The 123,659-nt window shown below is 45.4% G+C and overlaps 5 protein-coding genes and 1 long non-coding RNA gene across 10 annotated transcripts; 3 read left to right on the top strand and 3 right to left on the bottom strand.

Moving 5' to 3' along the window:
• The first annotated feature begins 1,544 nt into the window (after nt 1-1,544).
• LOC119434136 (elongation of very long chain fatty acids protein AAEL008004) lies at nt 1,545-53,791 on the top strand. The gene is made up of 8 exons (XM_037701459.2): nt 1,545-1,561; nt 33,795-33,967; nt 43,172-43,362; nt 45,394-45,474; nt 48,212-48,268; nt 48,938-49,043; nt 51,367-51,503; nt 51,968-53,791. Exons 2-8 carry the CDS (start codon nt 33,910-33,912, stop codon nt 52,385-52,387), a joined length of 1,050 nt encoding a protein of 349 aa, XP_037557387.1. The 5' UTR covers nt 1,545-1,561; nt 33,795-33,909; the 3' UTR covers nt 52,388-53,791.
• Nucleotides 53,792-64,256: 10,465 nt separating this feature from the next.
• LOC119434137 (NADH dehydrogenase [ubiquinone] 1 beta subcomplex subunit 7) lies at nt 64,257-69,765 on the bottom strand. The gene is made up of 3 exons (XM_037701461.2): nt 69,504-69,765; nt 68,497-68,665; nt 64,257-64,435 (listed from the first exon to the last, which is right to left on the bottom strand). The coding sequence occupies exons 1-3, from the start codon at nt 69,634-69,636 to the stop codon at nt 64,339-64,341; spliced, it is 399 nt and encodes a 132-aa protein (XP_037557389.1). The 5' UTR covers nt 69,637-69,765; the 3' UTR covers nt 64,257-64,338.
• Nucleotides 69,766-69,886: 121 nt separating this feature from the next.
• On the top strand, nt 69,887-89,531 carry LOC119434135 (serine/threonine-protein kinase Nek8). The gene is made up of 16 exons (XM_037701458.2): nt 69,887-70,255; nt 72,446-72,651; nt 73,566-73,621; nt 74,339-74,515; nt 77,700-77,749; nt 78,403-78,484; nt 79,157-79,368; nt 80,654-80,718; nt 80,822-80,979; nt 81,957-82,065; nt 82,691-82,767; nt 82,892-83,012; nt 84,828-84,978; nt 86,006-86,136; nt 87,803-87,943; nt 88,989-89,531. Exons 1-16 carry the CDS (start codon nt 70,209-70,211, stop codon nt 89,147-89,149), a joined length of 1,944 nt encoding a protein of 647 aa, XP_037557386.2. The 5' UTR covers nt 69,887-70,208; the 3' UTR covers nt 89,150-89,531.
• A 124-nt stretch (nt 89,532-89,655) lies between these two features.
• LOC119432332 (nucleic acid dioxygenase ALKBH1) lies at nt 89,656-93,304 on the bottom strand. The gene has a single exon (XM_037699496.2). The coding sequence runs from the start codon at nt 92,749-92,751 to the stop codon at nt 91,849-91,851; it is 903 nt and encodes a 300-aa protein (XP_037555424.1). The 5' UTR covers nt 92,752-93,304; the 3' UTR covers nt 89,656-91,848.
• A 35-nt stretch (nt 93,305-93,339) lies between these two features.
• Nucleotides 93,340-121,368, top strand: LOC119433172 (uncharacterized). Of its 5 annotated transcripts, none has more exons than XR_007464391.1 (16): nt 93,340-93,442; nt 96,948-97,157; nt 98,126-98,245; nt 98,535-98,732; nt 99,333-99,517; nt 102,105-102,232; nt 103,000-103,139; nt 105,354-105,546; nt 108,402-108,474; nt 108,690-110,164; nt 111,392-111,738; nt 113,070-113,251; nt 113,704-113,751; nt 113,870-113,986; nt 115,637-120,047; nt 120,111-121,368. XR_007464391.1 is itself a non-coding variant. In XM_037700305.2 (15 exons), the coding sequence occupies exons 2-15, from the start codon at nt 96,981-96,983 to the stop codon at nt 115,713-115,715; spliced, it is 3,462 nt and encodes a 1,153-aa protein (XP_037556233.1). In that variant the 5' UTR covers nt 93,340-93,442; nt 96,948-96,980; the 3' UTR covers nt 115,716-121,368. The 5 variants fall into 5 exon arrangements, 3 of the variants coding, with proteins under 3 accessions (XP_037556233.1, XP_037556237.1, XP_037556234.1); XR_007464390.1 differs by having other exon boundaries at nt 115,637-119,679; nt 119,724-121,368; XM_037700305.2 differs by having other exon boundaries at nt 115,637-121,368.
• LOC125941512 (uncharacterized) lies at nt 98,640-105,425 on the bottom strand. The gene is made up of 3 exons (XR_007464393.1): nt 105,280-105,425; nt 98,860-98,981; nt 98,640-98,770 (listed from the first exon to the last, which is right to left on the bottom strand). It is a non-coding gene; the product is annotated as an uncharacterized LOC125941512 (long non-coding RNA).
• Nucleotides 121,369-123,659: the final 2,291 nt, after the last annotated feature.

A 123,659-nucleotide genomic window follows, 5' to 3' on the forward strand; every position in this document is an offset into this window, starting at 1 on the left:
GCGTCGCATTTACACGGATTCGATATGCATCGAATCCGTGTAAACGGCGGCAATGACACCAGGAAAGCGAATCGCATTAATGCGCTATCAGAGGGCTGGTTGAGACGGGTAAGTCGTCTAATAACTTAACTTCTTCATCCTTCAATCGCCCTGACGACGTAATGACAGGGCAACGACCAGAACTTAATCGAAATCGGTCATTCTATAATTATACGCTATCGATTAACCAATATCATTTGGCATGCCGCCACAGCGATATCTGTGTAGTGCGCAGTGACCGCACATACGAAAGAAACGGAAGAGCATCAACGTCTAACAAAAACCGTAAATTAATTATTTTTAATTGTGGAGATCTCGTGCACGCATTGTAGGAATCCAGGTTATGCAAAGCATTTTGGAGGTACCTGGCTATTCAGAATTGTCTGGGTTTCCGCAAAACAATACCAGATGGACCAACGTGTTCCTGTAAATCGAGTAGTTGTGTGTGTGCGACGACACCAGGGCCGGTATTTTGTAGCGATGCCTTTTCGCGCTTGGACAGTGGTCAGGGCGACGGTCCGCTCACGTTATCAACGGGATCAGCCGGCCATGAACGGTGAATGATAAGACTATAGTATAAAATAAAGCATAACGCATCGCTACAAAATACCGACCCAGCACGACGACAACCGCGTTGTAGACGATCGTATGACGGCAGTGGCATCTACGCTGCCCGTTCGATGCGACTCTACGACATGGCGATTAGTGGGTTCTACATAGGCAGTGGACACGCGTAGTAAGTGAGCGAAACACGGACTGTGACGTCATCAGCGACCTACGCGTTATACAATCGTACGTACATGTGGCTATGTCACGTGGTCCAGAGAAAACACGGGGAATGCTGGAGACGGAAATCCAAGGCAATGAGCGAAACGAGAACAAGATGAAAGCACCTAGGAGCCAACGTTTCGACAAGTCGACTTGTCTTTTTTTTTTTTTTTTCAAGGCGACATATGCATCAATATGAAACATCCATCATCGTCGCCTCGAGAAAGACAAAACCACTTGTCGAGACGTTGGCTCTTGCTTTCATCTAGTTCTCGTTTTGCTCATTATTTCACACGGCGTATGTTAAAACGACGATGGCATTTGTACTTCGGCGAAGAAATGTTAAAAACTTCATTAACTTGGGCGATCATAAAAACTTCATCAACTTGGGCGATCATGACGTCTGTACAACGTCGCACAGTTTCTACGTAGCGTAAGCTGCTATACGAGGAAAAAAAAACTGGTCTGAGTGGGTCTGTCCCGGAGATAGTTTAGTCTCACACGGCGCCTCGAAGTGCGCGACCTACCACAAGGAAAGAAGACGAAAAAGTGGCAAGGGGCACACGCGTCGAGATACTGCAATCTAACACGGCGCCGCGCAAAGCTCGAGCAGTCGCAAGGAACGAAGACGACGAAGTTGCACGGGCTGCACGCGACAAGTGTTTCAGAGAGAGAGAGAGATACACGTTATTTCATAACGACGACTGTTAGTTCGAGTCATCGCTGCTGGAGTCCCGAGTCCCTGGTCTTGACGGTGAGTCCATTTGTCTGGATCCATTGATGTGCTTGACGAGGGCTACCAGCAGTGGCCATAGTGTAGGGTGCAGCTCTTGCGTTGGAGCGGTCCATCTCCCCCCGGGTGTAGAGAAGGGTGGGGAGGGACGTTCGAGCGAATGCAAAAGTGCGGAGAAGCGAGTGCTCATGGGCATTCCCAATTGTGGAGTGTTTCGAAGAGCTCGCCTGTCTTCGGAACGAAAGAAGCATGCGTGCGGGCGTGGCCTGTTTGTATGTCTAGGCGAAATCGTATTGACGCGTGTGCTCTGGGCAGACGACAACGACGTACGATGGGAGCCTTAACGGACTCCGTCTAGTGGGTCAGTGGGATTTTGGCTGACGACGAAGAAGACGTGTCTCTGTTCTGTTTTGCTTGAACAGGTTGTCCTGCTGTTCTCGAAGAACGTCTCCCTGTCCTCTCTCGGCGTTGTACCGCGACAGTATACAGCTAGGCGAAATCGCCTTTGTACGGAAAACTATCATCATCAGCAGCACTGGCTCGAGCGTCGTCGTCTTCTTCCGCAGCTGGCTCGTTGGCTCGTGCATTCCCAGTTATGGAGTATTTCAAAGAGCTCACTGTCTTCGGAACGAAAGCATGCGTGCGGGCGTGGCCTGTTTTAAAGCGAAGCTTTGTATGTCTAGGCGAAATCGCCTTTGTACAGGAAACTATCATCACCAGCATTGGCTCGAGCGTCGTCGTCTTCTTCCGCAGCTGGCTCGTTGTCTCGTGCTCGGCACGCGCTCGTGCCACTTCTCCCGCGTTCGTCGTCGTCGTCTGGTTCCACAGCTGGCTGCGTTGCCGCTAATCATTCCAGCGTAGAATTTCACTTCTCTTCTGTCGTCGTAATGAGGAGGCCGCGTTTACGGGGGTACGAGCCATTGCTTAAGGGGGTACGAGTCATTCATTGTCGTACGTGACGGACAGATTGAGTTTCGAAGCAATTTAATTTCGAAGAATCGCAATTAAGCGGCAGTGGGGGGCGAATGCTGCTAACCAGGCCGCTGAGCAAACTCGAGACATCGAACGCAAGCGACAACGGCGGACTTCGGGCATAACGTCAGTGACGTCGTTCTCTCCGTCGCAGCCGAACGTGTGTGTAACCTCATAATTGAGAAATAATTTAATGAACCCTCGGGATTAGCCCAGTGATAAACACCGGGGCCGCACGTTTCAGCTTCGCTGGTCAACCATCTTCACGGAGTGGAAGAGCCGACGAATGTTTGTTAATGCGTTAGCATTAGAAGTGTCAAATTGGAAAAAAAAAAGTGTACGTGTGAAAAGTCTATGCGCTTCAAGAGCTCAAGCGGCACCCGTCGTCGAGGAGCGAAGTATAACTGACGGTGGTCCGGCGCAGACATGCTGATGAATCAGTCCAGTCACACTCTGGTGCAAATCTGTCTAGAATTTCTTTTTTTTTTTTTATCCTTCAGCACGTCAAATGGTTAGAGCACCCGGCTGCTGTGTTCGACAGCAGAGGTTCGATTTCTGCATCAGTCACAAATTGTTTTATTCTTCTTAAAGCGAGTCAGGAACCGACCTACCTACCGCAAAATTAATGCCACGAATGAGGCAATGAATGGTTCGCATTAAAAAAAAAACGAAAAAAAAAACGAAGGAAGCTATCTCATAAGGACATTGGTAATGAGCCGATATTCGCCACTGCGAGCTATAAAACACTGGGTGCCGGCCATTATTTCGTCACAGCTTCTACGCGAAACTTTTTTCAACAGGCGTCTCACTCACGTATCTCTTTAGGCGTTACCAAAATAAGGCGCGCTGCGATTAACCTCGACCATCGAAGCCAGCGCCCAACGGCCCGTCTCTTTCTTTCTTTCTTCCTTTCTTTCTTTCTTTCTTTCTTTCTTTCTTTCTTTCTTTCTTTCTTTCTTTCTTTCTTTCATTCTTTCTTTCATTCATTCATTGCCGCTCATCTATAAGCGCAGCTCAGCCGACCGAGGGTGGTGTTGCAACGATCGCCCCGCGCGAATTGAGGAAGTAGAGTCATGCAGAGAAAGAACTGAGAACGCCGGCGGTTCCACTTCCGGGTACCGTTTCTTTCTCCCTCTCCCCTCTTTCTTGCTATGTTCATTTTCTTCCCGCCTGCATCCCCCTCCACCACTTCGCACCTTAGTCCGCAATGCCTTCGGTCACAAAAAAAAAAAAAAAAAAGTCACAAGCCAACTCAGCGGACTCAGCCTGGCGTCTCCATCTTTCATTATTATTGTTGTTTATCTATAAGCCATATATAGTTCCTGGCGTCGAGCGGTAAGGGCTAGGGGGTGTGTATTACTATTGGCTATGTGGCATATCCGCTGTGTCCTTGGGTTACGCGCACGTGGACATACATGCGATAAGACACCAGCGCCCACCCAGAAAGAACTCGGACGCTCTGAAACGCTAACTATACCTACAGCCAGGATGATACAGCGTTCTTTTGACGCTTCCCAGGCGCGCCGTCTAGCGTCGTCGGTGCGTCTGTTTCTCGCTTTGTGACCTAGCTACGCTATAACTATGTGCGGAATCCGTTTGATGTGGTATCTTATAATCGTTAACTGAATGGAACACGCTTAAGGTCGGATTAGAGCGAAATCATCTCGCACTGCTAAAAAAAGTTGCAGTGGCTTAGCTCGGCTATGCCAGGATATACGTAGCGTTAGCAAAGGTTCAGCTGATTATTCTTTGCTTATTCTTAAGATTATTCTTAAGATAAGATTATTCTTATGAGTCAAGCTTCTCCGTTCTTCTGCGCTGTTGAGCAGCATTTGCGCTCTCCTTCTCCATGGCTATACCACACTGGCAAACGCCAGTCAGAAGCGCAGCGGCTCCAGCGCAGTGTCAGACGGCGACTGCACAGCGAGCGCGCGCCGGCGCCAGTGCATCTACCACGGCTACGACGTCACTCCTCTGGAATGCGCAGACCGGCGCCGGTGATCCGCGCGCGGCGGCGGCGGAGTGCGCGAGAGGTGCCGGCTCCGGTGGCTCCGGTGCGCATGCCGTGTGACATCACTGACCCTTGCGCATGCGCAGCACGGCTCTTGATGTGCCGCGCGAAACGGGCTTGGCTAGGCCAGTGTAGCTAACGCTACAAAATGGTTGCGATCAGACGCCGGCCGATTAAACGCTCAGTTCGTAATGTGAGCCGTACGTCGTTTATGTTGAGTGTTGAGAAACAGAGAAATCTAAAAAGCGAGCTTGCCAATGCAACATCTATATGCTAAAGTGAAACTTTCTTGCGGCTAACGCCCAGTCACTTGCTTTAGAAAATGCACGATGGACTATAGGACACTCGTCGTTTCAAGTTGTCTATATTGTGGGCGAGGCACATTGATGCTAGGCACGTTGATGAAGATATGGGACCATCCCGAGTTCAATCTCCGAAAAGTCAAAAAACATTTTTTTTCTTCGGTGGCACACACGGGGTTGTAAGGAAGCCGCACAGCTTTCGTTTGCGTCTGTTTAGAGTTTTAGTCATAACGTTAAGCGTAATTATTTATTTTTTTCGTTAGACTGCCGCAAATTGCCGGAGTACGTACAAGCCCACAGCGTACAATCATTCCACATTCGCAACAATTTACACTTACGGCGAGGTATACGCTGTCGCCAAGACCTTAAGCGTGCATAGAACCCATAAAGCTAACCAGGAAGGTTATAGTGAGTGAACGTTTAAGAAGCGCTGCTGCGCGCGGTAGTAATAAGACGGTCCAGCTTCAGGAAGGAAGCGTAGGAGAGACCTGCCTAACGGCGCGTAACTAGGTGATGATTATGTCCGTACTTTTCCTCCACGAAGAGCACCCGTTCTCGAGGCTTTTTATACGTCCCAGGAGAACGTGGAATTCCCCCGAGCTTCTCGGAATGCCAAGACAAGAGACGAGTTATGTCTCCCGAAAACGTGCCGAGTATAAGGTCGCTCACTCGCTTCCTGTTTCGGCTGCATCGCATTCATCGCATGGATGTAGGCAAACAAGCCTCTATACGTGCACATTCGTTCTCGGTAATTCCGTGCACTGTTCCGGAGTGGCAGGAACTGCGACTGCAGTGGACGACTCCGGATAGCCCGTGTACGCTTTGCTCGGCGCGTCAATGCACCGAAGATCGAGTGACGTGTGTTTCTCTGGAACGCATCTCTCGGGTCACAGAAAGGCTTAGCGATAGGTCCTTTTTTTGAAGTCTCGTGCGTCTAATTTTGGTATACACCAAAACGAGTATACACCATCGTTCAAAAGAGGCGCGAATGCGGAACTATATTACAGTTTTCTTTCGAGCGGTAACAGGTACGCACCTTCGCGCTCTCAGCTGTAGCCGCCGTTTTAACGCATGGCGAAGTTAAAGTACAGCTGCGCTGAGTTGCGTTTGTCCTGTATATTTTCGTCCTTGACTGCAGTGCTTTTACTCCACTTCGCGGCTCAGGTAGCGCCCGGCTTGCCAGTCTTTTGTATATAGACGCCAGTTGGTGCCTTGCCGTGCACGGTCCAGCCAACCGCTTCTCTACGCAGCGCGACCCGCGCAAGCTAGACACGCTTGAACAAGTAGCGGTTTTCGTGAAGCTTCGTGGGCCGCACGAAACATCGGGTAAACTTCGAGGCACCGCGGAGACTAGTTAGCGTGACTGCGCGAGACTATCAGGCGACTTTACACGAACGAGACGACGGCTGTTCGAATCGCGCTGTCGCGGGCTGAGATTCGCCTCATGTAAACGATGATCACTTGTCGGACTGAGCGATCAGCGAGCAGGCATGGTGACTCAACTCGACCTTGTTTGAAGAGAAGCGAAAAACGGGCTAGTTGGTACGCAAGCATGGCTAATTCGGAGCGCGAACTACTATAGGACAAGAGCGAAGAGAAGACAAGAACGAGAAGAGACAAGACACAGCGCTGACTGAAGGTTATTTATTCGAAAGGTTAGAAACTATGTTAGATGACGTATGATGTATCGCATTTTTGAAGTTCCTAACCTTTCGAATAAACTTTCAGTTGCTGCAGTCAGCGCTGTGTCTTGTTTCTTCTTGTGCCTTCGCTTTTGTCCTAGTAGTTCGCGCTCCGAATTAGCAATGCTTGTTTAAAGGTTGTAAATGCAAGTGCGTCAAAAAAAAAAAAAAGATTGATCCGTTGGGCGAATTAAGCATCGGAAAGATCGCTGATTCAGCTGCTGGAACCCGCTATTCAACTGCTGGGAATTTGGACGCAGTTGTTGGTAAAACTATAGTAAAACAATGTGGAAACTTGGACGTGGTTGTTGGCTAGTCGCACGATGGGTTTGCTGGAAACTTGATGGACGTCGTTAGTACATCTAGACGCACGACTGTTCTGCAGGGAACTTACTGGAAGTGGTTTTTTGGTACTATATATGGTTGTGCGATGGGTTTCCTCGGAAATGGCGGACGCGGTTATTGGTACAAGTACGATTGGTGTGCTGGAAGCTTGTCGCAGCCCGCTAGGAATTTGTCGGGTACTGTTGTCGGTCCTCTAGTCACACGACTCTCTTTGCTGGAAACTTGGTGCACGCGGTTGTTGGCACTAGTGCACAATAGGTCTGCTTGAAACATGGACGCGGTCGTTGGTACGACTAATCGTGCAATCGGGTCGGATGGTTATCACGCACATGTCTCGCGCTTAAACGCGGACTGGTGGGGACGGCGGTTCGAAGCCACGAACGAAGACTCGAACGCTCTGCTCGCGCTCCAACACTCCTCGATCTCGACGCACGCTGTCCCTACGACCTCGACCGGGCCGGAACGAGTTGCAGTAAGCTCTGTCGAGTCAGGTGTGGTGAGCGCAACTTGTAATGCGACCCACTCGCACCGAAGGAATTCGAAAAAGCTTGGACATTCCGCACGTATTTCGTCGTCACGCCCGTTCGCGCGAATTCAAAACACTGTACTGCGGTTTTTCGCAATGAAACGATCCGGGCGACCTCGTGTGGCACACTGGGAAAACGTGGCAGCGCACCACGCGGCTCTGGCGCACACTATACTTGCGTCATCTTTCTCTGCAACCGCAGTTCCTGGCTGAAGAAATGCCGCAATATGACCTATATAACGTATGTAACGCAGCCGAGTCGGGACGCAACTTCCGTGGTGGATTGAGATCGACTGCGCGTGCGCACATGTATAATGAAAGTCGGTCCTGGCTAAACCTCGATGTCTATTCTATACGTCCACGTCCCCTTTCCTCCGTTCTGGGAATACATGTATAGCCTTTTCACTTTTGTTCTTCGTCACTCAACATCCATCGTAATCTTCGCCGAACCCCTCTCGTCCTCGTGAAACGCGTCTTTGGCGGATATATATATATATATATATACCCCTTTGGTGACCGATCGTAATCCCGCAAGTTCTGCCGGTCACGCGTATAAGCTTCCGCGTGACCGGACCGAAGCGACGGAAAATAACGGTGCCGGGCGCGCAGGCTTTAAATAAAAATCGTCTATAATGTATGCAACCACTTGTGTAAGAGGGCGAGAAGAGAGTTGCTGCTACTCGTCCGCGTCGCTTCCTGCACGTGGCACAGGCAAATGTATAACAAGCTCCTATACCACGGAGGCATATATGGGCGAGGACGTTCGTCCGCTCAGGAAAAAAAAAAAAAAAAAGGCCACCCCTCTTGGCTCGCTTGACCCTGCCTCTCGTTCACTAGCTCGCTCTCATACTGCCGTGCAAAAAAAAATAAAAATAATAAAAACACGTGGGAGAAACGCAGCGTAGAAGAAGAAAGAGCACTCATGTGTACCGCGCGCCAGTAAATTGGTTTCAGGAAGTTGCGCGGGCGTGAATACCGAAAAAAAAAAAAAAAGAGCGTAAATGCCCGCTACTGCCGTAGCAATTAAAGCCCTATATATAAATATACGCTGCGACGAGAGTGAACACTGAAATATACAGTGTGAGAACGACCAGCGTTGTACGGCCACGCTGGGGTCTCGGCGTCGACTGAACAACATGGAGAGGGAGATGACGGGGCCATCTACGTTAGTAGTCGAGAACCAGCCAAAAATAGATACATAGCGACCTCGAGAGATTCTAAAGACTGCCGGTAAGTTGATTTGCCGTCCTGTAGACCCGTGCTTTCGTCTATGTGAAGACTAATTACACAGTCTATATGCACAAAAGATGGTTGGTTAAGTCTAATTTGGCACATTCGTGGTGCACAGACATTGAAGCAGTCGCACGAAGCCAAGGTAAGCATATCGGGAAATGACTGCTTCTTTAAATAGAAATGAGCGAATAACAATAAGGAATAATCTCCGCCATGACCGCTAGCGGCGCTGGCTAACACCCCCACGGCTAGATCTATTAAACGTACACGGCCAACTTGGTATTCGAAATAGTTAACAATCTCAAACACCCGTGTACTTAGATTTAGGTGCACGTTAAAGAACCCCGGGTGGTCAAATTTTCCGGAGTCCCCCACTACGGCGTGCCTCATAATCAGATCGTGGTTTAGGCACGTAAAACCCCATAATTTAATTTTTTTTTTTTTTAATCTCTGGCACTGGCTTCACTTTAAAAAAAAAAAGTAGTTGAAATGCTTTATAACGTCACGGTACAGCGCAGAAACAAGAGAGGCACAAATAAATGAACTGCATGGACACAAATAACGCCTTTGCTTCGTGTCTTTCTTGTTCCGCGCAGTAGCGTACGTCGTACTGTATTCTGTACTTTGTAATACCGACTCGCCCCGAATTTATACACTTTGCTTAAATAATCTGGCGGCTCGTAGGAATCCATTCTGGATTCAGGAGCTGCACCACCACATGTAGTACAGACACATTGCACATTAGGCAAGGGATGCGGGATTTAGACAGGATCCAAATACAAATATACCTACAAAGCGCATGCACGTTAACAGCCACGCGCTTATCTTTGAAACATGTGATATGCACTGACGTCATCGAGCTCGCCGCCATATTGACGCGTTATCTCGATTCGCTTTATCTCCATCTGCACAGTGGAAGCTGTGAATACGACAACAATAAGGGCGTATGTGACGTCACGGGGGTACTCCACAGTGGAACAGCTTCCGCAGACGCCTTTGTTCGGTGGTCGTATCCGTTATTCTTAGGTATATCTTCGTCTCTCCCGTATGCTTTACATAAACGCGAGGGAGGAACAGGGTATAGACACGGAAGCCCAACGCGTGATGTATTAGGTGCCGCTCGTAGCCAAGTCCCGTGACCGCGAGGAATCCTGACATCGTTCCACTAGGTCTCACGACGATACACGGGAACACGTCGGCTGGAAACGAGCCAGCGATTCAAGCTCGCGCAGGAAACCGCGGGAGCATATAGTGTATAAGGAACCTCGTTCGTCGACGCGATTCGAGATCTGTATAGGGGAATGTATGTGAAATGCGTTTCCGAAAAGCGGGTTTCGGTTCTTTTGCTTTCATTCTTTTTTTTTTCCCTAACACACATGCGGAAAGGCAATCATTCAACGCGACGAGGCGCCCACAACGCATGCAGACCTGCCAACGATTCGCCGATTTAAATCGTCACGCTCGCACGGCTCAAGCCGGGAAAGGAACGCATGCGCCAGCACACACACACACACAAGCTGGTAGTACATACGCTTCTTAACCATACGTCAACGTCACCACGGTGCCAAAACCGAGCGGCATATATACCTCTTTCGTGCACCTCATGAAGTAATAATAAAGAAATAACAAAAAAAAAAGCGCGCGGAGTAGCAGGCGTGAGTAGCAGACACCCGGTATAGTAGAAGCCCGAGAAAAAAAAAAAAAAAAAAAAGATGGCTCCTTATACACGGCAACCCAGCGTGGAAGCCAAAGAAAACCGTTCTAGGCTTCTTCGTCGGAGGCAGTATTGCGCGTCCTTTGTATATAGCAGCCACGGGCACGAGCGTAGTGAACTCGGAACGAGGAAATCTATGGGGGGAAAAAAGAGTCTGAAAAAAAAAAAAGATGAAAATAAACGAGCCAGAAAGGGAAGGGCGGCACACAATACGGTCGCATATAGACGAAGTGGCCCGGAGGACCGTAATATACGGTACCGTTACAGTTCTTCCGCCGTCCGAGGAAGACGACAGCACCTTCCTCGACGTCTTCTTGCTTTTCGTCTCTCTTTCTTTCTTTCTTTCTTTTTTTTTTCGCCTGCCTATATACAAAAAAACGTCTACAGAAATAAGTACGCGCGACGAACGTAGTCAATGAAAAGAGCAATGAAAAGAAGAAAATGGCCTTGTCGTCGGTCCTCCTCCTCCAGCTGTGCGGTCTGTCCAAACTCGTGCATGGCTTTTCGAAGCACTGGGCTAATGGTTCGCTAACCTGTTGGTCAGTGGCCGCGCGCGTGGATCGACTTTTTGATGGGTCGTGCACCTAAGTGCGGAGAGGAGGAAAGGAGGGAAAGGGGGGGTTAGAGTGGATGGCAGCCGGTTTTCACTATCCCCACTTATATATACACCGCACCCCTGGAGGCTATAACGGTAAGAAGAAGGAAGTGACAGTATGTGACCGCAGCTCTTTCACTCTACTCTGGTATTGGAAACACTTTTACGAGGACGCGCCAGGGAACGGACCAGAACGTCATACCAAGGCTAACGAATTCGGGACGTCTATCTTAAAAAAGTCACATTTACGACATGTATTTTTTTGTTGCTTTCAATGAGAATTCAAACACTAGAAAAAGTACTGGCGAACGTCAAAACTTCCTAAATAATTTACTATAATAGTTGTTTTAGCGAACCAGTTTCGCTACGGTACTCAGCAGGGGGATACGTCATTATGTCGCGTTACATTGGCTCGCTGTGTTCCTGCAATTGCTTCGGCTGCCACAGTCGAGCTTAGCCATATATATATATATATATATATATATATATATATATATATATATATATATATATATATACACGCGCTCAGCAATCCTGCTTATTATTCTTTTAATATTATTGCTAACGTCGCCCTACCTGAATTGAATTCTGGGGCTTTACGTGCCAGAACCACGACTTTATCATGAGGCACGCCGTAGTGGGGGGACTCCGGATTAATTTTTGACCACCTGGAGATGATTACACCTTTTTTAGTGTACTCCTGGTCTAATGGGTATTGTTGCTGAGGGTTAGAGTACGACTCCCAAAGGCAGAGCCATATACAATAGCTCTACTGAAGGTAAGAGAAGAAGGTCCCCTAGCGGCGGGCAGTGGAACTGTCTCGGCAAAGGCGCATTCCCGAACTATTCCGCGACAGAGTACGAGTCGTTCACCCCTGTGGTCCCGAGAACCGCCCGAGCTTAATGACGCTCAGCTTCGGTGCATTTGACCGGTTCATTTCAACGGATATACATTGCACCGGTTCGCCGCGGTGCAGTTCGACACCACATAATGTTCGTTTATATGAACTCGCCACGAGCTGGTCGAGTCAGAAGCCATGGCTGTCCAAATCCGACCCGGACCGCCTTCACGTGCATTTCGCCGAGCGGGTCGAACCGAGCCGACCCGTCAAGACGTTCCCTTGGCCCGACCCACCATGCATGGCATTTTCACGAACTAGACGACCGGGAATTTCTCGAATCAGTCCGACGAGCTGACTCGCCCCGTCTTTATCGAATTCGCATAAACGTATACGTATCTATTGGGCAATTAACCTACAGTCACATATCGTGGCACATTTTGACTATCCTTAGGCCTTATAACGACACCGTGCTTCTTCGGTGTAGGCCAGAACGGGTGGCTCCTTCGCCTTTGGAACGAAGGTCTTGCTATTCGAATAGGAAGGGCGTGACTAGGCCACTTACTCCGCGGTCCTTTAAAATATATATATAAAAAGTTAAAAAATAATAATAATACGCGATGGAAGGAAGGAAGTGAGCTTCAGGGCGGCGGCAGCCATGCATGATGGCGATAACGAGATCGCGCCAGACGCCAAGCGAAGCGTGCTCCAGTTGCGTGCGGGTGGCAGCCATGTTTGACGGCTGCAAGCCAGGGACCGTGGAAGGCGGTGGTGGTTGCGTGCGCGCGTTCTTGATTTGTAACAGGACGTCTATTCGAAGACTGGGAGCGAGGGAGAAGGAGGTGCTGGAGGTGTGTGTCGGCATGGCATCTAGTACAGGACAGAACGCTAGGCCAGTTGTTACATATCCGGAGTCAGTGGGCCATAGCGGAAGTGCTGAGGGCAGCTCACGTTGAAGCGCACACGTGGATATAGGCGCCGGCCTTGTTTGTGTGTGCGTGTGCGCGCGCACACACACGTTCTCGTTTAGCCTTTGGTTCTGCTGCTCGATGCGGTGTCGCGCTGCTTCAAGCGAGAAGGCGGGAAAGCGAAATTCAAATTATAACGACTGGCTAATGAATAACCTCCGGTGTCCGATGCAGAACAGATTTCCCGAGCCGGAGACCGGCGATCCTTGCCTGATTGCACTTGTAGCAAAACAAAACAGCGTTACAGACTATAACTGTAGACGCAAGAGGGGAAAGGAGCTGATGGCAAAGGGACAGACGACGCTGTTGCTTCACGTCTGCTACGTTTGTTCGTAGCCTAACCTAACCTAACCTAACCTAACCTGGTTCAGCCCACTGCATGCTGTACTTAGAGACCCGCTGCAGAGAATTCTCCCTCACGACGGGGAAAGCCTACACATCTGGGGTATCCGAACCTGGATGTCCTTCAAGAAGCATACCGCCCGAACCCAAAGCGATGACGCACGTTGGATACGACAGCAGCATATCCGATCGCTTCCTCTTGAATCAATGAAGATGTTGAGAAGATTCTTCCAGCGCACGCAAGACCTCCCCTGTTCTTCTTGGCTCGGCATTCATTGGCATGCAGTCGCCGAACACCGCGGAATCGAAACCGTCGACGCCATATCGGTGCGCATTACTGGGTCACCAGCCGTCGCCGCGGCCACTTTGTATCTTCCCCTCATTCCACTTTCCGTTCGTACGCACACACACACACACACTAGCTGGAAACACCGTCTGTGCGTGCGTTCTTGGTATACACTCGACACAAGCGCAGCCCTGAACTCGTTTGCCTGCGTTTTTCCCCCCTCCTCTCGCATATATACGGCCGACAGAACGTGGGGTCCATCCCGATAAGGCTTGTACATACGTACACCTGGGCCTCACCTGACAGCGAAAGCCGGTTGGCCATTCGCAGCACGGCACTCCTCCGAAGTTGCCCCGTGCACTCTCAAGCCGCATACAGCAATAAGCGCGAGGCGCCGCCGCGGCCGCTGTTGCTGCTTTAAATACATCGCACTCGATTTGGCAATCTCCTGCCCGGTGGGTATATACCGCAAGCGCGCTTAGACTGGAGCCAGTCGGTCGGCTCTGTTACATTATACACTTAAACGCTCTTGTTCCGTCGGCGTCCCGCCAACCTGGACGGCGGTATAGCGATTCTGCGGTCTGAACAGCGGTAGCGGCAGCCCTGACTTCCCGGTTAGCGCAACAAGTATAACGCGACCGTGCGAAGCGGATTAGAGCGAGTGCCGCGTGTCGCGTGGTTGACAAGACGCGTCGTTTTGCCCGTCGGAGGTCCTGCTTCTTTCGCTTGTTTTTGGCGTCGGTTGCGTCGCCTTTGCGGAAACGCCCGAAGCAGCGGCGGCGGCGGCGACGTCAGCGGCGGCTGCGGATGGTTCTGGTCGCGCGGCCTGCTTTGTACGCGTCGCCGTGTAGCGATTATAAAGCCGGCGCTGCCGCGCTGCCGGGCGGGCGGCGGTTGTGTTATTTCGGAAGCAGGAAAAAAGGAGAGGTCGGCCGTTTGTGTCTGTGTACACATCGTACGTATAGGCAACATGTTGGTGGTGGAAGCGTCGACGGAGACGCCAGAATCGTTGGAGAGAATGCGAGGGGGAATACATGCTCGCGGGGTGGTGCCGGTGATGTAAAGGTCGACGACGTAAAGACGCTACGTTTGCACTCTGAGAAAGAATGAAGGAGTAATGTCGACTCAGTCGTGGGTGTATAGCATGCATGACCCATATTCTAAATGGGACGCTATAGAGCTAAATATTGGCTTCAGCTGCTTAAACTCTTACCGTATACGTGGCGGAAGGCTTGCTAGGCCGGAAAAGGCAAGTGGCGACGCCGCCGTGAGGTTCCTGCAACAGCCCGCCGTGACCACATAGACTAAGTTACGATTACGCAATACGAAAATTGGCGGAACTATACTCTGAAAGGAGGCTTGATGAGGCCAGAAAGGAGTCGAGAACAAAAAGGCGACTATAGCGACGCCTACCGGACGTTCCCGGAAGACCTGGTCGCGACGTCATGGATTCTGACGGCCTCTACCAACTGCCTCTACTCAGCGGTCTAGTTAATTGTGCTTATAGGTAAAAATAAAGTCTACATTGCGTTCCAAAGGAACCAAGTACTCAACCAGGCAAGTATCGGAAAACGTTTCCTACGCCCAAAAGGCCCCACATACGAGAGAATACGTTGAAATCTGACGTACGAACACCAACCGTATACCGGTGCACAGATTTCAGCGAGAAGCTTGTGCGACTTTTATTCCATTTTCTGTGTTTTATATGTTGTGGTGATTACGTTCACTTTGTAAGCAGGGTGCACATAAAAATACGAATGTATCTTCGAGGAAAGGTCACTTGGTAGTTGAAACCCGTGTTAAGTATGCTTCGTCCGCGTCTTTAATGACCTCAAAAAAAAAACATGTTCGGCATTCATAATCTCTGCTAATAATCAGCCTTTTACCGCCAACGCTAAACGAGCGGTAACAGACTTTCAAAATGAATACTTTAGTGTTGTTGTTCCTATAGGGTATCCCTTTAAGAGCACTTCATAGTTCCCGTGCTTATAATGCGCGTTAAGTGCGCTTGGTCACAAGCTGCATGAACACTCCGTCTGAGTACTGCGTTGGCGTCACGGTCGGCTTTCTAAGCTGGCGAGAAAAGACATTACGTGCGCCCAGATCATTGTTTTACGCGCCACGTACGCCCGCCTTCCGCTAGCACGCGAGAAAGCAGGAAGTGCGCGCGCAGGCGGTGCTGATCGCGTGATACTTTGGCGCCCTCTTTACGTTTTTCTCGATCATTTGCTTTTGTCCTCGGAAATGCTTCAGCCTAAGTTTTTGCCCTCTAGGCGCACTAGTGCGGTAACGAAATTTCACCCTGCGTTAATTTTGCCGTAGCGTGCACTTAGGTGTGTTTATGAACGCGCTCGAGTCGGATATGGTCTCTGTGTATCCAGCTGCGACAGTGGCTTTGGCGACCTGTAACTGAGCACGACACGAAAACACTCGCATGGCGAGCTTTGGGGGACGTTAAAGAACGTCAAGAAGACATTTATTCCGCTATATACAATACGGAGCACAATTCCACAGCACATGCTATACTGTTAAAGTTTTGATATTCAGGGACAACATGTCCGGTTGCTCACAAAAAAAAAGAAAGAAACACCACAACCTGCGTGACGTCACAAGCCGGTCGTGACATGCACAGTGCTGATGATGCCATCCCAAAGGACAACGACCAATTCCGTGCTCTACTTGTATACTTGGGGATGTCGAAAAGTGCATGCCAGATCGGAAGATGGACGTTCAGAACGTGATTACGTCCTGTGACGTCACATTCGAATACATGACGTCATATTAATAGTCCCCTTAAGGTAACCGTGACGCGCCGCCCGGCAACAGCTCTGCAAGGCACGAGCAGTGACGTCCCACAATTGACGACGGGTGTGTCCTATAGCCGCTGTGACTTCAAATGTGTGACATGACGACATGAGTGGTCGCGCTGCAACGTATGACGTCATAAGAAAGGTCCTCTTTCTGCCGCTGTGACGCCGCGTCACAGCGCAGCGACGCTGTAAGGCCCGAGCGGTGAGCTCACACAGCGGTGGGTGTGTGACGTGACAAGTGCCACGTGAAGAGAGCGCGCGGAATCTCGAGGGTCCGCTATATACGCTTCATGCAACGGAAGTGCTGCCGTCATCCAACCGGTGCTCCGCGGCGCGCCATCCTCGACGAAGCGCCGCGCCGTTTCGAGTCGCCCGTGCGCTCGGGGCTCTAGGTCAAGTTCACAGCAGCGGCGGCGGCGGCAGCCTGCTAGACCGTCTCTCGCACGCACACAACACGTGAACCTTGCGCTACACGCACACCTCGCGAAGGAGGAGGAAAAAAGAGATCCTCCGACCTGCCGGATCTTCTTATACGGCCACGGGCGACGCAGACCCGGTTCCTGCTCGGTGGCAGCACACCTTTATTTTGTTCGTGTCTTCATCGGCATCTCCCTCTCTTATCCGCTTCGTTTTCCTGGGCAGCTAGACTGGGCCACTGAGCGGAGCGGAACGACTAATAGAGAGTATATGCACGCCTTGTCTCACTAAACTCGTGCAGGAGCGCACGCCCCGAATGAACTGTGTTCTTTCGCGGTGACGATGACGTCTGCTTCTGGCAACGCCCGGCAGACGTCCTTTCGCGCTGTTTGATTTCGGTTGTTTACGAACGAGTCCAAATCCCCACAACGTCAAAAATGAAATTGCAATCGGAGGTGCCAGGGCTCATTACGTATTGCACCTCAGCGGGATGGAAACGTCGGAGTAAGTTGAATTCTGGGGGTTTTACGTGCCCAAAACCCCGACTTGATTAGGAGGCACGCCGTAGCGGGGGGACTCCGGATTAATTTTTACCACCAGGGGATCCTTAACATGTGGCCCCAACGCACGGGACACGGACGTTCTTGCATTTCGCCCCGATCGAAATGCGGCCGCCGCGGCTGGGATTTGATCCCGCGACCTCGTACTTAGCAGTGCAACAGCATATCCGCTAAGTCACCGCTGCCGGTAACGTCAGGATTAAGTAGAGACTGTTACAAACTAATGAGACTGACAGCTCGCGGATGCGTACGGTGGGAGGAGAGGGACAGAGATGAGCGTTGCACTGAGCTTAACTTAGATTGAGTCACGATGAAGGCGTCAAGTTCAGTCTAGACGCGCTGCACTACTTTCTTGCGCACACGCACCGGCGCACGTGAGCACGCCTCAACGTACACGGCCAAACATCGGAAAGCTGCACAGTTTTGTCGAAGGTGCACAGGATAGAGAATAACTACAAGACTCCGCTGATCGCGCCATCTACCCTCCTCTCCCACACTCTCCCATCCGCACTCCATTTTGCCGCCTCTAGATAAACTTCCTCACTCATCTCTCTATCTCTTCCTCGCCCGCGTACGTACGCGCGTCCGTACGCCGGCGTGCGAAGCGCGCGCCCGACAAAAAAAGCGGGGCATTCCCGGCCCGGTGGCCCACATTCCAAGCCACCGCCGCCGCCTTGGAGAAGGTGGGCCAGCAGACGGCGGTGTTCGGCGAGGCCAGAACAACAACATCAACAAATACGACGACTTAGTACGCGCATGTGCGTACGTATGTGCGTGTGCACCCGAGCGTAGCCCAGATATAAAAGCCGTTACTGCGCCGGCGACCGGCTACCCTCCTCAACAACACCCCTCCCCTCCTTTCCCACCCCATCAAGCGCACGAACTTCGCCTTCGTGGTGCCTTTTCGCCATCACCCCTTAGAGCGCGCGCACACGGTGACTCGACCGCACTCCCCTCTATTCTATTCAGTGCAGTGCTTCGGAAACAGCAGGAGTCCGCATTTAACAGGAGTGCCTTAGACGAAAAAAGTTTCAAACGTTACAGGTGCGTCCCACTCCGCTGACATGTGTGGCTTTCTCCACAACTACCTCCTCGCCCCTCCCACACCCTTGAGTCTCCCGCGCGCACTTCGAGACTGTCGCGTCTTAATTCACCATGATGGCTTGCAATGACGTCATCGTGACGGCAACGTTCGTGAGACGCGAGCGCTGCTAAGAGCTCGGAAAGCTGTCCTGTTTGACTAATCTCAAACATTCCCGCAAAAGGCACTGCCACGATGCACCAATGCAACCCCTGTGACCATGTGCACTTTGCTGGCAAGCTTATCTACACGCTCAAAGACGTCACAGTCTCGGATAAGTGCGTCAGGACGTGGGCGCACTACTTTTCGTCGCGCAGGTAGGGAGGAGAGCGTACCCGTGTGCCTCGGCACGCCTAAGAGTTTCGTAACGCCACAGAGTTTCTTTTCAAAAAAAAAAAAAAAAATACGAGAGGGAACTCTCGTATTTTTTTTTTTTTTCAGATGAAACTTCTAGAACTTAGATGGTAATGATGGTTGATACATGAATTTGCCTAACCTTAGTCCTTCTGACTTCAAACGGCTTTGTGACTTTGCAAACAGAAAATTTTCAACAAAGTACTGCGGCATAAATGCAATAATTCGCTCTGATTAAACATGTCTTATCGTCTTCCGCATTAAGAAGAATAAAGAATGCCTTCGAAATTTGGGCCAACAAAGCCGGATAAAGAAGCGTAGTAACAAAAAGCCGTAAGAACTCGTCGGAAACCACAAGCACGAATAACGCACAAATCCGGGAATACTTCCCATAATTCTCGCGGTAGCTGAATGATGGCAGCAGCGCTAGCGTTCCCTCTAGAAGTTTTAGCAAAAAAAAAAAAAAAAGGAAGAAAAAAAACTACGCGCGAAGTGCATGGCCTCAGAGATCGGATCGAGCGGCGGACACCGCTTAATCTCGGAGGCCGTACATAGTACTGCACGCAACTTGCCGCACGACGAGAACGTACAACGTACGCGGGCACTCAATTGGGGAAGCGCACGCGTTCGAGCGGGGAACGACGGCGAGCGGACTTTTCCGGGTCACGGTCTCCGTACGTGGCGTCGGGGCGCGCGAACTTTGATGCGCGTATGAACGCGGACGCGCCGAAGCGCAAACGCCGGCGCAGGGACGTCGAGTGGTTTGCGCGCCACCGCGAAGCGTTTAACGATGCCTACACAGCGCGCTGATCATCGCCCCCCGACCGCAGCAATTTCGGACGCTCTGCCAATGACCCGGGAAACAGCCTGGCTCGAGCGCCTACCGCGGGACACGCTATAGTTCTGTGTAGGCCGCTTTGACCGCATGTCTGGGTGGTTGTAGTAGTAGTTGTAATAGTAGTACAGTTTCAATTGTCTTTTACACTCATATTTTTTTACCATGCGGAGTGTCGATTAATTATTTTAACCCCTGAGCACACGAGCGTACTTGTTTTTCGCCCCCATCGAAATGCGGTCGCCGCGGTCGGGAATCGAACCTTCAACGTCGCGCTCAGCAGTGCAGCGTCATATATAGCCACTGGGCCACCGCAGCGGGTTAGGAACGCACTGCTTCTTTCTCATAAGGAGTTGACGAAAAACTAAGAAGCGCAGTTTTCAACATAGTAAAACATAACATGTATATGGTATGAATAACTATAGTGATAGAATGGAGCGGCAAATAACCCGCATAAACTGCACGTCATATTATAGAATGGCATGGCAGATAGCATATATATGCCTAAATATATAAGGAACCTCACGGCGACGTCGCCGGCAAAAATTCGCTTGGAGTGTCCACATAACTGAATCGCAATAATAATGAGGCGCCCGTCGTGTGTCCTTGTGTCGTCCTCGTGCGAAAGTATATACCATCGTTAAACTCTACCAGTATGAATTAAAACAGCCTATAGCAGCACGCTCCTATAAGCTATTAGTAGAACGACTTCTGACGAAATAAACGTTTCGTAGAAGGTTAACACCTCAATAACAACTGCACTGTTGCGTTCTCCGGCAAGCACCACAGGCTTGCCATTCACTACTATAGCAGCGAATAAATGACACATATGCGAGTGTGCACACGACGCACTTTCGATCGCGATCAAGCCAGATCGCGGGCTCAATCGTGATGTAAAGTGCCCGTGTGACACCTGTTACAGAACTACCGAAAATTGAGCAAGTTGGCAGGGTTTGTTGTTTCTGAAAGGCCGGCGTGCACATGGAAGTAATTGAGGATGGCGATGATGATGTTTATTGGCATCTCGTTTGAAACGCGGCGGCGACAAATAGTCACCTAGCCTGCTTGAGTTATTCAGGTTTTACTACATTTATTGCCATCTAGCCTATTGCCCATCTGATCTCGATCTTAACTTTCGTGCATAAAAACTTCTGTCGCTATACTGTATACCATTACCTACACTTGCAATGACTCCGGTTGTATCAATCTCTTCCCTGCTTTTCTTCCAATAATACTTTAATCAACTCTTACGTATTTCGACTGCTCACCAGTTAATCCTTCCATCTTCTTTGAGTCCCAACGCTTTTGGAAGATGGACACTCCATACGGGTCTCGCTGGGTAAATCTTGGCATTCCATTGCGATGCGTCGAGTCGTATTTCTTTTTCGATGCGTCGAGTCGTAAGATTTTCTTGCCGCACACACATGCCTCATCTGTGGCGCATATTAGCTCCGGTATGTTCTTGCCCTCAAGCAGCCAGCTCGGGCCTAAAATAGCAAAGCAGCTGTCCCCTGCGTTATCATACAGATTTTCCCTCCTGATTTCTTTCTTGCCGTTTTTGTCAAGCGCTATCTATCGATGAACAAAACAACACAAACGGCGACATACGGCGTTCGTAATGTCCAGTTCTTTCCTTCTTGTGGTCGTGTTTACACGCCTGCCGGTCTGTAACATGCACAAATGACAACCGTACTGAATTATATACCGTGCCTTCACAAACTCACCTGAAAGTAGCAGTTGCGTATTTGCTTTCTCACCACGCCCTTGTTTCACTGACGCCGTGCAAGCTGTCGTAACTATATACTGTATGAATTAAAAGTCACCTCGAACGCGTACACTGCAACACACTTTCGAAGATTCACGAACCCGCCGAGTCCCAGTTTTCGTAATCGGCTTCAACGAAATGGTGCTACACAGGCGTGATCTCCGGATAAGGTGGTCGACGATATGGCACTGACACGACGGAAGCGCGGAAGTTCTGAGCCAGGACTGGCGATTGCGAAGCTAGTTGTCAGCGCCGACGTGTTGTTGCCGCGTTGTTGCCGATGTCGCCGCGCTGACGGCATGAAGGCTGTTAAAATTGGCATGTATCAGACGCTGGTATCAGCATCAGGCGCTGAGTTGTTGGATAAGGTTGCCCACTTAACCTTCAGATGAAAGTCGATAACGTAGTGGTTATGCGTTCCTGAAGCCGCGAAACTATAGGTGTGTTGTAATGTGGGAAGTTTTCAAATCCAGCCAATGACAGCAATCACCTCCGATCGTTTATCGCGAGGCAAGATTGACCGAGATCTGCAAATGTCGAAGAGCACGTGGTCTGTACATATGACTGGGCATAGTACAGCGCTAAAATATCGCGAACGGGCGTGAGCTGAGACGAGCGATGAAGCGTGGCGTATGCCTCTCAGCGTTTGGTGCGTCGTCGCATTTTCTTCGCAACCCTTGGTGGGTGGCTACGATGTGGGTGACAAATGATGATTATGATGATGGTGGTCGTGGTGTTTCTGATGATGATGATAATTTGTAACGGTTTCAAATCGGTGTCGGATCAGTGACATATGGAGTTACCTAACCTGTGTGAGCTTACGCGTCACAATTTCGTAATCTAGCACTCTGCCTGACCTCTGTTTCACCTCGTAAATTTATCTACTTGTATGCCTGTGACAATCACTGTCCCATGTATGCCCTGCTATCTTATTATTTTTTTTTCCAATGTTCGAATCGTCTCCCTGCCGTCTATGCGGCCAACCCAACACCTGGAAGCAGACTCTGAAATGGTGAACCCTGCACCGGTGATGACGTTGGCTTCGCTGATCTTGACCTCTGACCAGTTAGCGCTTGCATCAGTTTTGAAACCAAGCGCTTCGGGAAGGTGGACCTTCCCTGCTTTCTTACTGTTTGGATATCTTCGCATTCCAACACAGTATATGCAGCATGCCGAGTCGCCTACGGATGTTTTCTACAGCACTCACAAGTATCATCCGAGTTGCGAATATTCGTACTTGTATAGACGCCCTTGTTCTCAAGCCAGCCGCCTATGTAAAACTCCGTGGCTTCTTCTTTTCCGTGTTTTGTATTCAATCATCTGTCTTTGACGTAAAAAGCGGTGCCGCAGCGCCATCTGGCCGATGCACGGTGCCTACATAGAGCATGAAGCAGACCTGAAAAGCAGTGGGGATTGCTGCCTTCCGTTGCGGAGGCATATACTATACCATGATGTCGTGATGTCGACGGCGACGCGCGAAGATTTGCGACGGGCGAGTTATATATATACCGTTTCATTTCTACGCCCCACAAATATTGCGGGCAAAGCGCCAAATGTTGCGTGTTGCAAGCCAACCGAATGCGGAACTTCGCAAATGTTATCTCACCGCCGCGCGTCCGTGACGAAGCCGAACCGCTCCCTCTGAGCGAACATCGACTAAACAAAAAAGAAGGATGGAACATGGCATCTGAGCGCAGTGCAGTAGAAAAAAAAAAAGAAAACAAAGAGAAATGTCAAAAGGAGTGATGGCATCGCGCTCCCGTCACTACCGTGACAGCGCCCCCCCCCCCCCCCCTTTTTTTTTTTTTTTTTTGACAATTGCGGAACGCTACGGCGTACACCCGGAAAAAAGCGAATTCTTACTGTCATTCAAAAAGCGCGAACACATTCACAACGCCACCTTCCCAGCTACCTATCGACGCCAGCTGATGTGTTCAGCTGGACATTTGTTATTGTGGGGTTTAGAAAAAGAAAATAAAATATTTACCCCTGTGTTCAGCTGGACAGAGGAGTTTTGGAGGGGGAGGGGAAACGGACGTATACATATCACACAGTTTTCTCTTCACACGTATGATATTTGACATACGGCCGCTACTGCTTCAGAACGAACGCGTGCTTTATTATTTTTTTTTTTTCCTGAACTGCTCCGCACAAACTGGAAGCTGTCTATGCGCCCGGTCGTTCTGCGAGAAGCCTGAAAATTGGCTTCACCCCGATTCTTCGTATGCCAATCTGTTCACTTTAATTACGCTTAATCTCACTCGCGCCCGCTTTATCCTGACGATTAAAATGGGTACGGTTGTACTTGAAAATGCCAGTATAGGTGACAGTTTGGACCGATTTGTTTCGAAAAGGCTCCCAGTTGCAAGGGCTCAGTCTCATCATCCCCTTTATTGTTGTTACGACATATTTTCTCGTTCTTAGTGCAGAAACTTGATCCAAAACAAACAGCACGCTTGTGTGTGCATCGAGTTGTGTCCGTTTCTTTTTCTCAAGTCGGTGCGATACTGCACTAGAAAATAATCTCTCAGTTCTAATCCCTAACAAAATATTCATAAACTCTGGTTGAAATTCGGTGTTCAGTCCCGTGACATCTCTTCTCGTGCCGTCGTTGTTCGTACTGCCTTGTAATCGTCGAGTGAAGCGAGTTTTGCAGAAATACACTAGGTAGAAGGAGATTCATGACAGGAAATCTATCCCCCAGTATAGTGCATCATTACACTAGATAGTTTAGTCCAGTTGAAGTACAGTGGAATCTGTGAACAGGGCAACTAAGTGGTGTACGTTAGGTCACGTGAATACTCCCCATAGCACACCTGGTCGGTGCCAGCCCAAGCGCGTATAGCTTTGAAACACCAACGCCTCCCTTGGTTCATCAAGACGATTCGGTAGCAACACTTCCTTCAGCACGCGCGCGCTCATTTCACCCACCCAGCCGGCCAACAGTATGCTGCAGCACCTTCCTCTTGAGAGAGAACCCTTTTAGCATCTGCGAAGTGGCTGCCGTATCCATCTCTAACAATGGCAAACAGCTGCAGAGATTACTCCGAGACGCTCGCAACTGACTCCTTTTGTCTAACGGTTCATCCTTGCCTCGTGGGTCGTTACGCTCGCCCGCAGCTTATCCTCCTCCTACGCCACCCTCCTTTCCTCGTACGACAGAGTCACACAGCTGCGCCTGCAGCCTTGGCCGCGTCTTCTGACAAGGCCTGTTTTGCATGCATGGAGGCATACACAGCTGGCCCCGGCTATACGCTGGCATAGCGAACGCGAACTACTCGAGATGCACAATGTACGTCCAAGGCGGCAGGAGAGACGATGCTGATGGGGTCCGTGAGGTTCACGCTCAATGTTGCGATAACTGGAACAATAGGGAGTGAAATGCTCAACACCCCCTATAAGGCAATGTACGGTTTTGGAAGAATAAAAAAAAACTTACAATATATTCATAATCATAACTATCATCATCAGTCTATTTTTATGTCCACTGCGGGACGAAGGCCTCTCCCTGCGATCTCCAATTACCCCTGTCTTGCGCTAGCTGATTCCAACCGGCGCCTGCACATTTCCTAATTTCATCAACTCGCCTGATTTTCTGCCGTCCTCCACTGCACTTCCCTTCCCTATAGGCACCCATTCTGTAACTCTATTATGGTTATATGCCCTACGCATTACATGGCCTGCCCAGCTCCCCCCCCCCCTTTTTTTTTCTCTCTCTTAATGTCAACTAGAATCTCGGCTATTCCCATTTGCTCTCTGATCCACACCGCTCTCTTCATGGCTCCTAACGTTAGGCCTAACATCCATCCTTCCATCGCTCCTTGCGCGGTCGTTAACTTGTTCTCGAGCTTCCTTGTCATAACCTCCAAGTTTCGGCCCCATATGTTAGCACCGGTAGAATGCAACGACTGTACACTAGTGGCAAGCTCCCAGTCAGGATTTGTCAACGCCTGCCGTACAATGTAGTGCACCGTTGTTACTTTCCTCTCGTCTGCTTGAGTGTGTCTTGCATTTCGGGTCCCGAAAGAAACGGGGCCGCCGCGTCCGTGATCGAACCTGGCACCTCGAGCTCAGCGACGTAACACCATGACATCGGCGGATCGACCCCAAAGTAATGCTTCCTATTAAAAAGCCTGCGCTGGAAAGCAAATCGATTCATCCCCCGAACGCATACTTGGACAAAATAGCAAAAAAAAAAAAAAAAAAATCAACCACACCTGTTGAATTAGGTATACATTCGTTTATATTGTCACTGGTGGGTTTGGTTAGCCTTGTATATGATGGCGCGCAACATCGTTGAAGCGCGCTCCGCGGCGTGCGTGAATCAAAACAGCGAGTTATCTGAAATATAAGACAGCTGCGGCTGCTGTCGTCTGCTAGCAAGAACAGACGGAGAATAAAAAAAAAGAAAAAAAAAACAGACGGAGACGCAGGAATAGACGTCTTGCGACTGTCAGCGTGAAAACACAACTGCTCGTCTGATTCTCGAGAAACACACAACAATGCCGCTTAAGATATTCTCTTTCGTAAGCAAATACATCGTCAACAAGCCATTGTGCTGTAGGGTCCAAATATAGCGTTCTTTAATATTCGGCGTTCAATTAATAATGTGCCTGCTCTTCTCATTGAATTTTCCCACTTTCATTTCTACTTGCTGCTGCTGCTGTTGCTGTGTGCTTAATTATTGGCATATACTGAAAAATAATGACGTGCACGTAATGATCGAATGGTACCTGCCTGGTGGCGTTTATTTTACTGCCATTGTCGAGTTAGTGGAATTACTCGGCCTCTTCGCCTGTGACTGGCTGAAAATAAATAAATAAATAAAAAGTGAAAAATTATTCCGGGCAGGCCCAGCGCAATGCATGGGGAACCACGGGTGAATGCTATGCCTCACTAAACATTCGCACTCACCCGGACACTTATTTAAAATTAGGAGAAGTCACATTGGTTTCACATCTTTCGATCTGTTTCTTTACCCGGGGAATGGAGCGCCGTTCGCAGCTGCTTATGACATAGTTCGTATGACATAGTTTAATGAGCAAGCACAGATTCGTCGACTCGTATACACAGGAAGCATGGGCGTGCGCACACAGGTTGGCAGGAGGGCCATGACCCCTCCCGGCAGGCGGGCGGGGGGGGGGGGGGGGGGCATGAGGGGTTTTGCAAAATAGTTTGACCCCCCTAATAAAAAGCCCTAGCGCGCGCATTATGCCGGGAAGGCCGTATAGCGACACTCAGACCTATGGTAGAGTAGGAAGGGTTCCCGATATTAGTGTTCAAACGTTGTCGCGTTATTCGCAGGTTACAGTCACACCCTTGCGAACGTCAGCCTTCGTTCAAGCCAGCTGTGCGGAGAACGGCTCATTTATGTCACTTTCTCGCCTATTCTTTTCTTTCTCCTACTTACTACCGTTCCATCGCTCATTCATTCATTACGTTTCATTTCACTGCGTACACGAAGGACTCGGCACTACATGGGGCCACCGTACGTTTCCCCAGGATTCACAGAGCTGCACGCAATTAGCGATACGAACGCGCACCGTGTCGGCGTCGTCGTCGCGTTGCCAGTGGCAACGGCTCGTCGCAGGCAGCGCGCGTAGCAAAGCAGCAACCGCCGTTCGTCGTAAGGGTTAGTGTGTCGTCCCGGTAGAGTGTACTCTAGTCCCGGCGTTTGCCAGACGGCACGGCGCGCGCAGCATGCAGCGTCACAGCGAGCACCGCTGCGCCGTTTCTTTCTTTTTTTTCTTTTTTTTTTTCGGGGTCGCCCGAGGTCGCCGTGCCACGCCGAATCCGACCAGCACAGCCGAAGACAACGACAGCGACGGCTACACACGCTTCTCAAGTTCTCATCTTTTTCTTTCTTTTTCGTTCTCTCCCTCTTTCACTTCCTCTCCCCCACCACCGGTTTGGAGGAAGTAGCGCGGAAGGACTCACGGAAACGTGCGAACCATGCCGCTCTCAGGAAGCGTCTCTCAGAAAAACGGAGCCGAAAAAGACCGTTTCGCCGCTACCGTCACCGCGCGATAACTTTGCTTCGTTCGTCACTGGACTGAGTGAGTGAGTGAGTGAGTGAGTGAGTGAGCGAGCGCGCGAGCGCGCGAGCGAGCGAGCGAACGTGCAATCAATGAGTGAGTGGATTAGCGAGTGAGCGCGCGAGCAAGCCCTATTTTACTCCGTGCGTCACATGAATTAGTGAGTGAACGAGTGAAAGCGAGTGAACGGTCTAAAGAGTGAATGGGTAAGCGAGTGAGTGGGCCAGCGAGCACACTTTGGGTATACGACAGTGAGGTGTTATAGTGAACAAGCGCGTCTGTCTGTACACATCAGTGGGTTATAGTGGAGGACCGTGTTCGTGAGTGAGTGATTTTCCCCACCCACGCGATGTCTCTACGAAGGACTACTAATTTACAGGGACAACAAATTCCAGTCCTCCAGTAAGTCCGTGACACATACACTATGGCCTCCGAAATAGGCACAACTCCAGATCACGGAGGCTATGCACGCACACCCATCGTGATTCCCTGCACGCGCAAAAAAGGTTCAGAGACATGTGATCCTTCCGATCTTTCTCGCCGCTAGAACCACGAACTAGTCATCGACTTATCCGCTGACCTAGCTTCTATCGTGTTTTTTTTTCTCTCTCTTTTTTTTTAATAATAAATGCTTTAGTCGCAATAATTTGCTAGCCGGTTGATCGGCAGAAGCCACGTGAGCGGAATAAGAAGCCGAACGCGACCTTTTTTTTAAGATTCTGCGCACGCTCCTGCTGATTTCATTCTCTCTACGTCATCTGGCAGCCTTCTCGAAGAATTTCATGAGAGTATAATTAAATCCGACAGCTTGAGGTACTAGCGATAAAACGGTGCAACTGCCACGGTAGTTTTGTAAACGCCATCTTTATACAGAGTGCCGATAACAACTCGACAGCATTGTCAGCATTAAATCTACACGGCGAGATGTTTCCGGCAACTGCTTGTTCTGTATGCTTAGAGAAAAAAAGAGAAAAAATCATTAATACGCCAGCGATCGATGAACACTACTAAACACCCCGGCGCGCTTTAATTCTACTGACAGCGCAGCGTATGCTGTACACATCGTAAGGAAAATGTACCTCGATGCACTATATATGCTACAGCTTCACAAGTCTAATTTATCAGTGTTCCTGTACATGGCTATACATGGGCTCTACGACTTCTGATAACACACAGTGCTCCGCAGTGTGGAACTATTTACAAAGATCAAGAAATTAGGCAAATCAAACGCACATATTGGAATATAAGCGACGCGAAGCCTTATTGGAGCTGTTAATTAAATCCTGTACATCCAACGGCGTCGCGTACAATTACGTTTACTTTCATCCTATGCAGCGTTTAACCTCATGCACTGTTCATGCACACGAAAGGTAACAAGTTTAATCTCATGCAATTTTTACACTTATGCACGACACGACATCATTCGCAAGCTATGTTGAAATGGGAGTGAAGGGAGCTAAGGAAAGCTTCACGTTATATAATTATAGACAGCAGTCTAAGATCTGCTGCACTATATATTATAACGCAGATACACTGAACAGAACACGAGTAATGACAAGGGGAAACTTCAAAACGACAACTGCGCCCAAATAAACATAAAATTGGAGCGATAGTACGGTAAATTATCACTCCAGCGGCCATAGTATAGACGTAAAACACGAGAACTTGTAGTGGAGCAGGCTACGTCACTTAGGTAGCCAGCCATAATTTACAGCCTGTACAGCGATCATTCGCACTCTCTGAAGAGCACTGTGCATGCGAAGAAACTAATTGTTTCTTCGTAATGCACCATTCGTGCTTTTAATAAACAACGCTTCATAACGTACTACGTAATGACAGAAACTTGCCCACTTTAAGAATACTGGGACGTGAACACCGGTTTATATTAACGGTGATAACGGCTATTCATTATTCAAAAACTATTGGGAAAGTATTCGATATTCTATCGGATTCCGGCACTATTCGATTCGGTCTCAAAAATCCCTATTCGCAAGCCCCCACAAGAACGCGAGACACAACAACTGAGAAACTTGTAGTGACAGGCCAAACGGAACTTGTCGACTAAGTGACCGCCATGGGGCCGTTATCAAAATGTTTCATCCGATATTGTAAAAAGCATGGAGAGCTTGACAAAGGACAAAAAGGCTCCTTCGGCGTTAGCACTTCAAGATGTTTTCGCTAATGCAGGGAACCGGAAGCTGAATAACATGGTTTGGCGCCCAAAATTATCACGTGGTAGCAAGGTTTCGTTTTCCTTTTTGAAATCTTCCCGGGGGTCCGACTCTCGCTTGGAGTCCGGCATATAAAACATTTACTTCTGCTACTACCATTTTCTTTAGTCAGTCGCTTAATCGATACAAGACTGTCGAACAACTGCGTCCCATTTGTATTGCATAGCAAACGAGGATCAACTCACCTTTGTAGCTTTGCGAGTTCGGGCAGTTTGTCAATCATAATCCAATATTTCTTGCCATCTGAAAAAAAAAGAAATAAAGAAAAACATTATGATGATGAATACAAAACCAGAATCTTGTACTTGTTTCTACATCGTGTCGAAAGCTCGAATGAGTGAATGGGTTGACTGATCGTTGTCGGCTTGAAAGTCCAAAGCGAAAAATTGTTTCATGCTGAAAAAAAAAAGTGAGATAATTGAGATCAAAAGGAAAATAAATATTTTAAATACTTTTTTTTTTTAACGTGCTCCTAATTTTACCTTTCAAGTTTCCAAGTTTGCGCAATAGATGTACTATACCAACTCCGCAGCTATCCTTTTAAAATAAATTTCTCGTTCATGGAATAAATTATACGGCAACAATCAACAAATTATTCTTTTATTTTTCTCAACAAAGATGACGCGAGTTAAACATTCAGTCATTTTGAAAAACTCGGCTCTGTGCCTTAGTCTATTATTCTGCGCAGCATTTCCTTTTGTTTGATTAGGCCAAAGCCCTTTCTATCGTAAAACCAACACTATTCCAGAACCATTGTTGTACAGGGCGAAATGTTGTGTATTATTTCGCAACTAGCGTTCTTGCATCGCTGAAAATTGTGTGCACTACCTGCGAATACGTGACGTCTAAAACGTGGCGGCCATGACGTATTTCTGGCTTCACAATTACTTCCGGCACATGCAGTCCGCAAAAGTATAGCCTTCGAGATCTGTTTCTAAGCCACCATCCCTGGTGCGTGGATTTTAGACTTGGCTCACGGCTCGCCGAGTGGATACTCCCACTTTTGTTTCTGTCGCAACCTTGCCACACTTTTGTTTAAAGCTGTTTTGCTTTCACAACGATTAGCGGTTTAGTGCGAAGGCTGCCTCGAAACACAAGCTACGTTGTGTTTGGGATATATAACCCTAAAAACAATTTACACCCCTTATAGCGTATCTTTTGTCCAAGAAAGGTAACCGCCATCTATCTTGCGTCTATCTCCTTTTATCAACGCTGCGCGCCCAGTACTTCCAGTAGCGTGGCGTAGCATTCTTGACAGGAAAGTAGCGAGAGTAGAATTTTTAATGAATGAAACGCAACCAAGACAGATGACGATTATCGTCGTGTGGCAAAGATACGGCCAAAATGAGGTAAACTGTTTTTAGAGTGTAGGTTCGCGCACCTGGCGGCCAAATCCACGCCTCAGCGACGGTTGCCTCTGTGAGACAGAAGCAGATCTCTAAGGCTATGCTATTGCAAGCCGCATACGCCGGAAGAAATTTCGAAGCCGGAAACGCTTACTGGTCGTCATGTGTGCGTTTCATAACACACGTGGCAACAGACGACGCGAGGTGGCGTCAAGTCGCAGAGACGTCTTCCAAGCACGTTCTTTTATTGGCTGGAAGATGTTTTCTTAGCCGTCGAGGTAAACTGTCTTCGATGCTAAACTTCAATTGGAAGTTGAAACACACCCTTAGTCGCCCTTATTCGATTCCTGTCTGCTGTCTCCCTCTTCTATAGTGCCTAGAATATACCTCTTCTCTTCCAGAACAGTCTTGTTATACTACTTCATCTTGGTCTGCTTCCGGTTCCGATCGTGGAACCTTGTATACAAAATTTTATTATTATTATTATTATTATTATTATTATTATTATTATTATTATTATTATTATTATTATTATTATTATTATTATTATTAACTTCAGTATATAGCGAAATTATGTCATATCGACCGAATCATACTTGAATAGACGGACAACACTTCCAGACAAATCGCAGGTTGCACGTCAGCTAATTAGCACTAATTTACTCCCTAATTATTGGCGTTGCGCATGTCCCAAATGCGTAACTGAAGTGGAACAGTAATAAAGATCTATAAATTAAGAAAAAAATCTTGTACGAGGAATACGAACTGGATAAAATATAATAATAAAGATTGGTGGCGAAGTGCATTGATTATCCAGCCAACACTTAATAGCGCTTCATTTTTCCGCGGTGCCGAAAAATGTTAACTACGGTACGAGGTTAACGGCACGCTAAAACGTACTAATAAATAAATAAATACATAAAAATAAAGATCGCCAGCGCAAGCCTTCTTTGTCATGGCCTATGCAACCGTGCCAAGTATGCCTGAGGAGGAATAAACTTAATTTATAAAAGTGAGCCGACGGTAAAATCCCCCCCCCCCAAAAAAAATAACAAAGAAAGAAAAAAGGAATAGAAGAAAAAAGTAATATAGAAAAACGGCCGATTAATTAGGCGGCTTCTGCGATGTCTCTATAACGCGAGATTCTGCCGAGCTTACGTTTCTGCTAGCTCGAATCCCGTCCGCAATTACGAAATATCAAATATCGCGTTGCGCGATACGTATTCTCTCACTCATACGCAATCACGTGAGCAACACGGCTATGCGATTGCAGAAAGACTGATGCACAACGCTCTATGTTCGATGTCTTTAGTAGTCGCAGTAATTTGTATTTTTTTTATCGTTAAGGGTCGAAATAGGACTTACGTTTGAGCGTCTTGTGCGATTGTGTTATTCCGGAAGCTTCTTTCCTTTCTTTTTCTGTCCAGTTTCTTGTTCTTGCATTTTCAGTATCTGGCATTTTATGTGAAAGAAGTGCAACCGGCGCCGTTTAAAGGCCCCAATAATTCCTAAATATCTTCTATTAATAACCAAAAAAAAAAGGAAACGTGACTTTGGTGGGTTCGTTGTTGGAGGCGTGTGATTCTGTCACCTGATGTCAGAAATTTTGTTGATTGAGCGTGCTGATGCATTGGTCCTGGTGTGTGTCTATTTAATTCATTTTTTATGCTCGTGTCAAAGCCACAGCCTAGTACTGTCTGTTCAGTGTTTACGTTAGACAGTTCATTTATGCACAACTTGTGCCGATTTCAGTCGGATGGCGGTTCGCTTAGTAATAGCTAGCATGCAACTTTCTGTATCTCACCGAATCTGCGGCCCTACCCCATCGAAAAATGCGGCCGTAGTGGTTAACACGAATTACGGTATTCAGATTTGACCGAATATTCAACTTGGAAAGTTACTCGTCACATATCAACACCTCGGGTACGTTCGAATCCAGGCATCACGAGTAAACGTTGCTTAAAAAAAAAAGAAAAAAAAAAAACTCGGCATGTCACTCTCATACTGTTAACGTCTGCACAGTTCTCAAGCACGCGCGAAATGCTACAACTATGTGCATAAACGCGTCGGCGTTCACCTGCGAACCGCGCACCAGACAACAGCCCGCAATCGTCTTCTAAAGACGTCTTCACCTACAGCACAGAGGAACGATAAGGAAGTGCCCCTGCGGGGGCCGTCAACGCATAAAAAGAGGGAAAGGTCATCGCGGAGTAAGTTGTGCTTGCGCAGGCAGGAACGTTAACGCGTTGGAAGATATCTCTTTCTTCTCGGAACTACCCGCCTAATTGTACTCTACCGCATTACACGCCTCGTTATGCTAGTATTTCCTCTTCCCCTTCCCGTTAATAGGTTCTTTACTAGCTGCCGTACTGTCGCTTTTCTCGAAATGAACCTCATCTACGAAGTGCCATTTTCCATTTGGTTTATTGTTTTTTACGAGGCAATAGCTGTAATGACCGTAGATACTGCAAGGAGAGCGATGCAAACACACTCACGAAAAAAAAAAAAAGAAAGAAAGAAAAGAAAGAAAACACAATCCGCGCTTCTGTCGTTCTCTTTTGTTTCCCCGTGTCATGTGCTCAAGCACACACACAAACACGACGCAGCGGTCTCTCTTGATCGATTTGTAACTGAATTAGGATGATTCATATTGGCCGACAACGCGTTGTCGTCCGTTGCCGTCACCGAATTGATTTTCGTGTCCCAACCGTCCCCGTTGTGGCCGCCAACTCAAAAGCCAGGTGCGTGCGTGTTTGAGCGCTTAGCGCGGCAGGCGGCGGCCTGTCTGCGCGGTTAGGGAAGCAAAAGAGAAAGAAGAGAAAGCAAAACAAAAGAAAAGAAAGAATCGGACAAGATAAGAAAAAAATAAAAGACAAGCGCGCCGACGGCGGTAGCGAGCCCGCCCCTCTTCTCCCTTTGCCGGCCGCGCCTCGCTTCCATGCCGCTGTTTCAGGTGTGTCGTCTGCTGCAACGGGTCTCTCGTCTGTTTCTCCCAACCGTTCCCAGGTGGCAGCGCCGCTTCGGTCACGTGACCCGACACTCGTGAAGTGGCACCCGGTCTCTCCCGAGATCCACCTCTGACACTGTGGACTGTGCGTCGGCTATCCAGTGTCGCCCCAAAATGTACCACCTGCTCAGCGAAATCCGGGATTTTTACAACAAAACCTTGGAGAGCGGAGGTAAGCCCGTTTCCGTGACCTTTTCCATTCATTCGCGCGCGTCCCCGGGCACGGTGTACCGCGGCCGCCTAGGCCTAATGCCGGTTTCTCTGGCCCTGCCTACGGAAACCAAAACACGAACCAAAACGACAACAACAAAAAAAGAAAAAGTGCGGACCGCGAAACTTACGGCCAAGCGAGCACCTCCCTCCTCCCATCCCACCTCCCCCCTCCACGCCCGCTGATCTCGACGCGTGCAAAACGACGTCCTTGCAGGGCGCTTTTTTAAAGGGCCTGGCGGCTCGGGGGGTACCCGAAACTGGAGTCGCTTTGGTTCGATTTTGACGAGGCGGAGAACAAAATAAATAAACGTACGCGACGTGTGTTCCGATGCTAACTCCGACAAGAACGCATACAGCCGGTACTCGTACCAGCCACCATACAAACAAGCTCTTAACATTTAACCCCGTACTGTTGCGAGCTTTGCGATGCGCTAAAGAGGAGGATTGCGCGCTGCTCGGAATAAATTCTGCCGCCGCTACCGCTGCTGCTGCCGGGAGCGTCATCCGCGCCGCGGTCACCGAAGGTTGCGCTGAGCTCCCATCTCTCGCTGCGAGCAGCCGCCCCTCAGCAGGGCTCTGCAGATATATGCCCGCTGTGCGTGGCGTGTCTGTTTATCCCCCGAAAAAACGTGGGAGGGTTTCGAGTTTGGGCTCCTCCGCTATTTTTCGATACCCGGGCCTTGCTTCGCTTTAGAGGCGCACCGTGGTTTCTGATGCTCTCGTGTGTGCCTCGCCGAACCCCGCGACGGGCCGCTCGCTTCGATACACATCCAGGTTACGTAAGTTGCGGGCGTCGTCTTCGTTCGCCAAAGGCCGAACTCTCCGCCCTCCTCCTGGTCGCGTCGTGTGGTCGAGTGTTGTGGTGCCGTCTCAATTCGCGTTAAGTGGACGTATCCTCTTACCCGCTTAACCCTAAGTAGCTCGGTCGATCTCTTACGGAGGGCGGATGGCACCCTTGTCTTTCTGTTTCTTTTATTATTTTTTCCCCCATCTCCCACTCGTTCTCCTTTCCCTCTAGTTTGCGAGCGGGCCCGAGAGGAATCCGTGACCTCCTTTAGTACGCCCTCGAATGCTGCACATATTCCTCGTTCGTTTCATCTTTTATTTTTTATTATGCGTGTGTGAGTGTATACTTTGCCGTGTTCCGCCTTTCCTCGTAGTGGGGCTAGCTCGTCGATCTCTGCAGCCTGAGCACTGGTATAGTGTATACGCCTTAAATTCCTGCAAAACCGTTAACGTCGTTTTAAGACAACGGCGTTAGCGTCCGCTATCGAGGGTCCTTCGGTTTCGGCCGTTTCCTTCCCGCGGAAGTGGCCCGCGAGGTAGCTTCGCGCGAAAGCGCCATTCATTCCAGAAGAGCTGTAGTTATTTGCTGTCCCAATCCTCCACCACGAACGGGCTATAATAGTACATGCTGCGGTATGTTTGTCGCGACGTCCGGTGTAAGCGCTTCAGCGATATGCAGCTGCTGTGACGGCGTTAGCAGGTGGATTGGATCCAAATGCGGCGGTGAGTCCGTGCGGACTCGACAATTTGCGTCGGCGTCGCATGCCCACTTTTTGCACGCTCGCGAGAGCACGCACATTGCGCAAGACGCTCTCGTATCACGGATCATACATACGCGTATATATCGCGATAGCCTGATGAATGGAGAAGATCGTGCACATATAAAGAGGTGCCGCGCTTTCAGAAAGTGAAGGGCGCGCGCGTTGGGCTTTTGGCCATTTTTTTTTTTTTTTTTTTTTTTAACAGATAAGGGAACACTCTCACGCCCCCCTTGTTATAGCTCTTGACCGTAGCCGCCTCCTGTTTGCGGCTATTTGCTGACCCACTCCTCGATGTTGTTCCTAGTCGTTCAGGTTTAAGATAAGAGCTCTGCTATAGCGTGTGGCGGTTGAATCGTTTCTCTTTGCGCTCTCGTGAGATAACGGCAGCTTTGAATATACGTTAGTCGTTGGTACCACTTTGAGTGCCCCCCCCTCTCTCTCCATATTAGTAGTCGGAAATCAAAAATTACGCTCGCTCCGCAAACCTTATGCAACTGTCGTCGCACCGTAAAGAAAGAGGCTAGATCCGTGCCTGTAGGCCTGTTTTCGCGGCAGCGCTCGTTAGTCACCGCTAACCTTGTCGGCGAGCGAAGCCGGCCGCTGCGTGTGACGCAAGTCGTTTCATGTGAGACAGCCGTCGTGTGCGGCGGAACTGGCATTTTGTGCGAGAGGGGGAGGGGGGGGGGGGGGGGGGGCTCGAGCCTCGGCGCAGGTGAACATCCGCTTTGCCGCGGCTGCGGTTTTCAGTTTTTATTTTTAAATTCATTTTTTTTCCCCGCTTGTATCTTTTTTGGCTTTGTCGCGAAAACCTCTGCGTTGTGTCACCTCGCCAGGGTTAGCGCTTAGTAACCACCACGTGTTTCGTGTGGTGCGATTTTGGCAATGATTTCGCACGCGCGGTGTCGCAGACACACGGCGGGCGGGCTGCCAACCTCTTCGTGCTTGCGATCTTTTCTTCGATGTTTGGAGAAATCGCTCCGGCGGCGTGGACGGGGACCCAATAAACAACGCTGGTTATCACACACGTGACGATGGCCCGCCGGCTTAATTCATTTTTTTTTTTCCTTAATTAGTGAGACGGCGCAAACGGACACGGTACTAGAATGAAAGAAGCAACGGGACAGGACCTGCTTCGTTCATTCTTGTGCGTGTGTGTGTGCAATTTGTCAGAACTATACAAAATGCCACTTCTGTTAATTTGTTTCGATCAATTAATGAGTTCAATCGCGAAAAACTTTCTGTGGTTTGTTTCACTTTGCCGAAAATAAGCATTTACTAGGTGCTTGTAAAGAAAGAAAAAGAAAAAAAAAACGCGAAATTTTGCGGCGGTGGCAGCAGCAGCTTTGCCTAGCGCAGGTGCGCCTTTAGCGAATTCGTCCTACAACGAACGCACTTACCCGCTTGTTTTCCGTTCGCTTCGTTTTGCAATTTGGTCACGAGTGTTTGCGTCTACCAGCCCGGGGCAAACGTAAGAAACATGAACTTCGCAACCGCGCATGTGTTGTTCACATGTGGCACACCCGGCCACTCCCCTGTCTGCGCGCCTGCTTTTTCGAAACATTGGCTGCACCCCGAGACATATCCTGAGGCACTGCAGCCCACTAGCGAGAATTGCGTCATTTAGACCCAAACTATGAGCCAATAACGAGTTCCCCTAACCTCGGTACCCAGTTTGCGGCCCCACGGGACGGTGTATAGAGCGGTGCTGCGACAAACGGCATGGTCACTGCCTGTGACAAGTCGTCCAGCCTTTCGGAGCTTCTCTATGCCCCCCTTGGAGAGAAGCCCCCTTGGATGTTTTGACACTCAATGCTGAAAACAGCTGCAAGGAGAGTTCAAATAAGCACCGTGAAATCCTGCATGTAAAGGAGATCTTGTTCTGTACCTTCCTTTTCTTTTTTTCTTTTCCATTAGATGAAGGCCCTCAGCCTCTCCAAACCACAGATAAGGAATGCCCTAAATAATTAAGCAGTTTCGGTTTCGTTTTTCAGGTGTGTGTGTTTCATGACGCAGGATGTGGTCACGTGGGTGTAGGACATCGTGAAGTTTTGGCAGCGTAAATAGAGGGGAAATTTTTTTTTCTCTTCTTTTAATCGTATTGTATGCGGCTTTTTTTCGTGCTCCCAAGATTGCCTTTCGTATTGAGGTTTGTACTTTAAGCGACATTCTACGGTACTTAATACAGTAGTCCAACTGTCAGTCATTCTGAAGCTTATTGCAGTAGCTTAGTGTGGATAGCAACATCACGCAGTGCCCCGTTTTTCCTCCTAAAAGCATCCCACGGCAAGAATGACAACCGCACGTCAAACAGGCACGCAGACGCGACAGCTACCGATGCTGAAGTGAATCGCGAAACGATTCTTTCTTTTGTTGTTTAAACAAACGCGGTGGTAATAAAACGTGTACGAAAAAAAAAAAAGCGTCAATTTGTCGTCCCGAAGGGTTTTTTGCTCAAAGGCGAGCTGCACTTGTCATGTCGCAGTCTACGAGTGACACCGACGCAAAACGACACCGGCTTTGAAGCACGGTGTAAGAACTATGCTTACACTGTGCTTTGAAGTGAAGTCGAGTTTGTCCGTAAGGGGGTGTTACATGTGCCAGGATGCCGTTCTGGACACCGTGGTTCTGGACCAATGCCTCCTTTACTTTACTTACTAGTAAAGGAGGCATTGTCTGGACATTGACAAATTCCGCCATCTTGTGCTCTCTGATTGGCTGAGAGGGCTGCTGCGGCCTCTCTGATTGGCTCGAAATGCCGCCATTACATAATTTGACAATATGGCGGAATTTGTCAATGCTCAGAGTAGCACCCTGGCGCAACAAAAAAAGTGAGTCAGGTTAACGTGGTCGTGTATATATACCGTGTCCGCCGAAAGTGCTTGGTATTTTTATTCCAATTGGCGACTGGTGTTCCACTAAGCGGCCTATATAAACGTGTCGCGACGTAATCGTCACGGACGAGGGTTAATTCGATTCCTCCAGTGGGGGCGGAAGGCAAGATGCGCGTTTAACAGAACACTAAAAATTAAAAAAAAGAAATTCACTACTTCACACTGACGTACCGGCGCAGAATTCAAGAAATTGAAGTTTGGCGTTGATTTTTCTCTTCCAGTAATCAACGGAACCCTGTCAGTATATCAACTGGTTTATAGTGTTGCTCTCAACGCCGTAATTTATAATAACAGTCGTGCCATGCAGGAATGCTTATGACACATTGTAATTGAACGCCGCGTCAAAAGGTGTCGTCACTATAGAGCTGCTATAGCTGCTTGACCCGTCCACTTCTTTCGGTGTACGTCTACGCTGCGAGAAATATCACGAAAGGTCGTTCTTTTCACCTGCATTATAGACAAGTAACATCGAAGTACATTGGCAGGTCGGGTCATATACGCACACATGTATTCGTTATTGATGCAGTGTATTTTATTTCTCATGTTGCGCGCACCCGATGCTGTATCGGGAATGTCATGCGCGTCTAAGCGACCCACGGCCCTCCTAGGACAGTAGCGGGCCGCACAGTGTTGCAGAAAGGTGAATCGTATCTCATTAGACAAGGCATACATGACCGTGGAAAGAAGACACGCAGAGCCCTAGCCCCCTTACAAAAGTCGTTATAGGAAGTATGTTGTCTTGCTGTTGACTTTTACTGTACTCAAATGATATTCTGTTGAATTTTATTGCATTCAATAGATAGTTCGTTGTGTTTCGCAGAATCTATTGAATGTAATGTAATTCAGCAATAAGACTTATGTGACGATTAGTGTAAGGGAGAGCGCTGTGTGTCTTGTTTCTACGGTCGTCCCTTGTCCAATGCGCTGTGATTTATACCTATTATGCAAGACCAACTAGTCCGAATTTTCCTTGTTGTAGAAAGGAGATGCGCGCAAGGTTGACGATTATCATTCTCCTACAAATTTGGCACCCTGAAATGTGCGAAACGTTTTGCTGTATAGTTTTCGTATGACCTCACGGATGCGGCTTCTCACTAGCCACGATGGCATCAGTGCACCGTATTATTATACGTACATAGTTTTGCTTTTTGACGGTGGCGATTTTTTAACGGATTTTCACTGTTACCGATTTGTCGCTCGGCCCAAGACGCGTCCTGTCGTGCTGTCAGGTTTCTTGTTTACGCAGCTTCTCGACGTGCTCTTCTCGACCCCAGTATGCCGATGACGTCAATGCAAAGACGCCCGTATGCTGCACGTTAAAGAACCCCAGGTGGTCAAAATTAATCCGGAGCCCTCCACTACGGCGTGCCTCATAATCGGAACTGGTTTTGGCACGTAAAACCCCAGAAAGAAGAAAAACTATCTATATTTAGTCCGCGTGTACGGCATTCCTGTACGCGACTTTTTTGCCAGTTCTGTGCAGTTGTCACAGGGGAAAACCTCGGGCATTGAGCTGCTTGTAAACTGAAACACTTGCATTCTAAGTGTGGCTCCATTTCATTTGAGCGCGCTGAGCATTGCTACACCGCGATCGCTTTTGAAGGCAATATCATGTTGACGTGCTGTACCGCAAGAGATGGCAAAATACTCGTTTTTCCTTTAATGCTTGCAGCCGAAGACAAACTTGCCCACGTGCTTTGAACTGGGCAGGCAGGTGTCCTTATAAAAAAGAAAATCGAAAACGAGACGTGAACGATTCTGCAATAAAACGATATTTCATTACTCGCTAATCCCGTAAGTATTGACTAGAAAATGTACGACGCATCGTCTCGTCGGCAGTCCATAATGCGCGACTAAAAATGGGTAGTCAGTATCTTGTCATGAACTGCTGGGTACATTGGTGTGCCGTCATGTTAAAGGGACATTAAAGAGAACAGCTTTATTGAACTTCTGCAATACCAACAAAGTCACTGTTACCGCCAGAGAAAGGCTTGGTACGCCAGGGAAGTAGGCAAAAACGACACACGGGTGGCGAAGCCGCCTCGAGTCCAGTTGGTTCAAATTGGGCACCATGGGTCCAGTTGGACATCACTGGATCTTGGTAAGCCAACTGGTACCAACTGGACCCAATTGGAAGACGCTAGATGATTAATCTCGTGAAACAAAATAGTTGATAATGCCACAATTACAATCTTAGTTTTCAAGTAAAAGGATCTTTGTACTTTGGTGTGATCGATGAAGGGAAGCATTTAGCTTTTTGTCAAGTTTAAAACATCTCTAGAAATTTTACCAATTCCTCATGAACCACTGGCACCACTTGGTCAACCCAAATATTGCTTACATATACAGCACCTGACACGTACCTCGCATCACTCGCCCTCGTATCTCTCGCGATACGAGGGCGTCACTGCGACCCGCCGCGGTGGCTCAGTTAGCTGAGGCGTTGCGCTGCTGATCACGAGGTCGCGGGATCGAATCCCGGCCGCGGCGGCCGCATTTCGGTGGTGGCGAAATGCAAAAACGCCCGTTGTAGTGCGCGTTAAAGAACCCCCAGGTGGTCAGAGTTAATCCGGAGCCCTCCACTACGGCGTGCCTTGTAATCAGAACTGGTTTTGGCACGTAAAACCCCAGAAAGAAGGCGTCACTGCATGCGCGCAGACGAGGGCGTAAGGCTCCCGAGCGGATAAGGCACTGCGAGTGGATCGACCTCCTCCGTTCCACATAGCCTCGATCTTGACCTTCGGCCAGCCCCCCCCCCCCCCCCCCCCCCTCGAATCAGAAAAAGGAAAGCAGCCGCGCAACTATAACGGACACATGATGAGAGCAAGAGAGCGGATTCGTAGAGGCGTCGCGCACTTGACGAAGGTCGCGCCTTTTGCCGCACTCGCGGCCTCGTTATCAAAGTAACAGGATCCGCCTCAGCGCAGCAGCATAAGTGCTTAGGCCGCCCCGGCACTTGTGTCGCTTCTCCTTACTGCAACCTCGATCGGGATAAGGTAATACGCGGTGCGTTTGTGAAAGACGCGCCGGTATCTCGACGGCTGCTCCAGCAGCTGACACGCGTGGGTGGTCTGCTGATCCGAGCGTCACACTGCGCGTGGTGTGAAACTGCCCAGAACTACGGCGCGGTCACGTGGCAGCGTGGAAAGAAAAGGGTTACGCTATCGGGGGCGAGCCCATTGTTGTAGCCGGCGCCATTATGTCTCTTTGCTCCTAGACAGATGATCATTGGCCTGCGGCCATCCTTAGACTTATCTGCTTTGCCTGGAAACTTTCTTCGTGTTATCTTTTTGATCGTCTCAACTGTTTGGCAGTACTTCATAGGTCGTCCAGGAGGCCGAGATATATTGGAACTGCAGACTGGTAGTTTCCGTGACGGAACATTGTGTTTACATGTGTGGAAAATTTAGGCTGCCAATAAGTGATCACGAAAGCTCTTTAGCAGGAACACCTCTGGCAAGGAAGCAGTCGTGTTTGACAAAATAGCTGAGCGGTTGATTTTCCTGTGCGTCGCCGTGTGCTTCACTGGAGTTGTAGTCTCTACATCGGAGTTGCTTATACATACAACAGAACATGCAGCGCAGCACTATATATGAGCATGATAATGTTGCTTGCACATTAAACAAAACACGTAACACAGCACAATCTATGACACACTTCAATAAGCTGCCGGTGTATCTACAGTCATCCTGTGGCCAGTTAAAGCCGTGTCATGCTCATGAAAAACAGACCAGTGTCATTTGTCGCCAGTCAGTGAAGAAATAACGTTCCTGTGAAAGCAGCCAAAGGTCAGCTTAGAAGAGTCGTATAGCTAAGCCCTGTAACTACCATTACTAACCAGGGGGCAATAATTCTCGTTGATGGCTATTTTCCTTGTGGAACTACTGAGTAACCTAGTGCTGGTTGTGCTGGCTTACAGCTCTGTGATAGTAGTTGGAACAGTTCTGCCATTGTGTGTTTGCGCAGTTGGCAAACACACAATGCAAACATGGGCAGCCTTTGCTCACGCCACCATCGTCTGTTCTCATTTGAGGAAAATTGTTGCCTAGCTCGGCAAACATTTCCCCAGTGTCACGTCATGTCTCGTGCAAGCATTGCTTCAGAATGTGCAAACGTGTGAAAAAGTTGGAGGGTGCGGTCACGTGGCAGTGTGGAAAGTAAAGGGTTACGCTATAGGGCGAGCCGTCCGTTCATGTTGCAGTTACAGTAAGCTATACCTAGGAATGTGAAAATTTGCTATAAAAGGACATCATGAAATGCAGAACTGATGTGTGCCTCCTTATGTTAATTTTGCATCAGGGGCAGGCACCTCGGTTAACATTATCAATAAGTAGTCTAGAAGCCTTGATTTTTATCTAGCTTTCTTCATTTCACTTGGTACTAGTATCTCGAAGACTTGAGCATGCTGTAGTATTTCTGCCCAGCCATATAGATTAAGACAATGTAGGCATCAGAAAAGTGAAGAACGAGATTCGTTGGCACAACATTGTAACTGCGCTTGCTAATATATGAAAAAATTAAAACCAGATAGCACACCTGAACACAATACCTACATGACTGCTTCTTGTGTCCTTGACTGCACAGTTATTACAGTGTAGCCATTCTCAATACTTTCGCACTCAGAAGTAACGTTAGTAAATGCATTCCGCCGAGGTTTTGCATAGATGTTAGTGCACCATAGTTGTTGGCCTCTTCTCATCTATCTATTCTATCTTCTCGTTTCAGACTCAAGGGTGCAGGAATGGCTCTTCATGCAGAGCCCATGGCCGACACTGACGATCTGCCTGTCGTACGCCTACTTTGTCAAGGTGCTGGGCCCATCCCTGATGAAGAACCGGGAGCCGATGCAGTTGCGTTGGGTCATGGTCGGGTACAACTTCTTCATGGTTGCCATCAGCCTCGCCATATTCCTTCTGGTCAGTGGGCCAACCGTTGTGCAATTCCTGTCAGACCGCCTTGAAACAGTGTCGTGAAAAGCCTGCAAGACTTTTGTTGGTTGCTGATGTGCGAACAATGCCACAAAGTCAACAGCAAATCTTTTGACTCTGTGGGGTAGTTAGAAAGTGAACTAGTAGACGTAAGCATCACAGGTGGGGATTTGTGTTGGCACTGCTACGCTTTTTGTCACGACACATTAAGTTAAGTAAGGACATGACCGACAGTAATTGCGGGTGATAAAATTTTTTGACAGCTGTGTGTCTGGCGTTCTGGACAGGGCAGAGTCGGGAGGGTGAGATGTGAGACAATCAAGAATGCTACCTACCTCACCCGTTTCTCCTCTGTGACCACTCTGGGCCAGATTTATGTAGTGGTTCTACTCCAGCTCTTCCTTTTTTTCGTCAGTGGTCCGAGCAGCAATTCGCCTACGTTACCAGGATCAGCCAGTTCCTGATCAGTAGATGAGAAAGGAATATAGTGAAGGGAAGGAAATTGCTGCATTATATGAGCGATATGTTTGCCTACACGGTTCCTTACGCTCTATCTCACCTATACAGTGTTGGAACAAAGATGTTAAGGGGGTCCAACAGGTACACAACACTAATCAGTTTAGTAATATTCGGTTCAGCCATTTTTTTTTGTGTGTGTGTGATAAGCACGAACCCAAGCACAGAAAACTTAACATGTTTTGGTATCTACAATGTACAAAATGAAACTATTTTCATTATTTTTCAAGTTATAGAGAAGAGACAAGTGATATTCATAGTCAACATAGCAATATCATATTACTGTGATGACCGTACATAGCCAAGAGCTACGGCGATGGTGACATTTTGTTACGATGCGCTCAGCCATAATCCATCATAAATGTCAGTGCGCCATGCAACTTTTCTTGTGGGAATGTAGGCAAAATTTGCTGTCAAGATTATCCCCAATGAAACCTTTCTTGCCAGTACATAATTAAGTGGTTGCACATAACAATTGCAATCAAGCACACTTTCATAAAAAGCAAGCTGCACCAAGTGTTAGTAATAGCACTTCTGCTGAGAATTTTCCTTGGCAAGACGCCAATATGGCTCACAGAAATGAGTACACATTGTGCTTTTGTTTTTAATGTATACATAAGATTCCTGAAATTGTTACACATTTGCTGCTGAATGTATAGGTTATCATATAGTCAACCCCAGGACTTGCGCAGGACTTTTGATAATAATTGCAAAAAGTGCCGTAAATAGTGCCTCTGTAATATATTTAATTCGCACACACACTGTCAAATTTCTGACATCTTGCGATTTTTCAACTTTTTGCAGCAGAATAAACAATAATGGTATGTAGGAGGGAGTACTCATTGCTGCTCATTTGGCATGTAGCGAAGTATGTACAGAAACAATTTAAAAAGAAACTTGCGATAAAAAGACACATAAAAATTGTCAAAGGGCACCCTTTTTTTAGACTTTTGTTCAAAAGCCTCGTTTTCCCTTTTTGTTCATGCTGTGGGCTTGCAGAAACAATTGTTTTACAAAGTTGTGTAAAGTTGTGCAAAAGTTGTGTAAGCCCGAACATGTGCAGTTGTGTGAGCCGCATTTTCCACCTATTCTCTTATCTTGTTTTTTTTTTTTTCATGCTAAAGCAAAGGCGTGCACAGAAAAAATAAGGCCGGTTCCAATGCGTGGAGGGATACCATGTAAAACTTTATCTGAAATGAAAAAAATTGTCGGACCCCTCCCTCTGACTGTACTTATCTGAACACACCTAGTTAAGGATGGAAGATAAATATGTCTGGGGTGGGTTTAGTTGATGCTGGACAATGTTAATTGGAGATAATTGGGAGAATCTATCATCCTGCAGTGTATTTAGGGAGCTGCTGGTGGTGATGAACTAAGGCTGTGTTCAAGTTTGTGCATGAGCGTCTAATTACTGGGACTGTTTTGCCGTGGACTTGCAATAAGGGACAGTGATGTTTGTGATGCCAGCTTTTGTGACATGCCTGTTTTGGTCATTCTTTGCAGTTGGGCATTTACGGCTGGTTTGGCCACTACAACTGGAAGTGCCAGCCCGTTGACTACACCGAGAGTAGGGAAGCAATATTGGTGAGCGCTGAGACTTCTGCATGACAGCTTTATTGTTTTCTTTTCCAGGCAACAATGTGTAATAGTGATTAATTCTGATGTTTGTTTAAGGCTGACAGTCTTGCGATAAGTGAATCCAATGCTTATTGTATAAGTAGAGTAGTTATAGCTATAACATAGTTGTAGCATTGTGTCTGCTGTGCTGTATGTAGGGAATCAAGCAAGGTTTTTTAGTTTGCCTATGAAAGCCCACGGGCCAAAACTTCCCTCTGAGGGCCTCATATGTTCATCCACTAGAGTTGAGTGGACCGAATTACCACCACATGCAGGTGATTCATTGTAAGACACATGCAACGGGCTGCAATGTTTACTAAACATTGTTTTTGGGCGCCAGATGAGACATACAAAAGGAAGGACACACACACGTCCTTTGTTTCGTATGTTACATCTGGCGCCCAAAAAAGAATGTTTAGTAAACCCCACCAACTTGCCTATGAAGGTCTATTAAACTGTCGTGTTCTATTGTGCTTGCATGAACCTCTAAGGAACTGTGCTGGCATTACTTGCTTTCTTGTATGAAACTTTAATAATTGCAATTTAAGCAGAGTGAACTGTTTCGGCCTTCTGCTTCCCATGAAATGGCCTCTAAGGTCATGCTTTAGCGCACTTGCCTATATCTGATATATATGCACACGACTACCTGGTAAATTCGGAGCTCCTTGCTCGTTTTTCATTCAAATGCTATTGGCTACGATAGAAAGGAATCGATGAATGGCAAACAGCCAGCCTGTAACATAAGCCTTAAGTCATAAACCTTTACAAAAGTTTGAAATTTTAATGTGATTAGAATTCCTTGGGAACTTTGCCCACTTTCATTACTGTGAGAAATGTGCATACTTTTGCTGCTTTTATGTTTTAAAGGAGTGCATACGGCAGGCATTACCAAATCTTAACTGGGAGCTTACCACTGTCGTTAAAGAGAAAAGTGTACAATCATTGCATTCTACCGGTACTAACATATGGGGCAGGAACTAGGAGGTTAAAAAAGCTCGAGAACAAGTTAAGGACCGCACAAAGAGCAATGGAACGAAAAATGTTAGGTCTAATGTTATGAGACTGGAAGAGAGCGGTGTGGATCAGAGAGAAAACGGGGATAGCCGATATTCTAGTTGACATTAAACGGAAAAAATGGAGCTGGGCAGGCCATGTAATACGTAGGATGGATAACCGGTGAACCATTAGGGTTACAGAATAGATAACAAGAAAAGGAAAGCGCAGTCGAGGAGGGCAGAAAACTAGGTGGGGTGATGAAGTTAGGAAATTCGCAGGCGCAAGTTGGAATCGGCTGGCGCAAGACAGGGGTAATTGGAGATCGCAGGGAGAGGCCTTCATCCTGCAGGGGACATAAATATAGGCTGATGATGATGATACTTTAAAGGGCCCTGAACCACCCCTCGGGCTTGGTGAAATAACATAGTCCGCAGGTAGCATACGCTACTGTGAACATCTCGGCCAAGTTTTGCTGTCATAAGCAGTGCGTGGAGCTCTCAAGCGGAGCGCGAAGTCGCCTTTTTCTCAAACGCTCTCTTTTCAACAGAAGCTATGTTCCTCGCACTCTTCCGGATGCTTTATTTCGTAATAAAGTGGATTCCCATACGCGGCTGCTTTTGGTAGCTGCGGTCGATACGTAGCGGATATAGTACCGCAGCCGCCGAGGGGTGCCAGCACAAGTCCACTGGCTAAGTGCACTGCGGCTTGCTGAGGACAAACGCGTTTGGCTTACGTTTAGCGCGTCATAGGCACCAAAATCTGATGTCGTGGCACTATGTTAACATCCACAATGAAATTCGAACTGCGTGCCATGGTAACATATAGAAGGCGGAACGTTGTGGCCATGCCCCACCCTACCGTACCGAACTTCTGCACTGCATATGTGATATTCGTATGTGGCCATTTTTTGCCAATCCCCTAAAAGGGATGTACTAAGATGACGCAAGGGTGGTAAATGTGTTAAAGCAACAACGCAGCCAGGATACTAGGGATACTTTGAAGTTTCAGCTAGGGTGCGGTGATGGCAACAAGATATGCCGTCATATCATTTGGCATTGAGGTTGGCAGCAAGATTGCCACTTTGTGCGTCTGCAGTGGCAATACATTGTGTCACTGTATTGCTTTAATACTGTCATTGCATTACTGTCGACATCCATTGTGAGGTGGGTTCTGCTGGAAATTTTCGTCACTGAGAACGTTCTCATTTTATGTCGATTTGAAGAACTCTTCATTAGCAATAGTTTTTTTTTTTTCTTGATCTCTTTCTGCAGAAGCTTTTGTTTGATTTATGTTAGCTTATGCAGGCGGGGTAATGGGAGTGAGGCTCTGTACCAGATTCTTCTTTAGCACAGTAATGGCATTCATTTTAGTGAAAAAAAGAGAAAAGGCGATTCTGTGTACATATGCTCATCTCAATCTTGCATCTCTGCCTGCTCTTTCTGGTCTAGTAAAAGGACATTTATTTTTGTAAGCACATGTACCGTAAGCCTGTGACACTTCAATGTGACTGCAAAAATATTGTGTTGCAGTTGAATAAAATTGCATATGTAAACCACTCCTAAGGCTTCGTGTATCTTCAGTGTTGTTTAAGCACTTGTTCTGAGAAGTCCGTGCAACTAAGATTGTAGCTCACGTGATGCTGTGGAGTTAGGTGGCTCTAGAATCTGAAGTGCGATTTCATTGAGGGTTTCTTTTCTTCATATTTCAGATGACTCATCTTTCCTGGTGGTACTACATTTCAAAATTTGTCGAGTTCGTTGACACAGTGAGTACATTTTTTTCATAAATCAGGCTGTTCAAGATAAGATTTCACTAGGTTAAATTGGCGACGTTTTCCCAGGCATTCACAAAATCGTAACACATTGCAGCTAAAAATTTCTGTGCAACAGTTTACTTGGAGAATTTATGTGGAGACAGGGGGGGTGTTGAATGCCTGTGCAATTCAAAATCAGATTTCTGTCCTTTTAAACCACTCTGCAGACGCGACATGCAAAACTACCTAATGGTCTTGTGCTCTTTCGTGCTGTTTATCAGTGCTAACTGCTGTCCCCATGCAAACATGTCTAACAAAACTTTACAAAACACTGAATAAATCATGACTGCCCATCTTAAGTAAACTGCTGAGAAAACGAGCAGTATAAAAAGGGACACAAAGGGACAGGGGAAGCGGGGATTGTTATGTGATCTGTACTCTATTAGCAAAAATTAAAGTGTTAACATGAAAATCCACCATGTTGCGTCCCTGCATTCAACTGTGTGCAGCCAGGCTACAAATAAAATTGAAGTTATCCACAATTTTGTTTTATAAGAGATCTTGTGGCTTGCATAAACCTTTTGAAAATGGCCGTGCATTGCCAGATGATAAAGAAATTTTGGGAAGGTGTTCTGCCCTGGGAAGCCTTGCAATGTATAATTGTTTGCTTGTGCTGTGCAGATATTCTTTGTGCTACGAAAGAAGTTCACCCACATCTCAACACTGCACGTCATCCACCATGGAATGATGCCCATGAGCGTGTGGTGGGGTGTCAAATTCACACCAGGTGAGCATGCTGTTCAACTTCTCAATGCGCAGCACCCACTCTGAACTTATCCTCCGTTTCATGCATGGCAAGCAACACTGTGAAGACTACAGATATTTTTCTCACTACTCGCATGTGCGACCGAAAATAGGGCGTTGCACACTGGCTGCAATTGTGATCGATTCAAAATTTCTCTACGATACATATACAAGCCCGCAGAAGCATTTATGATTGTATGGAAGATACAAGTATGTGTCATGTAATTTGGTGTAACATTAACGTACATGGCATTGTACTGGTGAGTGCCAGAACATACAAGTGCTTGACAGCCAGTACAGTTGTCACAGTTCGCTGATAAGCACCGCACTATTGGCAAAGGCACGAGCATGAGCAGAAAACAGACTCCAGTTTTAGACTGCGTCTATCTTAAGCAGCTCGCGAGTTGTACACTTTAGTGCATGCCGAGGGGCAGTATTCTCGAGCGTCCACATTTGGGGATACCCTTGCTGTTGCGAAATCTCGCATGATTTGGCACCAGATGTGTCAGCGTCTATGATTGACAGCGTTCTTCGTGCTGTACCAAGTATACTACCTGCACACAGTGCCAGGAGTGCTGTCGCCCATTTACACGCAAGTGTCCAGTGCCAATTCACACAATCTCCCAAAAGTGATCATATCCGCTATAGTGATTGCTAAAGAATACTGACAATGGTTAGATCTCGATCATTGGCACATCATGAGACATGGCACAAGCTGTATGGGAGTGTTGCATTATAAGCTAGAGCCAGCGAAAAAGATGCAGTCAGAAAGAGTAAAAACAACTCGTACCTTTCATATACCAACTCTCCCAATTGAATGTCACCAAGAATTTTAAAATAATGAAGGGTTCTATGCTGATCGCACTATGTTGATGGGCATTGTTCATGCTAGTCATCAGTGTTTTTAACAGCCGAGCTGTTTAAGGTTTTTGTTAGGCTGCATAGTGCGAACACAAAACTGCGCCTGACGATGACGTCACCGCGCGATGCCTAGCAACCACCTCGCGAAACTGTTTGCACTTCGCCTCCTCTCCATGCCGTGCACATGTTGCCTTGACATGGGACGTTAAAAAAGAGGGAAGGAGAGCAAGCGCGCGGCGTGCGCTATGCTTGGGAGAGAGAAATAGAAAATGAGAGCGAGAAAGAGAGAAATTGTAGCAGCACCAACAAGGCAACGCGCAGAGCTGCTGCCAGCGCCGAACGCACATGGTGTCCGTGACTGCAGGTTTGGACCAGCCACGCCCCAGCAAGTCTGGAGGCGCAGCTTGGTTGTGACGTCACCGGCAGATAAAGTTCGGAGCCGCCGCCGCAATGGTGGCAGAACTCTCGTTGACTCTGTGGCGAGTACATGTAGCCTTGGCATGGGACGACCAAAGATGATCCGGACACCCTAAAAAGCTGCTGCTCATCTTGAAGTGCGTCGCGCAGCCAAGCGAGAATCTGCATTGGCGGCAAGCCGATTCGGAATACCGTGCCTAGCAGCACACTTAGCATTTCCTAGCAAAAGTTAGCCAAGCCTAGTAAAACCTGGAATATGCTAGGTCGATCACCAGCTCCACTGCTTACTCTCCAGCCTTGCACCACTAGTGCAAGCTGTCATTTTTTTTTTCATTCTGCAATAATGTTAATGAATTGAGTTCTCTTCCAATTCGCTAGCTTTTAATGAGCTTAACCTAATCATTAAGACATCATTGCAAAAGTTGAGGAGCATGTTCAGAAATTACTAATAACAGCGTTTGAAGCGACCTAGGTCATGTGTAGTCGTTTTTTTTCCAACGGAAAAACAAAGTGTGAAACTTAACAAATAGCATGTGACAACACATCCGTGCACTACGGATTGTCAGTTGTCAGGCGACTGTGTTGATGGTTCTATCGCCCATGTGCTTATGAAGTATATCTGAAGTTTTTATCTACCCTTTTCCATGCCTTGGACGACCGAGGTTCTTGCACACACTTCTGGTAAAAATGGCCGAGTGGGAACTAGGCTCGTCGGTGATCTTTTTACAATATTAATTTTCTTGCTGACAATAAATTTCATGAAAAAAAAATTTTTGTACAGCGCTGTGGAAATAGTGCATAAAATAATGCTTAAAATACTTTCTGCATTGCTTTTCATTAGGTATTTGGCAGGAAACATTATTGGTCAGAATTCAGTATAATAGCATGGCATGGAAGTGGTTTAAAAACAAAAGGCACATGCAAGAAACTAGTCACCGCAGTTCTCGTATTTGAGCTTCATTTTGGTGCTAATGTCATCAGCCTTGATTGTTTTGTTCACGAACCATTCTCTTTTTTTCTTCACACAGGTGGCCACAGCACTTTCTTTGCCTTTGTAAACAGCTTTGTGCACATCCTGATGTACTTCTACTATGGATTGGCAGCAGTGGGTCCCCACATGTCCAAGTACCTTTGGTGGAAGCAGCATATGACAACCATTCAGATGGTATGCCCTCTGCCGTGCCTACCTGCAGTAAAAGAAACCATACTGTTTGTGCCAAGAAGTGTTTGGCACCCTCTGGTCTCTCTGTCTTGCTTCTCTTCCATTGATGCTGAAAAGCAGTGTGACATTTCACCACTTCTTGCCTTGCGCACACTTGGGTAATGTCCCAAATTTTAACTAAAGAAATAGCAGCATTCCCAATGGGGCCATTTTAAAGGGAAACAATCTCGGTGCCATTGTAGACAACCTGTGTTAAATGTATGTATACTCTTTAATCAAAGTGAGCAATCTGGCATTTGGTTCCATCCCACTATGACATAGCATGTTCCAGAGCTTATTGAAAATACTAACAGAAACAACTGCCCTTGATGATGATACATAATGCTTTGATTCCTGCATGCATACTTCAGTGTTCAACCTAGCCCAATGCCTCACTCCTTTTTTGTGTCCCGCCTTCTTACCTACAGGTGCAGTTCATTGCCATCTTCGTGCACTCATTCCAACTCCTGTTCCGGCCTGACTGCAACTACCCTCGCGGCTTCATGTGGTGGATTGGCTTCCACGCCATCATGTTCTGGTTCCTCTTCTGGGACTTCTACAAGAACACCTACTTTGCCAAGAGGCTCAAGAGCGCTGCCACCGGCAGGGGCCGCTCAAAGGCCGTTGCCAACGGTCGCACCAACGGTGCAGCACCCGTCACCGCAGACTCCAACGGCAAGGTCAATGGAAAGCTCAACGGAGAGGCCACTGCCAAGAACGGAACCAACGGCTTCGTCAAGCACACGGCCAATGGCCGGCAAAAGAACGGTGGCTTCCTGGACGGCTACTGCCACATCAATGGTCTGCACGACTGGGAGAACGAAGAGCATGACAAGAAGCACGAGTGATACGTGCGAAAGCCTGCCGCACACACACAGCGTTTGCCCCTTACCTTATTACCTTTGCCCACCCCATACTCCATTGGCTGCATTCCCCCACCTCTCCCAACTTCATCCTCGCACGCACACATCCAGCTGCTGTTGCGACTGCCACGTCGTAAAAAATCAAAAAGCACCCAAGAAGAGAGAAGCTGGATGAGGAGGTGATGAGGCAGAGCGATGGTGCGCCATTTTTTTTTTAAAGACACTGGCCGCTTTAGAGACGTACTGTGCTACAGAAAGGCCCCCTCCCCCCCTGCATGCAGTGATGTTGTGTACCTCTTGTGGCAAACAATAGGCGGCTGTCGCACGCACTCTGCTATTATACTTCTGTTGTTCCTTGTTTTAGCATGTCCACACCTTTTTTTCTTTTTCCCTTGTTACATTTCTCGTGTGAAAATACCAGTCTCGTATCACCCGGTAGACTGTGCACTGTAGTATTTTTTGTTCTCTCGTCGTACCAGAAAGCTACCCTTAATGAGCTCACAACTTCGGCAGTGCTCGTCCCCCGTCCCCCCCAGCAACAAAATTCAGAGCCATTCCAACGTGTGTGACGCACCTTTTCATCAACACCCTAGGCTTTTCCTGTGAAAAAAAGAAACCTAGGTTTCTTTTTTCCCCCTGCATTTGACAGGAATTCTAGCAAGCCAGAACACAAGTGAATAAAAAAGCAGGTGATCCGCGCATCAACTGCAGGACCACGCCAGTCGTGCAAATAAGCTCTTGTAGCTGTTGTTCTGCGTCGTCCTTAAAGGTAGCTTGTAGCTTGCTCGCCTTCAGGTTAACTCTGGCAGGGCATTCAGCACCTGTCGTTAGCGTAGTTTTCTTGTCCTACCCATGTGACAGTTGAAAAGCTTCCCCTAGGCTAGTTTGTAGAACTGTGGCAGTCACCGGCACTCAGGAAGCAAAAAAAAGCGAAGCCAACCTCCCATCCCCTTTCCGTCCCTATGCCCGTCGAGACACACCTTCGCAGGAGCGAGAGAGCCACATGTTCTGGCTCTGCACATGCAACTGAAAAAAAATGTAACAAGGCCTTTGAGAACAAGATCATCGTGTCATCTCTGCAACGAGACCCTACCCGCTCCCCTCCACAAGGTCTCCGTCTTGTCGTCCGCGCCTTCGTTGTGTTTTCTTAAGTGGGTGATGCGGTGTGCATGATGTGAAATACATTTTTTTTTTTTTTCATTTGTCTGGTTATGTACAACTCCCCGTCAGTGCACTTGCTTGCATGGCGGCCGAGGAGCAAGTGTCCTTCCTGTTACTTTCTCGCTCTCTTCAACGTCGTCTCTGTGCGTGCGAATGGCAGGAAAACGATTTGTGCAGTGCAGACTTCTCTCCCGCTCGCGCTCTTCCACAGGAAGAGGGACTTGCTGCTGAGCCGAGAAAAAAAACTAACGAGGGGAAGGGGGTGCAGGTGAAAAACGCAAGGGTGGCCATAGAGACGTGCGCCACGCTGCCGGTGTGCTTACCCCCCCAGCCCCCACGCCCCTTCTGTGCTGCGGTGTTGTGAGTGCGTGTCGGCGCGGCACACAGTTTTCGTCGTTTCCTGCATCGGATGTGCGTGTGTGTTCTTCGCGTTTGGTTCTTTGCCAAATGATTTGCAGTTTTTTTTTCTTAATGCCGTTGCACATACTGTGGAGCTGTTTCGTCCTCAACTCGCCGCCGGAAGGACCAAAGGCGTGACGCTTCGTTGTCGAGAATCATTGGAGAACAACTTCTTGTGTGGGACTTTTCGCTCTCTCCGCACACATCTCCCGCTGTCGCACTCACTCTCTGCCAAGAAATGACTGACACACACGTGGAGACATGTGTCTGTGTGTACTTAACGAGGGAATGAAGAAAAGGTGTGATGGGACACTTTGGAGCGAGGCCACGCAACCCTTAGCACTGTTGGGGGAAGCTTATGTGCCTCTGAATTGTGCCCATTTTTTTTTTTTTCTGCACACGATGACTGCTTTCACTGGATTAGTTTTTGCCCTCCCCTCCCCCCCCTTACCCCTACCTGTCTCTTTATTTGTTCATTCTACCAGTTTGATTGTGTGTAGCTTCTAGCACTAATTTTATACGTGTGTAACTGTCACGTGTAACACATTGGCCAGCGCACTGATGCCATGGCTGGCGCTAACATTGGACAGGGGTTTGTGCAAGTTCATAAAAGCGGTGTGTGTGTATGTGAAAGATGCAAATGCTGGGACAAAAATTCGAAAAAAGAGTAAAAAAGAACTTGCCTGCTCTACATACACACACACACCTGCAAATGGAAATGGGGGAGTGAGCGTTGCAGTCTTGTCTATATTATAGATTCATCTGTTCTTTTTTTTTTCTAACTTTAGCAAATGAATAGTTTTGTACACAGTGTATAAACAAAATGGAAGGAGCCAAGGCTTTGGAGTTACTATGCATCACGGTGCATTCCTGTATGCATTCGAGTGAGCGAAACTGCTGCAATCAAAACTTGGCTGCAACTGTTTTGTTGTTTATCATTTTTGAGAGAGAGAGAGAACGTGTTGAGAGATGGGACCTCTGAGAATGTTCTAAGGGTTGGGGAGGGGGGGGATAACAATATGCCAGGCCAAAACTTTTTTCTCAACAGTGCTTGTCAAGCTTTGGCCTTCTATACCATTCCAACCATGTTGGTTTCTGGTTGTAGACTGTTGACGCTTTGCATGCAAGGGAAACAGAGTTGCTTCATTTTTTGTAAAGCAGTGCGGTTGTTTGCGGCTCTTAGGTGGTCAGGGGTAGACCATGACTATTAGCGTACTTTGCAGCGTGGGTTTTAAAGCCGCTTGCCTACATAGACTGTTTAGGTGATGCAGTAGTGCGTGGAATATGGAACTGGGGCCCCTGTTTCGCCAAGCCCTGGGTATGCAAGGCCATTACAAAAGCAGAATGTTGCAATAGCAAAGCTGGGGGAGGGCTGGCCTGGCCAGCCTGCCCCCAACCCCCCCACCCCACCCCCTTTTTTTTTCTTGAGGGAGATTAAACTGTTTTTTGATAACCTTGGTGTTTGGTGTTGTTTCTTATGAACTGGCTGGTGCTGGCAGTGCTATAAACTTGTACTCTCTGGTAACACAATAGTATAGTCACTATTAGTATCAATGTTGGTGAACATTGCAGTCCACTCTTAAAGGGAAAAAAAGGGGATCAAAAGCCCAAAAGGATCAAAAGCTTGAAAGGCAAAGGTCTACGATTAAAATATGTGTCTGCAGGCTTTTGTAGGCCTTTATTGATTTGTGGGGCTATGAGAGATGCCCTAATGAAAGGCTCTGGATTACTGACAACCTGGGATTCTTTAACATGCATGCAACATGCCATTGCCAGGAGGAGTCGAAACCGTGACCTTTTGTACAGCATTGGAATGCCATAGCCACCGAGATGCATTCGAAAATTAATTGTTCCTCTTGGGTGTAGACCTCGCTGTCTACAGATTTATAGTAACGTTGCAAAAGAGACGATGCTAGTACACATGCCCACAAACGGCATGGTCGTTTGGCGAGAATGGCAATCGCCAGCAGCACATGCATTTGTCTAAACGCCGCCCTTCAGGCATTCATGGCAAATTGGCAATGTGGAAATGACCTGTTTTGTAAAGACTTGCAGCAATACAATTCGCACGATTTCGGACGAGCACGAAAAAATACAGTGGCGATTCAGCTGTCAATTCAGCGTTGGCATCACTTTGCAACTCTTTGAGGTGCCGGATCTATGATTTAAGCCACATTCAGCACATCGCAAAGTGTTGTTCAGGAGCTTGCTCGACATACATCCTGCCTCTTTGAGGAGCAGATCAGTCAGTTGCACTATACATACATGCCTACATGCTCTTCTAAGCTCTCCATGCAAGCCTGCTTGCATTTTCTAATCTAAAACTCTTTATTAGAGCAAGTCTTATGCAACACCCTCGTAAACATTGCAACAAAATTCGTATATCAAGTTTCTTTGCTTCAGATCCTCTAATGGATGCAGTTTAGAGAACTGCGATATCTATTTCTGGTGCAGTTCCAAATGTAGAAACTTCATGCTTACATTTTTTTTTTAACATTACTTTCCTTGCAATTTTTTTTTATATTTAGGTCATAAATAAAAATTCTGCTTCCTAAAGGTGGTAGAATTAATTTTTCTCACTTGAATGACACAACTTTCATTAAACTCGGTCCGGCAGTTTTCATAAAAGCATTTCTTTATTTTACATGACAGTTGGCCCCGAGCTAAAGCTTCCTCTTAAGCAAATTAGCGGTTTGTGTTACGCAGATTAAATTGTTCACACACTGTTTCCCATATGCACGAATTTGGCTTTACGGGTTCATCTTAATGGGAGTCTACTGTAAAATTATAGTATGAAACTATACTGGCCTCAATCTGCGAGTAGGGCAGCACTGTACTTCAAGATCAACATCGGGCTTGCATGAATATACTTCACTATGCACTGCCACACAGGACCAGGCAAACCAATGTGCTGTAAGTATTTGATTTGGTGTCATCTCAAACTTGACACATTTTAACAGTCCTTTCCGAGCACTTCAGCAGTACTACAAAGGTCAGGTAAGACAGCAACTACGCTTTAGTGCGAGAATGAATGGACTCTAATGGCAATATAATTGGTCTTCATTATCACTATTATACCCACCTATACCAGTAATATAGCTATAAAGCTGTCTTTAACGACTATTAACACTACCAGAGTGCTCCAAAATGGCCAATTGAGTGCCACTACATTGGCAAAAGCTTCATAAGCTCTTATGTCACATATTTGTTTTTTTTAGATAATTTTAGGAATGTGACGGAAGCCAGCATGTTCATGATGCCCAGACGAGTATAAAGGTGTGTTAACGGGTCATGAAATTAACCTGGATTGGTAAATTATATGCACGTCTGAAATACCAGAAATGTTGGTCTTACTGTGAGCAGAGTCTTGGCATGCCAGAAAATCTGCAAAAACGGAAGATGGGCTTCAAGTCCCTGTACTAGCTCCTCGCAATGTCACAAGATTCTGACAGCATCTTCTGTCGTGGGGAAACATGGGTCCTAGATCAAAAATTTAGGAAATTTACTCTTCGAGGTATGATGCTGAAAGCTTCTACATATACATAATGTTATGTGCTTATTTCAGATATGAGGTCCATTTTTGATTGGTTCTAATTTTGTGCAAGCTTCTCTAATTCATTTCCTGCACAAATTTCTTTGCAAAATATTCGTTCCTCACATTTTGCTAAACAGGAAATCAATGGCTTCTGTATGATTCAAGGAATGCAGCAAGACCAACCTTATTGATTTGCCTATCCTAGAACAAGAGTTGCGGGATTTTGAAGTTGAAACTCAAGAGAGTGTTCTGGTGTTTAACTTTGAAGTCTCGCAACTCTTGTCACATTCATATTCGAAATAAACACATAACATTACATATATGTACAAGTTTTCAGCACCAATACCTCGAAGAATAAAGATTTTTTTTTTCGAAATTTTTGGTCTGAGGCCTAATGTCTCCCCAGATGGTTGTTTCAGATGGTTATCTGGAACAAAATTTCAGACCACGTAAAAAGCCTAGCTTCTAGATAGTGTTGTACGTTTCCACTCATATTTAAGACACAAAATTTCGCATTTTAAATATGAGTGGAAACATAAAAAAAACTTGCAAAAATAGCCACTTTTGATACCAAAACTAAAAAACAAATGCCGCCATTACCCCTGAGATTAGGTGCATACCTATGACACACTGAAAGATCTTGGAAACGATGTGCTGGGACTTGCATCATAGCCGCTAACAAAAAAGTGTGCCTATCATGTGCTTAGGTATTGTTTTGTTTTCCTGGGGTTTTACGAGTCAAAACCAATTGATTATGAGGCACACCGTAGTGGAGGGCTCCGGATTAATTTCGACCACCTGGGGTTCTTTAACGTGCACTACAACGCAAGCACACAAGTGTTTTTACATTTTGCTTCTATCGAAATGCGGCCACCACGGTTGAGTTTCGATCCTGTGACTTCGTGCTCAGCAGCGCAACACCTTAGCCGCTAAGCCACGTCATCTGCTTAAGTGCGATTTAGAAGGCGATAATGAAAAAATTAAACAATTACCAACACCTAAGCTTTTCCAAGATTGCTTCAGTGGTATATACAAACTCATTTATAATAAACTTAGCCAAACTGAAATTTAATTGCAGTTTGCCTTTAATACAGCCAGACCTTCAACAAATTATCATATATAAAGTAAATCTAACATGTTTCACACCGATATCGGCATGTAACGAATAAGTACTTATAACAAATATCGAATATAATGAAGTTAATTTCATATTTAATGCTGTTTTGTTATATGTTTACTGATATACGAGGATTACATTACATTGTAAGGAACCAAAGCTTCAATTCAGTAGATTTTAAGTATGTTTTCTGAGCGAAAATGCGTCCAAATGTATGAATATCATCATCATCATCATCATAAATATAGGCTGATGATGATATTCATACATTTGGACACATTTTTGCATAGAAAACATTCTTGAAACCAACTGAATTGTAGCTTTGGTTCCTTACAATGGAATGTATGAATATACTTTGGAATAAATGACATGCTGACATACAAGCAATACGATTCAGGCACAAATTTCAAAAAGAAAACATATGCCCTTACTTATTCTTTCCTGTTAATAACCAACCATTTCCCACCCAAACAAATGTAAACCACGACTTCGAAACATACTTCACTAGACTAAATAAATTCCTTGAAGGAGCACTGACACGCATTTTCGATATCTCTACCATGCATTTTTCACGTGTGAAATGTTTGCACGGAGATAGTGTGAAGGTTGGTGAACACTAATTTTGACACTGAATTCATCTCGCAATATGCTGAACCGGGTGCCATCAGTGTCATCATGCCGCCGTTACACAGAGCAACATTTGCCGACATCGTGAAGCGATAAAGCTAGGTACAATAGTGTTGCTCATAAAAACATTGAAAAAAAAAATAGTGCTTGTTTCTTTAGGCAGAGCTCGCATATGGCAGTCATAACAATCACAGCAATGGAGCAACCAGTCTGTCATGATGTCATGACGCATTCAACACCTTGGTAGCATAACCAAACCATTTTATTCATTTTCCATATTCTCAGGGCCCAAAAGCATTACAAGAGCAGAGTGGAGGTGGCAGCGATGACTTTCCAAGGTTTAAATGGTTTTAACTATTATTCAACATAAAGTAATACCAAGTCCAAAATTTCCTTCAGTACATTTCTAACCCCTGAAAGCCTGAACAGCATTCCACATCAAGGAAAATATAAAACACCTTGTTCACCATTATTTCTTGCCATGGAGATTACATTTGTCCGAGAAGAAAGAATGAAATGTTATAAATTAATTAGTACAGCAATTGGTTTTCCAAACTGAAGCTTCACTCTAGTGAATCAAAAACACTAACTGCTATGGGTGTTGCGATAAGTTTACCATTCTTAAATCAGAATATTGAGGTATCAAACTTGGTGTATAAAAAAGCGCAAATCTTAAGGCAACAGGATGGCACCTCCTTTTGAAGCATATTAGAATACCACATGATTTCAACTTGGCCATGTCTTGAAGAAATGAGGTTGAAGCCAGTGTGACTAGACTATGTGTTCAGTCTTTAGACGCCGTCATAAGTGCTGCAGAAACATGATCGCTTTCCATTGCCCGCTGCACCCATGCGGCAAGTTTCATAAAGCCCCTCTATATAAAGAGTAGCGCCATTCTTAGATCTTGCCGCCACTGCGCTCACCCCGGCGTTTACTCCTCGCTGCCTCCTGTCGCCCCAGCCTACTCCGCTCCCCCATTGGCCAATCCGTGTCACGTAGAAGCACGCGTCGTGCTTTTGTATATTTTTTTCTTTCCAGCGCACTGCGACCACCATTCTCGGGCCTGTGCGACGAAAGTGCTGTACGCACAAACGAATCAAACGTGTTAGGGACAAGAACTTCGTTGTGATGGCATGCTGCTGCGCCTTAAGTTGCTGCAACCGACAAGGCGAGGGCAAAAAGCTTTTTTTGTTTACCATCCGACGAGCGCAAACGCTTGCTCCACACTTGGCATTTGCGCCGTCTCGCATCATCGCGTTGCTACTTCCAAAACGGCATTATTAAGGCCAGTTAATGACTGACGAAGCAAAATCGCGCCTCAAAAACTGCTCCGCAGGGCACGATAGAAGTTTTCCGGGGATTTAATCTGGTAGCGCGTTAGCCATCACCTGCTACGGCAGGGTCGACATGAGCGGCTCCACTATCGAGATCGTGCCTCGATTGCACTGGCCTCGCCGAGCGCAACACTGGAACGGAGGAGGAGGGAAGTGGTTGGCGCTACTTTTTATATAGAGGGGCTTTAAAGTTTCATTGCGTGTGCTGCCACCTAGCAGCCAAGAGAGTGGTCAATTAAAAGGCCAAGGATGAGAACGTGCATGCGATCTCATGGCCCAGGTCGATCACGTGTAAGCCTTCTTCGTTGTGTGCTGCATTGCAACACGCTGTAGACTTGGCCTGGCAGGTGCAGAAGGCATTGGAATGGAGTCAACGGATAAAGTTGCTTGACTGGGGTCGTCACACGCAAGGATTCTTTTCTTTCGATTGTATTCATAGCTCATCCCCCAACGCAATGAGCAGCCGATATTGGCGATAACGAAAGCGTGGCATCCATGCTAACAAATGACAAAGAATAAAACAAATTAAAAATGAAAAGAATCTTCACATAATGTGGTCCCTGCTAGGAACTACAGACAAGCTGCAGAGTGTGACATCACAAAGATTACAATCACGTGGTGCCAAGATTACATTCTCTACAGGCCCCCAAAAAGATTTTAAACAAATTCCACTGGTATTAACAAAGGCGGCATAAACAGATGTAGCCAAGTTTTCAGACGTTAACTTGCAAAGGTTGTCATTCAAAGTGGCAAACGGATATGAACAACAGAAGTGTCAACGTAATCCTCTGTTTTTATTGCACAACGCCCGTTTGTTTACAAACATGCAGCTTGTTTATAGCAGTGCACCAAGTCTATGCAAATGCATAATGGCGTTCGAATGGCACCAGTTCCTTGGACTGCCATAATGCAAGTGATCTACAGCAATGAACACACCAGAAATGGCTTCTGGGAAGTCCTAAACACGCTCCACTGGTGTGACCTTCACATGCAGACTGACTCGCCCACACTGGGTACGAGCTGGCCAACTTGTTCTGGTGTGATTTACCAACACAGCAGCAAGGACCACTGTCTAGTACTGTTCACTATAACATTGCTGAAAAGTGAAGCCAGATCTTCAGCAATGATGTCCCGACAATTATTAAATCCAACCAAGAGATATGCACAGTCATAGCAACCATCTGCCAGTAGAATAAATCTTCCTGCATCATTTGTTAAGCTCTCTAGTGTGCAGAAGTTCACTTCCATGAGAAAACTGAATATTACTGACCCAAATGGTAAGACAGACTAATAAAACACCGCGCAATAAAAACAAGAAGGTTCTCTTGTGGAAGCAAAGAAAATTTGAGGCTACCCGACAAGTAAACTCAATCGTGTACTTTGTGAACAATTTTGTTTCCCGGAACGAAAAGAAACATTCTGTCTAGTGCCCACTGCTGCTACTGATCATTCCCTTTTTTTTTTTTTTCCAGCACTTTCTATGCCAGCTTCACATTCATGTGCATGAGAGCCAATGGTGGCAGTTGCTGAAGGAGCAAAAGATGTTCTTACCAAATGCATCGGGGCAGTGGCATAGATTTATTGCTGTCTGCAATTAGGAGCAATATGGACGAATAATGGCACAGAGTGATGAAGATCAAATGCTACAGCAAAGCAAAAGAGAAAAAATAATAAAAATAATTGTTACCTGTAACGTAATTTCGAGTGCTACACGAATCCACTGAATAGATAAAAATGCATAAATGGTGTACTCAAAACTAGACGCTAATGGCACATACAAAAATCTAGAGCGACAAACTACAGTTTGGAACATCTCTCAGCATTTCTTTCTGCTCTAAGAGATGACTTAGTCACTGAAAAAAAAAACAGCAATTGAAGGAGGCAGTAAATCATCCAAGAAAGATGTCGCAATTTCACCTGGAAAGCAAAGCATCGATAGCGATAGAGTATTAAGACAATTACATGAAGTAAGGTTTGTAGTTCTTTAGGTCGTATAAACTGTACCTAAACATTCACTAAACAGGCATGGTGTCACGAGTGCACAAACATCAACAGATCTAACCCAATAATTGCAAGCACTCGCTGTCGCACTGATGGCACGATAAAGCAACGGGGGAGCCCGCACACTTGTCCCAATGCAAACGTTTTGTGCTGCTGTTCGCTTCACCATTTCAACTGTGCTGTGTCTTCAAAACTCAGATTAGGCGACTTCCAACACTAGTAGAACTTGTAACTGGGCTCGTTGGTAATCCATCTTGGTAACAACTTCAGAGTGCAAAACTTCAGCACTTGCATGCATGCATGCACTAGGCGTGCGGGAAGGCAAGCCCGCATGAAACCTGCATGCTCGTACTTCGCCCTAGCATTCGCAGCAGATGACCTCCAACATACAGCACACTGGTCGCATATGCATTTGGCACACTGAGCAAGGCTAGAGCATGTGGCCCTCTTCTAGCCCGCCCTTGGGGAAGTGCAGGCTCAATCACGTGACCTCCAGCATTGGGCGTTCACGAAGCCACTGCCCTTCTTGGCTCACCCTTGGATGCTTGCCCTCGCACCCACAACACATCACATAGCAGACGGTTCGTTCATTCCCCTCACACTTTAACTTTGTATGGAACATGGTGACATCATCAAAAATGCGCCTGAGAGTGTCTGTGTAATTGCTATCGCAATAAAACAAGTGTGGGTACGTCAGCTGCACATAGGGAGCTGGGGCAGTATTTTCAAATAATCTAATTTTTTGTTCTTTCCACCCTTTGTCATTGGCTCAGATGCCACTGCACTCATCGCTGGGATCGGCCACTTGGCAAGACAGGTAATAGCAAACAAATGGAAAATAAAGTGGATAGTTACAGAATACATGACCAGACTTCATATTTTCACAGCGGCAGCCACCAATGCTGTCCCATATTTACATCATTCCCCGACTCATTAAATGTTCTGGTCTAGCTAAGGTGACACTTTAGACATTATGGACCAATAATCTACAACTTTAGCTTTATTTAATGTCTGCATTTAGTGCCCTATTATTCATTGTATGTGAATAAGACCAAGTACAGTGGAATCTCGTTGACACGATTCTGTGTATTATGCTTTACGGAATGACACATTTTTTTTTTCTTTTCTTTTCCCGATAATACAATTTGGTTGGATAATACATTGGATGATACAATTTTCTGAAGATATGCTTTATTTTCCAGTTCCCGTGAAAATCGAGTCAACGAGATTCCACTGTACATGTTGTCCGGAGTACAGCCTAGAAACCACCAGAAAACTTATAGTCAATGCAATTAGTTATACAATACAATTAATCCAAATGTAGAAATAATAAGAAAAAGGAAAATGAAAATGGACAAAAAGACGACTTTCCACAGGTGGGAGCTAAACCCAAAACCTCCGCATTACGCATGTAGTGTTTAACTAAATAAGCTACCGCAGTGACCATTGACTTTCCTGCTTATTTGTGAATGTTTACAAGATTAGCCCGGCGAGTGTTAGCCAGCACCCCTCATGGCCCTGGCAGCAGGATTTTTTATCCACTGGCATCACGTAGCATGTGAGCTTAGAAGCCAGCAAATGGCCAATGAACACTCGTATGCACCCTACTCATTTGAAACGCTAGAAAGCAGACACAGTCCTAAAACTGCATTTGGCATTGGACAAAGGCACTACAGTAACTTTGGTGTATCTTCTCCTTTTATTATGCAACAAAACACTATGAGTTGTACAGGTCCTCAAGCTTTGGGGCGTTTGTTCCAACTCACTCGAGCAACAGTTCGGTCTTTTTCTTGGAAAGACGCTCCTCTCTGGCCTTGAGTCTCCGTTCTCGTTCATACTCCTTGTAGCGTATCATGTAGCTGAAAGAACAAACACAAACGCATGTTCCCCATCACTGCAACCCAAAAATGCACAGCATGCATCATGTCAGCAACATGCTGTCTGGGAGTGGGCTGGCAGTTGGGTGATCATGAACGTTGTGTTGTTAGATTCAGTTTTGGTTTGATTAGTCCAGGTGGCTGTTTGTCCTCTGTCTATATATATGCTATGACATTTGAAATAAAGACCATTCAAGATACAACAGTGGTGATGAGGATCGCGATTGGCAATTGAGGAATTCAATCCTGATGTGGCTTGATAACGATAGAAGTGCCCAATGTGACCAAAGTATAATCCACCCGATGAGGCTGAATATTGCTGCCACAGGCAATTCATAAAAGAAATGTTCAAAGTAAAGAAAGAAAATGCATATGTGGTACATGTACAGCCGTGTGCAATGTGAGCTGCAACGCGGTCCTCAAGGTCAAAGAAGCTTCATGAGTGCACGGCAGCACCAATTCTAGAAAAATTTCTTTTATAAATATCAGTATGATATGAAAAAACTGCAAGTGCACTTCTCCACACACCACCTTTGACACAACCAAGATGGCGGGCCTGGGGCTAGAATCGTACTTGAAGTATCAAAATACAGGTCATTGACATTATTCCTGCGACTGTCCATTCCCAACACTGTCCAAGGTTTCAAAATCCCCACACCATCCATGATTTCAAAATGCATGTCTCAGCTTTAACAGCGCTACTAGCAGAACACGGCCATCTTCGGAAAGTAAGCTTAGTGGAAAAGCCTGCTTACTGACTTTTGCATATCGTCTACTGACACAGTGTTTACTTCTCCAATCTTTCGTATGTGGTTGCCTCCATGCAGTGCCCTTCGACCACGGGCAACATGTTGCAGCTCATATTGCACAAGACTGCCCATAAAACTGCAATAATGCAAAACAAACAACAAACCAAACAAGCAATACGCGTACCTGTATGTATAGACATAAGGGTGTAGGCTAATATCCTAATATACAACCCTCCCCATGATCATGAAAGATAAGTTCTTTATCTGAGAAGTGGACCACATGTATGTGTGCATGTATCAAACCACAATTCAATTGAAGACAGTGCTGTCATGATATTTCTTTGTTCCCGTCCCTTCTGTATTTGTACCGTGACATCATTTTGTTTTTCTTAAAGCTCCGTCGTTGTTTATTGGCTACCCCTTGCTGTTTCTGGTGTGATCCACCAAGGTCACGACGTACAGTTCAGAAAACATTTCATAAGCTTTATCCAATGAGCAATGGGGGAGACATGCAAAACACTGCAAGCAGGCTTTTCCACCATATTACGTTGTCCTGCACAAGTTAGCCAGGCTTGCAAACAGCGACGATGTAGTAGGGAGAAAATGCTGGCTAGAATAGCGGCACCAGTGCTGCTTTAGTTCTGCTTTTAGGCCACCAGTTCGCAATCATCTGTGGATCAAACGAGATGTGCAGGGAAGCACACTTGCAGAATTTCGCATACCCTGTACCATCCTGCGAATAACCCTTTCAGATGCCAATCATTTGTGTTGATTAAAACTTACTTTCACTGCATTTTTACATCTTCAGAATCCTAAAAAGCTTACTGCAGAATAGATTAAGAGTTTTCAGTTCTTTAGTGAGTTTTGTCAAGTTTACAGAATGTGGACTCCATGCGAGAACTCATAGCAGGGACATCACATATGCTAACATCACCTATTTCATCTCTGCCAGGCTTGAAAAGCACCACTCCAGCCACTCCAAAATCATGACTGGCACAACACATTGTGAGAAACAATGAAAGAAGTGAATGACATACTCACATCAAGCAAAATACCCTACTATCTACCTTCACACTCGTTCTACTGAAACAACTTGTCTGGGTAATCCAAATTTTCAGCACCATTTCAATCAGAAGCATTTCAAGATGCACTGGACACATTTTACATATCTTTACTTTAATCAAGGTTTTAGCTGTTGATGCACTATCTTAGTGTACACAATTGTGTACATAGCGCCTGAAAGGGATAAAAGACTTCTATTTGGCAAGTGAACGAGCTGAGTACCCCTTAGCATCTAAGGTCACAATTTAGCCTTAGTGTATACATACTAGAATGTGATAAAAACTGCACAATATTATACCCAAGACAAAACATTGTTCATGGACGAGCGAAGAGAAGACAGCAAGAAACGTGCTGGACTTTCAAGTGCCTAATTGTTTTGTACATAGCAAACGTATACCAAGAAAAGATAATACACACACAGATCCCAGAAATAAGACAAGACACATGAGGACAAAAGAGCCATGGCGTCCACAGGTCTTACCACTAAATGGCGTCAAGACAAGGGCAGTGACTAAATGACATCCCATTTTATGACTAGGCTAGCGTGTGTTCTGTGGTCCTCTCTCTGCTAGAACAACATTAAGCATCAACCAGAACCACCTAGCCCAGCTTTTTCTTTTTTTATGTTATGGCATATGGGCGAACAAATTTTCAAATATGAATCGAAAAGCCAGTACTTGCCCTTCAATTTGTATAATTATGAGAATTCGATATTTCATATTAAAATAAATAAAATTAAATTCTGGGTTTTATGTGCCAAAACCATGATCTGATTATGAGGCACACTGTAGTAGGGGGCTCTAGATTAATGTCCTTTAACATGCAAACCAATGCACAGTAAACGAGCGTGTTTTGCATTCCGCCCCCATCAGAATGCAGCCACCGCGGTTTGCATTGAACCTGCAACCTCGAGCTCAGCGTCACTGGGCTACCGCAGTGGGTTTTAATATTTTTCTTAACACATCCATATATATTCCCTTCGATCATGAACTGTGATGCACTGACAACAGATGTGTCAAAGTTGCATTATTTTATTTCAAGCCGCTGCGGACTCCACTGAAAGAATGTCAAGATGGTGGGATCATCCTTTGTGAATTTTCTAATGAGTCATCGTAATCACAAAGTACATCTGAATGTTGATGTAACGAACATGGGTATAATTAATTATTGCGTATATTGAAGAAAGTCAAAATTTTCTTGTTGATACTAGCATCTAACGAATATATGCTCAAAACAAGCATAGGATATATTTTTGTGTAAGATGTGTCTTCATTATAACAAGGTTCGACTAAAAGAATTTATTCAGTGAGCAGGTATCCATGTCGCCTATTTTTAAAGTAAAAGGTTTTAATGCCTGGTACAAACCATATGCCATATTATTGCCAGCAGGCACTAAAACGAACCAAGAACTCTTCTTTCACAACTGCTGACGGAATGCGGCGCGTCGAACTTCCTATCAAACATGGTAGTGCCTAGAGCTACTGGCACAGGCTCCCCTTTAGTGTGGTGGTCACATGTAGCAATAATCTGCAGTCTGAAGTAAACTGGAGTCACAATGGCTTAATTTATCCGAAGCTGAATGTCTGCGGCTTTTCACTGCCACCACTGAATGGAACTGTAGAAAAGTTATTCGCATAAACAAATGTGTACAGCCCCCGTCATGGCTGTCTAGAGCACGGGAGCGGTGTGCTTCTCAGACCCTTGGCAATGCCTACCAGAGAAAGCTGGATTGACGTAGTTGCTTCCGAGAATACTTTGCCTAGTGGAAAGGGCTTCCCCAGTCCTGGTTATAGTCGTACCCCTTGTGCACTCTCATTTTCTGATGATTCTACCAGATGACAGGCTGCACAAGTGCACATTTTTTGGACGCATGATGAGTGGCTGCATTGTCATGCCAAGACGCCCTCTGATAAAGAATCATCCTGCCGCTTGCAAATACCCGGTTCTCCCGTCATCAGGCAGAATCACCAGAAAGGGGGAGCTGCGCAAAGCACATGGATATGACATCAAGTAGCGAAGACCTGTTAGGCTGGCAGCACATCATAAGCAGCAGCTATGCCCATTCCAGCTTCCCCCAGCAGGTGGCACTAAACGTCTGCTCCCGCTAGCGCTCTAGACAGCTGTGACAAGGGCTATACATTCGTGACCTTAAGGGGACCTGACCAAATATATGTGCTTGCTATCACTTTACCCAGTGAAAAGAGATTGAAAAAGAAAAGAAATAGCACTTACTCGTCATACATGCAGCTGGCATATTCATGTTTCTCGTGGCCACATGTAGTCACAAAGGGAAACCTGTGCTTCATGCATGCACGAAGCTCTATTAACTTGTGTGCACAAAAGTTTCGATATTCTGGCGGCACTTTTGCAGATTCCATTTCAGCGTCGGTGGCCACCATCTCTGAATGTCGGAAGAATGAAGAGACAAAGAATGATGAGCAGTAAGAGAGAGAGAGTGAAAAACACTAGTGTTTTCTACATCAACATACATGCCCCATGAAGCTGGTTGGTCAGCACGGTTTATGGAAAGGGTCATGAAGGCTTGTATCATAACGCACATAATGCTCCTCACTTGGCACATATTTTGATCCTGCTTTAAGTTTCTATTACATTCGATTTCTTTAAACAAGCCAGTTTGAGGTAATTTATCATCATTTGCGGTTGTGTCCCGTGTTCCATGCCTTTTTTTTTTTTTTTTTTTTTGCTGCTTTGCATTCAGAGCGGTACCACCAGCTAATTTCTTTCTTTAAAAGTATGGCTTTTTGGGCTAGTTGGTTAGATACATCAGGTGTACAAATACGGTTGTTTCTCGAAATAAACACTCAGTTGAAAGTTAGCGCTCGTCCTGTTCTCTCGTTCTTGTCCGTGTCTTCTGCTAGACCATCCATGATACAATTTCTTGCACTCACTTGCTGATGCAGGTGCAACTTATTTGGCTTCCGACGTTAAGCAACAGCACTTTGCCCAAGCCGAAACCTAAAGTGCCAATAGGACGTGTTTTCATGGACGCGTTCAAGCTCCGCAGTTGAGTGCGCAGCGAGATTTGCTTATCCCGAGTACTAATACAAGGAATCACTTTTGAAGCAATGCATGTGCTCACGAACAGCCAGACAGCCACACATGGCGCAGACGCCATATTTTGTAGTCAATTTAGGCACGCAACGAATGAGACAATACAACCGAATTACGGAGTCCGTTACAGAGAAGGTAAGGTGCAGAGCAGAGGCTGATCGACCTACCCCGGGGCTTTCGGCCGTTTGGAAACCCAAGCATCCGATCGTACTTGGGCTGGAAGACCTTCTTCTCCGGTTCCATAATTTGCACCAAAGGATTACCGTTGACAGTGGTCATCGTGCCGTAGTACTGGCCCATGGTTACCCGTTTTGTTTATCCCAGAATTTTCCGAATCGGACGTCCCTCAGGGTGCGGGAAAATCAAGCCCTGTCCTCTTGAAGCTATGCGGTGCCCTTCGCCCTGGCAGGCTGGCAGTGGCTACGGCCGCGTAGATTGGATGCGTGTTCCACGTTCACGACACGTTCACGACAAACACGTTCACGACAAACAATCCACGTTCACGACAAACAGGGAAAAAAAACTTAGAGTATCAAGAGCATGCACCCATATTTTTTGTTATTAATAACTAAACAAGTAACAGCGTAATCTAGTTAAATAACAGAAACCATCATCATTATCAAATTCCACCGTGACGTGCACAAAGGCGCTAAGTTTAAAACTGTGTTTTCAGTCGTTTCTATTTCGGTATCCGAGTGTTAAGTATGTAGCTTTTGTCGCCTTGATATTTGGGCATTAAACTGGTGGGGTGATTATTCTTTAGTGACGCTACGGAGCTTTGAAACACGAACTCGTACGAACTCGCACGAGCTTTGTTCGCTGTCCGTTTGCCACCAACAGTGAACAAAGTAGTTGCGTCAGCCTTGCCGAAAATGAACAGATACGAGAAGATTGAAGTGGTCGGAAGAGGCGCATTCGGGTATGAGCGCGTTAATTTGTTTTGGTCGCTATGTATAACAGAGCGTAGATCGTAATAACGAGTTTACCATGACGGCCGCTAGCAACCTGCTACCACGTGTCCAGAGCAGAGTAGGCTGACGTTGGGTAGCGAAGCATGTTAAATTGATAAGATTGGCTAGATCATCTTAGTTCGTTTGAACCGAGGCATAGAAAACTTTGTTTATGAAGCTGATAGGAGCTAAAAGTAGCAGGCTGATCAAACCTGTTGAGATGTCTGTGATTTGCCTCTAACGTGAATAATATCATTTTAACCCATGCCAAAATTAACTTACTGAAATGTTATCATAGTCTTAACAGAAAAGGCATTCTCTATAATTATGTGCAAACTAACACAAATGCATGCACGACTAATTGAGTGTTCGCTAAATTGTGTTGTGTGCTTTATAGTGATGAGAGCTTCTGTGTTATTGGAAATACAATCATGTGAAGTAGTAAGAGCCGATTGAATTCAGTTGTCCGATGCATAGATAGCCTGCATAACGTTGATGCCGTCTATCAACGATGATGTGGTTTCACTGTAGCAATATATAGTACACTTATCTGAGGTAATGACTGCCATATATGGAAACAAAATTATACAGCCGAGATAGATGCATAAGTTATTCACTACCTGAAGCTTGGGTCTCTAATCATGCAACTACCCTGTGTTTTCTGTGAGACATTTATTCTTCGACTGGGTTGAGCTAAGAAATGTGGCTCGATCACCAAATGGGGGCATTCACATTTTCCTACCTATTGCTAATCCAGCTTCGCTGCTGGCGTAGGAGATTCCGAAGCAGTGGCGCACCGACGGGGGGTGATTCGGGGGTTGTAACCCCCCCCTGAGGCCGACTTAACCCCCCCTTTTGTTTAACCCCTTTTCTTTCCTTACGCATTTGAGTGCTGCAACTAAGATGTAAGACGCGCAATCGTCTGCACACTCGCAAAAAGCGCATTTTTTTGACAATTTCCCGTGAAGAAATCGAAATTAGTGCTGTTTAGATGGTATTGGCAAACTGTCAACCCCCCCCTGGCAGAGATCCTGGGTGCGCTACTGTTCCGAAGAATATGATACAGGCACTTGTCTATTCAGTTTTCTGAAAATTATGATAAATAGGCATCTGGTCTCTATTTAATGCCAACCAGCTATGAGCCAACAAAGGCGAAGGCATGTTATTCCTGAGGAAGCTGTCATCTTCACAGGGATGATGATGGTGCACGACATCCTCCCTAATGATAGAGAAAGAAATGTTGCGCTTTTTGCCCTTATTGCACTGTATGTGCCGCATTTAAAGAGGGGAAGGATAACTTTCGTCTGATAATAGTGCGCCCACTAAGTGAATGAAAATATGGCCAAAGCATTCGCATGTTTAGTTTTGTGCAATACTTAAAGACTGTAGTTACATATCAAGTCTAGGGCAGAAAGTGTCACACAAATCGCATTATAGAAGTAAAATATAAGTTGACCTAGCCATTCATGAAGGACTAGACAGCAGTAACTTGAGAAGTTGTCAGTGCGCAAGGTCTGTGTTCCTTTCTTGTTCTTTCATCAGTGTCCATGATTGTTCATCTCTGCAGCGCTTCAATTCACCTTCAGTCATAACTTGAGAAGAGGATCATAACATCTGGACATAATCAGACGTCCAGAATGCTCATATTGCTGGTGTGTGTGCATGTGTGTGTAAAAGACCTTATTTTGCAGCTGCAACTTATCTAGAGTTGTCGCTTTGTTTTGATCTCTTTTTGTTTCACCTCATGCATTGCTGGAACGTGTCGTAAGTACCATAGTATCATCCAGGAAAATCACACTGCATACAAAGATATGAAAGACTGAATAATTCCAACCAATGGATTTTAACCAGCAAGCATACTTGGTGGACATGAACATACATAAGTGCATGAATTTGCACACCTAAACAACTAAACATGCGAAATGAGAGCTCTTCACAATAACAGAGGAATACAAAAGATCGAAGAGGAGCACAGGACATTGAACAGGGGCAAATTATAGGACACAAAGTATGGCATTTCAGGAGCAAGCAATAATAACAAAAGTCCTTATATTGCAGGTGGAAATCTATAAGTCTGTGTCTAAGTGGTATGGCTCCTTGGCTGTGTGCCACTTAATCCGACACCATTCTCTATAGCCTTTCCGCATGGTCCCACGCAGGGTCGTAACGCTGTACTCCGAGAAGTCCACCGGAAGGAAAGTGGTCATCAAGCACATCCCTGTGCAGCAGATGTCCAAAGAAGAGAAGGAAGGATCTCTGAACGAGGCCAAAGTGCTGGCGATGCTCCACCATCCCAACATCATTGCCTATTACGACAGCTTCCTCGAGGAAAAGAGCTTGGCCATTGTCATGGAGTATGCCCCAGGTTGGTTATGCAGGGTACTGCACAAGGCTGCAGTGCAGGTAGTAAATGTGCATGTGTTTTTATCACCAAGTGACCGCACACTTTTGGAGCCATGTGCCTATAAGTAAGTGCTCTACATCAACCCTATCCCCTTCACCCATTTCCATACTATAAGACACGCCAGTACTATGTAGTATTGTCATACTTACAAAGTGAGAATGAATAAACTGGGACTTTGTTAATACATGTCACGATAATTGTGCATACTTATGTTATGCAATAAGGGGAGGCTAGATTTCTTTTTCCATATTTCTGAGTGCATTTAATTGTGACAGCTGCTTCTCTGAGCTTTCTTTATCATCTTTATTGCATCTTCCATGTGAAGCATGCTTCACTGCTTGGGCCCATGCCTGAAACCTGCAGTACATTATTTACCTATGTGGCCGAACTGCAGTTCTAAGGCAATGAAATTAAAATGGATTAAAGTAAATGAATAAAAATTAAATTAAATTATTCAAACAACATGGACTTCAGAGCAAGTGAGAACCAATAGTCTTAGGCATTGTTATGCAGAAAAATTTCTGTCAATACCATAGTTTCATGCTCCATCTAAAGACCCCCCATGGAAAACGAAGTAATCACACTGCATAAGAAGATATCAAAGACTCTTTCCAAGCAGTGCATTTTAACCACAGCAAGCATGAAACAGTGTACGTACACACATGTAAGTGCACCAATTTAGGCACATAACATATGTAATGCACAAAATCCTCTAATATATGCAGAATGAATCAGCACTGTTCATGGTAACAGAGGAACGCAAAAGATCAAAAAGAAGCACGGAACATACAATCTGCTGAGGAGGGGCTAATTATAGGACAAGAGGTTTGATATTTCATGAGCAAGCAAATATAACAATAGTCCTTATATTGCAGGTGGAAACTTGTATGATTACCTAAAGCAAAGAGGTCGCGCCCTGCTTTCTGAGAGGGTAATGTATGATGCTCATCAATCACAGAAATTTCTAACTCTTCAGACATCAGCATGAAATGACCGTCTAGCACATATATTTCCAGCTCGGCAATTCAGACATATTTAACTAGCGCAAAAATGATCTAGGACTAGAGCGAGAAGCACAGGGGACATGATGCTCGACTTCAACTGAATTTTTACTATGCTGAAGCATAAAATTCAATGCATGTGCAGAACCCAGGCACAAAAATGAAATCTCCCCTCTCTCTTCTCTCTCTCTCTTTTTTCTTTTTTTTTTTTTACACACAGGAGCTATTGGAACAAGTTGATAAGGAAATTATTTTCCAGCGAAGAAAACCCTTTTTTCGAAAGAGCCAGCGATGGACTGCTTACACACCACTCACCTGCTTTTTTGATACAAAACGCTTCGAATATCACCCAATCAGCATGCTTCTGGAGCTATCTGAGCACACAAGTGCTGTGAAAAACTGCAGGCTGCATAAGCACCTGCGGCACTGGTCAACCAGATTGCCACCAGCCACTAAAGCACCGACTGCTGTCCGGTCTTCCCTCGAGTGATCATTCAGACAACGGCACATGACCTATATAACACTTGTCACACGAACACGTTCTAGTCCTACGTCTTTTTAGTTCTAGTTAAGTATGTCTGAATTCTGGAATAATCAACAACTAGCACAACTTTCTTCCCTAAATGCCTTTTTTGTTCTTTTATCAGGAAGTGCTGAGCTACTTTGCGCAAGTCTTGCTCGCCCTAGAGCATGTGCACTCTAGAAAAATCCTGCACAGAGACCTCAAGACTCAGAACCTGCTCCTGAACCAATGCCGCAGCATCGTCAAAGTAGGCGACTTTGGCATCTCTAAGATTCTGAGCAGCAAAAGCAAGGCAGAAAGTGTAAGTGTTACATACAGAATAACAAGTATAACATTGCTGATAAGTTAAAAAAAAAAGAAATAAAGCGGAGAGAGTGATAGAAGAATTTCGTGAATAGTCAAACGCTTCTGAAAGGCTATTGAAGGCGCACATTCAATGCAGTGAGGATATTTAGGTTGTTTTTGTTGTTTTATTGCATAATTTCATAGAGAACAGAGCCGTTAACCAGCACATCTGTAGCGGTAGTATACGTGGCTATACTAAGCCACTATACTATATGCATTGTCCACACGGAAGGTAACTGCCATGCTCTTCTCCCGGAGCCCTCTGCCACAGCCGTAGCAGGATGAGAGGGCAGCGAGAGAGAGGGCTGTCCTTACCGAGCGCTCCCCCACTACCTGTAAACTTTCAGATGCCACAGAACTCTCGCACAACAGCACGTGTGTCTCAAATAGCTGTAATAGTTAACATTCGGCGATGAACGTGCCTTGCAACTCGGTTGCACGAGTGCACGCACCCCTTTGCATTAGCACCTTTGTATTGGCTGTGCTTGTTTGACCGCCAACAAAGAAAGCGAGCCAAAGAAATTCACTTTAAAGCCCACTGCCCAAGAAAACACTTGATCCAGATCATATAATTTGAAAGCCTTGTTCAACATGTTCTTCACCGTGAGCGCGTAGAATGAAAAATTATATAAAGCAGGAATGTGTCAATGGCATTATACTTTCCTTGATTGATTGATTCCTGAAAAATGCCCATGACCAGCTGGAGACACGGGCACCATGAAACAACAGAAAAAAAAAGAAAGAAAACACAGAAACCCTTCTGAAGGACCACCTGGAGCTAGGCCTCAGTGATAGTGCATTAGAATTAGAAAAGAAAAGAACAGGAAAATGAAAAAACCAGTAGCACAAGAAAGTGTAACATGATCTCCAATAAAATATAAAGACACAAATCACTCATAGGGCAAACATGAAAGTTAAACATTCTAACATCAAAATTCAGTTTATTCAGTTAAAACACGTGTTATGAGGCTTTATTTCCCCCAAATGATCTTTTAAAATTTTTGCTGTCTTTTGTTATCTTTTATTATTTATGCATTACTGCTAGCCTTGTGCAATGGGACAGACAAAGACAACATTAAAAATTGTTGCAAGTTGTGATGTGATAGTAGGAGACAAAATTCTTTTAGCACAGATCAACATGATATATATTAGAGAACACTTGTATGAGAACCAATTGTCACAAAGAGAACACTTGTATGAGAAAACAACAGTAAAAGTTAGCATGACCAAAGCCCCAACCGCAAGGAACAAGTTTCCGAAGGATTTTTAGTGTCAGCGCTGACCAGAGTCGCCGTCAAAAACAATGCGACACTGGAGGCAATGCTCGCATCAGTGCCAAAGTATGCCCATGGCAGATCACAGTGCCGACACCCAAAGTAGCAAGCAATTGAGCGTAAAAACCAGTCGACGTCACCCAATGCCGAACATCTGTCAGAAACTTGTACCTTGTGGTTAGGCCCTAATTTCAACTCAAGAATAAAAGTAGGCCTCAATAATTGCTGCAAGAAGATGTGAAAGACAAGCATTCTGCAATGTTTTAGATTTGACATTTTAGAATATTGAAACACACTGCTTCAGTGTCTTCACTTTGAGGCACAAACTTCTTAATAAATCCAAACAAGAGAGAAATCCACGAGGAAATGGAGTATTGAAGCGATCAACTGCAGTCGAACAAGGAATGTCGCTGGAGCCAACATTTCAACAAGGGGACTTGTCTTAGCAGCATTTTTATGTATGTGTATGCACATAAAATGTACGTGCCCTCAATGTATGTACGTGTACATACCCTCAATGGGGGAGGAGGATGAGGTGAACAAGCCAGTGCATAATAACTTCGATCCACTTGAAGTGGTTTATTGAACAGGAACCACTTGTCAAGTGGTTTATTGAACAGGGACCACTTGGCAAGTGGGACCACTTGAAGTGGTTTATTGAACAGGGACCACTTGGCAAGTGGGACCATTTGAAGTGGTTTATTGAACAGGGACCACTTGGAAAGTGGGACCACTTGAAGTGGTTTATTGAACAGGGACCACTTGGCAAGTGGTTTATTGAATAGGGACCACTTGGCAAGTGGGACCATTTGAAGTGGTTTATTGAACAGGGACCACTTGGAAAGTGGGAACACTTGGCAAGTGGTTTATTGAACAAGTCACCACTTGGCAAGTGGGACCACTTGAAGTGGTTTATTGAACAGGGACCACTTGGCAAGTGGTTTATTGAACAGGGACCACTTGGAAAGTGGGACCACTTGAAGTGGTTTATTGAACAGGGGACCACCTTGTCAAGTGGGACAATGGAAGTGGTTTATTGAGACAGGACCACTTGGAAAGTGGGACCACTGAAGGGGTTATGACAAGTCACACTTGCAAGTGGGACCACTTGAAAGTGGTTTATTGAACAGGGACCACGTGGCCAGTGGTTTACTGCACAGGGACCACTTGGAAGTGGGACCACTTGAAGTGGTGTATTGAACAGGGACCACTGTGGCAAGTGGGACCATTTGAAGTGGTTTATTGAACAGGGACCACTTGGAAAGTGGGAACACTTGGCAAGTGGTTTAGTTGAACAAGTCACCACTTGGCAGTGGGGACCCACTTGAAGTGGTTTATTGAAACAGGGCCCACTTGGGCAGTGGACCACTTGCAAGTGGTTGATTGAACAGGAAACTTTGCAAGTGATTTATAGAACAGGGACCACTGAAAGGGGACCATTGAAGTGGTTTATTGAACGTTACCACTTGGCTAGTGGACCCGTTGTGGTCCATTGCATAAAAGTATCCGTGGGTCGGTACCATATCGCCATCAATGGCCACTTAAAAGAAAGTTGGGAGCAGTTGTGGTCCAAGTAGTGCCATCATTAATGGCCCATTGAAGCAAGTGGGACCCGTTGTGGTCCCACTTTGAAACACTTGAAATCCCACTTAAAATTTTCGCATGGGGATCCTAATAAAACACACTAAACGCAGAATCACTATCTCACCAGTGCCTCGTCTTCATGTCAACATGCACTACATCATCTGGTTACTATTGTTCAAGAAGTCGCTATACTATATCAATAGCAAAGCCTCCCTTAATAAAATAATTTATTCATCCCTTTAATAGCAGGTTCTGATTTTGAATAATTTTCTCTCATTTCAGCTGGTGGGCACTCCAAACAACCTCTCACCAGAGGTATTTGTAGGCAAGCCGTAAGTTCTCTGTGATTATTTTTTTATATGATGCAGGTCTCGACTTCCATTAAATGGACAATTAAAGGGACAATATATAGGGACAAGTTAAAATTATGCCAAGCTGTGTTGTTAAATTACCTTTCTAGAATATCAGAAAAGCCACTCTTACAATCAGAGGAGGCTTGATAAGCCAGTAGACACGTAAAAATGAATGGCGGGTGGTGCCACCGCCGTGAAGTTCCCAGCTTCAGCCAGCAACACGACATCATTGATTTTGAGGCTGTCTGCCCAGGCCTAGTTCATCGGTAAAGATTGACTACTTTGCTTTTTAAGAAGAGCCAAAAACTGAACTTAAGCAAGCTCCAAGAACTGTTACTGCTCCACAACAGCCAAATACGAGAAAATATTTTGAAATCTGTGACGGGCCAGACTGGACGTATCCGGACTAAAGTTCCAGCACAAAATATAAAACAATAAAAAGTTTGGCGTTGTTTTTTTTTTTCTAGTAATATATCAATTACCGCAAAATTGAAAAAGAAAAATACTGTTTTGAGAGAACACTTTATCAGTATACAATGATTTAGTGTTTCTCTTCAGTGCCCCTTTGACACATGGTTTCACACATGCAAATACGGCACTTCGCAATGTGGCCATGTACAAATTGATTTCAGCTACAACCAGAAGAGTGACATCTGGGCACTGGGCTGCATCTTGTATGAACTCCTGACACTGAGAGGTCCCTTCGAAGGCAATGTGAGTCTGTCATTATGCTACAAACTTTGAAATGCGGTTTGACATATTCTCCTTCTTGAAATCAGTGAAACACATTTTCAGTGATAAAAAAATGAAAAAATGAAATGATGTAGCCTGTAATGTCTTTCTTGTTTAGTGCACTTGAAGCAAAACTCTACCAGCATGCAGCAACGATTGCCCGACATGTTTAAAACACTGTCTCAGCAATGAACTGAAAGAAGAGGTAATGCTAGGAATGTTCTCAACACAAACTTAAAGGACAAGTAATGCAAAACAGCTGCACACCTACGGAAGCAATACGGCCGTCTGCCGAATTTCTCATTTTTTCAAGCCTTAGTGGCTGCTGCAAATATCAGGGACGTTGGTGGGAGTCGAATTAACTGAAGCAACATGCTTTCGCATTCGAACTAAAGGAGTTTTCCTTCCATTGCAAGGTATGTTTCTTTGCCTGGGCTTTACAGCGCCTTCGAAAGTGCAAAGTCGAATTAACGAGAGTACACTGTACTTTCGAGCCTGTGAGCAGTAGGGGGAGGGGAATTCACTTTCTCTGGAGTTTACAGCATTGCGAGTTTCCAAAAATGCATTTCTCAGCACGATTTGCTGTCATTAACATTTTTCAGTCGCTTTATTTGCTGCACTAACTTGCCCCAACAACTGTCATCACACATATAGCACATTCCAAGCCTGGTGACAAAGATCATCCGAGGATCCTATGAGCCCGTCAGTGACCACTACAGCGCCCAGATTCGCCTTCTGCTTGAGCAGCTGCTGCAGAAGGAGCCATCGCAGCGACCATCTGTCAACCAGCTCATGGCACAACCCATTTTGCTGCCTGTAATCTGCAACCTCTACCTCACAATCGGCTCACTACCCTGTGTCGCACAGTACGTGCTTGGCAAGAATGATTTGTTGCAATTTATCTGTAAAGGTTTGAATGGGTACATAGCTGAAAATTTTTAATTACTTTTTATCCACTTGAATGTTGCGTCTGTAGCCATCTCGTCATGAATCTACCGACTTGCACTGACTAGCTTATGGCAGAATATGTTACAGCATGGTCTTTTGTCTCAATTATGACAAAAAAAGCAGGCAAGTTTCGAGTTGTTGATTGATTCAGTTAAACACTGCAATGCAACACAGGGTCTATGGGAAATGCTGTTGCATAGGGTTCCAGATGCATTCTAGCCACCTGGGGCACCCAAAATGGTACCTTAACATTTTCCCATTTTTGCACAGCACTGGAATGCCAGAGCCACTGAGCCAAGGTACGCTAGCTGTTCACTGAAACACTGTTGACTAGAATTGAGAAAAAGAAGGCTGATGTATATCAACAAATGTATGTATTGTGCTTAACAACATGTTTGTATATTTTTATTTTTTCTGGCACTGTTTAAACAAGAGATGCATTATAGTCCTGCGTTAGTCCTGTGCATATCTTCCCTTGTTGCATCTGTAATTAGCCTCAGTTAATTATGATTCATCAATTGTTCTCTGAATTTGTCAAAAGCAGCACTGTATCATAACACAGGCACAGAGGTGCAAGGATCCTACGAAACGTACAATAGCCACCATAGCATGCATTGGATGCAAAACATCTACACACTGTGATTTAGAGACCACTGGAAAATGTACGGTGAAACAAATGTGTAATATGAAGAGAGTATACTAAGAAATGAGGAAATCTGTTTAGTGATTAGCAATGGTGCTTTTCAAGCTGAAAAAAAAAAAAAGTTTATATCATGATGTCAGTGTCCGTTAAGCTTCAGCTGAGTGCTTGCAAATTAAGTGGCCAGTTTCTCCACGTATTTCTGGTCCTTCACTGATGTTTCGAAACTTGAGCAGTCAATACATCATCTTTTCAAACTTTATATACACTCACTGCTGTGCTTTTTTAACCAAACAAGCAGTTTTAATCGAAAATAATACTTCTCCAAAGTGGCTGCATGAGAAAAAGAACTTGCATGAAAAGAGTAAATACGCAACACAATGTGGAAAAAAACAAAATCAGTGATGTGAATACCTTCTGGCCTTCTTAAACATGCACCTTGTTTCCTTCTGAACTTGTGTTTTGATCTGCTCACTACAAATGATGACAGATATGAGATCACCGCAAAGCATCACTCTAAGAAACATACGAGACCTATATATATTTTTTTCTTTCATCTATAGGAAAGACCGTTTGTCTTCAACACTGTCTTTGGCTAGTGTTGGTCAGCGGTCTCGTGCAAACTCAGGTAAGATTAATGTGACTTCTGCAGCTATTCATTATTTCATTGTCTATGACAGTCCATTCAGGAAGTCTACGGACACTGCTTCTAATGCCCGCCAATTTTGCAGGAGATATGTCAACATCACTGCTTGTTTGGGAGAGTAACACTGCAGCGGCTATTAAGCTGGAAGTCCCGGATGGGCATGGCTGCATTAGTGATGTGGCCGTTGGATTGGATTCTGTTGTAGGCGTCACATCATATGGAAGTGCCATCGTTTGGAAAGTGGTATTGTTCGAACTCCTCGTTCTGCAGTATTGCAAATTTTTTCAACACATGTAGAAGGCGAAACAGTGTCGCAGAAGCGTAGACTGTTGGGCCAGTTGGTGTATCATGTAGTGTCGTTGAATGGAATTACGGGTCATGTCCACTTCGTTTTTCTCCTCTCCGTAATTGTGCTCAATGATACTACAAGTGTCGCAGAAGATTAAAGGCACTACCCTAGTAAAAATTCTAATGAAGATTTATATTAGTCGAGTACAATTATCTAATAGTTTCTTGGCTCCAACAGAAGTTTGTATAGGGTGCATATTATTCTATAGGTGATTTAACAATAATAATAATTCTATACATCTCATTTTTGCAGTTATTTGTGTTTGTGACTACATATACAGTGTGATAGTGCTTGCTGTTAAGTCCACAGTCAATGTACCAGAACTCTTACAGTCGAGGAAGCTCCTGGCCTCGCAAGTCGTCACAGCACACAGAGGTGCAACTTGGGCCCATATTCATAAAACTTCTCTTATATATAAAAGCATTTCCTAATTGGCCAGCATTCGGGTGACCTACACTCGCCATTACTCCAACAAAAACCAATTGGTCACGTTCCAGTCATGATTGGAAATTTTCCAATTGGTATTCCAATTTGGAGTCAATTGCCTTTTTTGACAGGGCTGAGGTTCAGTCACTTCAATATTCTTGTACTATTTATAGACTGGACAGATTTTGTTTTTTCTTATCTAAGTGCATATTATTTGTTTCATTATCGAATAAAAAAGCAAACAAATAGATAACATATACAGTAATTCATTGTAACGAATTCATGTTCAGAATGAAAATGCTATTTTTATATCAGATATTTGTTATAGGCATATATTTATTTCACGCTGATATCAACAACAAACATTTTAGATTTAATTTGTTATATTGGATAAATAACCAATTTTAATCATTCTTTGCTGCTCTGGCCTGTCATTTCAATTTAGACAGGCCAGTCAAAGGAGAAGACTTATGAAGCAAAGATCGTAAAGGACTACCTCAGTGATCGTATAACCCATGCTGGTTGTGGAGCTGACTTTATCGTTTTGTTGTCAGGTGAGTAAGTATCCGAAAGGAGTGCTTCGCTCATTTGCATTTTACAATTAAGAAAGCTGGCTTGTCTTATTTCCTCACAAATACAAGCTTCTTCCGAGCGACTTTTGTTACTTCGAAGGTGCTGATCATGTCATATGATAGGACATTAACATGACAATATATAAACAGTATAATATCATTTCTGCTTACTATCACATATGGTGTAACAGGCCCATTTATTTGTGTTAATAACTGGGGCTACACTGCTGTCATCTATTGAATGCACACTTCATAAATTTTTAGAAATTTCAGCACTGCTGTAGCTAATGGGAATAGAACAGGTGACCAGATTGATTGATGAACTGAATGATTGATGGGTTTATTTATTTGTTTATTTGGTTTAGCATCCTAAAGCAGCTTAGGGGTATTGAGAGATGCCATGGTGGAGTTCACTGAATTAAATTTTGACCACATTGAGTTTATAACATGTACTGAAAGCACACTACACTTTCTGCATTCTGTGCCCATTTGAACGTAGCTGCTACAACTGGTAATTGATTGCACGAAATTATGCTCTGCTGCATTAGTTGCTATATGTTAATGCAGCATTTACTGTAATGATCTTGTTGTTACTGACTTCTTGCAGAACGTAAGATACTTCTGTCTTGTGGACATGGGCAATCGGGCAGCCTCGGTCACGGCGGTCATTTTGACAGTGCAAATGTAAGTTTTAATCCTATCTGCACGTCATGGTTTGCTCAATGTACCAATCAAGTGCTTCTGCTGCACTTTTTCTACATTGAAGCAATCCTAAGGGCTATCAAAAATCCTTCTTTTTTGTCTGCAGAAACCCAAGATAGTGCAAGCTTTACTAGGCCACGAGATAACACATGTGGCCTGTGCAGCATCGCATGTTCTTGCCATTGACGAAAATCATGACGTCTTCGCCTGGGGAGATGCCAGACATGGTGCGCCTTGTAGTACTTCTGTTTCTACAGATTACAGTGCCTTCAACTTGTCACTTCTTAGCAATATGGCTGCAGTGCAAAGATTGCATAAGACAGGAAACTAAGCTTTACTACAAGCATATGTGGACTCCAATGGTAACATCGTTAAAGGGAAGGTGTGCAGACACAGACACAAGAGAACCAGACAACACAAATGGCTGTTTGTGTTGTCTAGTTCCCTTCTCTTGTGTTCGTGTCTACATGCCTTACCTTCTTTAGCAATGAATGCATACCATTTAGCTCAACTTTCTGTAGCTTTAAGCTCCAATGGTAGTAATGAAGCCTGTTTTTTGACACTAGAGACCACTTATTCTCATAATACAGCTTTAATTGTATTTTACACAACCGATACAGTACTTCCAGAGCATTGTGAAATCGCAAATGATGATGGCTACAAGTCTCAGATACAAGCTGGTTGCCTAAACGTACTGGTCTGCGTTCCCATGGTGTGCATACATGACAACTTACAGCATCGAAACAAAATTCTGTGCTCACTCACTATGAGGATACAAGTCACTGTTATGACGCATAACCAATAAAGCAGGTCATAATTATGTTGCTGCATTTAGTAGCTACAAGGCTATTGCTTCACATCTTTAATGTTGTAATTAAAGAGGAGTCGCAACACATTTCTGAAAACTGTTCACTTTTTGTTTTATGCAGCTGCACTCACATTAGGCTCTGCACTCTGAGGCTTCACTGAGTATCAGCACAGCTACCTGCATCGACAGCACTGTTCAAACGAAAGCACCAGGCCCCTAGTGTTAGAAAAACAAAATTCCCACAAAGATGATGATGTACTCTTGTAAAGAGCGTCCTTCTTTTGGGTGTAATTTTGTCGCACAACAATAATTGTCACAATCTTTCAGTGCACTTACATTCTCAGCACTCTGCACCTGCTGCTTTCCTGTCAGGAGAACTTTTGGATACGCAGACCAATGCCTCCTTTATTTAATTCCTGCTACGTCGCTCACTTTCCCATTAAAACAGCAGTACCTTTCCTTCGGGGGAGTAGTGAAGAGATGGCACTCATAACCGACACTACTTGTGACATGGCTGAGAAGCTTAAGTTTTCTCATAAAGTAATACCTTGCTTCAAACTCAAATGCGCAAGAATGTATCCTAATTTAAATGCATTTCAAGCATCCAGATATCAGCGTTACCTGTCCTTCATTGCTTCGGTGATGATAGCAGCTATAACAATTATCTCGGATGTAATAACACATGATTTATGTTACAAGCACACTATGCAACCGGCATTTGCTGCCAGGAAAGGGGGGAGAGGATAAAAGGAGCGATGGATTGGATTGAATTGGAAGCTTTCGGCTTGCATGGTAGAACATCTAGTAAAGGGGGCACTGCAATGCGCACAAAATCAATGATGGTTAATGTTGTGTGACAATTTTTAAGAGTGCGGTGGGAAACTGTGGGACATAAATGGCACCGTGTACACTTTCTCAGGACTACATTCTAAAAATCTTTTATCCCATTTGGGGCTCCTCTCGTCCCCAAACAATAATCGTCTTCCATGTTGTGTACATTTCTTTTCTTTTAACACTCGGCACTCGCTGCTTTCCTGTAAAATATGCTATGTCGTGCTGATGCAGCATTAAAGAAAGAAAGGTGACAGCATAGATGACAGTTATTGTTTGGGGACAAGATAATTCTAAAACCATGCAAATTTTTCTTGGAGCGTACTAGTCCATTTCAAGTCTGTTTTATGTCCTGCATTTGAAAATTTGCCCCACCTCTTAATAATGCACGCTTCTTGCACAGGAATGCTGGGGATTGACTTTTCCACTTCAACGGATCTTCCTGTGAAAGTGGAGCTACCTAGTGGCGTTCGTCCCACACATTGTTTCTGCACAATGGACAGCAGCTACTTAGTCACAGATGCAGGCGAACTTTGGGCCTGTGGAAGCAACAGGTGTGCTGTCAGCTTTGCTTTGAAGGGCTTGCTAAAGTGCAGTAGTGAGCTAATACGTGCTAAAACTTAACTTTTTTGCCCACACCACAATGCATGCACTTCATTTCTGCTGCTTTTACGTAAACACAGTTGCCCCCTAAATACTTAATAAACATTTCCTAATCTCTACAAATTACAGCTTTCAAACGCTAACGTACATAGTACACCACACAATGAATTCATACCCGAAACTGCCCGAATTAGTGTTGGATTACGTATGAGACGTTCTCTATAAAAAATGTAGTGTTAAACTGCGTAGCAAATGACGGATGTTGTATTATTGTCACCTCTTTGATATTGTTCGCACTATTGATGTTTGTTGTTGATGTTTACGCTTAGTAGTCAGCTACTGTAGTAGTCACTCTATTTCTGCTGGATGTTATTGTTCTGAAGTTGCAATTAGTTGCCAATGCTTTTTTTTTTAATCGACGGTGTTTTTTAATCGAAATCAGGTGTTTTTAATGCCATTAGGCTGCTCTTTCACACCAAGATAATGTACTGACTGAAATCAATAAATAATTTTTATTTATTTGGGTGACAATGAGTGACCGACTTGGGCAGCACATGTTTCATTTAGAAGAGTAAAAAAGGGAAGCATATTTTTAATTTAGGCAATTTTTAACAATAATCACTGAAATTTGGTAGTCTAAACAAAATATAAGCATCATGCTTATAATTCCATAACCAAATGATCCTCAATCTAGATTGAAAAATCGAATAGACAAATTGAGGATGGAAATCATGCAAGGTCACAGTTTACAGAAAATTTTTACTTTGTCTACACGAGCTTTGCAAAATTCATATTGATGAATCGTTTGAATACCTTGTGCGCATGTGTAATATCAATAATTACCAACTAGATTATCCACTGGAAAAGCATATTCAGTCACAGTTGCAAGTTAAAATTGACTTATTTACTTATAATTAACCATGAAGTGCAGCATGTTGTCACACATTTTCACCATCGCAACTCTTCATTTCGTGGCAGGAATAAGAAGCTAGGCATCAACGACGGCAGAAAACACATTGGAGAATTCACCGAAGTTCCTCGACGTCTGTTTGCAGGCCATCATGTCATTCACGTGACTGGCAATGAAAACACCACCATGATACTAACTGGTGAGATGATCTAGTTCTCAAAGCCTTCTCACAAAAAGACAACATGGTGGGGGGCGAAGTTTGAATAAGTTGGGCCCTTTCATGCATGCACCTCAAACCTTTAAGAGGATGCTTTCCCAATGTGCTCCGAGTTAAATGCATGATAACAGAGAAATTGTTTTGTTTGGCACCCACTTCACATATCTTGATAAGGCTTGTTGCATTTAAAAGAGACCTTGCGACTGTTAGAAACAAATTTTTATTTAGGCACCACCACCACTACTACTACTACTTCTGCCGCTGCCTGTAAGCTCTGTAACTCAGCGACTAGAAACAATACCACATTTGGGTAAACTGCATCGATTATGACACTTAAAGCTGACAAAATTGGCATATCACACACTGCTCTGAAATATATACTAATTTGTGAGTAGAACTCTTGCAGAACTCACATAAATGATTTGATAACTTTATAAATGTTATGTGATTTAATAAGTCCCAAAATTGCACAGAATTAGCTAAATTGACAGGTTAGTGCTTTGAAGTAACAACTGCGCCACTGTTGCCAAGAATATACAGTTTCCAAGTTCTTCAAGAAAAAAACATGCACAAAAGAAGTGTGGGGATGCGCACCTGTTTAGAAACTCATGTGGAACCAGTACCCACTAGTGTAAAAGGTCATCCACACTTTGATCAAACTGCTAATTTTGTACTGCACATTCACAGTGACGGCACCAATCCTGTCCTATGTTTATGTCATTTTCTCATTTATGAAACTTCTTTTTAAGGTAGAAGTGGCACTTTGGACAACTCAGAGTTTAAAAGGACACTAAAGCGGAAAATAAGTTAGGCTGTTTTAGTACTCTTTTTCAATACCAAAAACCGCCACTTCCACCATGAGATGAAGCTTAATAAGCTATAAGAAATGCAAAAAATGAGGGATGGGTGGCAATGTCACCTTAAAGTTCCCACATCAGCTCAGCGTCACATCATGGATTTTGAAAGCATCTGCTCAGGCCGAGTGAATTTTTTATTGGAAAAGTTGTTTATGCTGATTAAAGGAGCCAAAGACTGAACGTGGCAGGTTTTGGGAACCTTTTACGACGTACTTACATACGCAGTATACACTGTACACAAGCGTTTTTAGCATTTTGCAAGTGTTTTTTGCATGGTGTTGGAGTTTTGTCGAAAGAAATGGTAGTTTGGCTTTTGTTTTCTTTTGTAGTAATATGTTGTTTTTACTTAAGACTGCTATGTATACCTTTCATGTATCACCCCCCTTACACTACGCCCCTCTTGGGCTCTGTAAAGTATTAAATAAATTTTTTTTTTAAATCAAGCTCTTACCACGAAATTGCCAAAAACAGACTTTTGGTTGAATGCTTTATCAATCTAAACTGATTTAGTATTCTTATTTAGTATCCCTTTAAAGACAGTTTGATCTATCCACAGTATGTTCTTAAAAAACTAATGTGTACAAGTCTGACTTGTCTACACATTCCATTACCTGCACTACCAGTTATCAGCTCATCCGCAGTGTTTTAATAAAAACATTTGAAACGGTTTCTTCTTTTGTGCCCAAAAGACAATGTGGGAGATAACATGGTACTAACTCTATTGCACTGATCTGGTAACACTTGTTCTGCAAGCAATAACCAAAAGAGTTACTTTTCCAAATGCTTTGCAGACGTTGGCATGGTCTTTCTTCTTGGACTGCAGCAGCGCTCAGCTGCTACCTGTGATGGTGCAACTGCCAGGATGGTTTCTCTTGGAGCACAGGCAACACACGTGGGCTGTGCTGGAGACCTGTTTGTAGCGGTGCTCAAAGGTCAGTTTGTGTCATTCGAGCTTTTCTGGCCAACACATGTACGTTCAACCGTCTGCACTTAGCTACAAACGACATATACACAAAATTCCTGCTCCAAATGCTAACATACAGTCAGATCAATAAACAAGGTTACGAAACAACCAACAACAGATGAGGATCATGGTACCGTGAGCTTCCTAAGATAAGTTTAACTACAGCTACGCTCTGAAGACAGCCTCTGGCCACGCTCATCGTGAACGTCTTTTCACTTTTTAGACCCTCAATATTCGGTATTCTCATGATATGCTTAGTCTATCATTGTTTCCCTGTCGATCAAGGGCACAGTAAGTGAATAAACCACACACACGTGGACTCTAGTTTACAACATTCAACACAGATTATTAGCTCATAAATTGTCACTTCTGCAGTCATTAAACTACAGGTTGTCTACGGCTGCAAAGCCTCTCACTTTAACATGGTTTCCAAATGGTACAGATATGTTAGGATCATATCAGATATAATTGCTCTCTCCTAGAGGCAAAAAATATGGTCGTATCTCACCCACAAGTTCAAGACACTGCAACCAACAGGCATAAATGTCTGAAACATAATTCTTGATTCCATATGTTATACTAATGGCAAGAATATAAACAACAGTACTTCACTTTTGTGGTCTTTAACACCTGGTCAGAACAGAGCTAATCATATCCCCTGCCCCAACTGTTACATATATTTTTTTAATATTCCTTTTTTCTCACAAGCCGTTCCTTACTAATTTCATGGTAATTAATTTATCTGCATCCCTAGTTGAACCTTATTTTCTTTAAAAGGACCCTGACAAAGACAAGCCGACAACCAAAGTGAAAAAAAAAAAAGAGTCCCCTTGTCGGAATGTTGACAATGGAGAGATCTCGTATTTGAGCACAGTTGATCACTTTCTCTCTAGTTTCCTGTGAACATATCTTTCTCACTTGAATCTTTGCACATAGTGTCAGATAGTGTTGTCAAGGTGAATTCCAAAGATGCAGCGCTGTAGTGACGCACTTCTGCTTTTGTCACTTCGCAGGCACAAAATTTGTTCAGTGGAAACACCTGAAGCCAGACAACAAACCAGAAGAGATATCTCCAGTGCCACAGTTACCAGATCACGTCAAAGTTGTTGATCTTGCTTGTTCTTCTGCTATCATCGCAGCAGTGGTTGCCAAGGGGCACTTGTCAAAAAAATAGTTGATTAGGTTTTGTTATGTATGTTCAGAACATAAGGTGAAGTTGAAATAAGGTGAAGATGAAGTGAAAAAAGGTGAAGTGACTTTGTATTTGTTTAGCGACAGCGACTGCCAAGATGGCAATGCCGGAAGTGTGTTCACTTTTCCTGTATTTTTTTTTTGTTTTTCAGTGACGTACAGATTCACAATAAAACACATATACAATTGTTTCTTGTGTGGTCAGAAATTTCCCCAGGTCTACAAATACTGTTTTCATTATTATATCCGCTTCATGTTTTCACTACAGTGTGCATTAAAGTAAACTGATTCGATTAGCGAGCCAGTGCAGCTCACTGAAAATAGAGCCATTTTCATCTGCAGTCGTGGTAGTTTATGCTAACGTACTGCCACTAAAAAGCAAAAGGAACGAATATGGTTCAGATTTCAAAAGAAATTTTTCTAGGTGACTCTTTCGCATTACCCCGTAGTTCTGAAACTAATTCCGGCAGCATTGCAAACACCTTGCTCACTCTACACTCAATGCTTTAAAGGGGTTGACACCAAATTTTGAGGCTATAAAGAAACTGCTGTAGGCTTCCTCTGTATGCAAGGACACTCAACATGAAGTGTTGGACACAGCAAACGTTTTAAAATATTCTTTAATTCGCTTCCAAAGAGTGCCTAAAGGCTCGTTCTCGCGATCGAGTCCCATCGCTAGCGCAATTGACATCACCGTCACTGTGTTGGAAGGGTAACGTAAGTTTAGTGACGTCATACCACATTAGAGTGACGTACAATGAGCGGTGACCCACAGCACCGGGCAAGCCTAGAGAGCCTCGAGTCTATATTGCAGTGAACCGTATTGGACGCAGACGTAGAGTCGGAATCGGAGCTGCCACTGCTAGCCATGACAACTGTCGGCATGGTTTTGTTTGCCTGTGCTGGTACAGAACGTGTGTGCGATAGCAGACGATGCAGTAGTGCGTACGTCACAGCTTTGTGGGCCCACGTGACCAAGCTTCCTAGACAGTGACATCACTGTCCAACTCGGCACCCAGAAACCGGAACTGAAAATAGTTCACATAAATAATGCGATATTAAATTATTTACCGAGAATATATGAATCTTCAAACGTGTATCATGCTTCCTGGAGCAATAAGAAACGTTTGAAACAAATAATGTGCTAGCCACAAATTTGATGTCTCAACCCCTTTCAGGTGTTATTAACATGCCTTTATTGCCCTTTCTGCCATACTTGAAATATCTTCGAAAGAGGAGAGACACCATGCATTAGACTCAGCTGACACACATGCCACATAAATATGACAGCCAAAATGGTTGTAGTCTGAGGTGATCACTCGGGCACATTTGTCAAGAAGTAAACCTTACATTAAACAATCTAAGTTCTAATCTTCTAAAAGGATGGTTGAAATATTCATACAAATTTGTCACAACGTAGCCAGCAGGCAAATTTGTCTCTGCCTGACAAATCTGTAGGTTGACCTCAACAATACTCAGCCACAATAACTCTGCAAATTACGTGTCTTGCCTGAAGGGACCCCTTTCCAACTTCACTAAATGGACTTCAATAACTGTTGGCTTGAAGATTAATTCATAGGTGCCCACTTTCTCATAGATGTGCAAATTAACATCAGGCAATGTCTAACAGCGTCCAAATTTTAGACTGTGTGAAAAACCTAGTTCAGGATAGCATAAATTTAAAACAGCTTCCGAGAAAAATTGCACATCTGGAATATGAGTGGATGTGTCACGAAAAGTTCGCATTAATAGATGTTTTTGATACAGGAACTGAACAAAATGCTGCCATCACCGCTTTACAGAAATGGCGCATGACCTAGAGTGTTGAGAACCAGTATAGCTCCTCAACAATACCTCCGATATTAGGCTAGCACCTGCAGGAGCTGGAAGAGGTGTGCTGGGACTTATTTTATATCCATTAACCACCAGGTGCACACGTCGTCTGCTTAGATGCCATTTGAAGGCTGCTAATAAGAAAATTAGACAATTACCAGACCTTAATCAGTTCCGCCAAGATTGCTTCAATAGTTCATTCTACTAATTTAGAGCCAATTTAGCTGAAGTAAAATTTTGTTGCAGTTGGACTTTAACATTGCGGGGAAACTGACACATCCGTAAAAATTGAGGACTAGAAAGTCAAAGGTGGCACTCAAAGGCACTGCGACTGCTCAGTATGGTATTCACTCCTGACAGATGGTTCTGGAGTAACCCTGGCCATTCATCTCTTCCATATTCTGGAACACCACTGCAGTTCTGTTCACTTCAAACAGATTTTGTACATGACACCTGTCACATTTGAAAAGCTTGCATCATGCACATGTGAACATGAACTGGAACACGCAGTTCCATATTTTGGTGCGACAGCACACTTTTTTTTTCCACATCGGAACAACTTTCATATGCACACAGTGTATGAAAGTTTCACGCGCAACCAAAGTTGCACTGATGTGTCTTGCATGAGCCAGTTTAGGTGTTTGTTCATGCTATTCTTAACACAGGAAAAGTTCCATACGCAATACTCTGGGTACCTGCAACACTGACTTAATTACAACTTGAGCTCTTTGCAGCAGCAGATGATGCCATGTACCACATGACATTGCATCTGACGAGGCAACGGCCCTAAGCCAGAAAAGATGGCGCAATATTGCACACCTAAATTTGGCCACAGCCAAACGGGGACCATCAGCTTTTTGCGAACACCTGCCTCACGTTTAGATTGATTCTATGGTCAGACAAGTACTCCGCTTCGGCGCTCCATTCACCACCTGCTTTATCACCACCCCACGTCTCCGCAACGCATCTCCACGGCGCGTCGTCCTCTCGCGGTAGCACCAGCGGCACGGCGTGGTAAGCCACTCTGGATTCTCCCGTCATCACGACGACGTCGCCACTCTTCAGAAACATGGCCGTCGGCTTCACGTCCTTGGTCGCCCCTCCGATGAGGAACACGGCGGTCTGTCCGAAGCTCACGGAGAACAGAGGCGAACCCAGGTCGAGCTCGGAACGGTCGACGTGACCGCTTAGCGTCGAGTTCATGGCGTAGTAGTTGACGATCGCGGCCTCGGGTTCGAATCCCGTGTGCCCGAGCAAGGTAGCGAGTTTCTTGGTCAACGCCTCGAGACAGCTGGGAAAGGCGGTGGCGTTTTCGAGGTCGTACACCTTGGAGTCCCAGTCGTGGTGCAGGCCCAGCGTTACCCACCGGAGGTTCTTGTAAAACTCGTCGCGTTTCAGCGATGCGGGAAACACGTCCGGCGGCTTCAGCGCCTTCAGATTAGTGCAGTTTGGTGGTTTAGGATACGAACGCAGCGTTCGGCTCACCCACTGGCGTTGTCCACGGGGCGTGAAAGGATTGGGTATTACTACGAGACCCCGATTAGCAGGCACGGAGTAGCACACCAGTTCGGACTCGCTGACGAGACCGACCTCGCTGCAGTCCGGCGTCGTCTGCAACCGCGCGTGCACTTCGACGGGAAATTCCTCCGGTCTCTCAAAATCGATCACTTTCGACAAATCTGGCCGCACGGCTTTCCTCTTGTAATACTTGAAGTCCTTCTTCAAGAGATCGCCACCGTCGTCAGTGTACATGTTACTACAAAACACTACTTTTAATAAACTGCCTGATGAGCGCCAGACGCAACTTGAACGTGGTCAAGTTGATCGAGTGCGGCGAGATCAGTCACAACGTGCCTCTGGTTGTCGGTCAGTTTCAAGAATTAATGACGTCACTTGTTAACAAAAGTTGTAAGATCGCTACTATCACTCGTAGGCTGAAGTATGGTAGTGCAGTAAGCAATCAGACAGCGTTGATGTAAACAGAAGCGTTGAACACCCGCTTTTTAAACATATACGCCACAGCCCTGCTACAACAGCTGATAACGAGCGTCTTATTTCAAAAATAACGCTATAAACAAAGTTTGTCTAACTTTTAGTGGCGTCATACTTTGCAAACTGTTCAAAACTTTCAAAATCGAACGCAACGTACGCACACGATTGATGGACATATAGCACTATTTCCCTCTTCAAACTGTGAGCTAATGTGCGTGTTACAAAAATAAAAGCCAGTATTTTATTGTTAATTTAAATAGACAATTGCTAAGGAACACTTTTTTTGTAATATTAAGAACGAGCTCGGTAAGAAAGAAATAACGCTGGCGGCACGTTCGCGTAACACCCGGTCGCGTCGCTGCGTTCGTCTCGTCGCGCCTTGATGTTTACTTTTCCCTTTCTCCACACATCCAGCATGGATGGTGTCGCTGGCCGACGAGCATCCTGTTAGGTAAGATCTTTCGACATCTCTCGCGCGCCTCGCGTCAAACCGTTTTCGCCGATCTTTGGCGGACCGAAGAGGACGATACCCGGATCACCGTCCACCGTGATCCTGCGTCTCCTCCGACCGCCCCATCCCCAGAATCGCAGCATCCGCACCGCTTCGACTCCGTTCACCACATTTTTTTTTCTCTCGCCGCTCCTCTCCGCTGGCTGCTCCGAGCGGGTCGCGGAACCTCCGAAAGCTACGGTAAAACTCCTCATCGATTGAGCGCTCTCTCGAGATGGGGGGAAATTCTGGTTTCTCACAGCACACAGCCGAGAGCCCGTGGTGTGCGGTGCAGTAGCTAAGCGCTTCGTCAACACCTCGCTCGCTCGTCGCGACGGCTCGATTTCGCGCTGAGTAGAAAATGCCGCCTTCTCATTTTTATTTTCTCTTCAAACGAGGGCCGGAATGCTTGTGAGCACGAGCGAGACCTCGCTGTGCTCTGAAAAAATGCTGGAAGAAAACAAGAACGCGGTAAGAAGCAGAAAAACCGGGACGAGGGGGGAGAAAAAAAAAATGCACGCTTCTCTCTCTCTCTTTTTTTTTTATTTCGTCTCTCGCTGGGAACCGTTTGTAACACGTTTTCTCCTTCTTTTTCTCGCCTATGGCCTCGTTTCGCAGCAAACGCGAGTTGAAATGGATACGAAATGACTATAATTGGACATGAGTGAAAAATTATCCTTTCGCCATAACCAGCTGTTCTCGCGATCCCTGTACGGAAAGCGGTTCAACTCGCGAGGGAGCACTTTCGGCCAGCGAACGTGGCGAAAAGCGAGGTCGTAGATACCCGGCCCACGATTTCGCGAAATCGGTTTGTTGTGGCGGGCGGCCGACGCAGTTTTGTTCTCGGAAACGAGTTCATTAGTCGGCCGTTTCGCTGGTCGATAGCGTAAGTTTTTCATGGCAAACGGGCGGCATTCGAGAAGTGTCGTTCGAACGAAGTGGTACTGCGATTTTTTTTTCGGCGCGTGCGATGTGCGTAGCACGGCTTCCGAGCGACCGTAACAACATAGCGGGATCGGATTGCCGCTCGGGTTCCCGGCGCCGTTCGTCGATCGAACCCGATGTGCGAGTTGAACGCCGAAGCAGGCGTTGCAGACGCTTCCCTCTATGATCGTAGGCAACGGCGGCGATCGCATGCGGTAGCCTAAGCCTGCTGCCGAATGCATGAAGCAGGGGAAATTGCTCGTCGGTAGCCAAGCGTTGCATTAGATCACCGCCCGTCCTCGCCGAGAACTCCGTAATTTAAAGCGTGACTCAACTCATTTCCGGCTGCTTCTCAGAATATATTTCGCGTATGCATCTCCCCTTCGCGTTTTTGTCTCTCTTTTTCTTGCTTCCGTCTCGGAGCGACGACCCTTCTGCGTTATCAGCCTTATTGCGTCTTTATCAACCGCACCCTGCGGTGTTATCGTCATAAGTCGAGCTCGACGTCAGAAACACACCCCGCTCAGACGGGACAACGAGATGGTCAACGTGCGTCAGCTAGTCGGGAGACTTCCTTGTGGTGTCGGAAACTTCAGAGAATGTGGTGCATGAGAGATTTTAAGCAGCAAGTCATTATTGCTGGAGTTGTCCGACAACTAGCGTAAAATATTTTTATAATGTTAGGTCCTCTGCGTTTTAAGCACTTTAAGCAGTGTTATCTCCAATCTGCTAATATGTCTTGCTCTGGCAGCAAGTGTTTTATCTATAAATTAAAACATAAAGCCACTGGTGCACAGTTTACGACCAACACATCTGAGACAGGTCACGCTTGAAGATTGTTGAAGATTGCCATTGTTACTTGTACATGCTCAAAAAAATAGTCACTCCTCGTGTCTGGAATGCCTTGCAGGCTTGGTCTGAACTAAAAACTTATCTCGTGTTATGTGGCACAGCTGTGTTCCTGACAGATCGTTAAGTGCTTTTCGAGAGTGACACCTGGTTAACTGCAACAAACACTCAGGCCAGTCTCAGTAGAAACTGACTGTATGCGTGCATGTGGTTGGGGGGGGGGGGGGGAGGCTGAAGGGGCCTCGAAAATCACTGTTACACTTGTATTAGTGGTTGAGGGACCTGTCTTGCACATTGACATTAATGACCTTGATGTCCTATTTAGCATTTATGATAGTGCAAGAGTGAAACAAGTGTCAGTCAGAATGTCGTGTGGGCCTAAGAAAATATTTTTTATTCTTCATTTTTAACTTGATCCCATATTTCGTGATGCCCTTCATTGCAGTAATTGTCACTGCTGCTGCCTATTGCTTGTGAGAAATTTAAAAACATTTGTTAGTGTTAAATAGTACACCAATTTTAGTTAAATAGTACACCAAGTACGCCAACATGCTGCATACATTTTGACAGCTTGCTGGAATATAGTGATGAAAATGCACAATCAACATCGTGCAATTTTTTTGTCTTTTTCACGCTTGCTGGTTCTTGTAATCACTTCCCACCTGCACCATACAAGAAACAAAAAAAAGGCTGTGTTGCTGTTTGCTTTCTTCTTTTTAATCCTTTCTGTGAGGTTGCTGAAACGTAATTCAAGACACAAGAGGACTAAACAACCAAAATGGGGTTTTGGGTTTTTTTGTGATCTACAAGCTAGAGAAGCCACATTGTAAAGCAGAGGGGAAGGACTGCGTCAGAGAAATAACCCTCCCCCTTTATAAAAATGCTACATAAAAGGGCTGAGAAAGCAGTGGGTAACAACTGATGTGGAAGAATTAAACTAATCAAAATCGGGAAAGAATGAAACTTTATTTGAAAGATGGCAGAGAGTTTAGGGTTATAATGGGATCAAGAGCAGTGACCCCATGTAGGAATGAGATATTGCTAACTGGCAGTAAAAAAATAAAGTAATTCAACAGGTCCACTTAATGGATTGCTTTTCATACCACCCAGAGCAGTAACAGCTGGCTAATATGTGTATCTTCTTGCTTCGAAGTTACCACTGTGTCTACTTTAGGCAAGACCGCTTTTTAATGAGCCACAGAAGTGTATAGAATGGCACTTTGATGCAAACGATTCTTATGGAAAACACTTATTTTAACAGGGCTTGTAATTATCCTGATGTTTCCAAAATGTGTGAGCGTCATTCAAATGAGCCATTCACCGTAAGCTAGAGTCTTGAGCAATACCAGTTATACATGCCCCTTCAGGCCAGGGGGAAAACACCGTAACAGCTACTGCTATGGTATAATGACTACCACTGTAACATTACAGCTGGTGAAAAGGATGTTCTGTTTCAGGCTCCCCTGCTGTGTCCTTCACTTAGGCTTGTTTTCTACTTGGTCCCAAGCCCTACTGTAGCACTGACACACCGTCTCATTACAACAGCTATTGCTGTAAAATGTGGGCACAGGTGATAGCAAAAGAGATTTTGTTTCAGGCTCATGTTCTGTGCCCTTTGTGTCGGCTTACTTTGTACTTGGTCCCTAGCTGAATAGTCGCCCTGACGCGCTCTCTCTCTCATTTGTCCCTAAAGCAGGGTCCCAGTGACGGCAGGGCATGGCACGCCATGGCAGCCATAAGCGGGCCAACTACGTCAGCAGCAGCGGTCGCCGACGGGAGCGTGCCCTGCTGCAGCGGCTCATCACGCTGCCCAGAGCCGACCCCCGTGGTGACACCAGTCGTGCCAGCCCCCATTAGAGCGGGCGGGGGCCACGGGGACCAGAGGCTCGTCACGGCAGCCAGGGTAACACTAGTCTACCGCCACATGTATTGTTCCTGATATATGGCCACTGCATGCCCTGCCTTGAAAGCAAACCGAAATTGTTGCTAAAAACTATAAATTGTGTGAACGAGTGAGTGGATGGGTGAGGTAGCACAGTGAACCCTGCACGAAAACGTGAAAGTTAGCTTCTGTGCTCAGCGTATGAATTCAAGCTAGTTGGTTGCGATCTACATTTCATACTAAGAAGGCAGGCTGCATAAGCTGTGTGGGTAGTGCTGTCTCATAGATGTATTACTGCACTTTTTGTAGTAAACTGGCCTTTGATCTTCAATATCTTCTGCAGAATAATTTTATGATATATTAGTACTTTAACAATGTTACGTCAAATTGTGTATTGCTTGTATGCCTTCAGCTTCCAGTACATAATGCACTGTCTTTTGGTAGCGAATGCAGGCAGTGCGCTGTCGAAGCTCTGCAAAGAGTGCAGTCGTGCAAACGTGCCACTTCGCTCGTCATCCCACGCTTTAAAGGGTTCAGAATTGCTGTATCATCCATGTGACACTTGCTTCGGATATTGTGACTGTAATGCTTGAAACCAACCTTGTGTCAAATTACACAGCGCATACAGATTCCTTCCTATCCTGTATCACATGCTGCTATCTTTTTGTCGCAGATGTAGACAATGTGAAAGGTTGCTCTAGTCTCCACAGTGTTGACAGAGATGTATGAAATGGGGTATAGTCACGGTAAACTGTCGTCTGCATTGCAAAACGGGAGACAACTTGAAGCTTGTGACTTGTCTTTCACGGTTCAGCTGACATCTAAGCACTTTTTACTCAATTGCATCTTCTATTGGGGCACCGAGGCTCAGTGGCAAGGCAAAAGTTATGTGTGCTCTTGTATTTTTCAAGGCACAGACACCCCAATGTTGCTTTGGGATATGAAAGCTCATGATTCAATAAATCTTCATTTCCTCTTTACATTTCCAGGATGGAGACTTCAAGAAAATTCGTCGGCTGCTACAGAAACACAGGGTCAATGTCAACGCCCGTGATCCATCTACAGGGAACACTGCTCTCATGGTGGCATCTTTGGTGCAAGACCCTGATGTAAGTGTCAAGGTCATCATATATCTTTTTTTTTTTTTTTGCTGAGAAGATGCCTTTCGTCTTTATATAGCCCCTATATTAATAGCTGAAAGGATATTCTTGCAGCCCACATGAGTTTCTAGCAAAGACATGTTCTTAGCCATTATCTCTTTAGCTTTATCTATCCTTCTGATAGATCTTTATGATAGATCTTTATCTGGCCACAACATGTAAACCCATCGAATGCCACGAAGAAAGCTTGCTTTTCTGACCTCACAGCCGGGCCTTGCTCTTGCGCTCATTCTCGCAGGCCATGAGTGAGCTGCTGCAGCACGGGGCGGACCCGACGCTGCACAGCTACACGGGTCAGAACTGCCTTGACTCCCTGCCGGCCTCTCTGGTGCACCTGGTGCTTGGCTTTCCTGACTACCTGCTCAAGGAGAGCCCCCACCGAAGCAACGAGGAGCGGCGGCTCCTACTTGCTGCATGGAGCGGCCAGCGGGACGAGGTGAGAGCACGTCCTCGCCTTGCAGGAAGCACTTGCACCTGAAGAAATGTGTGAGCATGAATGGATGTGTGAACGCGCTTTCCATATCAAGGGAAAGGAAATGCAGATGACGGTAATGAGGAATTACGCAAAGTGATGAGGTTAGGAAACTTTCAAGATGATTTCAGTTGAAGTAGGGCAGAGGCAATTTCAGATCCCTGAGATAGGCTGGCACCTCACAGTAGACTTGTGGTGCTGAGGACATCAGACCTGAAAAATAGCAGAGGAGAAAAGTTCATTTATGTCCTGAAATTAACTTCGCAGTAGGCTGCAATTTATACAGTGTACATGAACGGAAATCATTTGTTAGAATCTGTCAGCATGCTGCGTCTCCAAAAACTGGTTGTTTAGCAAATGAGCCTTAAAAACAGTCTAAGCACTGTTTCTTGCTACATATATATAGATTGCAATGTCCTAAGCTTTTCTTTTAGCGTTCTATGTTGTGTCTATCAAGGTGTGCTTACTGTAATTGCAAAAGAGAGCTTGTGTCCTCTGTATAAATGGCTGAATCTCCAAGCTCCTCATTTTAATAAAAACCCTCTGTGCCTTTTATCTGTCTAGGTCCAGCACCTATTGTCCCAGACAGGAAATGGGGGGCTCGACATCAACTGCACCAATGCGGAAGGTTCTACACCACTGGTGCTTGTCTGCCGGGACCTTGCCACTTTCCAGGAACTCGCCTCTGCGGGCGTGCTACGCTCGTATGACCCGCTAGGCGTGATACGGGTTCTTCTCGACCATGGCATGTGAGTGGCAGCTGTTATCTGTTCAGCAAACAAGACAGATGGTAATTCTCACATTTTGATGTATTCGTGGGAAAATGTGTCAGCAAATGTCGGGGCAGACTATGTTTTTTAGTAGTAACTCACAGTAATTCAAACCTGAACAATTAGAAATTCTGGCTAATTCAAACATACTCTTAAAACGTTGGTTGGCTGACCATGTTTTCTGCACTTTTTGAAGTTGCTATTCTAGATAAATGATGTAGACAACATTTCTAAATAACAATAACATGCAGAAGTAGATTTTGGCAGGTCATGTAGTGTGGTTTATTGCAGTGGAATCATAGGGGTTTAATGTTTTGAAGCAACACACAGGCTATCAGGACACCATAGTACGGCACTCTGGATAAATTTCGACCACATGAGGTACATTAACGTGCACTTAAATTGAAATACTGTTAAGTGTCTTTACATTCAGCCTGCATTGGAATATGGCCAGGACGGCTAGGCATTGAACCCACAACCTATTGCTCGGCTACAGAGCATCATAGTTACTGAGAAGCATCATCTCTAGGCTTCTATGTTTAAAAAATATGGACGGCAAGAGTCTTTTAAAAGAAAATCAGTTGAGCACATCAATGCTTCGATGGAACTTATACCTGGCGACAACTTTCTGTGGTAGTACCATCAAGGCTACGGAGCCGAAGCACGTAGCCTTGGCCGTGCTGCCACAGAAAGTTGTTGCCAGGTATAGAAGATGGTGTTGAGAGATGCGGCAGTTACTTCTCCTGATAATTAGGGGTGTGCGAATATGTACTTGAATATTCGATTTTTCGAATATCGGTACCTTCGGTGAATGACCCGGCTGTACGTGGTCGGTACCTTGACGTGCGCAATCTCTATTGGTACAAGGTTCAACCAGGTCGACCGGACCGATTGAAACAATTAACAAAGGGAACAAAAGCAGCGCGTGCGAAAAAAGCACGAAAACGTGTAAAGATCATGCCGATAAGCCACCGGAAGGCACACGAGATCAGTGTTCACGCACACAGACTCGCGCAGTTCAGAGATTTCTGCCCACGTGCGAGCACACAGATGAACTTGGCACGCGTGCTCGTGGTAGTTGCCGGCTGGTAGATCACGGACCGGGACGCCTCTTCAACGGCCGTCAATCTATCCCGTATGTGTGATCACCGATAAGCCACCCGTAGGAACATATTAGCGGCGGTTTGCGGCCCGTTATCACGTAGGCCGGCGGCGAATTTTCCTCATGGCCATACCATTGGCCACACTGCTTAGCCTGTTGGGCCTCATCGGAGATGCGTCGTCGGATGTCGGCGACTGAAGTTAAGGTTACCGAATAAATGCAGATCTATTCATAGCGGTTGCACGACCCTCAGAAAGCCAACAAAGCACCTCGCTAACGAAAGCAAGTGCACAGGATGACCGTTGCATGTTCACGGCCACCACCTTGCGAAATACTGTATGGTGGCCGCTTGTTCCGAACGCCGTTTGTAGGCGCACAGCGGTCTCTTCTCGTAGCTTCGAGCGACCTATCACAAGACTAGCTTTGGATATACATGGTGGGCTTGAAAATATAATGCGACAGCACGCTGATCCCCAGCTGCAGACGCATTTACACGGCCGAAAAAGGGGGGGGGGGGGGGGGACCTGCCGTGGGCTTCCCAATTTGAGAACTCTTTATATCGGCCGACGCGTGCTGTGCCATTGACTGCATGGAGCAGTGCCGTGCACATTCCCCACTTTTTGTCTGTCGCGCAGATTGGCCTTAATGAACTGACGATGACCCACAGAAACCACTTGCTATAAAGATGAGAAAACCCTCCTGTTTACTGGAAGGAAACTGGACAGCAATACTTTCTAAGCAATAGAAGATTGCCATCAAGCACAGTATGACCCACTATTAAACTGAGAACCCCATTGGTATCTAGGACAACTTTGCTATTTCTTCAGCTTCAGGGGAAAAATACGCACTTACTTCTGTTTAACAGATATTCCATTGATAAAAAAATATTTTTTCAGACCTTCGTATATGAACTGAGTTGTTATCAGTGCTGGCATACTGATTTGGTGTTCCCTTTAATAAGAGTAGAGCATACTATACATCTTGATTCACATGTACTTAAGTTACTGACAGCTAGCAAGATCCTTGTTGAGTATTGTGACAAGCCTCCTGAGCATGTGCAGCACTGTGTTTTTTGCACAAACATTTAGAAGCATGAACGTTTGTGTTCCTGCGACAAGAGACGAGCATTGCAAAAGCATAAGGAGATGTAGCGAAGTAACAGGAATGGAAATGTAGAATGCGACTCCCTGTATTATTTCCAAGCAGTGAGGTTGATGGAGGTGTGTGCGGCGAATGAGAACTCTGCGACATTTACCCTTTGTATCACGTTTTATTTCGCCGGACGGCCTGGCCTCTCCTTTCTCATTGTTCATTTCATGTGAATTTATATTTGATTTGGTATTCTATTTGAAATCTACTATTCAGTATTCGCATACCCCTACTGATAATCCATGTTAGACTAAGAAATCCGGTTATCCATAACCTTTGCTGATCTGGTTCTTGTCCTTCATGACTCGTGTGCAGACTCATCCACCGTGACGTCAATCACCAGGACCGACAGGGCAGAACTGCCCTGCACTATGCCTCCCACACGTGCTGCGAGCACACAGCACCCGTCATTTCCCTCCTTCTTCAGAACGAGGCGAAAGTTGGTAAGGGCATGACATCGACCTTTTTCTTGTTTCTCCATAGCCCGCCCGAGGCTCTGGTGCGTACATTTGATCATACACACCAAGCAAATGTCTCATTGTCGTTAATGGAGGTAATGACATTTAAAAAGTGTCACATAGATCTTGAGACGCTTCTTAAGCGCAAGTGGTAATGTCCTCAGTTCAGTTAATGTCAGTTCAGTTAAAAGTCAGTTAGTGTCCACTGTTGGAAAAAGGCAGTAGGTAGTTGTCACAGTGGTTGCTATAAGCACCATTATGTGGGCATGTAGCAAGTTATGTCCCCCTGCTTGTGATGAAAAACAGTGAGATGCATTGCACATTTAAGGTATCTGAACCGGCACATTTCATTAAAAATAGCACTCATTAACTCTGCTTGTAGAACAGTTTGAGCTCTAGGCATTGAGCCATTTACCAAGGGTGTTGGAAAGCCTGCTGATCAATAAATGTTGCTGGTAATCATTAGCTCTAATCAGAAGTAAGGTTCCTCCTAATCTCGAAGGGCTGCATTTAATACTCTCATGACACTTAGCAACCATGCACTCTGCCATACGCCAGATTCTATTACTTGCTCACTGAGAACGCTGCAAAGCCTGCTGATATCAGCAATAAATGTTGAGGCTACTTATTAACACTAATCAGAAATAATGCTCCTCCTTATCTCAAAGGGCTGCATTTATTTCATTTGCTACACTTAGCGACCATGCATTGTGAGGTTCTAAGCGCTGCATCTCTTTTCCTGTACTTTGCAGACATCAAGGACAAGCACGGCTTCTCGCCGCTTCATTTTGCGAGTCAAGCTGGCTCGGTGGATGCCATACAGCTTCTCTTAGACGCTGGGGCTGATCCGAGTGCCACAGGCCTTGGAGGCATTGCGCCACTTCATCTTGCTGTGAGCCAAATTGCTTTCATTTTTGCTTTTTGCTTGCAAGCAGCTAGCCTGCCTGTAATCGTCATCATCGCCGTCAGCCCATTTTATATCCACTGCAGGCCAAAAGGCCTTGCACCTTAGTTACTCCTATCTTGCATCAGCCGATTCCATACTTTGCCTCCAAATTGCCGACTCTCACCACACTGATTTGCCATTTTCGACTGAGTTTTCTCTTCTTTTTTCACGCATTGTGTTGGTGCTCTCATAAACCTCTAGTGCCAATGACCATGCAGAAAATGACATTGATGGTCTTGCTGGCGTATTGCTCGCAAATTATGCTCAGGAATTTTGCTTTACATGTAAAAAGATGAAAACAACATTCTAAATAGATGATGGTGAACAATGTTATTGCACTCGCAATCGCCTAAGAAAACTAGTCAATTTGTTCGTTGTTGAGCATCCACCATTCAACATTTGAGCACTGGCTACTACTACCACATTGAAATTGATAAGCCGACCTGGGGCCTTATTTTCTAAGTTTCCATTTTATTTTCCGTTCTTTTCACCCTTCATCATTTGCTTGAACATGAGTTCCATGACGCCACCCCACTGTTATTGCTGGAATCAGCCCCTCAGCATGCTGCATGATAAGAATGGAAAAAGAGATGTAACGTTACAGAATATGGGCCCTTCTGCTAGTTGTGGTGTGTATCAGATTCGTCATCTAACACTGAACACCCGGTGCAGTATCCCAACAGCTATGAAATTGTGCTGCTGACGTCGAGATCACTGGTTCAATCCCAGCTGTGGTGGCCTCATGGCGATGTGGGCAAAATGCAAAAATGTTCTACAGTAGAACCCTGTTGATAGGTTTTTCAAGGGACCGTGGAAAAAGAAGTTGTAAGAGTGAGGAAGGCTGCAAATTTCCACAGCAACTTTAGAAACAGCTCTGAATAGTTGCCAGTACAGTTATTAGACATCTCAGCGCGTGTGTACAATTAAGAAACACATACTATGTTCCATGACAATGGCCCCTTTCCACTAGATTCATGGCAATGTTTTGCACATGCTTCACTGTATAACACTACCGTATTGTGGTGAAGGTGACTTTAGGGAACCTGCAAAAACTACAATTGCACCGACACTCTTGTCAGGACTGATGATCGCATACCTCTGGCATATTGAGGCGAGGCCACTGGCAGGGTTAGACAGGCTTACCCACATGTATACATTTATCATCTTCGCAGCAACATATGAAAGTGAACTGCTCCACCAAATTTCTGTGACTGCCGCATTCAAACGCAATGCAAGATGCGGGAACATTAAAGAATGGCGACGTATCAAATGGGAACACAATAAATAGGAGTCAATGTGTTTTAGGTCGGGACCGTGACATAGCAGCCAAATTAATATTTAATCTAACACAAAACAATAAAAAGAAGAGAGAGAGAGGGGGGGGGTATTTATTTAAACAAGTTGAAGGCAAATTGAATAAAATATGGTACTGAATTGAGTACAAATAGAGCAATGATGGTGCTGAATCAAATATGAGCCCTATAATGATGGCCTTAAATCAGATGCAAGTCAAACAGTTCTGAATGTGATGTATACCTTGTGGATAGTTTTATAATTGATTTAAATTCTGGTCCACCATTCACTGTTTGGCAAGGAATTGCTTGTTTCGAATCCAGGTTTTATTCATCACCATGTCATTTCAGGTTATTTGAAAGCAGTATCATATATAACAGTATAATTGATTCACTGTTAGAAAATTTAGAATGTTCACACACACCTGCGTGTGAAAGTTATGTGAAAGTTAAAAAGTGACTGTTCATTGCATCAGTACTGCATGCATACTACAGCAACGCTGTTATTGTGACTTAAAACTGCTTGAAAATGTAAGCTTAAATGCTGCAAGTGCAATATCAGCACTAAAACTTCAGCGTGCGTATGGTATATTGTAGGGGATGTTAGAGGGGATGATGTTGCATGGGCAGAGATACTAATGTGGGATTAAGTGCATTTTGGGAAATTTCTAAAGTTCAGTTTTATTGCTGATCATAGCCATTGCCTACTGTTTAGGGGAGATTGGGTAGGGAGTTAGTCATACTAACAACTTCGCTGGAAATTGGATTTTTTATCCGCAAAGTTCTTTACTCACATGCCTTTCATCTCTTGTGAAGTCTTCCTTGGTTCCTACACGAGATGACACCCAGTGTAACACGGTGTTTGCAGGCATCAGCAGGCAAGATAGCTGCTGTGCGGCTACTCCTGGAGCGTGGTGCTGACGTTCTGAGCTTTGCCCAGGATGGCAAGTCACCCCTCTGCTGTGCGGGCAGCACTGATGTGTACAGTGTGCTGAGGAGAGCCGTCGAGAGCGCCCTCTGTGAGAGAGCAGACAAGCTTCGGCTCACACCTCTGGAGCACGGTGAGCACGTTTTCGTGCCAGGCATTGAGAAAGTGGAAGCTGAAATGCCTTATGTAATAAAGCAATCACTTCTTACAACATTTTTACAAGTGTATAATGAAAGTTTCTGTTGTGTGTATACAAACCTAAGAAAAGACCTCGCACTGCTTTCATAACTCTGTCCCAGATGTACCATGTGCATAAACTTAAATGCAAACAGGAAAGAAGTGATCAGAACACTTGTCAGGTGTAATTAACATAAGAATTCAATGGCCAATCTTTCTGCAGCCAGTTTTTAAATGTGGTGTTGTGCCTACTGTACGTGTTATTGCATGAACCTTGTCATTATTACAAACACGAGCGAATTTGGAAACGCAACAACACATGCTTTTGACTTGTTTCTGTTTCAATTGAGGCTGATAGTTTATGCGAGATAATTAAGACAGTAAGCTTTAACTGTTAGCGGAGCACATCCAGCAAAGGCAACTACAGTCAACGTCCAATTTTTTGGACTCGCTAGAGGTCGCGAAAAGTCGGGCAGCCTGAAAAAACAAATGCATGCCCTTTACTGCCCCCAAGGGCTCAAACCGCCACAGGCACATCCGAAATAGCTCTGAAGGCTTGCCAGTACACTTATTAGTCATATAGGTGCTCACACTGAGACAGGAGACGGCGGGTGCATACATGCATAATGATTATTATGCATATCAACGACTGCATACTCTGTCCTGTGACAGTGGCCTCTTGATTTTTGGTAGTATGCTTCACCGCGTAATGCCGCTGTATTGCGGCGAAGCTGAATTTTAGGAACCAGCATTGTGCAACGTTTAACCCTCAACGTTTTTTCCACACTTCAAAGGCATTGGTAAGGATGACAAATACATAGTCAGCGTCTTTGCTGACAGCGGCGAATTCTTTCAATAAAAAACACCGCACCGAACAGCAGGAAGCTTAGTAGCGAACTTCGAAGCCGCTAGGCCTAGTGTTGCCTCGGTGGCCACAGCTGCCAGCGAATCGGTGTGCAAGAGAGCTAGGTCGACACTACGAGATAATCAAAATGGCGGTGGTGGTCGCTTCGGCTAATGCTGTTTCAAACCTGTATTCACAGCAAAATGTCCAGAAAATCGGATGGTGAAGGGTTTCAGTGTCATAAATTTCAGACGTCGCTATACATTGACTCTATAGGGTTTGTGGCAGATCCACGAAGGCATCCGAATTATTAGCATGTCAGTAAATTCGGTCGTTCACTGTATCTCTAAACATGTGAAAAAATGTACCATAAAAGATCAAGATAAATGTAACTATGGGTACATGGTATATGGTAAAATAAAATGTTTTAATACATTTGTTTCTGTAACAGGTAGCTCACAATAGTTCGGACCACAGTAAGTATTTGTTCTTGTTGAATTCTCATTAGGTTTTATGTCTTTATACTGCATACTTTATAACCCCTCTAATGTGTTTCCCACGAGACCGCTATAAAAAAAAGCATAATACAGTAAAATCTCGTTCCAAGAGACACTTGGTTATAAGAGGCATTTGAAAATGGTTTGGTTTGTTTTCCTATGTTTGCCAAGTTAACAACATCGCATACAAGAGACATGATTACAAGAGACCCTCTGTTACTAAGGGCAACTTTTTAGGTCTCTAGAGTAAGTTCTTCACTATTTAGAAGGGACAACCCCAGACATGGATCATCCATCCAAACCAGGATGGAAGATCCTGTGGAAAACTGCCCTGAAGATAAACCTTGGACCTGCATCCAAGAGACTGCAGACGTTCCAGAATCTTTTGAGGAGTTTGTGTCTGCAGATGTGGACCTCGCATGCTCAGAAGAGCTTACAGATTATGCAATCCTCGCGCAAGTAAATGGTGCATGTGCCCTAGAAGATGAACCAGAGGAGGAGGACGACGACGAGGACAGTGCAGGGCAGAAAGTGTCGGCAGTTGAGGCTTCAAAGGTATTGTGAGCAGCAGGAATACTTGTAAAGTGAAGTGCTTTACCTCCAGAAGTTGGGAAGGAAGCTAATACAATCTGCAGTCATTAAAAAACAAACTACTATGAACGATTTCAAGCAATCCTGAGCAATTTCCTGTAGATGGGTTCAAACACACTTTGATGCAGATGTATAATAAAGTGATCTAGTCTGACTACTCAGTGTTTTTCTAATTTTTGGTTACAAGAGACCTTGGTTACAAGAGACATGTTTCCCGGGTCCCTTGAGTGTCTCTTGTAACGAGGTTTTACCCTGAAAACATATTACAAGAACATGCTGTTAAATATTAAAACAAAGATATTACACACGGCTCAGCCTCTGAAGGATTTGCAATGGGGACTGCGTAAATTCTGAATAATTGGGAGTACGAAATATTGGACTCTGCAGAAAATAGTGACTTTTTCCACAAGCAGCCGAAAAAGGTGTCGTGTATTCTTGGGTGATAACTTTTGGGGATACGTCCACTTTCACGAGTGCCAGACGCATTGGCGTCTACAAGCAATGGCAATCTTGGCACTGTGCCTGCATCGATGTCGCGCATGGATGCATCTGGTGCTATGAAACTGATAGTAGATGAGACCAGGCTTCAGCGACATTATACCTGGGAAAGCATATGAACAAGGAATGTATCAGCGGGTTTCTACTGAATATAACAGTTTGATTAAATTATGCCAATCTTTTACTTGCTTGTATGTTGACACCTTATGTAGCTACAATGGCAGGTTGGCTCACATGACCACAGTGTGAATTGTAAGAGTGAAGAGTTGTAACTTCACGCAGCTGTTTGATGTCTTTGCATGTCTGCAGGATGAGAGCTGTCAGATGTCATTCATATAGGAAAATTGCATCAAAGTGAACTTTGCTCTTTTGCAATCGCAGAAAAACGAAAACTGGGTCAACTCATCTTGCAGTCAAGGAACGTAACTGCACCAGGAGAACAGAGCTCACCTGGGTAAGAACTTCTCCGGTCTTGTTTGAACCCTTATGCTGTTATAAAGCCCGAGCCTTTTCCGACACTTGATTTCTTAGGGTATAAGAATGCTTACAAGGGGATAGGGGCATTGAATTTGGTGATATGCTTGTGCCAGTGATGCTGTAGTGACTCAAGCGTTATGATGCAACTGCCTAAGTCTCTCATGCCCTGACAAAAACTTGGCTCTTTTGCAGCAGTTCTACTGCCAAGGAGGAAGGCTCCAGTAGTAGTGACAAGGAGCCGAGCGAGCCAGAGGCGGAGGCAGTGCTGAAGACGAAAGCCAGCAGCAGCTCACACTCGGTCCTCCGCGGAGGAGACCCGTCGCTGTCTGCGTTTCGTCGCTACCAGCCACCAAACCTGCCTTCCCATCACATTCCGGGCTGGCGGCAGAAGTCGTCTCACGGCGGCTCCCACTTCATCCCCGTGCGACCGCGCGACCACTCGTCCGACGATGAGCTGCGGCACGGATGGTGTGCCGAAGGCACACTCGAAAACAACAGCTATCATCGCCAAAAGACAATGCCTTCAAACACACCGTTGGAGCTTCCCCTAGATCCACACTCTGCTGCGTCCGTTGTTGTCGAGGCCAAGAATGGCATAAACTCTGCATCCGAAAGTGAAAAAAAGGTTGAGGAGAACATCCTAGAGGCGCGGACAGAGAGTCCGCTTGCGGAGTCGGCTCGAACAGCAGCTTGGGTCTTCGGGGGCAGCACCGAGAATGTGGTGCCGAAGGAGATGTATGCAAAGGTGCGCCCCAAGCATCGAGGAGGAGCAGGAGGAGGAGTTGGTGGTGGCAGCGGTGGTGGTGGCGGCGGCGGCGGCGGTAATGGTGATAGCTGTGACTCCGAATCTGCAGATGACGAGCACAAACAGTCTGCTTCACGAAAGCGACCCTCTGCAGCGGCGCAGAGGCGGAAAAAGACTCAGCACTATGCCAAGAATTACCACCTCAGCCGACTCAAACTGCGTCCCGAACTGGCGGGCCGCAGCATACCAGACGTGGCAGCCACCGTGCCACCAAAAACCGTTTCCGCAGGGCGGCAGCAGTCGGACGCGTCGCTGGGGGCTTCGGAGGATACCGCCCAGCAGAAGGCACCTGCCACGTCGTCTGCCTTGGCGACGGCGGCGGCACCTGCGCAGCCCAAGTTTTCGCTGATCACGAAGAGCAAGGAAGGCGGCCACCTGCGGCCCAATGGATCGCGCATGCCGGTGCCAAGCACCCGGGGACTTATGAGCAAGTTCTTGCCGCCGTGGGTGACACGTGATGACGTGTCGTCGCACCTGTCGTCCGCATCTTGGGTCTACTTGCCTTCCCTGTCACCAGAGGAAGGCGGAGACGAGCCGCGGTTGTCGCTGCCACGAAAGGAAGAGATCCCCGAAGTGGCCAAGCCCAGTGAGCCCGCGGCAACGACGTCATCCACAACGGCAGTGAAATCAGTCCGTCCCGAGGGAACGCACACGCTGACCTGTGGCAAGCGGGGGAGCAGTGGTGGGACAGAGGGTTCTGCATTCCACACGGTCAGCGCCAAGGGAAAAGGTTCGGCGGCTTGTCAGCACGCGCCACCGGAGCAGCCGCGTGCGCCCGTGCCGCCGCTGCCCAAGAACCTCCATGACATCCCTGCATTTCCCTCGGGACCCCCTTTTCCTTGGATCAAGGGAAAGCTCATTGGTATGTCCTCACTCTGGGGTGATGGATTAACCATGTTAACTCTCTCCTCTGGAAAGTAGCCCTCAACCCGTCGTGGCTTAATTGCTATGGTGTTGAGCTGATAAGTTGCGTTGACAGTATTGTGCTGATAAGTCACGCTGATGGTGTTGCGCTGACAAGCACAAGATCGCAGGATCAAATCTCGGCTGCGGCGGCCACATTTCGGTGTGGGCGAAATGCAAAAACGCCCGTGTCCTGTGCATTGGGGGCATGTTAAAGATCCCCTGGTGGTCAAAATTAATCCGGAGTCCCCCACTATGGCATGCCTCAATCAAATTGTGGTTTTGGCACGTAAAACCCCAGAGTTCAATTCAATTTAAAGAAAGTAGCCCGCATGTTGCAGTTCTGGTACAAAGTTAGAAGTACAGTGCATTCTGAATCAACACAACGTCTAGCCCCGCTTTCCTTTCCGTCTTCATGATGCGGTTAGATGAATGGCAGTTTCTCTATCACGATTAATGACAATTAGTTCTGCTTTCTTCTATCGTGTTTGTCGTTTATGTATTCTTGGCGAATAAATATTGCCCATGTGTTCCGCTGTCAGCTTGCGTAATGTAATCCCACAACATAGCCTGAGAATGGTCTGTAAAATATTTAGTACCTAATTACAATTACATATAGAAAATTGAAGATTCACAGAAATCTTGTAAATCGGTGCCCATAAGCTGTTTATTTGATTTATCATTTCTTCTTAGATCTTATTGTATCCGATAGTGTGACCAATTCTATCAGGCACTTGCATCTTAGCTGTGAGGGAAAGAACTTACGGCATTCTATATCCTGTCTAGCATTGGCTTTTTCCCATTGCTCAGATGATTGGTAATAGTAAAGCATAGCAAACATGAAAAACTAATCTTGCTTTATATACAGTACTGTTAATATACAGTACTGTTAATGCAATGTATACGGCTGGTACCCGTTTCCTTTTTGCAGTTGCTTTCCCTGCTTTACTTAATTTGTAAGTGCACTTACTACTGGCATTGCACTACTATTATTGCCAACTAATGGAAGTCTCTTCTTAAATAAGAAGTGTGAACTATGCATGCTGGATCTTGTTATCTACATTTTACATCTAATATACACAAACTGCATACACATGCTAAATGCAAATTATTAGCAAACTGCATTGCAGAAAAGCTAGATTTAGAGGCAGTAACTAGGGCTTATTGTGATGCACTGTGTGTACAGGCAAAGGGGCGTTCGGCCTGGTATGGTGCGGCCTGCGCAAGTCCGGTGGGGAGCTGGTGGCCGTCAAACAGTTTCAGCTGGGTGGGGCCGACGTGCTGTCGGCGGTTCAGCTAGAGGTCGACATTCTGCAGTCACTCAAGCACCCCAACATCGTTGGCTTCCTCGGCGTGCAGCAGGAAGAGGCACTCGTCAACCTGTTTCTCGAGTTCGTCTCCGGCGGCAGCCTCGCTGCTAACCTGGCCCAATTCGGGGCCTTCCCCGAGACGGTGGTGCGTCGATATGGGCGGCAGCTCCTCCAGGCTCTAGCCTACCTGCACCAGCGAAATGTCATCCACCGAGACATCAAGGTACACCTGACTTCTTTTCTTACATAGGTTGAATAAGGGGCTTTTTTTCTCTTTCTCTCTCGATCACTTCCAGTGATGTTGTTTTCTGCGCATGTGAGGACTGATTGATCCAGCAGAAGCCTGTGTTACTTTGGCCAACTATGATACTGAGGCACAGTTTCTATGACAACATTGCTCTTTGGACCACCAACCCCAGTATTCCTTTGTGAAAAAGACACGCTATTTCCACCACACTTTCTCCAACGCAGCTGGCGTGGCCGGGGCCTCTGATAATATTTCTTTCCTCCACGCTTTTTGCCAACAAGGCATTTTTGAAGATGCAAATACTCGTCGTCGTCCAATCTAAACTAGCCAACAGCTATCACGGCTAACCGTAGTGTCTTCACAAACTCCATGCATCTTGAATTCATTGTCAAGCAAGTCTGCCACTAGCATTCATGGAACGTGTGGAGTTGAGAGTAGCAGTATTTTTCAGTTGTGTCATCTGCATACTTCATCCGTCACATAGATGCACATCGGAGCTGCACAGGTTGCGGAATTATTGTCTGTGGAACAGTCATTCACAGAGCAATCCATCGTGTGGATACACCAATAGTTGTCAATTGCATTGAGGCATCACACTGGGTTTTACGAAAAAGAGGTTATCATCACAGGTGATGCTTGTGAACAGAGTCCTGGGTGTCTTGCTTCAGTGTGGACAGCTCCTTGTAGCTGTCCCCTCTTGTAGAATGTTAGTCATATCAGGCAGTGTCCTGCATGTGATCTGTGATAATGTGTGTTGGCAGTTTGGAAAAGGATGAGAGTGAACTGCATTTGAGCAGGATGCAGACATATGGCATGTGATGGTGTCACCTCAGCACTGCAGCAGCGCAGTCAAACGTCTGTTCACAAGCATCGCCTGTGATTTACACAGCGGCCGCCACATTCCGATGGAGGTGAAATGCAACAACGCCCATGTGCTTGCATTGTAATGCACATTAAAGAACCCCAGGTGGTCAAAATTAATCCGGAGCTCTCTACTACAGCATGCCTCATAATCAGAACTGGTTTTGGCATGTAAAACCACAGAAAGAAAAACAAACGTCTGTATAATGAACACAAATCAGGTATGATGAAGTAACTTTAAAATGTTCCTCACTGATAGTGTGAAACAAATATATGCTTGTTGGAATATTGGATACAATGAAGGTATTTTCATGTTGGATGTGACTTAGTTGTAACGGGCTCTCTTTTTCTCTCTCTCTTTTTTTTTTTTAGCTGTAAAATAATACCAGTGAACTCAGAATGGCCGTCAAGCCTCTAACCAGCGCCTATTTCTCTCACTTTGACAGGGTAATAACGTTATGGTCTGTCCTGGAACGGGCACCATCAAGCTTATCGACTTTGGGTGCGCCACGTTTGAGCCTTCGTCAGCGGACTGTGAAGGACTGGTGGCCAGTGCCAGAGGCACGCCCTACTGGATGGCGCCGGAAGTCATCTGCCAGGAAGAATGCTCGCACAAGTCAGACGTCTGGTACGTTCGTGCATCTCTCTCGCGGGATTGCTGCTGCCGTGAAAGACGCACCTCTGGATACTTTTAAATGCAATGCTCGTATGCTACTTCCATTTCCAGCTGCACTTGATAGTAGGTCATGAGCTTGCTTATGCCTTTGCTGCGATTCATTTTGCAAGAATAAAAAAAAAAGCATATTGGTGGCATCCTCTTAAAATTTGCACATTTTCTTCTTTGTTTAGGAGATTTCTGCTACATTTTGCCTGCATGTTCTTCATCCTTACAAGCCTTCATCCTCATTTGCACATGTTCCCATTTCCTGTTATGTGTCAACTGCTGTACTACCGTCATATGTTATCACTCATTTTCTGTTTGCAAACTATTTTTAAGTGCAGGAGCTTTTAACTGTTACACCATGATGTGCACTGTAAAGTTGGAAGTCATTGGTTGACATCCTGTGTCCTCTGTTTCAGGAGTGTCGGTTGCACTGTGATTGAAATGTTCCAGACAAAGCCTCCTTGGTGAGTAAACAAACCATGAAAGTACATCGCATGATACCACTAAATGACCCTGCTTGGCAAAAATGTTTACTTGTTAAGGGCTTGAGCTGCAGTTCTTAACACATGCTGCGATTTCCAGGTACGAGCTTTCTCCCCTGGCTGCAGCCTTTGCCATTGGACAAGGCACAAGTGACCCAAAATTTCCGGACCAGATCAGTCCCGATGCCCGAGACTTCATTCTCACCTGCCTTAAGAGGCAAGTTCTGATTTGTTCATTGTACTTATTGCTAAAAACATATCGCATACGAGAAAGATGCAGAGATACATATTATGTTGGGCATAAACAATTTAAGCGGTTCACAACTAGTGATTGAACTATGAAGTACTGCAAAACCTCGTTAATTTGGATTTCATTGGACTGAAAAAAATGTCCGAATTTAATGCCAGGGGGGAATTATCGAGAGTATCAAGAAAGCAAGAAATAAATGCTTACTACAGTCAACACACTTTTAGTTACTGAATGAATTGGTAAAACCTGTTTCTATTTTGTACACAAAAATTACAGAAGCTGCAATTCTGGATACTAATCAGTGATTAGCCCTCGCAGCGGCGATGGCCTAGCAATTTCGTTTGCAGCATGGCCAAGGCATCCATCATCATCCGAGACATGCTTTTCACTACCGTGCGCACATCCCGATTATTTTTTCGCTACTGAGCTGGTCGCCAACAGATCGTTGGTCCATCACGATGTAGTCTGTGCTCTTCATCCTTGACAGCTTCCTCCGTGTTTGTAACATTGCACTCAGTCGAAATGGAGCTAGTGTTTGCCGCAACTTCTACAGATCAAACTGCGGTTACAATCGACACAATCATGGATGGCAACTATGCAGTTATGAAGACACGGTGTTATGCATGGCAGTAAACGCAAGAATAAAGGCTATTAAACCACAAATAGGCATGAAGCATTCCGGCATTCCTATAGACATGCGTCGATCTGCCCTCTGCCTCTAGTGCGTGCGTCTCCTCCTCCACCCTTGCTGTAGCTGTGCATGACTGTCCATACTCGAACCACGTGCCGTATCTTGATGGTAAACTGCAGCAAGTGCAAAGGCAAAGCCAAGATGGTTCATGCCTTGATGCGCACTGTGTTCCCGTGCATCTAGCGTGGGCAGTTGCTTAATCTAAGGTTTCCGAGACACTGGTGCGAAGCTTCTGCTCGCGTTGTGACAGCTAATGTTCGTGGTCATCGAGTGAGATCTGTTCATGTTTGCCAGAGTGCACTTGACACCGATAAAACTAAGAACCTTACTTCGTGTAGTTGTTTCTTTGCTATCGCCATTAGTGCTACACCTTTCTGGCGAAAGTGCAACTTTTTTTTTTTTTCCAGAACGAATATCCATATTGTTTTACACATTTGATTTTAATTTGTGGGTGCCATCTGATGACGGCTGCCAGCACTAAGCGTGGTCAACCATGACATCCAAGATTTACGACACCGCACACACACACTGATGCGCATAACCACACGATTTTGGCTCAACCTTCCTGCAATTTGTTAATAAGTGCTTTCTGAAAAGATATTATCCACCAGGAATGTTCTGGGAACTTTTGAAATTATTTCTACTGCTGGAACTTTAAAACCTAGAATTACTGAAATTTGCAATTTAATGAAGTTTCTCGTTTTAAGTATAACTTCGTTAATTGAGTTTTGACTGTATTGTTCTTGTTTACCTCACTGTAGTTATTCATGTGTTATTAAAATTTATATATGGTTATCGTTACTGTTCATTACCAACAACTAACTTTGCAATATGTCCCGAAGACTGTCATGACATATGTGGTCACCCATTTTTTGTTCTCTTGTGTGGCCTCTAGAGTGCTGAAACATCGGTAAATAACGTTTCAGGTGCCCCGGTGAGCGACCAACGGCGGAGGAACTGCTAACGCACCGCTTTCTCCAGACTGGAGCCATAGAGGACCTCTAACGGAAGGGTGAAACACATCCAAGGCTTCGTTTCCAGCCTTACGGAGTCTTCAACACGCTTTGCAACTTTGGCCACTGGGCAGGACACAATCGCTTTTTTTCCCCTGAAAACGTCATCTGCGCTCACCGTAGCTGCGCTCACTGTCCACGAACATCAGGACGTTGTCAAATAGCGCAGCTGTGCCGCGGAGGCATCGGTGCTTGCACTATTCTCGACGTTGCGTGTCGACTTGCATTTGGCAGGTCAAGAGTCAAGCCGGTCACCTGCCCAAACAGAGAGAGAGTGTGTGTGTGAGAGAGGGGGAGGCTGTTGGACCTTAACGTAACTTGTACCTGTTGCCAACGGCATGTTATCGACGTAGAGCTCACATACGATTTATTAATCTTTTTTTCCCCTTTCTCGATGCACTGGTAACCCAAATAACACTTTTTGCTCAGGTAAATGGCAGCCTCTGCTATCTCAATGGCCAAAACGAACCTGGAAAGCTCCCATTGCATCGAGTCAAACAGTGATGCTCCGAAAAAAAAAAAAAAAGAGAGAAGTTGTAATTTAGGTTTGTTGTTTGAGTGTTTTACAAATTTAGTGATGTTCCTTTTTTATGTATACAGAGACAAGCATATATATTTATTTCTATTTAAGAGATCTTCTTTTTGAAGCTGAAACGAATGTAAATATGTGTTAAAAGCTGGCTGCTCTCTCCTTTTTTCGTGTTGTCTAGTTAACTGCTGCTGATGCATAGGCTGTAGACAAGGACGTTTTAGGTTTATCGAAGTAAACAAGGCTTGTTACTAACCGCAGGCGGCGACTACCAGAAGGAAATATTTGGTTTACTGAAGGAAACGTAACAGTACAAGATTGGCAGGATAGTTTCTCAGCTCACAATATGCTTCAGTTATTTGCTCACGACATGCACAATTAAACACATTAACAAAGGACAGAGAGTAGCTAGTTAGGCAGCCATTTTGTTGCAGATATAAACTTTCAACAATGTACATTTGTGAACATGCTGACCCCTGCTCATCGAATGTCATGTGCAATCTTGTCTTTGAACAATCCTGCTCTCAAGACTTTTTCCTGAAAATAGACTTGTTACTCATGCTGAAACACCTTCGATTCAACATGGCACATGTGATAAGTAGCTGCCATAAAAACCTGTTTGCAACACGGATTTTCTGGACTGTTTCTAGTGCCTAACTGTTAATAGTGGAAGTGCCTGGTCTTAGCTAACATGATGAAGTATCCCAAGGCTAGCACAATATACGTACATGGGCCTCTGATTGGTCTCAAGCCAGTCATTAAGCTCGATTGCCATAATATTCAGAATCACTGCCCCATTGCATCAGAGAACACAGTTTACTAGGAAGGGCAGAGAGAATGTATTGGTCTATAGACAAATGTGTGAAGAATGATCAAGAGTGAACAATGATTGATATGCTTCAATAAATGTTTCCCAGTGGCATGTAGCTACTATATCAATTTGTCAATGGATCAAGTCTAAAGCTGATGTGCAGTTACTGAATATTGTGGTAGTTAGCTTGTTTTTTTTTTTTTTTTAATTGATTAATTTGATTTTGAGTGCTTAGTAGCTTGTAGTGGAGTGCTAATGGAAAACACACAGAACCATTTACAAAGATAGCTAGAAAAATTTAACAGCTTCTGCATTGTGCGACATTAATGATCACTATCAATTGATTGGAAGGGGGCATCGAGGGGTGCGCAATTTTCTTTTGGTGTTGCTTTTTACTGACTTTAGAAAGAGCTTAGTCTTGCCATTTCTCTTCCTCGTGACAAATAGCTCACATGTTGTGCACTGCTTCCCGGTATGGCATTGGTGTGTTTGTTGCATAATTACAAGCAAAAGGTTGGTAGGCTGGTCGCTCTATTCACGCATATACCTTGGCTTGAGTGCTTCTCCTCAACCCTGCCAAATGGAGGGACAGCGCCATCTCTCAAATGATGAAGTAGTCACAGTGCGCTTCCGTAAATCTCATCGCCAGTTACAGAACTGTAAGAGTAATTTCATAATGGGGCACTGGAGTGGAGAAGCATTACTGGAGCAACTCCTCATCACAGCAATTGCCGAAGGGCAATCTTAAAGTGCATTCACCACTCGTGAACAGGTGTTTTTCAAGCAACTCGTTACAGGAATCACTGAGCGTTCTTGAAACACTGCGAACACTTAATTAAACAGTGGCACTTCCCTTTGCATGCTGAAGTCGAGGAGGAATGTCAAGGCATGTTTCCGAATAGAGTGGTGAAACTCGGGGAAAGCTGGCTAGGCTTAGGGTTATGAACAAGGGAAGGGCCTCAGTCCAATGCCACCGTTTTCTGACAAGACAACTTGTCACATTCGGAGCAGCAGGGGTCATCATTGGCATTGGCCTCATGTGTGCTTCTCACTACATCGGTGGAAGAAGCCGTCCTCTTGTGGTGCAAGAGTGATTAGCTATGGTAGTGCATGTGGCATTTGTGGGCGGCGTAAAGGTTTCTTGTCACTGGGAGAATGGGATTGCAGAAGCTGCCAGTATCAAAAACACACAAATGGGGCACAGACGTCATTATAGAAAAAAAAATTGCGGTTTAGGTTCTTGTAATTGGTGTTAACGGCTAGCTGACACCAAACAAGTATTGGAGGAAACAATTTTCCAAGCCCATTACTCCTTTTTCCCCCTTTTGCTCCAAGTTATGACCCTACAGATAAGCCCAGATTAATGCACAGTCTGTTGCGTCAGACAGTACCGTTAACCCTGTGTTGCATTCAGGTTTTTAAGGCATGCTAACATCAAAGTTGTGCTCGTCATCCTCGAGCAGCTTCAGCAAAAGTTTACATCTCGTGGAAGAAAAAGATGCTGTGAAGTTATTTTGTGAGCTGCTGGTAGATGGCGTATGCATAAGATATACATTACACTCGGAATGGTGTTATCAGCACTGTTGTACACAGACCGACTATAGTGAGAGTCGGTGAGAAGGGTTGTCCCCTGTAAATAATGCAACACGAGCAAAATAACAAATTATCTTCTGCGAGACTACCGCTGCTATTGTTGCAAGCAGCGTTAATATGAGAGCTAGAGGCTGGAGTTGCACTGGCTCACTACCAGACCAGGGCTACTTTTCATGACTCAAGTTATTTTTAATGTGGGATTGACATGCTGACAAGTGCTGCAAAAACTTTTTTTTTTTTTTTCCATTTTGCAGACTTCGAATTTACACCAGGTCAATCGCAGAAAGTTTGTCAATGACAAAAGACAATGTCATATCCCGAGTGATAAGAAATGAAACAGACTTCTATACATAAAGCTTTTACACTTGTCACTGCATACTTGCCTAGGCAGTGGTTATGCGACGTGAAATAGCCATACTCTGATCGCACAGTTCTGGACAGTGCAATGAAACGCATAGCTTTAGGCTGTCCAGTCGTAAAAGGACCTTTAAGCACTTACCACTCCTGGCTTTCCCATACAATTATTTATTTTTATTTGTTGGACAGATTTTGTGACATGTTGTGTGCTTTCCTTCAATGCACGAAACTATTGACTCTATGGTTATTGGGTCAATAAGACTTCATCAGTTGGAGGACGAGGATGTTCTGCTGTCACACACATTGTTGCAAGCTTGAAAACTAACCACATTTTGCCAAGTGTAAAGCATTCAGAGCCAAAGCATTGAGCATCATGACAAATTGGGGAATTTTTTTTTTATTTTCAATAAAATTCAATCTTCCATTCCAATAAAAATGCTACTGAAGTTGGTTAGAAATTCTCTGTACATTTATAATCTCTCAATTATCTCCTTTCTTGCAACAGTAGAAGGAACCATGGGGCAATGTCCATAACATTCAGGTTGCTCTTGTTTCCAAGATTTATGGATGTGAACGAATGCTGCAGTTCAGTCTGCATGGAAATTTGCCCATGAAATGGTACTCGTCAACAGCATAGAAAATAATACGCCTTTCTTTTTCCTAATTGTTAAGAAAGCATTAACATCAATGAGCTCAAAGAATCATCACAGGTGATATAGTTACACAGCACTCAGTGATAGCAACGATCCCATATTCACTCATCAATGATACTCATTGCCCTGCTCTTAACCCCTTGATTATTACGAAAGCTGATGCTTCATGTCTGAAACAAGAGTCAGTGCTGACAAGTTTTCTATTGAAGACCGGTGGGTTCCAGACTCGTGTTAACTTCTCACTTTAGATGTAACATGAAACAAATTAAAGAATTTAGCTTCGCGCATATTGTTGGTGAATGCCTTACCAGGCATTTTGCCTACCATGCTCAGTGTTTCTATAAACAATGCTCGCAAATGACTTTTCCCTAAATTTATCAGGTGCTAAATTTGGCTGATTTTGTTGTTTGATTCATGGGCCCTGATGTCCCATAACAACACTAGGTCTCTGAGAGACGCCATTGTGGAGGGCTCCGGATTAATTTGGTTGCCTGGCGTTCTTTAATATTCACCTTTATGTAATAAGTATGCAAGCATTTTTGCTTCAATTAAAATGCAGCCGCCAAGGCCAGGAATCGAACCTGCGACCTTAAACTCTGCAGCATAACACCGCAGCCACGTAGAAATCATGGCAGGTGGGTGTAAACGAGTAATTTGAACACATTTACTGCCAACTGAGGGAGGGACAGCTGCACATCATGAAAACTGTAGTACGACTTAAAAATACCTTACAAAGACGAACTCATCTGTTTGACATTGAAGCTTGCATGTCCTATAACATATACACCAACTTTGCTGACATGCATTGCTTGGCCTCAATACCCCTTTGATGTGAGAACTTTGTTCTCGTGAAAGATTTTGAAAGGGGTCTTGGACATTCTCATGAAACACTGCCATAGCCTGTGCACTAGGAGCTTTCTTGTGCGTGCATGCAGTCAGCTGTCTAACTCCCTGGTAATGAAACCAGTGCAAGTCGAGCCTCGGTGCATATAACGTACGAAATCTTCCATACCAAGTTTGTGTTGTATTGCATCTACGTATTCCCGCCTGACCATGTGCATGTTGCCATTTAGAGCAGGCGTGAGTTGCTCCTCCTTCACCCCGTATACGTCTCGGCAGCTAAGGAACGTGTACGCGATCAAATAAAGTGCGTGCAATTCAAGCATGCATATGCGGACCGTGTGATCGTGAAAACAAAAAAAAAGAAGTTTTGCATGGGGCTCTGTACATATGTAAACACGACTCCCCTTTGTGTGATATGCCCCGTAGTCTAACCAGAAAGTTAGCAGCAAAAGTGCGGTGAAAACTGATTTCTGGTGCCAACGTTCTGAAGACTGGGTGGGGATTGAGAACCCGCTCCCGCGTGCAGACGACATCGAGTCTGCGCTCGCGAGAAAAGTCGTCAGTAGATGTTGCAAGCAGTTGTTTGGGAATTGTTGTTGTGCTAACGGAAAGGTCTATGTTTGAGCTGAAGACTGCGCATTGCTTGCGTTTGTCAAGGAAATGTCTATATACAAATAAAGCAGGGGGTTGGGGAGGGGTTGAAACTTATTTTGTCACTGCTGCATCGATGCAGGTCTGCAAGCAACAAATACTTGTCTTTCTGCCATTGGCTCTTGGAACAAATTGGCGCTCTGTGCTGCCTACAATGTAAGACAAAATTATTAGTTCACGTTATCAAATAAAGAAGTCTAGTATGCTACTGGTGTGCTTTGTCTGCTTTCTGCATGCGACTGCACGCGATGTGTAGCTGCGCCAGCAAGCAATCCCAAGGACATGGTCCACTGGGTGCCACTGCCCGATTAGGGTTAGGGCACCACCAGTGGCGCACCGACGGGGGGTGATTCGGGGGTTGTAACCCCCCCCTGAGGCCGACTTAACCCCCCCTTTTGTTTAACCCCTTTTCTTTCCTTACGCATTTGAGTGCTGCAACTAAGATGTAAGACGCGCAATCGTCTGCACACTCGCAAAAAGCGCATTTTTTTGACAATTTCCCGTGAAGAAATCGAAATTAGTGCTGTTTAGATGGTATTGGCAAACTGTCAACCCCCCCCTGGCAGAGATCCTGGGTGCGCTACTGGGCACCACACTCGCAGACGGTGCTGATTTGAAATGGTTTGGAAAGATAACATGGCCAAGTATGTCTACAGTCTGTCTGTCTGGTCGAACACTATAAACTTGGCAAACCTACATCCTCTTTAATGCCAAAATGCCTTCATTAGTTTGGCTTCTCGTTCCATGTATTACTCGTGGTTGACTATAGTTTACCAATTGTAAGCTGGACATGTCACAGCGAGGGAGTTGTTACAGAGTTTAGTATAATGAACGCTAGAGCGAGATGTGGTAATAGGGTATCTGTGTTACCAGCATGGGAAAATGACAATGGTTACCAGCTTGTTCACTCTTCAGCACACATGATAAAGATTGGCAGTATGGATATGGATTTGCCTTACTTAAGCATCACCGGCTTTGAGTGATAGACATTCTCAAAGCTCATTCTTAAATCACAAATTTATTGCAAGATGATTTAGTCTTCATCTAGTCTCTCATTTCTACCATTGAATAGTTTTCAGACCAATGCAAACACAATTCCTCACAAAAAAAAATAATTATGCATGGCAAGTGGTGTTTGCAAAGCGTAATGTATAGTCAAATAAATGCTGAAGTGTTACGATTTATCTTCTAGAAATTCCACAATGAAAGTGACTGATTGCGCAAGTAATCCACTTTTTTTTTAATACTTTAAGGAGACATAGTGTGGCTGGCAGGCAACACAATTGTACCACAAATAAAGAACTGTAGTGTGCTTTTCAATAAGTTTGTCCTTGATTGCTGAAAGAATCCATGTACAGAGATTTCACCACACTACCAGATTTTTACTGCCACCTTAATACGAAACTGTTTGAGCTGGTACTGCACCTTAACCATCGTCGTCAATCCTTTACTATGTTTACATTGGTTTCTTGTTTACAAATGTTCTGTTCTTAGTAAAATGTGTGACGCTTCTGACACCTTTTGAGTGCCAACGCCCATTTTGGAAGTTGCACGAATTCTAGCACACATTTCTCATATGTACAAAAATAACACATAATTATGATACTAAAGTCGGTCTCGAAATGCCAGACTTGGCATCATCGAAATTTTCGCAACGGCATAACCGTGGAGGAAAGAAATAATCTAGGAGCAATGTTACTAATCTCACCTAACCTAATGTAACATTGACTAGGGAGCATTACATCACGCAGCCAGCCTTGGCAAGCCAACTCTCTGCGAAACCATTCCCCTTGCTTTTTCCCTTGCCGTGTCAGCCCAACACACGACCTCCGAGAGTCTAAGTATTGGCCAAGAATGTTTGGTTCTCTGTAGTCTTTAATCAATGTGCACTTGTTCCGCTGCCCTGCCGCAGCTCTGCCTACTGAGCGGGAGCACTACACACTCCAATGTGACAAACATGAGTTGGGTCAACTCGCTTGGCATCAATCATGTTGCGCAATGCTACTTCAAGATCTTTCCTTCCTCCATGCTCGTGACACGGGAGCGAAATTTGCACATTGTGCAGCGATGAGGCTGCATAATGCAGCACGATAACAGTGCTGCGCATGTCTTCTGGATGTGCTCTCGTGTGGAAGCCATGGTGATCACAGGACCAGATCGAAGCAGTGTACTACAATATGGCATGAAGGAGCAACCTCCTGGGTACCAAAACTGAAATTAGGACCGAATTTGCAAAGCTTTCCGTTTGTAAGCTCCGTTTGCCATTGGCCAAATGCCTTCGGTAATGTGTCCAACATCACGACTAGCTGGCATGTGCTCTAACAATTTAGCGTGAGAACATTTTTGTGAAACTAGTCGAACCTCGACATGACAAACACTAATATAACAAATTATCGGATATAACGAAGTAAATGTAAAATTTGGTTGGTCATGCTTTATTTCAATGGAGTATTCTCCATCTATAATGAAACCGAAAATGCGGAACCCAACATAGTATCG

The sequence above is a fragment of the Dermacentor silvarum genome, chromosome 11, assembly GCF_013339745.2.
Source record: "Dermacentor silvarum isolate Dsil-2018 chromosome 11, BIME_Dsil_1.4, whole genome shotgun sequence".
Taxonomy (NCBI): Eukaryota; Metazoa; Arthropoda; class Arachnida; order Ixodida; family Ixodidae; genus Dermacentor; species Dermacentor silvarum.

Excerpts from the sequence above, each read along its gene's own strand:
- LOC119434136 (XM_037701459.2), top strand. The coding sequence starts at position 33,910 with ATGTACCACCTGCTCAGCGAAATCCGGGATTTTTACAACAAAACCTTG. Across the intron at positions 43,363-45,393 it reads GCCTCGCCATATTCCTTCTG|TTGGGCATTTACGGCTGGTT; the intron begins GTCAGTGGGCCA and ends CATTCTTTGCAG. Across the intron at positions 51,504-51,967 it reads ATATGACAACCATTCAGATG|GTGCAGTTCATTGCCATCTT; the intron begins GTATGCCCTCTG and ends TCTTACCTACAG.
- LOC119434137 (XM_037701461.2), bottom strand. The coding sequence starts at position 69,636 with ATGGGCCAGTACTACGGCACGATGACCACTGTCAACGGTAATCCTTTG. Across the intron at positions 68,666-69,503 it reads AAACGGCCGAAAGCCCCGGG|AGATGGTGGCCACCGACGCT; the intron begins GTAGGTCGATCA and ends TCCGACATTCAG. Across the intron at positions 64,436-68,496 it reads GCCAGCTGCATGTATGACGA|CTACATGATACGCTACAAGG; the intron begins GTAAGTGCTATT and ends TTGTTCTTTCAG.
- LOC119434135 (XM_037701458.2), top strand. The coding sequence starts at position 70,209 with ATGAACAGATACGAGAAGATTGAAGTGGTCGGAAGAGGCGCATTCGG. Across the intron at positions 73,622-74,338 it reads GCGCCCTGCTTTCTGAGAGG|GAAGTGCTGAGCTACTTTGC; the intron begins GTAATGTATGAT and ends TTCTTTTATCAG. Across the intron at positions 80,719-80,821 it reads GCGGTCTCGTGCAAACTCAG|GAGATATGTCAACATCACTG; the intron begins GTAAGATTAATG and ends CCAATTTTGCAG.
- LOC119432332 (XM_037699496.2), bottom strand. The coding sequence starts at position 92,751 with ATGTACACTGACGACGGTGGCGATCTCTTGAAGAAGGACTTCAAGTAT.
- LOC119433172 (XM_037700305.2), top strand. The coding sequence starts at position 96,981 with ATGGCAGCCATAAGCGGGCCAACTACGTCAGCAGCAGCGGTCGCCGAC. Across the intron at positions 97,158-98,125 it reads GGCTCGTCACGGCAGCCAGG|GATGGAGACTTCAAGAAAAT; the intron begins GTAACACTAGTC and ends TTACATTTCCAG. Across the intron at positions 99,518-102,104 it reads GTTCTTCTCGACCATGGCAT|ACTCATCCACCGTGACGTCA; the intron begins GTGAGTGGCAGC and ends ACTCGTGTGCAG.